Source organism: Mytilus galloprovincialis, chromosome 1 (assembly GCF_965363235.1).
Source record: "Mytilus galloprovincialis chromosome 1, xbMytGall1.hap1.1, whole genome shotgun sequence".
NCBI classification, from domain to species: domain Eukaryota; kingdom Metazoa; phylum Mollusca; class Bivalvia; order Mytilida; family Mytilidae; genus Mytilus; species Mytilus galloprovincialis.
In genome coordinates, this window is record NC_134838.1 from 128,646,040 (window position 1) to 128,773,008 (window position 126,969).

At 31.6% G+C, this 126,969-nt stretch overlaps 3 protein-coding genes across 7 annotated transcripts; 2 read left to right on the forward strand and 1 right to left on the reverse strand.

Annotated features, from left to right (window-relative positions):
- Positions 1–26,698: 26,698 nt before the first annotated feature.
- On the forward strand, positions 26,699–63,942 carry LOC143058868 (orexin receptor type 2-like). Of its 4 annotated transcripts, XM_076232348.1 has the most exons (7): positions 26,701–27,199; positions 38,168–38,540; positions 44,809–44,932; positions 58,849–58,967; positions 59,736–59,816; positions 61,734–61,761; positions 63,700–63,942. In XM_076232348.1, exons 1-7 carry the CDS (start codon positions 26,837–26,839, stop codon positions 63,782–63,784), a joined length of 1,173 nt encoding a protein of 390 aa, XP_076088463.1. In that variant the 5' UTR covers positions 26,701–26,836; the 3' UTR covers positions 63,785–63,942. The 4 variants fall into 4 exon arrangements, with proteins under 4 accessions (XP_076088473.1, XP_076088466.1, XP_076088463.1 ...); XM_076232358.1 differs by lacking the exon at positions 38,168–38,540 and having other exon boundaries at positions 26,699–27,176; XM_076232351.1 differs by lacking the exon at positions 61,734–61,761 and having other exon boundaries at positions 26,700–27,199.
- A 15,786-nt stretch (positions 63,943–79,728) lies between these two features.
- On the forward strand, positions 79,729–98,856 carry LOC143058979 (vacuolar protein sorting-associated protein 72 homolog). 2 transcript variants are annotated; one of them, XM_076232464.1, is made up of 7 exons: positions 79,729–79,881; positions 87,960–88,081; positions 93,487–93,639; positions 94,677–94,770; positions 95,279–95,473; positions 97,652–97,796; positions 98,486–98,856. In XM_076232464.1, exons 2-7 carry the CDS (start codon positions 87,971–87,973, stop codon positions 98,751–98,753), a joined length of 966 nt encoding a protein of 321 aa, XP_076088579.1. In that variant the 5' UTR covers positions 79,729–79,881; positions 87,960–87,970; the 3' UTR covers positions 98,754–98,856. The 2 variants fall into 2 exon arrangements, with proteins under 2 accessions (XP_076088579.1, XP_076088582.1); XM_076232467.1 differs by having other exon boundaries at positions 79,758–79,815.
- A 4,016-nt stretch (positions 98,857–102,872) lies between these two features.
- On the reverse strand, positions 102,873–104,588 carry LOC143059002 (interleukin 17-like protein). Its single transcript, XM_076232472.1, has 2 exons — positions 104,530–104,588; positions 102,873–104,008 (listed from the first exon to the last, which is right to left on the reverse strand). The coding sequence occupies exons 1-2, from the start codon at positions 104,530–104,532 to the stop codon at positions 103,433–103,435; spliced, it is 579 nt and encodes a 192-aa protein (XP_076088587.1). The 5' UTR covers positions 104,533–104,588; the 3' UTR covers positions 102,873–103,432.
- Positions 104,589–126,969: the final 22,381 nt, after the last annotated feature.

A 126,969-nucleotide genomic window follows, 5' to 3' on the forward strand; every position in this document is an offset into this window, starting at 1 on the left:
TGTAGTGTTTGAAGACTATAAACCCTAGTTATAACAAACAAAAATATAATTTTCATCATCCAACTTGAAAGACTGTCGTCAAGTGCTTTCAGTAAAAAAATAGCTATTCGAACACACCTACTCTGTTTTTGTGATTCATTAGAGAGGTATTTCACTTGACCAATATATTTCATCTTTTAGTGCTGTGATTTTTTTTTATGTTTAAAGTCAACCTGTAGCTTTGATATATAAATATTAGAATCTGGAGCGAGACGATGTATGAAATATTTTTACTTTGTACGATATCAAGACAAAATATTCAACTCAAACACGCCTTAACATAAAAAGGTGCACTCGGTTTTCTCTTTTCAATACAATTGTTACCCATTTTTTGGAATTTTTCTTGAGTCACATAATGGAAGGGCAGACACGAAAATTACAGAACTTATAGATTGAAATGTTTCCGTCCGTGATAATTTTTTTTTCAAATCGGAGGTTATGCATTTTCTACTTCCAACTTGAAAGATACCGATGTCGTCGACTTGATATCTATTTGTTCTGCTTAACTATGTACTAGATAAATTGAAAACTTATGCAAATGGTGTTTTTGAAATAAAACACTTCGTAATTGAGAAAAAAATTGTAATTTTGTTTGTTTCTGTTAGCTTTTAAAATGTTGGTCACTATAGTAAACATTACAGTAAACATTTATCGCCTTCTCTAACAAAGAGCTTCGATTCTTTTGTTCGATTTCAAATGTGTTTCCGACTGTATATAATTTAATTGTGGATGTAACGTGTCTTTTGATTGACTGACGTCGTTTTGTTTATCAGCCCATAGACATAATGTTATCATGTGACCGTGACGTCGTCAATGTTTATTCTTTATTTACTGCAGTTTAAAATCGATTTAAGAATTAAATTATAAGAAATGACTGTATATTTTTTCTGCCTATTCGAAATAACTTTAAAAAATGGTACACACTTTAAATAATCCGCTACGCGGGTTTTAAGTGGGCACCACATTTTTAATGTTATTTCTTCATAGACAGAAAAAATATTACAATAATTCCTTAATAAAATATAATAATCTTCTCATGGGTCGTCCGTAAAAACGGCTTACATAATCCCGCGTTTTATATATTCAATGAAACGGTTTTTGTCGCTGTTTTGGATTAGTCCTTCAAATTCAATAACCTCCATTTCATGCACATGTCAAGTGTATATTGACGAAAAGTTCCGGCTTCGCTAGTACAGGAATTACTTTCAGCATGATAGTTGTAAGGACATTTCGTGGACTTGTATTGAGTCTTTTAATACTGGTGAATGCACCTTACTGAAGTGACGACTCTAAATGATCTATTTCGGAGTACTTTCGCAACATAAATTAAAATTCATATTTTACATTAAGAGGACTGTCTTGGTGTCTCCAATTTGCCTTTTGCAAAACTTGAGTTGTACGAAGTTCATGTAATGAGATTTTTTCCCCATTTCCCCATCTTTAATATAAATCGTTAAAAGCTATAAAACGATTACCATAAATTGCATAATTTAACCTGTGTCGAATCTATAAATCTATTTTTCCGGCCGGAGTCTATAGCAACATGCATCATTTTTTTACGGCAGCCATCAACATCTTATTCCTAAATTTCACCACACGTATTGTTTTAATTATCATGAACATTTTAAAATTGAAACTTTAGCCCATGTAACGGCGGAAATTAGCATTTTCCGGATTTTTCGACGTTTTCAGACGTTTTGATAAATTGGCTACCGTTTTGTAATGTGTGTGAAAGCATTTTATTTCTTTAAGACCCAAATATGCAGTTAATAAGAAAAGAATCTTGGCATTTTGTACTCTTTGTGTATCTATAGCTTACTATGCAGCCACCGAGTCAAATGAAATTTGGCAAAATAACGGCTTTAACACCACAAAGAACCAACAAAAGTCGTTGTTTCTGTCAAGTTTCAGGAAGATCAGAGAATAAGAAATAGGACCCCTATACATAAGAGTTAAAAGAGTTTTTCATAAATGATCAAAAAATATAAAAACATAATTTAAAACGTAAATTGAATTTGTTTAAATAGTGGTTCGTGTTTGCTAACATTTTATTTTGTTTTGCGGAGGAAATTTCTAAGATTCTGTTTTAAATCCTAGGGGATGTAGGAACATTGTGCGTATATAACCAATAATTGCATGTTCGCGCAGTACACTTGCTAATGAGGTTAACCCTTTTCAAAGTGAAAAGCGACTTAATTCAAACATATATGTTGATTTCCTTTTGATGTGAGACATTTTAAGTGGATATAAAATATAATTGATCATTATCAGAATTTTGCTATTGATTTTTTAACCCTTTATGCTAACATTGCCCATGTGAAATTTTAAAATTGTTCGTATAAACATTGAACGACAAAAATATGTGACGTATCAATTTGTCTGACGTCAGATACGCGAATCAATGAATGTGTTTGTAGATAGATGTGTTTGTGTTCTGTTAAATTGCTCCTTTTAAAATTGTAACACGATGATGACTGCTGTACCCATATTTTGACTATTTTATTTATTATGTCTGTTTAGTTCACGCATCATTGTAAATATAACGGAATTTGATGAGACTATCAACAAAGTGAGAAGTTTCGGGCTATAAAACCAGGTTTAATCCACCATTTTCTACATTCAAAAGTCAGGAATTTAACAGTTCTTGTCCATTCGTTAATGGTGTGTTTTGTCATTTGATTTTGCCATGTGATTATGGACTTTCCGATCAGATTTTCCTCTGAGTTCAGTATTTTTGTAATTAAACTTTTTACTATTTAAATCGTACTACCAATCCTATAGCATGGGATATTTATGTTTCAATGATTCATTACGTCTAACTGTGGGGTTCGTGTTGCTTATTCTTTAGTTTTCTATGTTGTGTCATGTGTTCTATTGTTTGTCTGTTTGTCTTTTTTCATTTTTAGCCTGTTAGTTTGTTTTCGATTTATGAGTTTGTCCCTCTGGTATCTTTCGTCCCATTTTTATAACATGAATGGTATTATTTCCCTTTGATTTTCGAGTGAATGTAGTACTGTTATTTTTAGAGAAGTGCATTAATTTAATTATGTTTTAGTGATTGTACTTCCCAATCCCGTCGTTGCCCTATTATAATACTAGTCAAACTAGTAAACGTTATCCTTAATTTGAAAATGATTCCATAAACGTGAAACAAATAAATGTCCGCGAAGATCTACAAAAAAGAAACAATGTGCTTTATAAACACTTATATATCGTTGAAGTAAGCACGCTTAAATCATTTGTCACTGGACCTTAGCCAAAACAAATTCATTTAAGGTGGTACCCAACACTTTAACTAAAATCAATTTTCTTAAAATTTTGACAAAGTATTTACTTTGACCCTTTTACAAAAATATAAAAATTTTAAAAATTTTGAACCAACCGTTTTATCAGAAAAATTACACAGGTTATATAGCAGTTTGCCAAACACTTATTTTGATCATTGAGAAGCTTAATATTCCCTTAACAACACAACGTAATTAAAACGTTTAGCTGATTTTACAGAGTTATCTCCCTGTAGTGTTAGGTACCACCTTAATAATCGATCTTTATCCTGATATTAGTAAAGGAAAAAAACCTTCACAATAAATTAACTTAACGTTTCCTTCTACTTACAATTTTTAACGCTTCTTGAACTACACGTCTTATTTGTTTATAAAGTAGGCAACACGATATATCGAACAAGGTTTTGTCGTATTGGTTTTCAGGCAGCAGGGTATGATTCGATCAAAATTGTGTCCTATTGTTTGTTAAATTAGGCAGCATGATAAACATCGAAAACACAACAGTTATATATCGAATAAGGTTTGGCATCCATTCCCTCAAGAATGATTTGGGTAAACACTTCATTAACACATATATCGCTTTAAATCGATTTGATGAAAATCTAACGGCAACAATTCATTTACTTGTAAATTAAAATGTATCAACTAATCAAATCCTACTAAACAATCTCATGCATGCATTCATTTTCTGAAGAAAAAAGTGCCATTAACCTTTGAAATGTGCTTTTGCCTATTACTGTTGCAAGTCATATATAACCACACTTTAAGTTTTACATATTTTATCCTCTGAAAGCTATTCTTTTCGGCAATTAAAAACGTTTATTCGTAAAATTGGTGCTCTACATCTAACATACATATACGTAAGATATTAGGTTCATTCTTGTACAATAGCGGGTTACAACTGTCGTTACAGTATTTTACAATAGTTAGTTACAATTCTTGCTTCGTAAGTGTTTAATGGCTGGTTAAAATTATTTTTTGTTCAAGTTACCGAGTTATATACACGTCGACTCATTGTAATTGTTGGCCTGGGAATTTAGCATCAGGTAGATGCATACAATTTTAAAGAGTGGCGAAAAATACGAGAAGGACATTCAAACTCATAGATCGTAAGCAAACTGACAACGCCATGTTTAAAAAAGAAAAAGAATAACAGAAAAACGATATTACGCAAGACACAACATAGAAAACAAAAGACAAACCAACAAACCCACTCAAAACTAGGGGTGATCTCAGGTGCTTCGGACGGGTAAGCAGCTCCTGCTCCACATTTGGCATCCGTCGTGTTGCTTATGAGATTACAAACCCGGTGAATAGTCTTATATTTTCAAGTAAAAATGTTTGAATGAAATATTGAATCATAATAATATTATTTATATATAATTTGTAATTTCGACCTTCTAATACGGTTCTACCACACGATATTTAAAAGTAATATAAAGTTGTTTTCAAACAGATTACAAATGGAATATGACGATTTATGATTTTTTGAAACGAAAATATCTTTATTAAAATATATTATCATTGTAAACCGCACTAATTCTTCTTTTACACAATTTCTGTAGACAACTAATAAGTGTAGAGGAAAATTATAGACTATGAGGAGCCATCAAATGGTTTAAATTTTGATGAAAATGGCATGCACGTAAAGAAACAAGTTTTACAGACACTTAGATTCAGTAGTTAAAATTATTGTTTATGACCTATCTTATTGTTGAAATAACTTTTGATCATGCTGATGAGATTTACCAGAACTAATTTAAAATAAATCACGACAGTATCATAGTTTTGTGAACCAACATCGTTAGTCTTAAGAGGTGTAATTGTTCTAATGTTGACAGCCACTATTTCCCGGTGTATTAAATGTCGCTACGAATAAGATTATCATGTAAACATAGATCTGTTTGGCATGCTATCATTTAGATATAATATCATACTAAGAGATTCCCGCAAAATTGCTTTACAATTGGTCAATTGTTGAAACAAATAGTTTTTAAATTTCGCGGGCAGTATACCGACTGAGCTCCATATTTGAATAATTTAATTTTGGATGTAACGCGTCTTCTAATTGGCTGACGTTATTTTGTTATGAGCCCATAGACATAATTTAGTCATGTGACCGTGACGTCATCAACGTATTTTCATGGTTTTCTACGGTTTAAAATGGAATTTAGAATTAAATTATAAGAAATGACTGTAATATTTTTTCTGTCTATTCGAAATAACATAAAAATGTGGTGCACACTGTTAAATAACCCGCTACGCGCGTTATTCAGTGTGCATCAAATTTTTAATGTTATTTCTTCATAGACAGAAAAAATATTACAGTCATTCCTTAAATATTTTCAAAACAAATAGTGTTTTCTATGGAATAAATATCGTTTCAAAGACACATTTCGGAAGTACATAACACTATATTTATACGCCATATCACAACTATTTCCAATTTTTTTTATTGTTTTAGAGGAGTTGCGGTTAAATGAAATCATTCTTTTCCTTTTCTATTATATATATATATATATATATATATATGAATGACAAAAGCAAAATCATAAAAAATAATGAACTCCTGAAAAATTAAAAACATAAATACCTAAATCAAATGGCAAAATCAAAAGCTCACATACATCAAACAAATGGATAACAACTGTCATATTTCTGACTTGGTACAGGCATTTTTTAATGCAGACAATGGTGGATTTAACTTGGTTTTATAGCTAGCTGAAAGAATCAATGTCAGTGAGAGAGCTAATGAACACTACAGGTCAATTAAAAAAGGACGAACGAGGGTAAAACCACTAGTTTCCTTTTAAATTATTTGTTATAGAAAAATGTTAAATGGAACTAAATAAGTATCACTTCAGGTTCGGGTGAAAGTTGGTACCTGAAAACGTTTCAACCCTCTGCATTTATTTTTTCCAAAGACTTTAACCTGTATGTATGGAACGCCACAGCTGTCTTTTGTGGAACTCTGGTATTACTTTATGTTGTTTTACTATTACTTGATGATATTTTGTCTTTACTTACTATGGTTTTGGCAATACTTAATGATGTTTCGATATTACACGTTATGATTTCGTATTCACTTGATATAGTTTGTCATTGCTCAATATGGTTTTGTCATTATTCTATATGGTTTTGTCATTAATCGATGTTGTTGGGTAATTAATCGATGTGGTTGTGACATTAGTCAATATGGTTTTAACATTACTAGATGTGAATTTGACTTAACGTTATGTAGTTGTTTCATTACATGATGTGGTTTTGTTATTTCGTAATGATGATTTGCCTATTCTTTATATAGTTTTAACATTACGTAATAATGTTTCAAAATTTGACGATTTTACACTACTTGGTGTGTTTGTTTCATTATTTGATGTGGTCGTGTCATTCTTTGATGTGGTTATCCCATTACTTCATGAGGTAAAACCACGTGACCAATTAGGAAAAACTTGTTCTATTTTTAGATAGATTTCCATGTTGTATGTGCCTTGGATGATTCTGGCCATTCATCAATGAAATGGAGTTCAAATTAAAGTCCGGGTTACTGTTGAGTTAAATTTTGAGTAAGTCTTCGATTTCGACTTGAGGCCATTATTTGAAGTTCTACTTGGCATTGAGTTTCGGGTTGGACTTCTAGTTAGAGTCACATTTAAAGGTAGATTTCTAGTTACAATTTTAAATTTGAGTCACTTTTTAAAGTTGAGTTTGTGTGAGGTTTGAATTTAAGTCTCATGTAGATTAAAGGTTTCGAGTTGAATTCGAGCTATCTTACATGAGTTTGTAATTAAATTGTCTATCGCGGAAAAGGGCTTTTGCTCGGGCTTCCGAAAAGAGGGCTCTTGGGTATGCGTACAACAGATAAACAATGTAACAATATACAAAACGCAACATATAAATTGAAATGAAGTTAGATGTGGTGTAATTGCCAATGAGACAACTATCCACCAGAGTCTCTAATGCAGTGGGTATAAGAAATCATATATAGGCAGCCTTTAACACAGCGTATAGTCAGCTACTATTTCATTGATGAAAATATCTATCGTCAAATGTGAAACAGATATTTAAAACAGTTTTTTTTTCAATAAGTGCAAGGTAGATCAGAAAATTCAATTACTTAAAATAAAAGATTGATATTCGTATATGTTCAAATGATCAGTCACACTAAAAAACATCGGAGAATTCTTATTTTATAGTATTGATACTTTGTCGCTTAGTCCGAGCCCAACCCCTCCCCTCCCCATTTCCCTGTTACTTAAGTGTGAGTTGATTTAAAGTGTCTAATGTGTTAACAATAAAGTACAAGTCTTTTGACTTGTGTCCTCAATATCAAGAAAAAGCATCTACAGAAAAACATTTTTTTTATTTTGTTTTTACCGATAAATGTATCGATAAATGTACAGCCGGTCAACATTACGCTTTTGCACTGACATGAACAATATCAGGCAGGACACAGGGTTCTGCGGAATATTTTACGAATTTATTATAATACTGGTTCCATTTGAAAACTAAGAGAGAAAAAAACGGCAGACCAAGTTGTTAGGGGATGTCCCAACTATGTCCGAAATCAAGAAAGGGATAACCACATCAAAGAATGACACGACCACATCAAATAATGAAACAAACACAAAAAATTTATGATAAAAGAGATGATTTTTCATTTCCTATTGTTAATTATCCATTTTTAGATGGTGACGTTCCCTTGTCACCATCTTATGGTGTTTATATATCTCAACTTGTACGATTCGCTCGTGTATGTAACAATGTATTAGATTTTAGCGAGAGAAATTTATGTATTACTGAAAAATTATTACACCAGGGTTTTCGATATCACAAACTGGTCAAAACATTTACTAAATTTTATCACCGGTATAAGAAAATAATTCGTAAATATAACTCAACATGCAGACATCTTATACGTTCAGGTATTTCACATCCAAAATTTTATGGAAATATTCTTTATAAAGCACAAAAATGTCAGTATTCTCCTCAGAAACTAACAAAACCTTTAAATAGACTTATTAAAAGGGGATATAGTTACGATACTGTTGTCAGGTCATTAAAGATTGCATATTTTGGCTTTAACATTGATTCACTGATAGGGTCTTTGCATCGGAACTAAACACATTTATTTCTAAAAAAACAGTTGTTGGCATGACACGGGTTATGTTCTTCTCATATATTTTATGATAGTATGATACTAAACCCCTAACGGGAGGGATTGTACCTGATATTCATATGATGAAGACATAATCTTTCAATCAGTTTAATAGAGGTCTGGAGCTGGCATGTCAGTTAACTGCTAGTAGTCTGTTGTTATTTATGTATTATTGTCATTTTATTTATTTTCTTTTGTTACATCTTTTGACATCAGACTCGGACTTCTCTTGAACTGAATTTTAATGTGCGTATTGTTATTGTTTTACTTTTCTACATTGGCTAGAGGTATAGGGGGAGGGTTGAGATCTCATAAACATGTTTAACCCCGCCGCAATTTTGCGCCTGTCCCAAGTCAGGAGCCTCTGGCCTTTGTTAGTCTTGTATGATTTTAAATTTTAGTTTCTTGTGTATAATTCGGAGTTTAGTATGACGTCCATTATCACTGTACTATTATGCATATTTTAGGGGCCAGCTGAAGGACACCTACGGGTGCGGGAATTCTCGCTACATTGAAGACCCATTGGTTGCCTTCGGCTGTTGTTTGCTCTATGGTCGGGTGGTTGTCGCTTTGACATATTCACCATTTCCTTTCTCAATTTTACATCAAGTTGTGTAGAATCGTCAAATTTTGAAACATCATTACGTAATGCTAAAACCATATAAAGAATAGGCAAATCATTACGAAATAACATAACCACATCATGTAATGAAACAACTACATAACGTTAAGTCACATTCACATCAAGTAATGTTAAAACAATATTGACTAATGTCACAACCACATCGAGTAGTGACACAACCACATCGAGTAATGACAAAACCATATTGAGTAATGACAAAACCATATTGAGCAATGAAAAAACTATATCAAGTCAATATGAAATCATAACGTATAATATCAAAACATCATTAAGTTATGTCAAAACCATATTAAGTAAAGACAAAATATCATCAAGTAATAGTAAAATAACATAAAGTGATATGTTCCACATAAGACAGCTGTGGCGTTCCATATGTATAAGTCGACCTCATATCTTCACTTACAGCTATAAATTAATAATGAGAGTAGGTTGAAAACTTAACTTTACGACAAAAGAGATGATTTCAGCTTCCCAATTGTGAACTTTCCTGTTCTAAGTAGCAACAATCCAGCAACGCCTGCATACTGAGTATATATCTCCCAATTGATACGATATTTTCATGCTAGTTTCCTCTCATGATTTCATTGATAAACGAATGCTGATCACAAGGAAGCTATTAAACCAGGAGTTCCAAATGGTGAAGTTGAAATCATCCATTCATAAATTTTATGGAAACCAGCACGAGTTGGTTGACCGTTTTCAAATAAATGTTTCACAGATGATATCGAATATTTTTCCTTCTTCGTAGCTACAATTCCCTTCCCATTTCATGAATGTGACCTACCGAATTAGACTATTTACCAGGTTTGTACGAACATGAGCATCACGACGGTTGCCACGTTTGGAGAAGGATCTGAGGTCAACCCCGTTTTTTAAGGGTGTCGTGTTGCTTAGTCTTTAGTTTGATATGTTGTGTCATGTGTACTATTTTTTGTCTCTTTCTTTTTTAGCCATGACATTGTCAGTTTATTTTCGGTCTATGAGTTTGACTGTCCTTCTAGTATCTTTTGCCCCTCTTTTATAGATTGATGTTTAGTAATAGCTAAGGTTCCGTTTTGAAGGCCGAACTTTTTTACTAATGATATGAGTTGGAAGTCGCAAACTAAATATGTCATCCTTACCCAACTCTGATAATTTGTTTCTGTCTATTAATATGGTAGTATATTTGCGGTACACATATGATTTGCCACAATATAAAGTAATATTTAGTGTATCAGAGGGGCTAATATATAAGGTTCTAATTTGAAATTAAGTACATAAACAAAGATGATACATGTATCGGGTACGATATAGTTACAACATTCCTGAACAATCTTTTTAGTGAAGATGCAATATTTTCCAATGTTCTGTTGTTATTTTTTGTCTAGGATTTAATTTGAAATCAAATTGGCCATGATTACTTTCCTTTGTGTGTTAGATAATAGTTTTGTAACATCCAGTAATTTGTTACATCGAACAGAAACAATGTATACAATGGGTAAATGTTATACATCCTACTGTAGAAGGAATATTGATGAAACATTATCATCTTGTTGAATGTATCTCTAGGCTGATTAAGATAGATATGTCTGTTACTTCTTGTAGTGCACAGTGTTATACCGATAATTTAGATAATGATGAATGTATAGAAATATCAAAATAGCAACCAGCTGTAATAGTGACAAGTTATCAAGCCAAGTCCTACAATACAATTAGTTACATAGTGTGCTCGTGACCTAATACGGTATATATGGGGTCAGTAAATTACATATGCGTTGAGAGCGAAGCTCAAATCCCCATATAGAATTTACTGACCCCATATATACCGTATTACGTCACTAACACACATGTGACGAATTTATTTTACCGACTATCTTAACGTGTGAAATTTAGACTAGTGACCTATCAAAATGAGCAAGTTTTCGATACTGTTACCATTTAGAAACTTCTTAATAAAATTGAAAATGGAAATGGGGAATGTGCCAAAGAGACAACAACCCGACCATAGAGCAGACAACAGGAGAAGGTCACCAACAGGTCTTCAATGCAACGAGAAATTCTCGCACCCGCAGGCGTCCTTTAGCTGGCCTCTAAACAAATATATACTGGTTCAGTGATAATGAACACCATACTAAACTCCAAATTGTACACAAGAAACTAAAAGTTAAAATGATACAAGACTAACAAAGGCCAGAGGCTCCTGACTTGGGACAGGCGCAAAAATGCGGCGGGGTTAAACATGTTTGTGAGATCTCAACCCTCCCCCTATACCTCTAGCCAATGCAGAAAAGTAAACGCATAACAATACGCACATTAAAATTCAGTTCAAGAGAAGTCCGAGTCTGATGTTAGAAGATGTAAACCATTTATCCTACAAAAAAAATATGCCAACAAGAACAATTTGTTAGAATGTGTTTTATGAATTTATTTCCATCGCTATCATCAATTTCTTCGTCTGTGAAAACCTTTAAAATTTTTTCTCGGTACCGTTAACTCGGTACTATTAACCTTGTATGACATAAGCCCCGCCTCCCTTCTTACCTGATATGGAATATAAAGGGACGTTACACCACTACTAACCGTGTATGAAATTAGCCCCGCCTCCCTACTAACCTTATTTCAAATATACACGGTTTGCACGCGGACGATTTTAACCAATCATATTCCTAGAAATGTATAGGAGGCAAGATAAAATAATTTATTATCGTCATATCTTATGTTTTTTCCCTGATATAATAATCAATCATTTTGAACGTAGTAACATAAAAAAGGATTTAAGAATATCTGTTTGTAGTAGATATTGCTACTAAAAATTGAATTTTGGAGTTATTTTCTAAGTACATTTTCAGCTGTAGGTCATTCATGCATATAACGTTGGTGATAGGTCTAAACTTCCTCTAGTATTATTCGAAGCGTGTGTAGCATATATATTTATTGTTGTAAAAATATAGAATGTTTATAAATTTTACATGGTTTTTGTTACAGCCAATGATTTAAAACAGTTCAAATGTAAGTAATGTCACAACTAACGTCAGTTATAAACATGAAGTGGGAAGATTGCTGAAATGTGCTTGTTTGTCTTTCGAAAGCGTTTGACTATTTGTTTGCCATTTTACTGGCGTTTCGTGAAAGGAATACTTGAGTTAAATATGAATATTACTATCGATATATGTGAAAAGGTCACATGGTAGAATTAATTACACTACATATAAGAACATGTGCTGTGTGCAAAATTAGTCCTATGATTTTTGGAAATCCACAGATACTCAATTTTATTTTTACACAGAACTGATTCCTGTATCAAAGAACTTGAAGCATTTTATGATAATATTGCAATAAACAAGATGATGCCGTTACATTTAATTAGATGGCATGTATCTGACATGCTTCATCAAAAGAATCATCCTTAATAAAATGATTTAACCATATTTCAATGGTGTATCTAACAAACAAAACTCCTTCTGTTGGTTATTTATTTTAATCATTTTTATCAATTTTGTCAAAATAAAATATATGTTTTAAATATAAACATATGTTTACCATGATGAGGAACGATTCAATGCCATATAATCTAAAATATCTTATAATAATTTATTGAGGAAATCTTAACACAGTTTTGAATTTGCAGTCGAAGACGCATCCTAGCTCTATGATAACAGTTATACAAGGAATATATTGAAGGATACTTTCGAACACCAACACGCAGTACTACAGCTAATTCATAATATTTAGATATTGGTTTTTTTCTGTGAAAAAAATAAAGTTTGAAAATTAATCATATCTAAGCTTTAGTCTTGTAAAAAATGGTATGCTAAAATGGCTGTTAAGTTTAAGGAAATTAAATCGGTAGCTCTCATACTAATGAAGTTTAATTTCTATATTTGATGAAGCAATAAGTTTTAGATCACTTTTCATCAGCTTTTATTACCCTGAAATACAATTATAACAGTGATTTGCAATTCAAATTCTATTCATTGCGAAATACAATACTTAATTGGTTAAAACAAAATTTTCAGGGACAAAAAATATTGCAAGATGTCTTTACATGACTATTTGATTTCCAATAAAACTTGTCTTAGTATATTCCTCTTGACAATTGCAGACTTAATCAGTGCAGCTATGACATTTTGTCTGGAATACGATATCATATACATGTCATTGGAATTAGTGTCGATAATGTGGTTATATTTTGATTATTGAAACACGGATAAGGGAAAAAACATGTCTATGCTGCAACAAGACAATTTACGCCTAATAATAACAATACAGTGATACACAATCATTTCATAATCAATTTCCTTGTCAAACACTTCGTATACTTTATTGGTTGTCACAGTCAGACGGAAATGATAAGATAAATTTTACCAGAAACTTCAATCACTCTTTTAATATTACACATTTTAACCGTATATAGTACAGACAATATCAGACATAGGTGTGTACAAATGATGACTAAATGCTGAACTAAACCATAAGCAAGACACATTTGTTTCTCTCCTTATAACAGAATTGTTATTTAAAGAATGACTGTTTTACTTTTTCTGTCCATAACAAAATAACAAAAAAAAGCTGTGCACAATGAATAACTGGCATAGCGTGTAATCTAAATGTGCGCACCTCATTTGAAGGTCATTTTTGAACTTATAGCTCTTTAACTGTTTCGGTTTCATATATTTGTTGGCTTTAATGTGAATCAAAACAAGCGCATCGGAAGCATAAACTTTATACCGTGTATTTTTTTCATTTTTTAAAGATGTATTTTTACGTCATGAAAATGACAGGTGTTTTCCATTCGTTTAACGTGTTTGAGCTTTTGATTTTGCCATTTGATAAGGGACTTTTCGCTTTGAATTTTCCGTGGAGTTTTATCTGAATATTTTTGTTATTTGCTTTTTTGTCAGTTGATCTCACCTTTACCAATCATTATTAGAAGCCAAATTTATCAATACTTACTGACATTCTCCTCCCTCTGGAATGTACTTGGATGTGACATTTCTGACCCCTGACATCTAATTTGATATGTTAAAAGGAAATTATTCTAGGTCATGAAACATTGTGACACTCATTTATAAATACAAAAAAGGCAACACTAGCATACCGCTGATCATAAATCGATTAAGAGAAATCAAATCCGGGTCACAAACTTAAACCGAGGGACACAAAAGGTCATGTTAATTCGTGTTACTACGATTTTTTATTGAGCCTTCTAATTGATTTTTAATTTTAATAGTGTGTTTTTCTATGTTGTGATATTAAACTATTGTTAAAGAAAAATGAGCAGGTTTGGTACCATTAAAACGTTTAATCCCGCTGCTATTGTTTGCACCTGTCATAAGTCAGGAATCTGGTGTTCAGTGGTTGTCCTCTTTTTATGTGGTTCATAAGTGTTTCTCGTTTCTCGTTTTTATATAGATAAAACCGTTGGTTTTCCCATTTGCATGGTTTAATACTAGTATTTTTTTAGTTAGGTGTCAGCCAAGACTCCGTGTTGAAGCCCTTATCGTTTCTATAATAGTTTACTTTTATTAAATAATACTTGGATGGAGAGATGGCTCAATGACATTCATACCACATCTTCCTTTATCGATGAAACCGATTTGCATCTAGATTTCTAGTGTGAACAAGCTTGTAGTATAGCTCTGTAACAAAACAAACAGTCATAAAAGAACGAAAGAACATTTGTTCATATCATAACAAAAGGAGACACACCAAGCGGGCATCAGTTGTTACCATTTGATAGAGTGCATAGCATATTACAATCCATGTCAAAACTAATAAATTACCGTAGCATAGAATGCAGTAGGAGGCATTCAAAACATGTGGACACCCATTCACAGTACGAGCGATTAGTCGGTTCTATATAAAACACAAAACAATATACAAAAAATAAATGACAGGACTTTTGGTCCTGATTATCTTGTTTATGATAGTTCGCGCGATTCCTTGACCTAGGAAGCACCGAAACCAACACCATTGGTAAATCCGAATACAGTGGTTTAACCTGAAAATTTTGCAGCCTTTGAGTCCTTATTAGACCGGTAAAATACTGTCATCATTCTTATATGGCAGATAGAGAATGCTAGAACTGCCTTGGTTGTATCGAAATCTTCAATAGAATCATAAAATTAAGAATGGAAATCGGGAATGTGCCAAAGAGACAACAACCCGACCATAGATCAGACAACAGCAGACGGTCACCAACAGGTTTTCAATGCAATGAGAAATTCCTGCACCCGGATGCGTCTTTCAGCTGGCCCCTAAACAAATATATACTAGTTCAGTGATAATGAACACCATGCTAAACTAAATTGTACACAAGAAACTAAAAGTTGAAATAATACAAGACTAACAAAGGCCAGAGGCTCCTGACTTTGGACAGGCGCAAAAATGCAGCGGGGTTAAACATGTTTGAATACTAAAATTTATGATAAAAGAGATGATTTTTCATTTCCTATCGTTAATTATCCATTTTTAGATGTTGACGTTCCCTTGTCACCGTCTTACGGTGTTTATATATCTCAACTTGTACGATTCGCTCGTGTATGTAACAATGTTTTAGATTTTAACGAGAGAAATTTATGTATTACTGAAAAATTATTACACCAGGGTTTTCGATATCACAAAGTAGTTAAAACATTTACTAAATTTTATCATCGGTATAAGGACATCATTCGTAAATATAGCTCAACATGCAGACTTCTTATACGTTCAGGTATTTCACATTCAATTTTTTATGGAAATATTATTTATCAAGCACAAAGGTGTCAGTATTCACCTCAAAAACTAACAAAACCTTTGAATAGACTTATTAAGAAGGGATATAGTTACGATACTGTTGTCAGGTCATTAAAGATTGCATATTTTGGCGTTAACATTTATTCACTTATAGGGTCTTTGCATCGGAACTAAACACATTTATTCAAACCAGTTGTTGGCATGACACGGGTTATGTTCTTCTCATATATGTTATGATGGTATGATACTAAACCCCTAACGGGAAGGATTGTGCCTGATGTTCATATGATGAAATCATAATCTTCCAATCAGTTTAATTGAAATCTTGAGCTGGCATGTCAGTTAACTGCTAGTAGTCTGTTGTTATTTATGTATTATTGTCATTTTGTTTATTTTCTTTGGTTACATCTTCTGACATCAGACTCGGACTTCTCTTGGACTGAATTTTAATGTGCGTATTGTTATGCGTTTACTTTTCTACATTGGCTTGAGGTATAGGGGGAGGGTTGAGATCTCACAAACATGTTTAACCCCGCCGCATTTTTGCGCCTGTCCCAAGTCAGGAGCCTCTGGCCTTTGTTAGTCTTGTATTATTTTAATTTTAATTGTCTACAATTTGGAAATTAGTATGGCGTTCATTATCACTGAACTAGTATATATTTGTTTAGGGGCCAGCTGAAGGACGCCTCTGGGTGCTGGAATTTCTCGCTACATTGGAGACCTGTTGGTGACCTTCTGCTGTTGTTTTTTTCAATGGTCGGGTTGTTGTCTCTTTGGCACATTCCCCATTTCCATTCTCAATTTTATTGAGATCTCAACCCTCCCCTATACCTCTAGTCAATACAGAAAAGTAAACGCATAACAATACGCATATTAAAATTCAGTTCAAAATAAGTCCGAATCTGATGTCAGAAGATGTAACCAAAATAAATAAACAAAATTACAACATTACATAAATAACATCAGACTATTAGCAGTTAACTGACATGCCAGCTCCATCCTTCAATTTAACTGATTTAAAAATTATGTCTTCATCATATGAATATCAAGCACAATCCTCCCCGTTAGGGGTTTAGTATCATACAATCATAATATATATGAGAAGAACATAACTCGTGCCATGGAAACAACTGTTTTTTAGATAAATGTGTTTAGCTCCGATGCAAACACCCTATAAGTGAATCAATATTAACGCCAAAATATGCAATCTCTAATGACCTGACAACAGTATCGTACCTATATCCCTTCAGCATTAATCGGCCAAAGATCATCAAGTAGACTGTTCAATGTTTAGATATATTCTGACAAAAATACAGTTATCATGATCCATAGAAGAGGGACGGAAGATACCAGAGGGATAGTCAAACTGATAGATTTAAAATAAACTGACAACGCCATGGCTTAAAATAAAAAGACAAACAGACAACTAATAGTACAGAAGACACAGCTCTTGCTTGTCCATAGCGAGACCTTTCTTTTTATCTCTAATACAGACTATCAGGATCGACGTTTGATACTTACAATTCCAATGAGTTAATTATCTACAAAGAACATGTTTTCCATATTAATCAGCTTTTCCAAAATTATTAAAAGCCGTAATACAGAATAGACGACCTATCTAAACAGCGACTCCACAAAATAATCCAAACAGCGTTGAAAACGTACAATGTATAATAACAACAGTTCTGTAAATGTCCTTTATGTCAGCTTTACCATTCACCACCTACGACGAAGTAACCATATCAAACATCTTAACTCAACATAACAAAATTGTTAACTTTCCACGGCAAAACAAGATGATATAATGAAATTGCTGCTGACATACTGAAAAAACCAAATGTGCAGAAAAATGCTTATATCTTCTTAGCGAAACACCTGTTTCTTATAACAAAGATTAATTAATTAATCGAGGAAAGTGTTGATAGTTCAGTTGATGAACTTGTATTTTCCAAAACGACACACGCAACTTAAAAAAAGTTGATATTCCTTCAACAAGTTTCAATGAAACACTTTGTGCAACTAAACAGGGCATTTTAATTGTGAATATGCGATACAATGCATGAATATATTCAAGTTTATACATAAAAAGAGGACATTATATATTTGTGATGCACAATTTTGTAGTTTTATGTTTTACGGCTATCAAGGCTTTTAAACTACTTGTGAGAGTACCTGATAAGATATATCCTAAGAAAACGTGTTGTTTACAAACAAATCATATAATTTTGTGTTTTGTTTAGTTTGTCCGTGTTTGGTGTTCATATTAAATAAATGACATGTTTAATTGATATTGAAAATGCGGTAAGTATATTATATTATTCTAATTAAGGTAATTCAATAGTATAGTAGAAACTGCCTTTCATTCTAGTATCAATCGCCAAATATGATCTGTAATTCCAGAATCAATCCCCAATCGTCGTGTGGTTGAAATGTATTAAAAATTATTAAATATGATATTTCCTATAAATCCCCATAGAATTTCAAGATTTACGTATGTTGTATTTGGTAAAATATTGTGTTTTCAACTCTACAGGGAGAAAAAACATTGCATAAGAAAAATAAAAGATAGCATGATCAAAAAGAACAAAAAACTGATAATCAAGAAAAGCAACATACAGGAAACAAACGACAAACCAAAACAGACATCACTAAAACCTGGGGATAACTCTGGACCGGATTGTTGTTCATCTTGTTATGCATAAAAGTCGAAAATCAGATGAAAGGAAAAAAGAAGGAAATTGGACAAGGACAATTGGAACACATCCAATGTCATTAGTGGTCATCTGAAACAAATATTCTGTTAGTGGTCATCTGTATCAAATATTCTATCAGTGGTCATCTGTATCAAGTATTCTCAACAACAGTCAATCGAATTATGAAGGCCCCGGTTTATGAACTTTTTTATATTTCTTTGAGCAGTAATTCCAATAAGGAATATCCAAAAAGGAAGCACCAACCCTGGTACAAAAAATAAAAGGATATAGATTAAAGACTGAACAGTACATGAGGACATTTCCTTCTAAAACCAAGATTGACAATAGATGATCCCAAGAAATAACATATCCTATCTATATTAATAATCGAGAACAATAGGACGGGAGAGGTCCAGATATTGTCCTTACCAAGAACTAGTTAAACATAATACAATTGTTTATGTACTCTTATTGACAAAAAACGTGGATAACAACACTAAATGTATGATGAATCCGTCCCATTATGAGTCTAATTTTGCGTGAAAATGAATGAGAGGTATTTTCATATACATTGTAGTTTGGTTCTCAAACAGGCGGTCATTCATCAATCTAATATCACATAATTATGATAATTGTTGTGTCATATACTATGTAATATTTACGTCATATTCATTGCCTTCTTTACCAAAACATAGCAATTACGTATTCCAGTGTATTGGAATGGTGAAAGTTGTTTATTAAATTAAAGGAAGAGAAAGGTTGTAAAGCAATTCCAGAAAGTCAACCATAACCTTGAGCAAAATGCCGCCAAAAAAATGAACATAGGTAAATAATTTTGTTGTAAGGTATACAGTGTGAATGGAGAACGGAAATGTTTTTTAACAAATTAAATAGATTTGTTGTTCATAGTTAAAGAAGAGAAGTGAAAATTTATAGTCTTTTCAAACATTTATCAAAGCTAGAATATATTACAAATAAAGAAACGAGATATAATCCTAAATAAGTAAAAATTAGATAACAAAAAGGTCACTACAAAGTGTATCAACAGGTAAAATTAACAGGAAAGTACCAGTCGTAATTACTTGCAGTTACTAAAAGCTAGTTAAATGCCAAAATGATTAATAATAAAAAAGCATGTATCAGAGACTAAAATCCACTTAACACGTCCCAGGGATTTAGTATTTTAACGTCATGAACAGTAAAGGAGACATGACTTGTGCAATGCCAAAAGTAAAAGTATCGACAGGCAGTAGGATTAGTAATGTGTATTTATATATCCCGTTTGAAAGGAATACACATTAAGTTATGTTTTGATTTGGTGATGATAAAATCCATATTTATGCCAATGCTTATATTCAAAGATCTAAATTCGACATTGATAATTTTGCTTAGAGGTTCGAGGAGTTTACACGGAGTGATTTCCTCGCGTTTAGTGCAATATTAACACATCTGCTTGTTTTATTTGCAAATGATAAACTGCGCACATGATATTGTTTGAATGGAATATACTTACAAAAGATGTCGATGTAGTGACCACCCACGTACAATACGCACAAGTTTTATGTTTATACTTATATAAGAATTATGTAAGAAATTACACTATAGAAGTTCGGCAGCGTGTTTGTCTAATGAATAATTTCTTAAAGAGATTTCTATATATATACTTCACAAAAAGGCATGTTGAAAGACAATAACAACAGAACCAAGGAGTAAACAAAGACTCACAAAACCAAAACACATTTACATCAACAGTTAAAAATAATAAATAAGAAACAACACGAACTCCAATAAAAACCGGGAGTGAAATCAGGTGTTCCGGAAGGGTAAGCATTTCCTGCACCGTATACGGCACCCGTTGTGTTATTTCTTTGTTCAGTTCGGTAATGATGGAAGGTTATTATGAAATTGTATTATGAAATCAACGACTTTCAAAGGAACTCATTGTGGGTTTTCTATAAAACATAAAAGTTAATGAAATGAAAGCACTGTCTGTGTTTATTTGACATATGTTTTCCCCTCGAAATAAACAAAGGATATGAATAAAACATGATAGATATTAAATTCAGTTATTGTAACAGGTCATGTCAAAACCAGTGTTTGAAGTGGAGTCAGGCGGACTTTTGAATTCATTACTAAGATGAATGATCTAAAACCATATAATATTAAATATTAAATGAACAAATTATTGACACTGATGATGCTCCGGCTGGCATTTACCAGTTATGATGAGGGTTATAGATTTAGCAAATCTATATTGTATGATTCATATACTATGATATTGATAATAAACTATTAATATAACAGTTTAAATATGAAAAAAACCACATAACTCATTTACTGTCTTATATATTAATGCTATAATGTATCTTGCTTGGTTTGAATTTAGTAAGCTCGCATTTAAATATCAATTTGTAGTGTTCTTTTGTATAACTGAAGTTTTTTCCAACCTAAGTACTGAAATGGGGATATGAACTATAAGTAGTAGTTCTGTTTTAATGAAACGCCTGGGCTGTAAAATTGAAGTGCTAGTCTTAAGCATACCAACAAAAAGAGCTGACATTAGAGATTTACGATTTGAGTACATATTTGATTAGTTCCAGTTACTTAGTAATGGCTTCATCCGTATTCAGTACCACGACTCCAATTAATCTTCACTTTATTCTCTCAATAAAACAGTTGTAATTAGAGTTATGAAACTATAAAATATAAACATTATCTTCAAGTAATCAATAATCTTCCAGAGAAGTAAATTATCATTGGCTGTTATCTTAAAGGCTTTTCTTGTTCTTAACAATACAATATCTTCTTTTTTTAATTGAAAAAATAAATAATGTCGCAATATTTTCTTTTAAATACAGAAAAAAATACCCTTAGAAGGAAGCAGACATAATCTACAGCAGAAGTTTCTACTGAGCAACTATATATGATTTTATAACTAAATCATTTAAAATAACAAAGTCCTCAGAGAGAGAAAAAAATAGACGAGATATTTTGGCCGACGGCAGGTAAATATTTTTGTTTTATAACAGATCCGTCTTCACCGTGTATTCTACGTTGAACGTATTTGTAATCAATCATTTGTTTTTATAGAATTCTTTTGAGAGAAAAGCTCGTAAGTTTTGTTTTGCAAAATTAAAAGCGAAATATATAACTCTTATATACGATTAGAATGAAAGGTTACGAAGGACACGATCTTTGAAAATGCAGTGATTTTTTTTCTTTTTATTGATGGGATTCATTTGGGTAAAAAAAAAACAAAAAAAAACAATCATACCCATTTAGATTGGAATATCTTTGTTATAACAATGGTATTCAGACAGTGTCAAAAACTACATGGCATAAATAACTAAATAAATGGAAACACAAAACAAACACTAGACATTTCAAAGTAAATATCATGGAATAATATGAGACTGTTATATAAGTGATAAGTTTAGCTCGCTATAAAACCAGGATTAATCCTTCATTTTCTACCAAATGTATGTACCACGTCGGGTATTATGTAGTTGTTTATCCATTTGTTTGGTGTGTTTAAGATTCCTATTTTACTTCTCAATAAGGGACGTTTCCTTTTGCAATTTCCCTGGAGTATAGTATTTCTGGTTTTTTTTTTTTAGGTAACAGACAAACGGACACAAACTATATAAAATATCGTTTATAGATATATAGTCGCTGTCACGTAAAATTGGCACCATGTTTTTTGTCAAAAAAAAAATAAATATCAGCCGCGTTTACTCAAGATGATGTTTTTCATATAGCGGAAGTAAAATCCTGTCCAAATATCCACTACTGTCCTACCTTTTATTGTGTTTGCACTGTATAATCCTAATCTTTACATTTTTCAATGTTCAACCTATTGTTGCACCATTATATATTGAATTGTAATTTTACCATACAATACTTCCTTTGTGTGAATATGCCATTCTGTATACCTGTGTTTATACATGTTGTGCTAGACTATTTGCTACACTAAAGATGATTCATTATATATCATATTTCGCTTCGAAATTGCCACCCCGTGTCAAACATAGCCGACACCCCGCATGTGGCGTTCTACACGGTGTATGTATGTCTTTTTCTTTTTAAGCCATGGCGTAGTCAGTTTATTGTCGATCTATGAGTTTGAATGTTCCCCTGGTGTCTTTTTCTTCTCTTATTTAGATCATGTATAGCAATATGGTTCTTAGGCACTTTTATATATAAAGGCAACAGTAGTATACCGCTGTTCAAAACTCATAAATCCATGGACAAAAAACAAAATCGGGGTAACAAACCAAAACCGAGGGAAACGCATTAATATAAGAGGAGAACAACGACATAACACTAAAATGTAACACACATAGACAAAATCCCACGAGAATAACAAATATAACATATATATATAACATCAAAACCAAATACATGAATTTGGGTAGACAAGTACCGTGACACGTCTTATCGCAATGTGAATTTACACTCAAAAATATGAGAAAACAAACGACACAACGTTATAATGTAATACACACAGAAACGAACTATAATATAACAATAACAAATATACCATAATTTTAAACGTTTTGAGCGTTTCTAAAATTTTCTGGTGGTCTGAATGTGAATCTGTTCTCAGAATCTGAATAAGAGAATTTATAGATGATTTATGACAGTTTCTAAATCTGAGCATTTATTTCAAATGTAGGTTTACATAGTATCATAATATGAAAAAAAAATCATTACGATATTGTCCTCCGTTACTTATTACCAAATTGTAAGTACACGTACGTAGCGGACTATTATCGAGTAATAACTTAAATAATATTCATTCAATGACACTTATTAAAGTGTATGTCTTAATGGTACCAACTGAAAACATCCCCAGTTTTTTGTTCAGGTTCGTGTTGTTCCTGTACCCCTATGTGTAACGTTTTGTTCACGCATCATTGTCAATATAATGGAATTTGATGCGACTGTCGACAAGTGAGAAGTTTAGCGTTATAAATTCAGGTTCATTACACCATTTTCTATATATTTGAGAATGTATTTACCAAGTCAGGAATATGACAGTTGTTTTTTCATTTGATTTTGCCATTTGATTAGCGACTTTTCGTTTTGAATTTTCCTCGGAGCTCAGTAGTTTTAGTATTTTACTTTTTAAAATACACATAATATGGTTTTAGAGAGGGTAAGTGCTGTTTGTGAACTCTGGTATATGCATGAGTTGATATGGCTTTTCTCGACTATTTTTCCCGATTCTATATGAGAGGGGTAATATACGAGAGTTGGATCAGTTTGGTAATATCTTTTAGTATACTGTATGTGTTAAAGGATAAAAGTAATACTTTGTTTTGTCTATGAAGAAACAACATAAAAATGAGGTGCACACTGCACACATATTAAAAGTGTACACTACATAGTTAAGGTTATTTTTAATAGACATACAACATAAAGTTGTTGTCGTTTGTTGATGTGTTACATATTTGTTTGTTTGTTCTTTTTTTTTGTACATACACAATGTAAATAAGGCCGTTTGATTTTTCTTTTGCATTGTTTTACATTTGTTGTTTCGAAACCTTTTATAGGTGACTATGTGGTATCAGCTTTTGTCTTTGTTGAAGGATGTACAGTGACCTATACTTGTGAAATTCTTTTGTGTCATTTGGTCTCTTGTGGAGAGTTGTCTCATTGGCAATCATACCGCATCTTCTTTCATTATTTTTAATAGTAAACAGGTTTCTTTACAATATGTTTAGCTCTAAATCGTCATGTGTTTATAAACGATGTGAATGAATATAACAGTTAGAACCCGCGATATACCACTTTCAAACAGCTTATTTCTATTTCTTGATTTGCACATGTTACCGTGTTAAAGGAGATCATTACAATGCTATTTTATATTAACAAGCAGATAATAACACTGGGATCAGCACAAGTAAAAGGATTTGAAGATTTTTAAAAAGATTTTTTTTTATAATGTTTAAAATATATATTTAGCAAGTATTATCAGTACTTTAATTAAGAAAACAAAGATTGATCAGATGTAGAAGATGATAATTACCTACTTAAAACAGTAGTGCTGTAGGAAGCGCACATAATTGCTTCCTTGCTTTAGATGGCTTCTAATTCATTTTGAAATGATGATGTAACTATTTGGATCCTCTCCCAGTATTTTTTTAAAGGAAGCTACAACATTAGTTACTAGGTTTGGCACTTCAGTTCCGTAAATCAATCTGGTGGTTTCATTTTATTTCATTTGAATAAATCGTGTAAGTACATCCAAGACGGGTACTTCATATTTCGACACTCTAAATCATGTAATAACAAACGAAACTATCATATACAGATACAAATGGTTAAAAAAAAATGGCCAATATGAAACAAGGAATTTGAAACAAGTAAAATAAAACAGGACTCCTCAACTCTGGCGTTTCCTTTTATGATTTGGTTTATGCATGTATATGGTTGGTGCTTACAAGGAAGCTAAATCAAGGGTTACTAGTGGTAAATTTGAAGTCAACTCTTCGAATATCGTTAACCATGGATCACACTTTCACAATTGTTATATCCGGCCTTGACAAGACCATTCCGTAAATTTGTCAAAAGTCTGATCATGATTCTGTAAATCGTGGCTAAAAAATTCAAACTTTAACTTAAATTTTAAAAACACAAATTTTTAATCGGAACAAAAATAAGATATTGGTCAGGAAGTGTCATAATTCAGCCGTTTTGAGTCGAATTAGCTCCGATTTTGCCCTTTCGCAATCAGAGTGTACTCCGATTTCTATCTTTTACATTGTTAAAACGACTGGATCTGTCCCGACAGAGAGTGACCAGACAGTAATTCCACGAAGACGGAAGATATCTGATAGGAGCCTTTCGCCATATTCAGGAACTGTCAGAACGCAAAATTATCACTGTCTTTTGTACCGCAAATGGCTTTGTCTGGACTATATCGTATTCTGTTTAGTAATTGGCGGGACTCTGACGTAGCTTCCATTGCATAATTTAGGAAGAAAAACAGAACTGTTTCATCAGTGTTTCTGCAAAGATGGTTCGCATTTGGCAATTGGTGGATTGTTTGTATAACAGCAGCAGTTCCGACTCAGGTATTAAATGTCTATTAACAGCGGTACTGACTCAGGGATAATTATCTACTAACAGCGGTACTGACTCGGATTAATTATCTACTAGCAGTGGTACTGACTCGAGGGTAATTATCTACAAGCAGTGGTACTGACTCAGGGATAATTATCTACAAGCAGTGGTACTGACTCAGGGATAATTATCTACAAGCAGTGGTACTAACTCTGGGATAATTATCTACTAGTAGCGGTACTGACTCGGGGATAATTATCTACAACCAGCGGTACTGACTCAGGGATAATTATCTACAAGCAGTGCTACTGACTCAGGGATAATTATCTACAAGCAGTGGTACTGACTCAGGGATAATTATCTACAAGCAGTGGTACTGGCTCAGGGATAATTATCTTATAACAGTGGTACTGACTCGGGGATACTTATCTACTAGCAGCGGTACTGAATTAGGAGAAAAATATTTTTGTCTGCACTGTCTATGTCAGGTATTTGATGAGGTTTAATTGAGAGACAATTTTTAACTATTTTAATTAGTGCAATATTATATTTTTATTTTATTAAGTTGTAAAAGCTTTAAATACAATTCGATATTAAGATGCCGTTGAGCAAATGCGAATTACATACATTCAATAAAAAAAATCATACGCAAATAATACGCATTACTTGGTCTTTAATGTAATTGAACATTGACATATGCAATTAAAGAAATTTAAAAGCAACATGCACAAAAGAAAAACAATTTTATAATATGTTTAAGATATTATTTTTTGTAACATTAATCTCATTATGTAATGATGGGCTCGTTTGATTTCAAATTTGAAACTACATGTTATCTTATTGGGTTAGTATTCATGCTTTTATAGCAATTAAACGGTTTTGTGTTTCTAAAGTAATTTATTTTACAGAGTATTAATTGAGCATATTTCATATCTAATGTCAGAGGCATCCTCGATTTACATAATCTCGACTCCTTGTAGTAATAAGTCAATATGCGTGACAGTTTGAATACTTCTTTAAGTGAAGTATCAATTATCGTAGGGAAGATACTCGGCTATATAATTTCTGTAATTTTCAAAAACATGCTATTTACTCAGTTGATGAACATGCATTTTTTTTATAATTATTCGAAACAGATGTTATTTGTTAATTAAGTTCCTGTGAAATATGTTTGGTATGACGATTAGTGTGTGGGTATTTAAAGAAGGGAGTTAATCAATACGTAACATCATTCAGAATGAACGACACGAATGATACCACGGATTGTCATCACTTTGATCTTCTATGTTTGGACAGACATAATAAAACGGACCAGGCATACACAATTCTTATGAAATATATTTTTCCGAATTTTTATGAATGGATTTATATTGCCTTATTTAGTATTGTTTTTATATTTGGTTTAATTGGTAACATTTTAGTATTTTACGCTGTATGGAGTAATGTTTATCTACGGAATACGACAAACTTTTTCTTGGTTAATTTGTCCATAGCCGATTTCTTGGTTCTACTTGTATGCTTGCCACCAACCGTTATACATGACATTGCCCAGACATGGTTCCTTGGAGATACAATGTGTAAGATCATTACATATTTACAGGTAAGACTTATAATCTCTCTCTCTCTCTCTCTCTCTCTCTCTCTCTCTCTCTCTCTCTCTCTCTCTCTTAACAGGTAAGTAGTTGTTGTGTTAAAACAAGTAATCTCTTTCTGTGAAAGAAAAAAAGGGACATAGCATTGGGGAAACACCTTTAACTGAATAAATATTACTTTTCTACTACCGTTTTAATTTAAAAATCTCTACTTTTCGTTCTTAACGTATGGATTTAATTCTACAGGTTTTTTTTACAACAGATGTCAACACAAAAGAGTTAATAAATTTCTTTTCACAACCTGTCTTTATTACGGTCTATACAATTGTATATATTTCTTTAGTAATGGACTGTATTTTTACAACAATGATAACTTGTACAAATTTTATTATAGGAATAGAAACGATCGTTAGGAGGAGCAAACGTTTGCATATTATAAAAATCCTTATATAGGGTATAAAGAAATATACTTAGTCTAGTGTTAGGTTCACAAAACACATTTAATCCCAATTGAGTCTTTTCTTACATATGACCCATGTAATTCCTTTTACCTTGCTGATTTTTTATGCCCATGAATTTTGCTGAATAAGTTCGACAGTGATTCGTATATTTTGAAAAGTTTAAATTGGTTCAACTGTTTACAAACATATTTAATCACGCCGAATGGGTTCAACAGTCACACAATTCTTTTATGATACTAAATGTTGTAAGAATACAATTAGAATGTTTTCGTTTTGCTTAAATATGCAGAGGGAAAAGTTATATCGGTTCTACTGTTACACATACATTTTGGAAAGCTGAATTGGTTTGACTGTAATATGTATATTTTTGGGAATCTGAATTGGTTTGACTGTAATATGTATGTTTTTGGAAATCTGAATTAGTTCTACTGTTACAGGTATATTAGGAAACGCATGAAAAGTTTACAACTCTTCAAACGTGATTTTTTTTTACCACGTGTATATAATACGCATTTTGGCACATTTTTAATTAGAAATTTAAAGACTTGTTAAGTACTGTCACGTTTTCTTTCAAGGGTTCCACGTTAATGGTTGTCATATTAAATAAACAATCATTGGTTGCTGGCACGATGTTAGAAATAGTTTGTTATCAGTGAAGCCGGTTTCTCCAGTGCATTAGAAAACGGGTTGAATTCAGAGATTTGGAATTGAAACAAATTCTATAAAAATTTACAAAGAAACTCATCATAGATACCAGGACTAAATTTAGTATATACGCCAGACGTGCGTTTCGTCTACAATAGACTCATCAGTGACGCTCGAATCGAAAAAGTTAAAAAGGCCAAATAAAGTAAAAAGGTAAAGAGCATTGGGAACCAAAATTCCTAAAAGTTTTGCCAAATACAGCTAAGGTGATCTTTGCCTGAGGTAGAAAAGCCTTAATATTTCAAAAAATTCAAAATTTGTAAACAGTAAATTTATAAATATAACCATATCAATGACAATTCATGTCAGCACAAAAAGTGCTGACTGCTGGGCTTGTGATACCCTCAGGGAAATAAATCTCCACCAGTAGTGGCATCGACCCAGTGGTTGTAAATAAACTACACTCTCTTACTTCCGGGTCACCTTCCCTTTATATATTGGTAGTGTATATAAAAGTGGACATCTTCCATTCTCAATTTTATCTTATAATATTGCAAATAAGACCTCTTTATGGCAAAGATATGATAAATGACAAGTCACTATATGGGTACAGGTTACATAACTTAACATACTTTTAAATGTATTCACTGCCGACTTTATCTATTCTTTTAAGTTATATATGTATCATTTTCCCATGACGCAACAAAAAAGAAAAAAAAAAACTTCCTTGAAATAGATATGTTTCACAATGAAATAAGATTTGTTCATTTGACCTTACCCTATTTGATTTTCTAGTTGTAACAATACTATGAGTATCCATTTACTGAAAGAGAAGTATGTGCATATTCACTGACATGCTTATAATTCATAACAGTAGACAATTTTTCTTCGACACATTTTTAAAGAAACGGAAGTTTTTTTCAGAAAGCTTTTGGACCAATTCGGTTTTATTTTTCAAAAACGAATATCCTGTGTACCAATGTATGCTATATTTTTATTCTATAACATATTTAGTGAATAAACACACTTACTAACAAACATGTAATAAGATATTTATATGAAATGTTTCATTAATGCATGATTTTCTACCACAAATTTTTAAATTCTTATCAGGAAGAAATTGATCTTGCATGATTTTATATTTTCCTTTGATTTTTTTTTAATACCAACATTTGAGTTTAATTACAAATTTCAACATTCAAACACTTACACAGAATGAAAAGGTTGTGTTTTTTATGTGAAGCCAATTAATTGTCGCATCAAATGAATGACTGTATGTGTTATGTGAAGCCAATTAATTGTCGCATTGAATGAATTACTGTGTTAGTTATGTGAAGCCAATTGATAATCGCATCGAATGAATGACTGAATTTGTTAGGTGACGCCATAAATCGTCAAATAAACGATAATATAGATTTGGATATCATATAATAATCACATTTGATTATGTTTGAATGCTTTTAAGTTTCTAAATCAAGTGCAACTGTTTTACTGTCATGTTTTATTTAAAATCAATGTAATGACCAGTCATGATGGCCATATATTTTTTCTCAGGCGAAAACAATGACCATTTCTATAAAGTTGAGTGGTCACACATTCAATTGGTAATCAAAGTATTATACGTTTATTTCACGTGTATTTCTCTCTATTTGTTTTATTTAGTTTATGTCCTATACTTTTAAAGTGCAGGTTAGCTTGGTAACAGCGTTCAGTAGAATACTTTTATAGATATCTAGTGGTTTTTCTGAAGTACGTCTATCTTTGAATTCAGACAGAAGTTGATTAAACTTGTGATTTGATGTCTTCGAAGCCATTGGAAATTTGAAAAGTCTTAATTGCAAAGTTTTGCTATTAGTTTTCAAGATTCTTGTCAAAAGAATGTTTGATAAAAGTCCAGTTCACATTGCCTTCAGCTTAAAATGATGAAAACTTTGAATTATCTTCATTAAGAAGTAAGACTTCCAAGTCATGTAGAGATAACCAAATCAATTCAACAATTAAGGTATTACTACATTAAATGTCATTTGAAATATTGATTCCGATGGGAGTTAGAACGCATCTGACTCTAACCACAATGATAATTATTTAACAACATTTTCTTGTTACTTGCACTGCTTGTTAATGTCAGCTATGGTTGTCTGTCTCAGCATGATAAACGTTTTGATAACATTATATCCTTGAAAACTATAAATACTTAAAAAGTAAAATCACAAAAAAACTGAAATCCGAGGAAAATTCTAAACGGAAAGTCCCTAATCAAATGGGCAACAACTGTCATGACTTGGTACAGGCATTTTCAAATGTAGAAATATCTTGTTTCTATTTAGAGATTCGTGTCTCCTTCTCTTCGGCCTCTATAAAGCAAGTTTAATTATAGCTTATTACGGAACTGAAAGTAGAGAAGATGCTGTCGGAATTCCAACATCATTTTTTTTCTGTTTGATAACCTTCATGGATTTGCTGGAAAAGTAATGTCTATAATGCCCTCTGATTACTTTCAAAAGTTACAAGCGAGAGGTTTAGCTAACTTTAGAACCATGTTTAATCCACCACTTTTTCGGTCGCATATTAATATTGCTGCTTGGTTCAGTTTGAAGTTTGAATCTGAACCACGGAACTTTTTTTAAGGTTCAGTTACGCGTCAGGCTTATATACAAAATTTAGTCCTGGTATCTTTGATGAGTTTATTTACGACAATAAAAGAATTAGAAAATGACTTGAAAGCCACTACCATTTATATGTACATGTTTTATTGCAATAGGGGGTGTAACCAAGCTTGAGTCATAACTAGACCCTAAACATGCTTACATATAAATATGTAATATAGAAACGGCATCAACAAGTACATATATTGTAAAACTGTACTTCAAGGAATAAATGAACTTTTTTTAAACGTAATAATAAAGTTTTAAAATTGTTAGCTTAAAATTGAGAATGGAAATGGGGAATGTGCCAAAGAGACAACAACCCGACCATAGAAAAAAACAACAGCAGAAGGTCACCAACAGGTTCCTTGTCATATACTGGATTTGTTCGAAATTTGAAGTTTTTTAAAATTGTTTTCATCAAGTTTAAATAAATTTTCCTTCAGATTCAAAGACAACATTGAGAGTATTTTGTTCTGAGATTGTAAGGTCGATACGAGGAAGATATCTGCTTTAACTCAAGGTCGATACGAGGAAGATATCTGCTTTAACTCAAGTGTTAATCAATCAGCTAATGCCGAATACAGCTTTAATACAATAACATGTTGACAAATCCTTAGTGTTGATTGTTGTATACCTCTACTTATACTAGGAAACAATTAACTAGAAAATACTCTCATGTTCATTACACGCCACTCAAAGTACATTCCTATCATTGGTATTTCAAGTTAAAAGTCAACAACTATATCCTTTCATTTGGTCTAACAAAGTTCAATAGTGAAAGAAAAGAAATAGACGAAGCCTGAGAAAAATAATGATGCATTGGCAATAACTGTTCAATTTGTCCGCCATATTTGATACCAGACATACGGTCTAATTGATTTAAGTGTGCTCGTTTTTTCACAAGTACCTTAAATTATCTCATTATTTAATACAGCATCATATACTACGAAAATAAAACCAGCAGATCATACGAACATTATCAAAGATAAATAAAATATGAAAAAGAGACATAAAATTTCTTGATATCTTGTTGTTTTTCAATAACTTGTAATCCGAAGAAACACGTATACCAGACAATATTAGCTACGTCTTATCAATATTTCATTATCGTAATGTTAAAAGGCAGAAACTATCCTGTTTATGTCTTTGGATCTTATTTTTTACGATATCATAACTGTGCATAGGTACTTTTAGGTTGTAAAAAAATGATGCAGTATTTCTAACAAGATTATACTTACTTAACCATAGCTCTAAACAGTCGTTTTTAAAGAAGTAGTTAGATGATAAGTAATAATTTAAAACAATTTTGTTCCTTAAACTAATGTTATATTATATCTTGCGAACACTCGTAACAATTATTATTAGGAAAGTTCTGAAACTACACATACTTAGTAGATTGTTAGTTGTTAGAACTACTTTTAGTATGATGCAACAAAACAATGTCAGTTCATGGTATACTTCATATAGTTCGAGGCTGAAATGTTTTTATTAGTTATAATGTTTTATATGATTAACTCGGTCCAATAAAATTAACGGTACCAATTTTCTTGCACCAGATGCGCATGTCGACAATACATGTCTCTTCAGTGATGCTCGTGGCCAAAATATTTGAAATCCAAAGCTTATATAAAAGATGAAGAGCTATAATCCAAAAGGTCCAAAAAGTATATCCAAATCCGTGAAAGGAATCAGAGCTTTGCATGCGGGAGATACACTCCTTAATTTATAATAATTTCGACCCAGTGGTAGTAATAAAATACAGGTACCAATTTTCTTGCACCAGATGTGCATTTCGACAATACATGTCTCTTCAGTGATGCTCGTGGCCAAAATATTTAAAATCCAAAGCTTATATAAAAGATGAAGAGCTATAATCCAAAAGGTTCAAAAAGTATAGCCAAATCCGTGAAAGAAAGAGCTTTGTATGAGGGAGATACATTCCTTAATTTATAATAATTTATATCATTTTGTAACAGCAAATTTTATTAACACATATAATACGTATGTTCATGCAATTTAGGGTCGAATTAAAATATATTTCAATTCTTTCAGATTTTCGTAGAAGTATTTACAATATATGCATAACAGATAGCTATATAGTATAAAAGGATATTTCCGATATTCTAAGTTTAATAAATCAATAAACAGTAAAAATTTCCATTTTGTATTATAGTAATAAAAGAGAACAATTACCCCATAAAGATATTTAAATTTTCATTTTGTAAAAGCTATCGTGTCCTATTTTGTCATTAATCTTCCTCTTTTGTCACATAAGTCATCATTATTCGTATTACAGCGAATTCTTGGAAAATGTGTTAACTTTTCACAATCATTGATGCATTAAAAAAACCATGATCAGTGACCTACAATTGTACAATTTTTATTTTATAGTTGGAAATAGTAATATATAGAGTTATATTTTGGTAATGTATCAAAACGTTTCTGTTATATTTGGTTTACACCCAATATGTACCATAAGAGTGTATATAATACATATCCATACATCATTTTTTCTCCATTTATACAAAATGGCAAAATGTACGCATAAAAACATTGAAAAAATGGTGAAAACGTAAACAGTTCGTACTGTGGTCACCAGTACACCCAATTGGGAGTATCTTTTAAAAGCTTTCAAAAAATTACAAGTTCGAGAAATGAAAATAAAACAGAGCAGTTAACCCTATACCCCCCCCCCCAAAAAAAAAAATAATAAACGAAACACATAATTGCATGGAACTATTTTGATTAAAAAATCCACTATTGAATTGACAACGCCATGGCTTAAAAAGAAATAGACAGACAAATATTTTCTATGTCAGGCGACCATTTTTCATTTTCTATTTCTTTCATTTCTGAGATGTTTTCCCCTTTTTTGCTTACTTATAATTTCTACTATAATTATTTCTTAATTTGCAGTTGATGCAGTTAGAATAACGATGTTCTTAAATATATTTTGTTGATAATTTCTTTTGATTTCCTCATTTACTTTAACAACATTCAGCTGCAGAATTATCAAAGAAAATCTTTTGATATCAACAATGTTTACAGTCTGCCAATTCTGTTTGTACTACGTTTACGACCTGCACATACAGAATAGTTTGCTTTTAATTGATTGGCGGTCGTGTATCGTGTTATTATAAACATCTAGGAAGAGCTCCTCCTGAATTGTTTTGCAATTTAAAATTCAAAACTGTGATTTTGAATATAGTTCAGTATTTTACCAAATACAGCATCAAAAGAACGAACAGTAAACACACGCCCCTTTTACTCCATCATACAGCGTGTATATTGCCCAACTTGCTTTCAATGCCCGTGTGTGTAGTAATGTCATAATTTGATAAAATCTTCATAGATACAAAGATTTGATTGTACATTTGGTTGTACCTGTAGCAAACTTTATTTCATATACACTGTACTAAATTTTACCGTAAACATGTACTAAAAGCCCAGATATCACTTTGAGATCTTTGTAAATTCATCGAACCTTCAAATAAAATTATAAGTAAAGGTTATCTTACCAATGTTGTAATTAGATGGTTGAATGTAGTTACGTTTCGAACAACGGTATAATACTGTTGCCTTTATTTACATTGGCATAAATATCGATTTTGTCCTCAGGAAATTTAAACATTGTATTCTTTTCAAGCGGGATGGATATACACATCCACGTTCATTTTGTTTTCTATAAAGAAGTTAACTCCTGACTATCCTACTGCCTGTCGAGACATTTATTTTTGGAATTTGTACAACTCGTTTCTCTTTGACCGTCCATGACGTTAAAATATCTAATTTCTTTTTTCACGTTTTTTATATATATAATCCCGTTGGTTTCTCCGTTTCATTGATTTAGTAATTTTGGGGGCCTTTTATAACTTGCTGTTCGGTTTGAGCCAAAGCTACGTATTGAAGACCGTACATAGACCTATAATGGATTACTTTATAAATTGTGACTTTGTTTGAGAGTTGTCTCATTGGCATTCATACCACATCTTCTTATATCTACCCTCTACACTTCCATTAGGTAAAAAGCAGTTACTTTACTATTTCTTCTCATGCATTTTTTACACGATACATAAACACATCATAGTAACACGCATGTACTAACCTTACAGCGTGAAATACTAACATTTGCCTAACAGTGTGAGATACGCACACTGTCCTATTGGGTAATGTTCATATAATTGTAGGGATTTGAATTTATTTATGACTTGGCTTCTTTTTTATATAGTCTTCTCTTAATGAATATGTTGAATAATGACACCAATAGCAATGGTTTTATTCAAATGAATTAAATAAAGCATGTGTATAATACAACTATAGTTAACAAATTTGCATATCAAAAGTTAAACTGATGCAGACTGCTAGTTTATGTCCTTAAATTGGAGATTTAGTTTCAGTCAAATTGAACGATTGTGGTTTAATCCTCGACATAATCATTAACCCTTCACGAAGAATGATATCTAATGCGTTATCTGACCAGCTCTACTACATTGGTCCATTTGTAAACTAAACTGTATCGATATCCATCAGATTGAAAGCAATAAAAGTAGAAACTTTTTGTAATTACACCACATAATAGATGTTATCCTATAAACTTTCATTCTTCTATGCAGTGGATGGTGATAAGTTGTCAGTTTCAATGTCAATAAAATCAAAAGAATTTTTATAACTGACAAGCTTCTGCTTAACACGTTATTTATTTTCTTGATCAATTCAAGAAGTCGGTTATTTTGTTTCCGCACTTTACTTAAGACAGTTTTATTTCAGAGATTTGGTTCGGAAGTCCTTGTAGTAACTTATCACATTTGAATAATCACTATGATTATGTTTAAATAGTTTGTCAATTCAGGTACGATTCATTCAACTATCCGAATGTATAATGTTATTCGTACCAGATTTGTTAAATATACGCTTGGTATTTTTTGATAAGATCATCTGACCATATTTATTTCTAAATAAAAGAAAACAAAACCATTCATAAAATTACTGACAGTCTGAATATATCCTTCACCCATTTTCAAAAGAATTGTAGTTTAGGAGTTGGTTGACCGTTATGGAATAACCGTTTCACAAATGATATCGGATATGTTCCTTACGTCGTAACTACAATCCCCTTCCCTTTCATAAATGTGACCTACCGCATTAGACTACTTACCGGATTTGTTATCTCATAAGCAACACGACGGGTGCCACATGTGGAGCAGTATCTGCTTACCCTGCCGGAGCACCTCCGATCATCTCTAGTTTTTGGTGGGGTTCGTGTTTTTATTCTTTTGTTTTCTATGTTGTGTCATATGTACTATTGTTTGTCTGTTTGTCCTTTTCATTTTTAGCCATGGCATTGTGAGTTTATTTTGATATGAGTTTGACTGTCCCTCTGGTATCTTTCGTCCTTCTTTTACATTAATTAACACAGAAATGTTAGCATAAATCAGAAAGATTTTTAACTGAGGATTTGCCAGTTAAACTATAAAAAATGGCATGATTTAATGAGTTACGTTTCTTCTATACAGTTTAATTGAAGTCTGGAGCTGGCATGTCAGTTAATTGCTAGTAGTCTGTTGTTATTTATGTGTTATTGTCATTTTGTTTATTTTCTTTGGTTACATCTTCTGACATCAGACTCGGACTTCTCTTGGACTGAATTTTAATGTGCGTATTGTTATACGTTTACTTTTCTACATTGGCTAGAGGTATAGGGGGAGGGTTGAGATCTCACAAACATGTTTAACCCCGCCGCATTTTTGCGCCTGTCCCAAGTCAGGAGCCTCTGGCCTTTGTTAGTCTTGTATTATTTTAATTTTAGTTTCTTGTGTACAATTTGGAAATTAGTATGGCGTTCATTATCACTGAACTAGTATATATTTGTTTAGGGGCCAGCTGAAGGACGCCTCCGGGTGCGGGAATTTCTCGCTACATTGAAGACCTGTTGGTGACCTTCTGCTGTTGTTTTTGTTTTTTTTTTGTTTTTTTTGTTTTTTTTTCTATGGTCAGGTTGTTGTCTCTTTGGCACATTCCCCATTTCCATTCTCAATTTTAGATACTTTTGCATAGATACAAATCAAGTACTGGAAATACAAGTTACTTAATATTACAATAATTTCAAAGTCAAGAAATAGTACTTAATATTAAAAGTAAAGTTCCAGTACTACAGATTTTAAGTACATAAATAGTACCTATGCAAAAGTAGCTGTGTATACAGTCAATAGTTATGTGGTCACAATTTCGATGACAGTTATAACAAACCAATTCAGATTTCTGGTCTAAATTGATTATAAAAAATAACTGAGGGAAATGAACCAACGCCTGGTTGATTGTGTTTTAACGCTAAAACGTCTCCAGTAGGGTTATGAGGAATTCTATAATTCGCAAGTGTTATGATCAGTATCACGAACCGACCTCGAGAGAGAAATATTTAAGAGGTCTTAGATGTTTTAAAGACTCCAGAATACTCATTTGATCTATAAATTTACCGGTTGTGGATTAACATTTATTTTACTGAGTCTAGATTTGCAACATCGGGGATGTTTGCAACCAAGAGACACATAATAAAAATAACTTTAATATGTGTTATTTTCATGTAAAATAAATACATTAGTTCTCTAAATCTATCACCTGTCACTAACGTGATCTCAGATAAAATAAGAACCATTATAGCATCTAAAATTAGAGTCCTAATGCCACCATCTTTCTTGTACATATTAGTTGATTGCATTGAAACACGATCTAAGTTATTTTTAAAAGCCAACATTGCTGATATCTTTGTTTTATTATTAAATAATATTCTATGGATTTTATAAATCATTTTGTGATTTTAATTACCGAAGCCTTAAACTAATGATTGATGACAGATTTAATTTTTGTTCAGATTTTGTTGTTTTAGATTTCTTTTTTTTTTAAACATTACAAAACTTTCATCTATCCTTTTGAAGTTATATTCTTTTGAATGAGGATATTTAGTCTGCTTCATTCAGGAATAGTTTACCTTAGCTGTATTTGGACATTTTTGTGGTAAGGATGTATAACTACCCTGTCACGTTCACTCTGTGTATTTTTTTAAATGTATTTCTGGGGTTTTTTATTTGATGAATCAAACCCTTTTCTTCTGATTTTGTACTTTATAATTTTCTCTTGTACTCGATTTAATACACGTATATATCTAATTGCAGGATAAAGAATACTGCAAATATGTATTAATACCTTCTTAACCGTTATTTTTCAGTGTGTCAGTGTGCTAGTATCTGTGGTGACTTTGACTGCTATATCAATTGAACGATACTTAGCTATCTGCCGACCATTGTCATTCCGAGGCTCCAGGTTCCGAACAGCTCTTGCTGTGCTGATAATATGGATACTTTCTCTAGTATCTTCGTGTCCATATCTGGTGTTTATGACATCAATTCATGATGATTTAGTTCCTTCATCAATTGTATTACTAACAAGTTGTGTATCGTCCGATTTCTACCAAGAATACATATTCCAGATATTTTTGATGGTAATATTTTTCCTGATTCCATTCCTTATAATGACATATACATACATTCGGATCGCTTTGTGTTTATGGAGAAGCAGTACATCTGGCTCCGTTGTTTTAGGTAAGTGTGAATACAGAGAAACAAATTTATAAAAAATAACAGAATGTGAAAATTAGACAAGTTAATAATCGAAGCGAGTGAGTATAGCTATACATAAGACACAACACGTCAAACTGTACGACAAAGATGACATTGGTTAAACGTTGTCAAACTGTACGACAAAGATGACATTGGTTAAACGTTGTCAAAATGTACGACAAAGATGACATTGGTTAAACGTTTTTAAACTGTACGACAAAGATGACATTAGTTAAACGTTGTCAAATTGTACGACAAAGATGACATTGGTTAAACGTTGTCAAACTGTACGACAAAGATGACATTGGTTAAACGTTGTCAAAACAGAAAACAACCTCATAACAAGTTTCTTCAGCCGTGTTTGGCACAACGTTTTGGAATTTTTGGTCCGAAATGCGCTTTCTAGCTATTTTTATCTGAGCGTCACTGATGAGTCTAATGTAGACGAATTGACTCATCATAGATAACGTGATTAAAATTTGGTATTTGCGGAACGCGCGTCTGGCGTATCAAATTATTAGCCTGGTAACTTCTAACAAAAGCTGTGTCAAAACGAGTTAATTTATATATGATAGTTACATCAGGTGTTTTGGAATCTAACCATACGCTCATACTTCATTGACTTTACAAAAATGCTTGTTTAACTGGAATGGAAGCATATCCTGTACTTCATGGATTATATTATCTGCAGAAAATGAATTTGAATTTTAGGACATTTTTATCTAAACATACCTGTACTAAGTCAGGAATATGACAGTTGTTTTCTATTTGTGTGATTTGTTACAGTTTATGATTGGAACGTTTTGGAATTTCCTTTTAGTTTGTTGTTTTGTTACTCTACTTTTTACCTCTTCATTAGTACAAAAAAGAAGTTATATTCGGTTATCTGAAAGTGTTATCTTTCTACCCTAATGTTTGCGATTTACGTTTTAAAAGATTAAAAAGGAATAGTAAAACTATGTATCGTTTTTATGTTCCAAATGCGTCATAAATAAAGACACGTAATGAGGTAGTCACATTCTAGCTAGCTGATTGCAAAGTTATCTATTTACATAATTTGACATTAGACTTTGTAACAAATTTTCTGATAAACTCTTAAGGCATTCATTTTATCGAAGAGGGTAGATTCCTTATTGCTGGGATTATATATTGTATATGTCTTTGCCATCAAAATAAAAGCAATTATAACAGTATCGGTGAATTGTTAGAATCATTTGTCAGTACACCACCCTCAAATTGGCTTCTAAAGCGGAATCAATTTCGATGCAAGAGAAATGGTAGTAGTTATAGGTGATAAACGAGAAAAGGGCAGGATTTTACCTATTGCAATAAATGTATGATCATTAACAAGCTATTGATAAACCAGTTCGACTGCCTAGACCACTGGACCAACGCGACCCGATTTTTTATTGGATTAATTTCCTTTAAAATTTTGCTAGAATCCTGGTGTTTTTCATTTTAGGAAATCAGGAATATCTTTGTAAAGTATTAAGTCTGGAGAACTTAAATGTACGATGTAACGAGAAGTCAGACTTAGATTGTATGTAACAGGTTTAAGAAATCGTACTTCTTAAAACTATGGTCAGGTTGTTGTATCTTTGACACATTCCCCATTTCCATTCTCAATTTTATATGTAGTACTATTATGATATATGGTGGAATATTCATTCTCAGACCATTCCTAGAATCAAAGTTAATGTTTGAACAATGTTTTGATTATGTTGTCAAGAATCGTATTTAACGTTTCCTATCTTAAGTAGGAGAAAAGTGTTTTAACAGTACTCTACAATATTATTTTTATTATCAATTCCACGGAGGCATCCATTCTGTTTTATTTATTGACAAATATGAACTAGCTACAGATAGATATTTCCGCAACGACAAAAATATTCCATAGAATTTAATAGCTATCAAGAGAAATCTTTCAATTATAAATTTGATACCATAAAGAATAAAAATATCAAATGATAGAAGTTTTTTTCAATTTTAGAAGTTTAAAGTCAATTAACTTTAAAGATTCGATGTTGATATTTCCAATCAGATTTGAAAATTCTCCAACAGATGGAGACTGATTGTTTGTATAATTCCCTTTTGTGATAAAGTGAAATATAAGTTGTAATTATAATAGAATAAGATTAGAATTCATATATTGCTTTACTTTTAAATCTCAAACAGATTGCTAAATACAGCGTTTCAAATGATAATTGCCGTGTGTAAACTCCCCCCTAAATCAACCAGTATACAAAAATGAACATGGATATAGGCAAAATATTTATTGTATATAATGTTGGATAATGTCTTAAAAATTATTAAGTCACATAGGGTTTAAAACATAAATGTGAAATACAAATACATTTATTTGCACAATATTATTCTAGATCATGAATATGTGTGCAGCGCTTCATAAACTTTTGTACATGTAATGTGGCTTATTTGTGTGATTTGGTTAGCATTAGCAACCGGTCTCTTTTTTGTATGTGCACGCGAGTATTTTTATGCCATAGACCAAAATTCTTTGTATTAAAAGCAACAAGTGCCTGCCTTTTGGTCGGGTTGTTGTCTCTTATACACATTCTCCCTTTCATTTCTCAATTTTATTTTCCTTCTTAACTTAAATACACTTTCATTTATGTTCAATCATATACTACGTAGAATAAGTTTTTCTCTGGACATTACGTTTTTAAAACAGGTAGTGGATACTGAAATAGAAGGAGATCTTAGTATAAAATAAAGGAAACAGTAGTACGCCACTGTTTGAAAGTCATAAATCAATTTGAGAGAAAAAATTCCGGGTTAAAAACTAAAACTGAGTTATACACATCCATCAACAAACAACAAAACAACAAAACAACAAAACATTGAAGTGGAACGAAAAACAAATGACAATACAACATACATAGAACGCACTATGAGATAAAAAATAACCATATTCCTGACTTGGTATAAGATATCTTAAGAAACAATTATCGGTTTTATGGCTTCCCAAACCATGCGCTTTATGGCAGTGTTTAATATACCGCTAAAATACAGTATTACATGACGGGAATACAGTATACATAAATACAAGAACGCTCAGGACAGAAAAATACATTAATAAATAGTACATTTCAACATCACAGATATTAATCACAGAATAACAACGAGCACTAAAATTAAGTTAGGATGGTTCACAAATATAACATAATAGAATTAAGAACTGTGTGTCTGTCATATGAATGTAACAACACCACAAAAAGTGACGTCACAGGTAGATTTCTAAAACTGTAATTATGTTATTTTCAAGCTTTGTTTGTTGTCATGTTAAAGGTTTAGAAATAAGTTAAATTCACCTGTAAACGAAATATTGTTTGTGGATCGAATCAATCAATGAAACTATTACTTTCGTTTCACTTTCAATGTTGACGTTCGTTTCTTTTTAATGGCTGAACACGCCGAATACATGTGTAACACATCTCTAACTAATGTGATAGATTGAAGGGTGCATGTATACTGATTCTATGAGTTAGAACTAAACTGGCTGCTGAAAGCGAATCAATATTTCACTATTTGACTTTTACTAATGATTGTACAAACAAATATATATTGCCCCTGTAAGGACATACGATATAGTTACAGGGGAGGTAATGACGTTGCTAACGTAAATTGTTATTTTCGCGACGTCAAACGGTGACTTATCGGGAAAAGATGCAGTTTTTTACTGATTTTACTTGAAAACGGGTTCATGGACCCCTCTTTTTTAAAATGACATTTGGTTTGATTATTTAAGAAGATTATGTGAACCAATTTTTATGAAAACGTAAATAGTGCATTTTTTTTTTTTAATCAAACTTTGATTAATATTCAGCAAATAATGACTATTTTTCCTACATTCATGAACATTTATTATATTTGAGTTATTTATAAAAATAAAATGTACAAATTTATGCAATATGTATTTAACATAAATTACAAATAATTTAACAAAAAACAGATCGTGTTTATCTTTTAAAACAAAAAAAATCTGTATTTCTGTCGAAAAGAAAAACACGTCCACAAATCCGTATTTTGAAGAAATATCTGAAATTTGAACCTGAATTTACTAAAAAAAAAAAAAGGTAACACATGAAGGTATATTATTTATTACATACTTGATTTAATCAGGTAAAAAAAAGCCGTCATGCAAATTGTCATCAAAATTTAAATACGGGATCAAAACTGTATCGTATGCCCTTAAAGCAAACTTTAGAACCAAACTGATTGAATATTACCCACACACTTATCCAAACTAGCCTTTAAAGACAATCTCAAATACCTTCAAAATTTATAAATAGTCCATTGAACTATATGTTACACATCTTGGTCGATCAAAAGCTAATCTTGATAATCTACGTTTCTTTGTGTTATATATAGTATACTCTGTGCTCTCTTCACTCTGAGTAACATGAAGACGATTTTGATTCCCTAAAAAAGATAACGTTGATCGAGAAAGTTAAGTAGAAATGTGAAGCTTTATATGAGAACAAAGGAAATGGAATATATTGGAAACCAGCATGTTCAAGATTAACTTCCACTTTTCCTGATTTGTGAACGTTATTCGCCCCTCTAAACTCTTTCTGTTTAAATATCATACGGACTATGTAAATTTGTAGCATATCATTATGGCAGTATAAATGAATTTCCATTGAATTTAGATCTTGGTTCGAAAAAAGAAAAATAAAAAAAAATACCGAACTCTGTGGAAAAAAAACAAACTAAAAGTAGCGTATCAAACGGCAAAATCTAAACTCAAACAAATCTATGATGAGTTTAGTTATACACATCAAATCAATTGATAACAGCTGTCATATTCCTGACTTGGAACAGTCATTGTTTTATGTAGAAAATTTAGAACTCATGTCTATTCATAATTTGTTAGTCCTCCAGAAACTCTTTGAAAGTGTCTACATCGTTAAATAAATATTACAACTGTTTTAGTGTTGATCGTTTTACCCACGGGATACTATGTTTTAATCTCGATCGTTGAACGGGCAGTAGATAGTATTTTTTCTTATTGTGTCCCGATTGCTTGATATCCTCTAGATTCTAATTTTTATTCATCTATCGTTTACTGTCTTCTTGATACAGTGTAACCTGCCTAAAATGACACCTCAGCACTCCAGCATTCTGCTTTAACCGACACATTTTCATGGTCCTAATATAGGCCTATCCTTGCAGAAACACCTGAGTATACTATTCTATTTGTCTCGATTGTTTAATTTCTTACAGAAACTATTGTTATGTGTCACAATTGTTACATTTCTCTGTATTCTAATGTTTGATTGGATTGATCGTTTAATGCCCTATAGTTACTTCGTTTATTTTGTCTTGTTCTTGAAATGTAATTTTTCTTGTTCTTGAAATGTTATTTATTTTTTCACTATCTTTTTTCTTCTTCGAACTAGTTGTTATGGTCTTTTAGAGTCCTCTTGTTGACATTACTTTGTATTTCCCTATTATGTAGAGGGTTCTTTATTCCTATCTCTGTCGGTCTTTTTAAGTCCTCTGGTTACTTTTGCCTTATATTTCTCCTTTATATTAAGGGTTCATCATATTATCAGTTATAAAACATAGTTAATTTTGATCGTGGCGGTTTAGCGATAGACATATTATATAGACAATCGTTTTCGTTTTTTGTGTTTTATTCTAAAGCTGTCTTTAGTGCAGTATACAATATATCTGGCTTTATTTGTCTTGTTCTTGATTTGAATGCTAACACGCATGTGTACCTCATCCCATTGTAAGATTAGTCAAGTAATAAAAGACAACCGCTAAAGCTTAGATAGGATAAATTACGAAACAATAATTGTAGTATTGCTTCTGAGACTTTTACATACAAAAAACTAATTTTCTACTCTCTTAAACAACATCAAACATCTACAATCAAACGCCAACTTCCAGCTGTAAACAAGTACTGCCTAGTCATGTGAGAGAATCCAACGAAGTAGACTTGGTGTCTAATCAAACACCAATTATTAGTGCCAAATTCTCAACGGACAAACATAAACTGATAGCGAAAGCCACCAGCGAGATCCCTCAATATGAACATGTTTGTTACATGATGCACAGTTATAAAGGCAATTCATCAAAGAACATGAAATCCTCCTTACATATGATGTTCCGTTTGGAGAAAATAATGACAGATTACTCTTTATCTAACTATATACATCATAAATAAATTATAATGTGTTTGTAAGTAGTTACATAATTTCAATGTAAGTTATTGTCATTTCAGATAGTAGATCGGAAGCAGCAACGATACAATCCAGAGCGAGGCGACGAACTGCCCGGATGTTGATAGTTGTAGTTATTGTGTTTTTTATTTGCTACATTCCGGTTTATTTGAGTAATATATTCAGGTAAGGCTATTAGTAAAGAAGGGTCATGAAGAGTCAACATTGGCCTTTAAAAAATAATATAAAAAATATAAAAACAAAAGATATATATACATGACTTCATTCATTCGGGATGGATGTGTAAGTACGTAGCCACGTTCAATTATTTTACCTCATTAGATCAAACTTATTTTTCTAATCATTACTAGACTGCTGTTCGTTTGGGAGGCTTAAATATGTAGTTTCTGTTGCAATTGCCCTACTGTTGTCAAATTTGAAATATTATACAAACTTGGATCGGTTAGGACATTTTTTATTTTTTGGTTTGAGGACTGCCCTCAATGCAGTTATAACATCTAAACTGTCACAACCTTTGGAAATTTAGAGTTGTGCCAGTTCACATCGAAAATAACTATTTTCATTTGGTATATCTTTGTAATCTTTGCGCCGTGTTTGGAAATTTTAAAAGTGTATCAGCGTCTGTGGTGTTCGCTTAAATTGTATAAATTTCAAGATTTAGAAAAAGTTTCTCAGTTTGAATATTTTGACATGATTCATTTGACATCGTGCTATTATTGAAGAAGGATATCTGTTATCCGAAATATCTAATATTTGTTCATTTTATAGTTATTTAATGGTGATGTACCCTTTTTGACTTGTTATATATTATATTTTGTAGTGTACAGAATCATATTACATGATCCATCGCCCTGTAAGATTGATCGTTGACTATTTATTCAGTCATTTTATTTATATATATCATATGTTAAGTACAAAATACAGCAATTTTGTATATCTAATAAAGGTTTTTTTTTCAGTCTACCCTGTATCGCATACCCCGTATCGCATGGCTAAACTCGTATCGCATACCCCGTATCGCATAGCAATCCCGTATCGCATACCTGGCATGACGTCACAATTCGAATATATATATATGAGAAAACATTATAACCCTAGCTTGGTACATTCCGCACATTTCGATTGGCTAATAGCACGTTGTTAAAAGAAACGTAGCCCTGGGTATGGTTAATCCATTTACCCAGACGTTGTTACCCTTTACCGCACAATTTTCAATACTTTGCCATTTCGCAAAGCTGTCTTATAGTTTTTATCATTATATCAGCAATTTGATTAGGAAAATACATAGCCAAACAATAATTATGTAAATATACCAATAACTATGTCATATCAACAATTTGTTGGTATGTAGGTGGATTTTCGATGTTTTTTCCTTTTTTTCGTGTTCAAATGAACATTGTCTACTTCAAAAAAAAATCGTCGAATTGAAAATTGAAAGCGTAACCGTAGAAAAGTCGCCATATCAAAAAATTAATCGTTAAACCACTAGATTAAGAGAATGAAAAAAAATTGTAATGAGGGTTGTGTTTTAAATATTAAAGACCTTTATCTCATCAGTTTGCCTGAGTTTTGGACCTAACTTGAAATGGTATTGCTCGTGCACTAGCTTTAATAAATATGGAAGAAAAAACTAAAACCATGATCTGACTTTATTTGAAGTAGAGTTATAAATAAGTTATTAAAAATGCTTATATATTTTGCGCATGGATTTTTCGGAATTTCCGTTAGAAATGAATTGATTTTGCAATCAATTACTGCCTTATCATAATCAAAATCTAACAGACGCTAAGGTCTTCCGTTTTTAAATCATTCGTTAAAATATTGCTTTGTTACTGACATGATTTACAACATATTTTTCTTAAATTCTTCGCTGTCAAGATTTTAAACTGAAAGTATCAGTAATCATCTCACACTTCTGAATCTCTCTCTTGTTATTTTGTTAAAATAAAACCAATAACATCCACACAAAAAGAAGCGTTGTATTTTGTAATATTGAAAATTGTCAAAAATACTGAACTCCAAGAAAATTTCTCAACGGAAAGTCTCTAATCAAATGGCAAAATCAAAAACTCAAACACATCAAACGAACGTATAACAACTGTCATATTTATGTCTTGCTACAGACATTTTGTTATGTAGAAAATGATGGTGGATTAAGCCTGGTTTTATAGCTAGCTTAACCTCTCACTTGTATGTAATTTATTACATAAATCGAAAAAGTTTAGTTTAAACATATCAATTTATAGTGGATAGGGAAACAAGTTATGGCAACTTATATTAATCCTTTTCCACTTTGCAGGTGCAAGTGCTGCTTTGTAGCGGCATTAGCCTGGTCCTTTTCGAAATCTACAAGGGTGGATTTTACTTGCAAGAGATATGCCTATTTCTTCACACGGTTCAGCTATGTATTGTCCCTTTCCGACGGACTATCATCGTTTCCTCAAGACCGGAAAAGTAATACTCATGTTAAAAGCAACAGCAGAAAAACAACTTATATGTGCTTTTTCGAAACAAAATACAAAAAAAAACTGTTAAGAATTTTTATATTGAATAAAAGTATTTAACGAGATTTTGGAACATAAATATTTAATACATTCATGCATTATGGCTTTATTATCAATACTTAAGTCTTTTGTTCCTCACTGATATGATCACTACTGATTTTTGTTTAATTCGTGGTTCTGTGATTATATACAAACAACTCAAATTCTACTAAAAAAATGTTAGGGTAATAATATAAACATGCATATAGTAATGTGTTATTTATTTTGTCTTTTGTGTTGTCCAACAATTTTGATAGCTTCAATGGGGTATTTGTATATTGTTATTTTACAAATTGGTTTGAAGTAGTCTTGAAGGAAATTTTTCCACAGTCAATCCATCAATTATGACATCATGTGCGTGTTGAAAACAGTTCTGCTTGTTATAAACTGTTGACAAAGCCATCATTATCATTATAGTCAGATAGCAAATAGAAATGAGAGCTCATTCAAGTTCTCTTTGATGAATTATCAAAATAATAGATACAGTAAATATACGTTATTGATCACGAGAAAAGAAGTCGTCGACACATAGTACTTAGTACTTTGTTTTAACATTTGTCGACAAACACATAGAAATTTGTTTTTACTAACGTTAACATATATATGATAAAATTTCGTGTAAAATAAAAAGGTTTCTTTCAATATAACAGCTATAAGCAATGGATTGATTTGCCACAGTGGCAAACTGTTTATTCTGGATTTGTTGTCTCTTAATCAATTGATGACTATTAAACAGCGGTACACAACTGATTTCTTTATTCAATGTATGATCATGACGAGAACAAGTTAACAACAAATACAGTATACAGGGGTTGCACTAGGTAGTTGACCAAACTGATAGGTGAGAAACTTGGACTGCCACTGGGCCATGAAGATATATCTACAGACCCTTCACAAAGTTGCAAGGATTCGTAACGTACATAGAGTATCGTATATAATGCTGTTTTCATTCTGACAGAAAAAAAGGCGGCGAATCTATACATTCCTAGCAACACAGTAGACGCACTACTTTTACAAGTATTTAAATGCCGGTCGCAAAGAAAATCAATGGATGACCGTGTGTGTATACCGCCGTCAATCATAAATTAAAAAAGTTAAAGCAAGAACATGAACCTTTATAACATGTATTTAACTGTCTTTGATATTAAGGGAAAACTTATAAAGCAGAGCTAACAAGCGCAAACACGCAATATTCGACGAAAACGAAATTATTCTAGTTTAAATACCTCCCGTTAAGCTTTATAGTCTCGATCCATTCAAATATGTCCACTCTAATTCAGAACAAACGTTATTATAAATGGGAACTATTAAGATGACGAATATGTAATTCTAATGCGTTTTTTAATTACAAATGTATGAATTAATCTGGACTAATGATTTTATATGTGTAATAATAAGATAACATTTTTTCTCTATCAAAGTTATTATATTTTTAATTAGGCATCTTTACAGAAAACAATAATAAGATATAGATTAACTTTGGTGTAATTGACAATTATATTAAGGCTAATTTTAAACCATTTTTTCTTAAGGAGTTTGTTTGTTATATTTATATAAATTAAAGCAACATAAAGTTATAGTGGTTATATAACATTGATAATCTCGCATGAAAAACAAACTTCAAAGAAACAGAAGAATAAATTGATAAATTTATAACGAAAAACACAAAGAATTTCATGTACTAAGTATTACAGCTTTTAGCCGTCGTTTTTGTTCTATAGAGCATGATTATATGTATTGTAGTCATTTATTTTATTTCTCGTATGCTTACAATTTAATTATATCTACAATTTGGTCAAGGTACAAATTGATAAAGTTTATGAATAAAACGATTTGATAATTTAGTAAATGAGTTATGACGCAACATATGGTAGGTAGTAAGATAAGATTGATCGTCTCACATACAATCACAATTTCTAAAAACTAAATATATACATATTCACTGATAACACATATGTTATGCATTACATTAGCCCATAAATAACAGGAGAAAATGGTTAATTGAATAACCAGCTTAGAAATGCTCAGAAATCAATGCTGAAGGATTATTTAACTTATTTTGACTAAAGAGAACAAAGACACCGTCATTTTGGTACAAACGTAAATGAGATAAAACCCAATACCTAAAATTACATGTAACAGAAAATCTTTCTCGTTAACAGAGTTTTTTTTTGTGGATAAATTTTACACAAAAAAGACAATTTGGACAATTTATTAAGATGCTATAGAAATTTTCCAATTAAATAATTGCATGACATAATAGCTATTTTTCTAAGGTAACCGTTCATTATAATTCATAAACATTGACATATTGTTCCTCTTTCTCTGTATGGATGTCAACCAAATACCAAATATTTTAGAATGATTGCACAGATTTACAAAAATCTAATTCCTTTAGTAGATTAATGTTTATTTTAGAACAATTTCTTAATCATTGTTATTTAGTTATTACTGTGATTGAAGTGTTGAATGTTTCTGATGTCGACTTAACTGTAATCCTACCTACCACGTGAAAAAAGCAGGTTTTTGTTTTTATTTTATATATTTCTTTTTGCTGTCAGGTTTATTTGTTAAACTTTGTTTTGTTTGCATATTTTACTTACAGTTCTGATAGGTCGTGCTAACACAAATATTTTAATAAAACGATCTTAGGTTTCAACATTCATTTGATTTTTTGAAACCCAAATATAATTTTGTATACCGATTTAAGGTTTCTACAGGTGTGAACACAAAAAATAAGACCAGGAACATTAAAAGTATGATTAGAATAATTTGCATAACCTATAATCTAAACATTAGAAAATATTGAGATGAAAGAAATAACAAAACATCTGAACTCTAAGGTTCAAAGTTCTTCGTTGTTTAATGTTCAGGATTTCAAAGCTTGACCTCAGGCATCACTGCAGAGACATAATGTGTCGAAATTCGATTTTGATATAGAATATCAGTACCGTTAATGTTAAGGGCATATCGAACAGTTTATTTTTTACGGTGAGAATTTTTTCCCTTGAAGATATTTCATTCTTCAATTGACAGAGAATGAAATTTTGCCAAAAAAAATATTAGTCGTCGATTTCGTTTTTTCAAAAAATACTGCTGAAAATTGAACATTTTTGCAATTTTGGAGTAAAAAACGTTTTTTATTTAAAAAAATTAAATATGATTTTTTAATCAACATATACTTATATAATGAGGCTCAAATTGAAGCAGAACAATTCAATATGGTAAGAAAAATCTAACTTTACCATTTAAAGCATTAATTCTTACTCAAATGAAGCAAACAACGTTATGATGGACTCAAACAACGGCAAGAAATGAACATTTGAAATGCACATTTTTAATTTATTAAAATATTTCTGATGGTGTCGATTTGGCCAAAGTAAGATATGTTATTCTTTGAAAAAAATGGAACGTCATAACGTTTTGAAAAATATTTGTCAACGTACTCGTTTTTGAGAAAAATCGAGAAATATGATATTGTTTACTAAATCCCTTCCGTAAGCCTCACAAATTGCGCCAAAAATTAATACGTTTCGGGAAATAACGTTATATTTCCCCGCTAATTTTTCAATGGCAGTGCGACGGCAGACAAATGTATTTATACACTGTGACTTTGTTGGATAGTTGTCTTGATAGCACTCATATCTCATATCGCATCTTCTTATTTATAATGAACTAGTATATGGACGAGATGACAATTCAATTAGTTTTACAATGAAGTGTTTTTCTTACACTGATTTATATTACACCGTCTATAATTTCACATATCGAAATTAATAAAGAGCTAGTGAAATTTTGCAACCAAACACTTGTCTAAAAACTCACTGACTCTGTATTATTTATTCATGTTGCAGTTTTGGGCTTTTTATTCTTTATAGGCTTCTAGCTTTAACAAAAAAAATGTATGTTGACTCTTAGTGTTTTGAATTATATGTGTCGTTCGGTTGCTGTCGTACTAATGTATACATTTAAAACTTTTTCAAAACAAAAGGATTGATTGGACAGGATATAGAAATATTCACATCTCTGGACTTCTCACGTCCGACAGTATATCTTTGCTATAATTGGGTGCGGCCGTTTAGCTGCTAAATTTACAGCCTCGTTTAGTCGAAAAAAAATGTCGTATATCCTATGCATAGTGTAGTGAGAGTTTCGCGCATCTATACGTTTAAAAACCATCTAAATAAATGGTTCAAGGTATATCCGAACCTTGAATAAGATCTCTTAAAAACAACAAATGTCACATGAATCTTCAAATAAGTCACATGGCTGATTTTAACACATCTGTTGCGCCTTTTGCAGTTGTAGATGTCATGAAAAAAACCTTTAATTTACAAAACAGATCAGAAAGACAATAACTTGAAAATAAACTCCACCTAGTTTGGCTGCATACAATGTAACCATAACTATATTATTATTGATTATTCAAACAAATAAATTCAAAGAGAAAGATGCGGAAAGAAATTCTAAAATGTTCGTTCAAAAATAAAATATAGATATTTTTTTTTTACCAAAACTGGAAAACTGTTTAAGACAAAGTTGAGAACTAATGATTATGCATCACTATATGCAACTAATAAATTGATTGCTCCCGTGCTCCAGTGGCAAATATATCACGCATATTTACGACGAGGCGAAAGTGGATCTGAATAAGTGATTGATACATTATTAAGATAAAGGGTTTGCTAGCGGTAAAACGTATGCCGTTCTAGAATAAAGTTGAATAATGATCAAAATCTTGAGATAAGCTATTAGCCCCCCCCCCCCCCCCCCAAATTTTGGATTATGATATTTCGATGGCTGTTTTTTTCCTATCCTATTATGGAACCGCTGGTTTTAAGAGGGGGTTGGTAATAAGTCAAGACTTACACCGGTTTTTTTTGTTTGTTAAATTATATTTATTTCGTCATACATAAGTAAACACTAAAATCGTCAGATATTTTTTACTTGTATGTCAGTGTATATATTACAATGTTTTCCTATTTCATTTTTTTTTTTTATTACAGTTGTCGTTTTTCATTTAAAGAGCTTCTGTATATTAGCACTTCAACGCAAAGCTAGATGCTAGATGCTAGATGCAATGATACATGTTAGTTTATGTCGTATTTTATTTTTCTCAAGAGACCAATTTTTTTAATCTTTCTCAAGTCAAATCAAATTTTGAGTTTTCTATCCTGAATGACAAAATCTCGGATAAGTTTGATAAAGAATTAATTACAATTTGTGTTGCATTCTAATGAAAAAATAAATTATTACGCATTTGTTCTCGTTGTTCTGTACTGTACTGTATATTGAAGATAATGTTAATAAAACGGAAACTTAAGTGAGTATGGTCTATAATTATAAAGATAATTGCAGTTCTTTTATAATGGACCAAGAGGACAACATCTTTTGAGATTTGACTTCTATTTCTGTTAATATTCTGTATGAGTTTTCTGCCGATTCCCGCCGTGCCCTTTCCTTAGAGGAAAGAAACCGACCTTGCCAGACGGCCATAGCCAATGGTGATTCCGTTATGACGTCGTTGAAACAACGTTAAATTACGGGAAACAATAGAAGACGGTTACGTTTGTTATTACCTCCCCTGAAACTGTTGGATATGCCCTTAAATTAAAAAAAAAGTGAGGTCCAGAAAGCCTATAGAAAGGAAACGTAAGAAGAATGAAAAATGACTGTCAATTCCTAACTTGGCTTTTGTATTTGCTTTGATTTCATGTATACTTGAACAAGATTAATAGACCATTAGTATATACAGTAGCTGACTATTGGTTTTACTTCGTTAGCTGACTATTGCTATGATTAGATTTTTATTAATTTAAATAACGATGAAAATTTTGCATGTCAGTTCTTTTATTTAATTAACTGTTAATGCACTACAAAATGGTTTTCTTTTAATCTTACATCGTTAGAAAACTCTGCAAATGACTTCAGGATTGTTGCAACCTTTCATTTATAGACTATAGGAAATAAACAGATATGAAAGTAAACAACGAAAAAAGAAACTATTATGCATTTCTAATGAAAATAAATCCATAAAAACGTTTCGAACGTATGCAATTATTAAAGTTTTATCTTATTATTTTACAGAACTAGATTGATATCATGGCTAGTTTATTCAATCTTGATTATTTCCAGACAATACGTTTTTTTCCAGCAGGTACACATTACCGTAAACTTGAGTACATCTGTTCGAATCTCTACTTTTAAATGCACCTCAGTTCCATTTTTGATTTGGCTTAACAAATGTTTCGATTCGAGTTCCATTGATGAGTCGTATGTACGTTTGGTGTATCAGCATATAATTTTACCTTTCATGAGATTTAACTAAACAACATATTAAGTGTAAAGGTAACGTTCGGACTGCAAGAGCTTGTAGCTGCTACTCAGACTTTGTAATGTCAACATTGTCTGAGAAGAAAGTTGATGAATCAGACAAATGTCAAAGATCGTCCCGTCTTTTTTTTAAGTTCATCGAGAGATACTAAGACTTTGTTGATTCTGTATCGTCGCAAAAATATTATACGATCATGGGATATAGATTCTTAGTACTGACGTTGTTGATCATCTTTATAACGTGTTATTAGTGTTCTTTAATCTGTCTTTGTTAATACTATCTTTAATTTTAGTTTTTTTCCTATGGTTAATCTTTGTATTCTTGTCTTCATTGTTGATAATTTTCTTTGTCTTTATGCATTTTTGTTTTTCTTTGTTGACATATTTGTTTGGTATTCTTTTGATTAAGAATATAACATAATATTGGTTGCTGTACCCCTATTTTGTGACAATTTAACCTGTTTAATTTGTTCACAAGTGGTTGTCAATATTATGAAATTGTATGTGACTGTCATACTATAGGAGGTTAAGCTAGCTATAAAAAATCAATCTATCATTTTCTACAAATGAAAATGCGACAGGAATTTGACAGGTGCTATATATTCATTTATTGTGTTTTAGCTTTTGGTGGTGTTGGTATGTTAAACTTTTTAACTTCCAGTGTCAAGTTTTCCGTTCATATATTAAAAACATTTTCGAAAAGCTAAGGTTTCAACCCCCTTACAAAAAGTTGGCTATCAAAGGATGCTTGAGTTTTCAAGGTTAAGGTAAATCAGGAAAAGTACATCAGTTGCACATAATTGGTAATGTGTTTATATAAACATGAAACTAACTTTGAAATTCACTGACACGCTGAGCAGAATAATTTTATATGATAAACTTATTTGCTCTTTTTAAAAATTACTTTTGATATAAAAATAAGTAGATAAGACTTAAAGCAAATGCGTATTAGATGTTTGTGTGTAATGAAAGATCTTTTTTATGTTTGATAATGTTATTGAAGCTTGGTATTTGTACTTTTTAAATATTTTTGTCTACCGAAAAAGTTATCTTTTAAGCCTTGATGTCGTTATATACTTAACACATATTATTTCTGCCAAAGGGTTACGTTTGATTGGTAAATGTTACCTGACTCTGGATAAAGGGCGTTCTATGTTGAAATGAAATGTATGAAATCAGACGTTCTGTTTTTATCAATTTCCAAAAGTTAAACAGAAACGTAAATTGCTATTGATCACTTAAACTGCTTTTACTAAATAACATTCAGCTTATTGAAACATACATAAAGCTTAAATAAATATTAGACAATTTAAGAATAAACACATTTTACAGATGAAAATAAAAACAATTATCATTTTATTTGTAAAGAAATGATCAAAATAGTTATGATACGATAATAGATCTCTTAATGAAATGACTACATAAATGTGACGGTAAACTATAAAAGATATAAGACTGTTCTAAAATTAAGAAAATAAAACAGCACAGTAAATGTTTAAGATACATTACAAATTGTAATTCAGTAGTATTAAATTCCTCCTTGTAAAAACAAGAATTGCAATAGATTTCGACATTGATATATCCAGATGTGTATTAGGAAGGATTTTTGACCTAATGAATTTATACCAGGATTTATAAACATGAATTTAGAAGGCGGTACAAATAATATGCATCTTTCTTTATTTATCTCCATCAAATTCTCTCAAAGTAAACATTAAGTAATAACTACTTATGCATATGAACATGCGTATGAGTAGAAGGAACATAAAACCCATCTACATCACTTTTCAAAGCAGTTTGAACTCCTTTTTCTAAATTTATCAACCGGCAATTTATAAAACAAATGTGTGTAATGAATCATGTCAGAATTCAAAACACTGACAACTGAGGTGATACCATCGAGGACTTCAAATTCACAAACAGAGGTATCCAATCAATTATATAGAAAAAATGAATTAACATTTAATAGAATGTATGATCTTTCTTTTCTGGATCTACCTTTATTAGAAACGCTCAAAACCAAACAAAAAAAAAGGCAAACATTTATAATCACAGTAACACGTGAAGAGCTGTTTGACCAAAAGGGACATACAATAATAGACACATATATCTAAGATGCGCGTGCTACGAACCCCACTATATATTTTTACACCTAGAATTATGAAACTAAAAGTTGGTATATGTGCACTGTTGTAATATCTAAAATTAAAAGGTATTGTACAAATAAAAGTAAAATCAGAAAAATACTGAACTCCAAGGAAAATTCAAAAAGGAAAGTCATCAATCAAATGGCAAAATCAAAAGTTTAATCACATCAAACAAATGGATAACAATAGTACACATTTATTGGGATTATAATTGCTGTATTTTTAGAATGTTGATGCAAATGCATGTGCGTATAATAGGGTCTCGCTTAGTTAACGTGACGTTTGTTACTAATCACGCAAATTCTGAAAAGAACTGTAATTATTCTGTCGTTGCAGACATTACCAACATAGATTTATTGTTTCTAACTTTTGCATATGAGTACATCGCACGAAGTTCTAGCCTAATTCAATTTTTGGTCTTAATTGAATTGTACTTTTCATATACAATATTACTAAAAAGTGTTAATACTGTTATTTTCTTTATATCCAGCTTAACATGGCAATATAAGCACAGACTGTCTTTACTTCCCTATTTAAAATATCACACACTTGGTCTCGACATTATTAACATTTTAGGAAAAGGCCGAGAATGACTATGCAACAGGTTGATAATTCACATATTTTTTGATTTATTTTGATAGAAAAAAATATGTCCTTATTTTTTTAAACAACAACCGTCATCTGAATTTACCATTTGAAAATTAAAGACACCCTTATGTTAGATAAAAAAGTATTTAAAACCATCTTTATGACTTAAAATATATATACTTTTGATATCATCATATTTCCTTCAAAACATCAAACGATTGATGAATAGAAAAATAAAAGAACTATAGTGTATAAGGATAAAATTGCACGTGCGTGCTTTAATCATCCGGCTATATTGTCTTAAAAAGAAAGACGATACGAATGCAACATGAATAATTTCCTTTGATCGTGGATTGGCATGCATTAGATATATATATATACAAACGAGTCTAAATTGAAAACTACGTTCAAACCTATGATTGCGTTGGATAAAAACCGCAATTTTTATACGTGTGCATGCAAAACAAATTTCGTTGTAGAAGGGTCTAAATAAAGCACAAACACTATTTTCCAAAAGACCAAAAAAGTGAAAAAGTATATGTAAACAAAACGCATTTGACTAACAGGTCGAACAACTGATGTTCTTTAACCCTGCTGACTGCCATTGGCGATTGCCAAATAAAATTGATCACAAGATGTAACAAAATGGATCTTAATATAAATTTAATACTAAACAGACAACAATTAACTTGTGGCCACGATGTTATGCCACAAACATAAGGTGTCAATATATATTTTTTTGTACACCAGATCCGGATTTCGACAATAAATGTCTCTTCAGTGATGTTAGGGATCGAAACGGTATTTGGAAGGCCATATAAAATTTACCCTCATTTTTAGATAGACTCTTGAATTTTAAGAGTCAATATAGGATTAATGGATCATATAAACCGGAGGAAAAATATGATAATATATATAGATATATATGCTTTTAATTAAGTATGATATGTACCCCTATTTTGACACTATGTCTGTTTGTTTTGTTAAAACATCGTTGTCAATATAATTTAATTTTATGCGACTGTCATAAGGTTAAGCTAGCTATACCGCCAGGTTCAATCCATCATTGTCAAAATAAGAAAATGTCTTACCAAGTCAATAATTTGACGGTTGTTATCCATTCGTTTGATGAGTTTGAGCTTTTTATTTTGCCCTTTGATTTTTATTTCCATTATTGAAATTTCTTCGCAGTTCGGTATTTTTGTTATATGACTTTTTAAAGAATGACTCGTTCATACTATTTTGTGAAGTTTTCATAATTTCTTTATTTGATCAAACAACAGATAGGTTTGTTATTCTCTTGTCTCTCTGTAACGTTTATGGCATACACTTAAAATATAAATCTATGTTTAAGATTCGGGTGAAAAGGGTGCGATATAATCAGTGTTAAGCAATACTTAAGGAACAACACAGACATTGGAAAATAAGATATCAAACTGTTCCTCGACATATGTTCGCGTTGTTTATTCCTCAGTGTTCTATGTTGTTTCGTGTGTGCTGTTGTTTGTTTGTCTTTTTCATTTTTAGCCATGGCGTTGTCAGTTTGTTTTAGATTTATGAGTTTGACTGTCCCTTTGGTATCTTTCGTCCCTCTTTTGGTGACAAGTACAAATAACTTGGTATCCGATGATAGTCATACATTTAATAAATTGTAGCTTTGATGGAGAGTTGTATCATTGGCACTCTTATTACATCTTTCTTTATCTATATTATTATAAATATTGAAACGATAATACATATATATAAATCTTCATTGTGAACAACAAAAAATGTCTTTCCTTTAAAATTTACAGCGTCTCGTCTTTATAACTGATTTTTAATGATATAACAAACGCTACTGTAACATTTAAAATTGTATTTGTCCTTACACCTAACCCCGTTGTAACTTCTTCTGCTCTTATGAAGAACAGAAAATGTAGATCACCTTCTTTTTCAAATTTATTATTTTGGTTTGTATTAAAGATATGCAATAACATATTTAAATATACTCGTTGGATTATATTATTTCCTACTGTAAATTTGCTGGTTTAACCAATACACGTAATCAAGATGTCATTGCAGTAACTACAACGTACAATTGTATGTTTTATGGTAGATATGCGGGTAGGACAAATACAACCGATCAGGATTTTCTTGTAGTAACTACAATGTACAATGTTATTTTTTATTGTAGAAATGCAGGTATGCTTGAGTTGACATTGTAGTAGCTATGATGTACCATCTTATGTTTTATTACAAATATTCGGGTATAACTTATAAACCCAATCGAGATGTCCGTGTAGCAACGACAATGTACCTTATTATTTTTATTGTAGATATTCAGGTTTGAAAAATACAACCAATCAATATATCATTGTAGTAACTATAATTACAAATTAATGTTTTATTGTAAATATGTGGGTTTGACAAATACAACCCAATAGAGATGTCTTTGATGTAACTATTATTACAATCTAATGTTTTATTGTAGATATGCAGGTTTGACAAATACAACCAATCAAGATGTGCTTGCTTTAACAACTTTAACTTCTCATCTCCTTTGCTATTTCAATAGTGCCATCAATCCTGTTATTTATAACTTTATGAGTGGTAAGTTCTTATGTAATATTAGAAGTTACTGTATATAAACTGGTTATAAAGATGTACTTTTGCATAATGTTATACTGATTTATAAAAAGTAAGGCAGCTTTGTTAGTGAATGTCGGAATGTATAAATAGAGATTTGCTTGTTTGATATCTTATCCTGTAGAGTAATATTCTTCGTGTTAGTGGTTATAGTCGCATCAATATCTATTATTTTCGTATTTAGTTCCAAATGACATAACGATTTTTTTTGTTATATTGATATATAGTTCAACTGATAAATATCTACACCACCAATAACAACTGATAAATATCTACACCACCAATAACAACTGATAAATATCCACACCACCAATAACAAAAACAACTGATAAATATCTACACCACCAATAACAAACACAAATACAAATGCATATTGAAATAATAAAGTTCGATTCTTTGATGTTAAAACCCGTACAAACTTGAAAACACTCTTAGTACACACACAACCCTTGATCATAGAAATGGTCTGCTACTGCGTCGATTGTGATACGATACTACTTCACTTCTGACAACTTAATTTTCAAATTCACAAGGCCTGTCACGCATTTTACTATTTGACTGAAGTTTTAAATGTAGACATATGAAGAGCTAGGGTCAAATATACCACATGATGATGCTAAACAAATAATCAACAGGTCTACTCAGTCTAATAATTTGAGATAAAATACAGACGATTTGAAATTAGAACTTTATTACATACTAGTATTATGACATTCGAATTTTGTTTTTCAGAAAAGTTCAAGAAAGAATTTCGTGTGGCTTGTAAACTTTGTGGCTTAGCACCAACACATGGAAGACACGGAACATTAACAGGTAGATTTTAGTGTTAAATCGATGCCACATATTGAAGATATTGTTTGACATCGTTTTCATTCGTTTGTTCTAAATATTGTTACCGTTATGACCAATACATCTAGACAATGACAAGAATATATAATGAACGGTCGAACGATAATGCAGGTTTTGTCCCTCTTCATTATTGTTTTCTTCTCAAACTCTCCAATACTCAAAAATTCAATAAATCATCATTTGTTCATGTTCGGCATTGTATAGATAACTATACGTTATGTGTTTTACTTATTCTTGAACACTATATAATTGTATACAAACTTGACCTTCGTCCTTTAGTGGCAGTAATCACATTCGAAATCATGTTTTTAATATAACATGCGTGAAAATTTGTACAAAACAGCAAAATCATTTTTCTATCGTAAATACAGCAAAACAAAAAAGAACTGCATTCTAGGTTAATGTTTTAAGGTAATGATTGATTTATCGAATAGATTTAAACAACACACTATAATAGAAAACGACGAAAATAAAACCAAATGTTCAAAATAACAGCAGATACTGAACAAAGTCATCGTTTGAATTTGTGGTATAATATTTTGGAATAGAAAATGTTATAATCATTTTGCACAAAATATTCCAAATATCAAAGTTCGTCTTAGTAACAAATAGTCATCAGATATAAACAGCGTTTGTGTCTGTCTTGAATTCAATCAAAGACTTTAAAATGTAGCGCTATGTTAGGTAATCCTTTGTATTTCATGCCATTTTACTACAGGAAATTGTTATATCATTGATGATTGATGATTGATCAATTCATTTATTTAATGAAATTCCAGAAAACCTTAGTTGGCTAATAGTACCATTCAATCTTTAGCTGACACTTATAATGGAAGAAGTCGAGTCTTGTTCCAATTAGGTGCTGTAATGATAGTTGATATAAATAACGGGAATACTGAAAGATTCCTTTCGTTTCATTAAATAAGTTGTGTCAGCTCAACATGTGTTTCCTTGTTTGTTCCAAACAGTCATCCAGTTAATAAAAATATGTTCTCTCTTGTAAACAATAATTGTTCGACACGTGATTGATATCTTTATTGTTTTCTTCCGTACAACCAGAATTACAAATAACCTTATAGTGTCCAGTCATTTACAAATGTCCCTTTTCAATAATCTAAAACAACAAGTCAGTCTTTTTTCAATAATTACATGTTGATGAGGTTCAATTGACATCACAGATTACTTTTCTGTTTTTAATGAAATACACGGCATAAATTATTTAATCTATTTAAGAATAGTTTAACATATTTGAATATAAAGGGTTGAATTATTTTAATCTTCATGCAACTTTAGGTGTCTAATCATCGGCCTTTCAATGCATTTTAAAAGTGTTATCTGAGGGACGCGGGAGTTTACTCGACTGATATAAAGTAACATTTTCGAGAGACTACTTACCGGAGGAGTTAAGTTGATTAACATTTGCCACATGTGAAAGTTTTCAATTAGTATTGCCAATGTTTTTTTCAACTGATCAGGTGGAGCTTACGTTTTGATTTGCATAAAGACAGTTTTTTAAGATGTTTTTGAATAAGATTATTCCCGTTATAATTATTATTACAGTTTTCTAATCACCAACCAGTGTCATCATACGGATGTACAACAGATCTAGAACGTGTATGATATGGGACAAATATGTTTTTGGTAATTTCAATAAAACAAATTTAAGGAAATCAATAATAGTTAATTTTCGATGGTAATTTTCAGTTGTTCTTCTAAGATATTAGACATTTTCCTTTTAATTTTTATTGGTGGTTTTAATTTTTTTCTCTCCAGTTTGATCATTTTGGTGCCTTACTGATCGTTTTCATATATGTGGAATTAAATTTCCTTTGCATTTCGATTAGTCTATACATAATGTAATCTGGTTTATCTTCTATGCAGCTAATGTCAAAATGGACACTGTAACAGAGTAAGTATCAAATAACAAGGTTTGCTACGGATATGGTCATAGTTATAAATTGACTGTTAAGAATGTTTGCTGCTCAATTTCAAAATAAATAACTTTCCATAAAACTAGAACTATATTTATATGAGATTAATTGAGGAATCAAAAAAGCCCAAAAAAAATATAGAGGACAGTGTGCTTGTTTTCGAGATATTAGCCATTGAAATTTTGGCGGGAAAATGTTCTCTCTTGATTGTTCATAGCCTTATCATTGACCAGTTAAAGTTCGCAAAAACTATTAAAAAATAAATAAAATTTTATAAGACTTTTACAAATAGCTCATAATTATACATGTAAAAGATTTATAAAAAGAAAAATGGGAGTCCATGGGCAAAATTTTTTAAGGCATTCAAATGGAAAACCACAGGATTTCGAAAATCTGACAAAACTTCCAAAACATGACCGGCAAACATCCTTAACAAAACTTTGATTTTTTTCATATATACTAAGGCTTTCCTACCTAAGGAATACATTACCTCAGTTATATTTAGCAAATATTTTAGGAATGTTTGGTCCTCAAAGCTCTTCAACTTAGTATTTTTTTAATTTTTTTTTTTTTGGTCTTTTCATCTTTTTTTTATTATTCGAGCGTCACTGATGAATCTTGTGTAGACGAAACAAGAGTCTGGTGCAAATACAAAATACAAATCCTAGTATCTATGATGAGTTTAGTTAACAGCTGTTTTCAATAAACTTTCATCTGAAACTAGTTTATGGATCACAAAAGGTTAATGTCGAGAGGAAAGTAAAAACAAAACATAAAATATATTCTGTAATTCAAATCTTGAAACTGATTGACTGCTCATTATTTAGAGATAATTGGCAACAGGTAAATATCAAATTATAAGTTACGATCAAGAAACAAAACATTTAAGCTTGCAAGAGCCAACGGCACATGTTTTGATAGAGAAAAACAATAATGTATTTCGATGCACGATTTTGCTTTAAAAAAAACTGTAAATCGTTTAAACAGTTAGAAATAATTGTTATAATTACAAAAGAGAAGTCTCTGAAGAGTTTTTTTAGATGGAATGCTAATTTTGCTATTTGAATGTGTTTATTTTGGTTGAGAATGGACTTTTTGTAATTATCTGGCATAAATCATGTATAAATGCATAAAACGGTAAATAGAAATTTCCAAAAGTTTAGACCGTTCAACAGACGACACAAACCATCAACACTGACTACTCAGTAATTAGTACAAACAAAGATTCACAACAATGAACACGGGGTCCATTTAGCCTTATTTTGGTTTAAACACAAACTACTGTGTGATTCAATCAGTTTAAATGTGCTAATAAGCCTCTCTTTTTAATTACGTATATAAACCAAATAAACTCATCAGATAACAAGACTAAATTTAGTATATACGCCAGACGCGCGTTTCGTCTACAAAGGACTCATCAGTGACGCTCAAATCCAAAAAAGTTAAAAAGGCCAAATAAAGTACGAAGTTGAAGAGCATTGAGGACCAAAATTCCTAAAATGTCGTTAAACTTTGGTTTATATACAAGGGGAAATATTTCAAAGATTTATGTACATTTATATCTAATATAAAGAACATGCATTGAAGATAGTAACGGTTAACATATTAACATATATAGCATAACACAAACGTGTAAGGGCTTTAACTACATAACAATAGCACGGGTATGGAAGGATGGGTTTACCCTTTTTGGGTAATTAATTTCATTCCGTTTTTGATTAGATGAAAGTCAATCAGTAGTTTCTGTTGTTTTGATGTTCTTGTGTCTGTGTTTATATTATCTGTATGTCCTTTCTATCCCATACCGTCATAACTTTTAGCGTTTTGAATGACTTTTATGAAAAAGGTCGTTCAATTGTTTCCAGTATCTGCATGTATTCTTGCAATTCACTGATTATTTTGTTGTTACATTTCAGGAAACTGTGCACTGATCGTTCTATAAAGAGATGTCCTTATCAGAATTCAAATGAAGCATCAGAAGACTCACGGTTTCTCCGTTAAATGAAAGGATCAATTGAAATACCTTGTCATCTATCATGGGTTCTCAAACATGTAACTTTATAACAGATATGCTTTCTAAAAATATCACATTTAATTTAACTATTTATGTTTGTGATGTTTAATGTCATTATGACTGTTAAATAAATTGTGTAACTTCAGATCTTTTTTTTTTCCAAATTTACGACAAACCCAATTTGAAAATTTTGATTCATACATACTTTAAACAACGCTAACACAGAGGAAACCACCATGCAAACAACCTGAAACTGGTATTTTTCGTTTCTTTTTGGTGAGTCAACTGCTAATATCAATCATATAAACAATTTTAAACATAAGATAAAGTGTTGTTGCTCACAAGCAAGCTATTCAATCAAGAATCCCAAATGGTAAAGTTGAAATCATCTCTTCGTAAATTTTACGGACGCCATCACGAGTTGGTTGACCATTATGGAATAACCGTTTCACAAATTATATCGGATATGTTCCTTACGTCGTAATTACAGTCCCCTTCTCTTTCATAAATGTGACCTACCGAATTAGACTATTTACCGGATTTAATATCTCATAGGCAACACGACGGGTGCCGCATGAGGAGCAGGATCTGCTTACCCTTCCGGAGCACCTGAGATCATCCCTAGTTTTTGGTTGGGTTCGTGTTGTTTATTCTTTAGTTTTATATGTTGTGTCATGTGTACTATTGTTTGTCTGTTTCATTTTTAGCCATGGCGTTGTCAGTTTATTTTCGATTTATGAGTTTGACTGTCCCTCTAGTATCTTTCGTCCCTCTTTTTAGGAAAATATACAGTCCCAGTAGAACAGAATCATCAATTTAATTTTCATTTTGACTTATTGGTTTGACTACAGATACACTTCAAAATTAATTTCTTCCAAGTATGATAGAGGACGATAACGTAATAAAAAAAAAAAGATATGATTCCCCAGATTTTTTTTATAAATTATATACAATTCCATTTCTTTTCATTTAAAATCATATTGCAAAAGTGTCTGTACAATTATTAATAATACCTTTAGTTTCAATAAACAATTGCTATAAACTTTTCTATCTTAATAAATTTTGCCCTATAGTACATACTTGTTCTTAAAGCATTATTGTTCTGATTTGTACAAACTCGAATACAGTATGTTGACAGTTTGGAGAACGGACATTTTCAAAATAAACAAAACAACTAACTATTACATGTAATTCCGGATGTCATGGAGAAACAATAAAACAAGCTATGACGTGTAATTACGGAAATGTCAATGCTAATCAACTATGTTATTTCTTTTCCAGTGATTGGAAATATATAGAAGTACGTAGGTTTCTCAGTGTAACGAATACGAATAGGAATATTTAATTCTCTAAGAAATCACCATTAACTCAAATCAACTCATTTTAATTCTGTCAGACTTCACCATTAATTCAAATCAATTCATTTTAATTCTCTCAGACTTCACCATTCATTCAAATCAACTCATTTTAATTCTCTCAGACTTCTACGTTTATTTTTCTACATTGGCTAGAAGTACAGGGGGAGGGTTGAGATTTCATAAACATGTTTAACCCCGCCGCATTTTTGCGCCTGTCCCACGTCAGGATCCTTTGGCCTTTGTTAGTCTTATATTATTTTTAATTTTAGTTTCTTGTGTACAATTTGGAGTTTAGTATGGCGTTCATTATTACTGAACTAGTATAGATATTTGTTTAGGAACCAGCTGAAGGACGCCTCCGGGAGCGGGAATTTCTCGCTGCATTGAAGACCTGTTGGTGGCCTTCTGCTGTTGTCTGTTCTATTGTCGGGTTGTTGTCTCTTTGACACATTCCCCATTTCCATTCTTAATTTTATTCACCATTAACTCAAATAAACTGATTTTAACTCTCTCAGACTTCACCATAAACTGATTTTAATTCTCTCAGACTTCATCATTAACTCAAATCAACTTTTTTAAATGAATAAAATACATCTGATATTTGCACGTTAATGAACCAGCAACTCTAAAACAAACAACATAAAACAAGTAAATAAAGAAGGCAAGAACAACATTTATACTATCCCTTATTGTGGTATACAAAACTAAAAATAATATATAGAAGGCAAACACACGCATATACAAATACTATCCCTACGTGTATACTACAAAACCCCTTAATTGTGTTTGGAAGGCAACAACAAAAAAATACATATACTATCCTTGTATGTGCTTTACAAAAAAATGTAAATAACAAAAAAAGATACCGAACTTCGTCAAAATTGAAGATCCCTTATCAGTGGTAGAATCAAAGCTTAAACACATCAAACGAATGGATAACAAAATGAATATTCTTCACTTGGTATAGCCGGGCATTTATAATGTAACCTGTTGTCTACAGACCCATAAAAGATATATAGAGAGCAACAACCATAACTAAACCATACCATGCATAATAAACAAATACTGTCCTAACCAATAATCCACAAAACCTACAAATGATATGGGACAAAAACAATCATAAGAAGCCAGAGATTTCGTTACCACAAATTACTTGAATCCTTCACTAAATTCTTCCATAGATATAAAAATTTGGTGTTGAAATTTGGTTATTTTGGTTATTTCAAACGGTATAGCACATCTTAATTACGGAAAAGTTGTTTACCGTGCCCGGAAATTTAGAAACGATCTGGTGAACTTATCGATCCTTTTAATAAACTTATTCTGAAAGGTTACCAATTCAACACTTTAATTAGATCATTGAATATTGTTTTTGGTATTAATATTGATTTTGTTATCAGTAAATTAAAACCAAACTGAATATTATTGGTATATACAAATACACATTCATGGATCTACCTGTATCTTGGCATTGCGTAAGGTCATGTTTTCTCTGACTGTTTATGACGTCTTTACACTAAACCCATTGGATTTTGGATGTGTACGGATTGATAATTTAGTCTTAGATGCATGATTTTTTTATTAGTTGTTAGTGGCTGTGAACTAGCTATCAGTAAGTGCGACTGCTCTCAGATCTGTACTTATTGTCCTTTTGTTGTTGGCATGTACAAGTACCCCGCTACGCCCACTTGTATTTGTGATGTTGTTGGGTTTTTTTATCCATCTGATGAGTTTAGCCTTTTTCAACTGATTTTTAAAGTTCGTTCTTATATTGTACTGTTACACCACTGTCTCAGGTTAGGAGAGGGTTGGGATCCCGCTAACATGTTTAACCACGCCACATTCTGTATATATATATATGTGCCTGTCCCAAGTCAGGAGCCTGTAATTCAGTGGTTTTCGTTTGTTTATGTGTTACATATTTGTTTTTCGTTCATTTTTGTACATAAATAAGGGTACCAAATAAATTCATCATAGTACAAGAATTAAATTTTGTATTTACGCCAGACGCGCAGTTCGTCTACAAAAGACTCATTAGTGACGCTCGAATCCAAAACAGTCAAAAAGGCCAAATAAAGTAAAAAGTTGAAGAGCATTGAGGACCACAATTCGCAAAGTATTTTCCAAATACAGCTCAAGTAATCTATTTCTGAGGTAGAACAGACTTAGTATTCCAAAACTTCAAAAGTCTTGTAAACAGTTAATTTATAATTATGACCATATCAATGATAATTCATGTCAGTACACACATATACACATATTCCTACCCATGGTTTGCAAATATAGAAAATATATACAGAGGAGAACAACACATGTATACAATTACTATCTCTTCATGTGGTATACAACCTTAAACGATCAAAAGAAAAACAATACTCACATACATATCATTACATATCGTGTATCAACCCAGAAAAGATATAAAGATAGCCACAACAACGATCTTCAAACACTATTCCTACCTAAGGTGAGCCTGGTACCTTTGATTACTATTTACAAACGTAGAGAAGTATATTTAAAACAGCAACAATAATATACAAACATTATCGTTTCATGAGGTCTATGAATTTAGAAAAGAAATAAAGAGGGCAACAACAATTATATACCATTACTGTTCCTTACTAATATATTGAAGGCACAAAAAACCTATTGTGATACTATCGCTATCTGTGGTTTGAAAGTCCTGAAATGATCTAAATAGGGAAATAACAACAAAGATATACAAAAACAAACTCTTTTTGAGAGCTACAAACCTAGAAACGATTATGAAGACAGCAACAAACGTCTATAAATCAGATCCGTTCTTCACGTCAACCAACCTAGAAAAGATATATTGAGTGCAACAACAAGAGTATATAAATACTTAAAAAGTTTCCCTTCCTGGGATCAACAAACTAACAAAAGATGTATAGAGGGCAACATCAATAATATACAGATAATATCCCTAACTAGTGGTTACAACAGATGGGCGAAAGATAACAGAGGGACAACCAAACTCATAGATCGAAAATAAACTGACAACTCAATTACTATAAATATATAGATAAAAAAAACACAGATAGTAACAGTACACGAGACACAACATAGAAAATTAAAGACTAAGCAACAATAATTAAAAGATTGACACAAGTATTCTTTATAATGAAATCTGTTTCATATAAAAAAAAATTAAAAAAAAACAATTATTGAGCTAGTCAGATTGTGCCCTCTTCTGTTGAATTTGTATATACAAATTAGATTGAGTCATCCCATAACCAATTTGTATATCATTATAAGTCAGACTAAAAATAATAAAAACGATGGTCTATCATACAAACTTTAATGCATTGAGGATGTCTTCTCCATAAAACAAACATCCAGAATTGTCAAATATTTATATAGCCTACAGTGTTAGAAATAGTAAGGATTAATTCGTCTCCATGTTAGATACATCATCAGTGATCACCTTCGGACAAGTAGATATGACAAACAACAGAATTTTAAATTTGACATCTGACATTTGCTGTGTTTCTCAAAACATACAATATGTCATAGAGCTTATAAATTATAATTGGGTTGTCCTCAATGTCTGGAGAGACAATCATGTTTGGAAATGGCATCGTACTATGTTTTCTTCGAAATACAATTTGAAAGATGCAAATTCGGTTCTCTTTGATTATCATACAAATTCATGGTAATATACCAATTCATTGGTATTGGATCGTTCGGGACGTATTATAGTATACTATTTTATACGTCTGTTCGTCAACATCTTTTCAGAGTAGCAGAACTCTAACTGTTACAGTTAAAGCATTTTTTAACTATCGTTTACTAACTCAGAAATGTCTGTATTAATTTCCCTAAGATTTAACACTTTTGTTCGGACTAATGAAAAAGGGCTCCCTTTTCGATTTTTATAATTTATTTTAATTTTTCTAGTTCGTTGTTCTATTGTTGAGTGACTTCAATCGATTGATAAAAGTCACTTCACATATTGTACATTTAATCAAGTATGCCTAGATTGATTTCACGTAATGCCATTACTTGGAATGATAAAGGAAAGCTTCTTTGCGATTTTTATTCTTCATTTTCTCCTTTGTCCCAGAGATATGAAACTTTAATTGTCGAATCAAGATATGTGTACATGTTCCATATATTGAGTTTACTTGAATTGCTTAATTGGAAAACTTACATAAATGTTTGAATTGACGAACATAACAATACCTTTGATTTAAATTTAAATTTGTGTTTTCGATATTTCATTACAGAGTTATGGGACTTAGACCCTCATAATAAATTCAAGGCATTGTACCAATGTTATCTACTTGCTCTACTAAGAATATTCAAAAGACTGGCATGAATTGATATCATAAAAATAACGGGATTTAAACAGCAAAAACAAGTAAAAGGTCCGTGCCCTTATTTCAGAGATATAAGCCATTTAAAATTTTGCGTATAATGGTTTTCTCTAGATTTCTCATATATTTTACATCTGCATTGTTTTTCTTACTAAAAGTATGAAAACTAACTAACAGTTTGTAAGATTTTCAAAAATGGCTTTTCAAACTATATGTGCTTTAATTATTAAAAAAAAAGCAGCGGTAAGCAAACAAACAATTTAATGGCAGTAAAGGGATACAACCAGTGGATTCCAAATACTTGTCAACAAGTAAAAAAAGACCAGCAAACATGTGTTTTTGGAATCTTAGAAAATACATAAATTTAACATATCAACTATCTATTGTCAATATACCTTATTCTTTTAGATAAAAAAAATTTATGCAAATTGTTAATATTATATAATAATTTTATTGTACAATTTCCATAGGTCACGATAAAACGGTTCTACCAGCTGCTTTAAATACTTAAATGTATCGCCATGTGGAAAATGATTTAACCAATGGAAAATAAAAGAAAAGAAATTGACAGTAAGCGATTAATCGGTAGATTTCCTGTAACTCGTTTCACTGATGAGTCTTTTGTAGACGAAACACACATCTGGCGTATATACTAAATTTAGTCCAGGTATCTATGATGAGTTTATTCTCATTTGATCCCACAGATTCAATAAGAGCAAAGCGGCGTTTAAATAGGGGCGAAAGATACCAGATGAACAGTCATAATCATAAATCGAAAATAAACTGACAACGCAATGGTTAAAAATGAAAGAAAAAAAACGACAAATAATAGTACTCAAAAAACAACATAGAAAACTATAGATTGAGCAAAAACGAACCCCACCAAAAGTGTAGTGTAGTTACGACGTAAGAAACACATACGATATCATCTGTGAAACGGTTGTTCCATAACGGTCAACCAACTCGTAATGGCGAAAAAAAATTGACGAAGGGGTGATTTCAACTTCACCATTTGGAACTCTTGGTTTAATAGCTTCCTTGTGAGCAGTAACCTTCAATCACGGAAATCATGATAGGAAATACAAGCGAGGGAATATCATACAAATTGGGAGATATACACTCCGTATGAAGGCACTGCTGGAATTTTGCTACATAGAAATGGACAGTTTAAAATTGGGAAGCTGAAATCATCTCGTTGGTCTTAAAATTTTGTTTTCAATCGACCCTCATTGTCAATTTCTAGATGTAAACTGGTAATTTCCTTTTTGTTTCATCTTCATTTGTGGTTTCTTTACTTTTATGTTTTAATGTAAGAATAATTAGCATATTTGGTATAGTGTTATAAGTTAGGTGGTTTGATTAGAATTAATAGTTAAAAAATAAAAAGTAAAATCTCAAAAAAACTCCGAGGAAAATTCAAGACGGAAAGTCTTTAATCAAATTATAAAACACAGCAAACGAATGGACAACAACTGTGATAATTCTGACTTCGTACAGGCATTCTTAAATGTAGAAAAGGTTGGATTGAACCTGGTTTTATAGCGCTAAACATCTTACTAGTATGCATCAAATTTCATTATAGTTACAACTATAAACAAACCGATTAATATTAATTTTAAGAAAATGACATATCTCATCAAAACCTTAATCAATTATTCATTCATTTCTACGAACGTAATGATTTCGGAAAGTATGTTTCACGTATATATTCTGTAACATGAATTATATTTAAAATCTTTTAAATGGCTTAATATATCAAGTTTATGATTATATCATCATTTCTGATTCAACAAATTTGCATAAAAATATAATTGAATTTAGTGATAAATTAGAGAGCACTTAACCCCTTCTATTGCAGACATTCATTTCATTTTTTGTGAAATAAGTAATAGTATTTAACCTTGGGAAGTTCGAATTTTTTTCAAGACAGGCTTTTAAAGTACGCTAGTTGAATTGATGCATTTGATTTTCTTTCTCAGAACATATTAACACAATTATGTTCGCATGTACACATAGTTCAACATGTCTGATTCAATTTAATAAATATTTGAGTACAGTCAGCTTACTGGCTGGTAAAATATTCGGGCAACATGGTCGACCAATATGTTTTATCATTTCTAAGAATGAAAAGTATAATCCTATGTTGTACAGGAGTCATCATATTCTTTGTGATGACCACGAACAATGCCAACCATTATGTCCCCAATCAAACATCAGGATAGAATTTGTTAGAAGCAATAAACATATTATCTGAAGCACAGTGACCACTTATAGCCAAACTAAATCAAATAAATGGTGTTTTTTATCCGTCTGAACGTTGTTAACTATTCTCATCACGACTAAATCTTTTCTTTAAGTACAATAGTCGGTGGTTAACCCAAATGTTGTTTCTGTCAAGTGTTGAAGAACAGTGCAGTGCTAGTCAATAATTGATCCCTGTTTTAAAGGTAATTCTGATTAAGGAGGAAACTATACAAACAAACACCTTCATTATCATGATGAATCGATTAGTATCCAAGACAATGTAGATATCTTCTGACAATGTAGCTATCTTCTGACAATGTAGATATCTTTTGACTATGTAGATATCTTCTGACAATGTAGATATCTTCTGAGATTGTTGATATCTTCTGACAATGTAGATATCCTCTGAGATTGTAGATATCTTCTGACAATGTAGATATCTTCTGACAATGTAGATATCCAAGACAATGTAGATACCTTCTGCTTCATTTGTCTCTTGGTTCTGTATCCAAGACAATGTAGATCTTCTGCTTCATTTGTCTCTTGGTTCTGTATCCAAGACAATGTAGATATCTTCTGATTCATTTGTCTCTTGGTTCTGTATCCAAGACAATGTAGATATCTTCTGCTTCATTTGTCTCTTGGTTCTGTATCCAAGACAATGTAGATATCTTCTGATTCATTTGTCTCTTGGTTCTGTATCCAAGACGATGTAGATATCTTCTGATTCATTTGTCTCTTGGTTCTGTATCCAAGACAATGTAGATATCTTCTGCTTCATTTGTCTCTTGGTTCTGTATCCAAGTCAATGTAGATATCTTCTGCTTCATTTGTCTCTTGGTTCTGTATCCAAGACAATGTAGATATCTTCTGCTTCATTTGTCTCTTGGTTCTGTATCCAAGACAATGTAGATCTTCTGCTTCATTTGTCTCTTGGTTCTGTATCCAAGACAATGTAGATATCTTCTGATTCATTTGTCTCTTGGTTCTGTATCCAAGACAATGTAGATATCTTCTGCTTCATTTGTCTCTTGGTTCTGTATCCAAGACAATGTAGAGATCTTCTGCTTCATTTGTCTCTTGGTTCTTTACTTTCTTTGATAAATGACTTTTTCTTCATAACAATATAGAAAGCTTCCTTATATTTGCCATCGCAAAACTTGTATGATGAAATACCGAACCAACCCATGCGTTATTAGTTACACGGTGTGCTAGTAACCTACAATGATATACAATGTCTATTGGTAACAGTTTTGTCTATCTTTTGTTTAGATTCGTAATTATCATGTTCCAATTCGCATGTATAAAGATTATGTATTTCGTTGATCGATTTCAACAGGAGAAACATGACAAGAGTCCCTATTGGACCAGGAAATCCTCAACCTATTGGGTCGATGCCAGTGCTGCATGGTGGACGTTTCTACCCAGAGGGTATCACCAGCCCAGTAGTATAACACTTCGGTGTTGACGTTAAGATCAATAAAATAGTCATTTTTATAAATTTCCTGTATACAAAACTTAGATTTTTTCGAACAACTAAGGATTTTCTTATCCCAGGCAAAGATCACCTTAGCCGTATTTGGCACAACTTTTTGGAATTTTGGATCCTCAATGCTCTTCAACTTTGTGCTTGTTTGGTTTTATAAATATTTTGATATGAGCGTCCCTGATGAGTCTTATGTAGAGAAACGCGCGTCTGGCGTACTAAATTATAATCCTGGTACCTTTGATAACTATCTAATACGAAAAAGGAAGATCGGCATTAAATCTAAAAGTTTAGACTTATTTAGTATTAAGAATTATGGGTTAAAAATGGTGTTACCAGGATAATTACAGCTTTCGAACTCTGAAACTATTTAAATGTGTTCGTTATGGTTTCAAATGAAAAGCAACTTGTATTTATCAGCTTTAACAACAACATTTTCAGCATGCAGAGATTTCAGATCATTCAAAACTACATAGGTCACTACATACATAGGGTACTCATCAAACTTTGAATTTATGGGTGTGTTTTTATGATTGAACATGATGAACTATCAAACTGTTTGGACAAAGATTCCCGTTTTCTCAAACTCTCGTTTCGTCTATTCTGTCATAATTATCAACACCGTACATCAACAGCCTAAAGTATGTCTCCAGTGAACGGGTTTATGATCTTCAATCTTATACATACATTATGGATTTAAGTACAGTGTAAGAAAGATGATTCATTCTTATTCTGATATTCGTTCCTGTTATTTCTTAAGGGATTTTCCTTGTTACAGCAGCTAGCCATCTATTATTTCCTCTCCATCCTTTACAACTTTCATTATTCAAATATTGGTAAAGGAAACAAAATAAGTTATTAACTGTATTTTTGATTCATTGTTTTAGACAATACATAAACATGATATTGAAAGATAGCTGGCGACGTACTAAACAATAGCGATGACAAACAGACAAAACCTAGTCTTTATCTTTATATCATTTACACAAATGTTTACAATAAATATAATTTCATCGCATGTCTTGATACAAGGATTGGTAATAAATTACAATTATCATCACGTACACAAAGTCCAAGAAAAACATCAATTCTCAGAAATCGCTAATGCAATGCTTCGGACTTTGACTGAATAAATACCATATTTTGTAAACAGTATGTTGTTGTGACATTCTGGTCACAATCTGACTTCAATAGTGGTAATTTGTAGTGTTTTATCAGGGTAGTAACCTAAAATCCTTGGATGTAACGATCAAATGATCAAATTACGATGTGTTTTTCGTCTTTTAGACTTATATCTCGAACTTGACAAAAGCAGTCATCTCAGTACCAGAATCTATGACAAACGAGACAATTTTAGATTATAAATTATCAATTTCTCCCACTTTAGTAGCACTTTACCAACTTCGCTTTCATACGTGATATACATTTCCCAACTTTTTCAGTATTCAAGAGCATGCAGCTGCTCAGACTTTGTAAACGACACCAGTGTCTGAGCAGAAAGTTGATGAACCAGGGGTATGTCAAAGAACGACTTTTTTTCTAAAACAAAGTTTCGGAAGATGATAAGCCCTTGTTGATAAATATTCCCTATCAACTTCGCAAATAATACACGATGGTCTTGAAGAGAAGATCATAGGTATTGACGTTGCTTTTTATCTTAAGGATGTACTTAGATGTAATTAAAAAAATCAAGAATTTAGAATTGATACTATAAGTTAAAAGAGCATAAGTATCAAAATAAGCCAAAACATAACAAAATGTTGACTGTTGTATCCTTATTTTTGACATTTGTATCTGTTGTGTGTGCTTTTTGTATTCACACATCGTTGTCGATATAATGGAATTTGATGCGACTGACATACATTCATACAAGTGAGAGGTTTAGCTAGCTATAAAAATAAAATCTCAAAACTACTGAACTCCATGGAAAATTCAAAACGGATAGTCCCGAAACAATGGAAAATCAAAAGCTCAAACACATCAAACGATTGGATAATAACAGTCATATTACCAACTTGGTACGGGCAGCATTTTTCTCATGTAGCAAATGGTGGATTGGACATGGTTTTAAAGCTAGCTAAATCTCTCACTTGTATGACAGTCGCATCAAATTGCATTCAATTGACAACGATGCGTGAACAAAACAAACAGATATAATAGGTAAAAATGTCAATAATATGGATACAGCAGTTAACAGTCTGTTATAATCTTAATCACTAAAAACAAACAAACATGTAACAAGGAAGCATAAAAATGCATATATCAAATTTAAAACCTCATTCATTGCTTTTTTATTATACGATTTGTTTATGTTAAATCCACTCATAAGGGATTTAAAGATTTTCAGTACTAGGACCGATTCTTATCCTGACAGGCTATACTATGACAGTTGTTATCCATTCGTTTGTTTTGTTTGAACTTTTGATTTTACCATTTGATTAGGGACTTTCCGTTGTGGATTTCATCGGAGTTCGATATTTTTGTTATTTTACTTTTTGCTTACTTTATAAAATTATTATCGTTATTTACTCGTCTGCTGTTAAACCATTTGGGGTTTACTGACATCAAAGGTACGCTGTGTCATTGCCATAGCTCATCATAAGACACCATGGTTTCAGCTAGTGAAAGATTTAGCTAGCTGTAAAACAAGATTTAATTCATCATTTTACATAAGAAAATGGCGGTACCAATAACATTAACAGTACCAATTTTCCTGCACCAAATGCGAATTTCGACAATACATGTCTCTTCAGTGATGCTCGTGGCCAAAATATTTGAAATCCAAAGCTTATATAAAAGATGAAGAGCTATAATCCAAAAGGTCCAAAAAGCATAGCCAAATCCGTGAAAGGAATCAGAGCTTTGCATGAGGGAGATACATTCCTTTATTTATAATAATTTCTAACATTTTGTAACAGTAAATTTTGATAACACAAAAAAATCCGTATTTTCATGCCAGTACCGAAGTACTGGCTACTGGGCTGGTGATACCCTCGGGGACTAACATATGACAGTTGTTTTCAATTCGTTTGATGTGTTTGAACTTTTGAAGGTATTTTTGCTATTTAACAATTTTTAACGTTACCTCACATCAAGAATGTTTCCATCAATCATATTGAACTTCCACTTTGTTCCCCACTTTTGGACTAAGTGCTCTACCACTATAAAGGCACTTAAATTAAAATGTTACAATCAATGATGCTATACACCTTATCGCTAATCCAGGCTGACCCGGCCGCTTGGTTTTTTGACGCATACAACAATCACGTTGCCATTGTGGCGTCAGATATTTTGTTTTATGACGTCAAAATTTTACGGGAAGCTGTGTGATTTTCGGTAATGGCGGACAAATAACGATAAGGTGCACTAGTTATACAAGAGGATTCTGACTGAAAAAAAAATTAGACTCTAAAGACTTGGTAGAAGCACTCGCCTATTGAGAATATTCAAGCAATGCCTGTATATGGAGTTTCTATTCCTCGAATGATACTCTAAATTCTTATTTAATATAAAAATGCACATGTTAGATGAATGTTTGTGACAGGAACGCTGTTGGCATAGAGGGAATGCACCGTCGTAAAAGGTTGTTGACGCTTCGAACACAAGATAACTTTATCAGTTCCTTTTAAACATTGTGTCGTGTACTAAGTATATCAAATAGAATAACAAACATGCCGGTGGTTGGTGTTTATTTTTATAAATTTGAGATCAAGAATGTGTCAAAGAGACAACAACCCAATCAAAGAACGGAAAACAGTCAAAGGCCACCAATGGGTCTTCAATTTATGTATACATAGATTATAGTTTATTCTTTATATACTCATTCAACACTGTCCTAGGTAAGGAGAGGGTTGGTTGCTCACAAACATGTTTACCCCCGCCAAAATATTAATGTGTCTGTCAGGAGCAAATAGTTCAACGGTTGTCGTTGGTTCATGTCTTCTATATTTGTTTTTCTTTATTTTTTGTTAAAATTTATGCCGTTAGTTTTCTAGTTTGAATTGTTTCTCATTTTTCATGTCGGGGTCAGTTATAGTCCACCATATGGTATGGGTTTTTCTCATTGTTGAAGGTCGTACCGTTGCACAAAATTGCTTACATCCACTTCATCTAAATTCATGTTTCAATGACAATCATACCACGTGTATCTCCTAATTTTTACATTGTTATCTAGAGCATTATGACAAGATGGATGTAATAATGTCATAACCCTACTTTGATGCGGACTTCGTTGCAGAACTTGTCGATTTCCCCCTATTTTCATTTAGGTAAAGATTAAATTGCCGACATGAGTGAGTTAATCATTAAAAACTAGATCATTAATATATAATATTTGTCGCAGCGGAATCCCACCCTTCTATCTTAGAATAGAATAGCATAGCTGATTTAGTTTTTGAATACATACATCATTTATTTTCACATTTCATTTATTTTCACAATATCTAAAATTCCCGAAATAACAGTTTACCGTTTAGTTTTAGTCAACTCAAGACTCCTGAAATCTTAGAGTTTAACACAGACCTCTAGATTCTATATCTGCACACTATACTGTGATCTGCAAATAAAAGTCTGGGTTAACAGGGGGTCAAGTACAAAGTATGTTATGTCATTTTGTTTTACATTGTTATAAATTGTTGAGTCAAATCGGTGAACCTGAATTTGACAGCTAGTGTCCCTTTATTGTAACATGGATATTAAATAATATGTTTTTGTGAGGTGGTTTTTTTTTTTTTCGTATACTGTTTTTGTTGTTGTTGTTTTGTTTTGTTTTGTTTGTTTTGTTTGTTTGTTTTTTTTTTTTTGTTTTTTTTTGCTTTTCTTCTTATTTCGTAATTCCTTCCTGTTTAGGAGCACTCGGGTGAGAACGATAAATGTTAACAGTATCTGTATATTAAAAGAATGTAGGGGAAAAAGTCACAATATATATTTTGTATGAAATCTCATATGATCTGCACACATATATAGGTGAAAAAATGGCAAGATACATTTTGTATATAGCTGTGTTTTTACAAATATCATGAGAATCCTTCAATTTCATGTTAAACAAACAAAGCATCCCCATTAACAATAATTATGTAATTACAACATTTGTTGACAGTGACTGTTGAGATTAATTAGTGGCTTCTTGTGGCACCTTTCCCTTTTTTGTAGACCTTTCACTTCCTCTATTGGTAGGAAGCCCTACCCATGAAAAACAACTTTACTAGGCCTTATCATGAAAGAAAAAGAAAACAAATGGCTTATCCTGTTTTTTTAAGAGTTTGTTTTAAAAAAGAGAACATAAATTATTACTCTTTTACTAATATCATTTTTTTTAATTTATTTATTTGAAAAAAAATTATGAAAAGAATATTTTTTTTCTTTACTCATAAATCAAATGAAATCTATTAATATCATTGTGCGCTTTTCCTATATAAATTTTAACAGCTTTTACTTAAAATAATTGATCTGATACACTTTTACAAGTAGTAGTATTTTTATTTAACAAAACTGCAATTTTTTAAATATTTATTCATGTGCATTCCAACATACTTCTTATAAAACATTTTATATATTATGATTTTTTAATTTTCTTATTTCATACATGTACAAAATGACGTTTGTTATGTGCATTCCAACATACTTCTTATAAATATTTTTATTTATTGTGACTTTTTTCTTGTGAAAAGTAAAATCACAAAAATACTGAACTCAGAGGAAAATCAATTCGGAAAGTCCATAATCACATGGCAAAATCAAATAACAAAACGCAACAAAAACGAATGGACAAGAACTGTCATATTCCTGACTTGGTACAGGCATTTTCAAATGTAGAAAATGGTGGATTGAACCTGGCTTTTTTTCCTGTGACTTTTTTTCATAGAGGTTTTGTGACTTTTTTTCCTGTGACTTTTTTTCCGTTGTCCACATTAAAACACACAATATTAAAATCTTCTGTAAAATATGAATGAACAGTATCCTCCACCATAAAAACAAGTGTATGTACAACAAGTCGTGAATTTATATATAAGCATTATTATAGGGACTTTTAAAGTAATGTAATGTTAAAATGGTAAGAGACATAAATAAAATTACATGTTCGTAAGGCTTGGGAATCATAATTTTCAGTAGGTGCTTTTTAATGCAATATTAAATCATAAGCATGATTAATTTGGATGTTGAGTAATATTATTTAATTAGGCTTAACGTTAATTTTAAACTGACAAGATATAATATATTTTTTGTTTGTTTATTGTTTGCTCAGAGACATATAATACTATAATGTATTATATGTCTCTGGTTTGCTTAAGCTTATATTGCCACCGTCAAACATTTTAAATGTTTAATGACAATTAAAAGAATTAAAATTGACTACTCACTTGTCTCAAATGCGCAATAATTCATTACATATTTTTATTTTAAATAAGAAATATTAGGGCATATACATTTTTAAAAGGTGGGATGAGTCTCAGAGAATTTTTTTTTGTAAATGTGAAAATCTACGTAATTTCGGGTTTGTGCCGTGATTGGCTTTAATATTTCAGCGAAAGCCTCGTTTCCTGTTGAAAAAGAATTCGATAAACAAAAAAGAACTGATTCTCACATTACATTCGGTGAATATTTATTCAAATCCTATCAGAGTGGGCAAACATATTTTGTAACAGACCTCTTCAAAACATGTAAGTTCTGTGCAGGGTTCTTCAATAGCCTGCACAATCTACACACAAATTCGCGTTTTGAAAATACAGCAAATTTTTCAGATTTTTACACCAGTACACAGGCACTTGTTTCTGTCAATCTGAGGTTTATTAATCACACCCATACGAACGATTTTTCGTAAACAGGCAAATTCGTTTGCAATGAGGAAAAAATATTAGAATATGCGAAAAAATACACTGGCTATTAACCAATCAAAATTTAGCATTCTTATATAAGGTGTAATTATATATGTACCTGTAAGATACTTGTAAGATCGTTTGTGGAGCTCATATGTAAGGATCCTATTCTTTTTTAGCATATGTACAGATGTATATGCATGGCAAAATTGTGCCGCTCTTTAGGTGTGCTATTTTTATTGTTTAATGGAGATAAAAAAATGACTTTATACTCTTTGACTTATTTCGGTTCTTTATATTTAGTTAATGTTGTAATGTTACAAATGTACAACTTGTTATGATTTTATATCTATAAACATATTTACACTTTTGGTATTCAGCTGTATTTTGCTTCCCAATGACCTTAGATCTACTCGGAATCACCTTTTGACCTCAAGCAACAATCATCTTTATTGTGGCGTAAAATGTTTTGAATTTAAATGTCAAAGTTTAGCAGAACCTGTGTGATTTTACGTAATGGCAGACAAATTGCATACGTCAAGTGTCAATACATCTATTGTTACAATGCATTTTGATTGGTTCTTTTATAGGAAGCTAAGGGTTGTAATGCAATACAATGTAGTGGTACCTTCATGAGGAATAATGGTAAAAATTCTTGCCAAATGACATTAACAGTAATTTTTGGTTCATGACGATAAAATGTACATTTTCCTGTAGACAATGAAAATAAGTCAACTGAAAATGAGGAAGCATTGTTAAATTTTTTTCAAAAAATATAACAGTAAAGACAATGAAAGATAATCACGATAATCATGTGAGATCTCTGACGAATAATGAGAAGTATATATGTTTTGATGAATCACAGTAGGATTTCAACTACATGTAATTTGATGCAATCTGAAGCTGAGAATGACTGTTTGACACCTGACTGTAAAGGGCATTCATACCCTCTAGTATCTGTGGCCTAGTGGTCTACATGTAAGTTATCAAACTACTGGATCAGTAGTCTGTTAACACAATGATGTGAGTTCAAATCCTGCACGTGGCAGATGCATTTGACTTCAACCTTAGTTGACTAGGATTGTCAGTTTTCCTTCCAAAAATTTATATAAAAAAGAAGATGTGGTGTGATTGCCAATAAGACAACTATCCACAAAAGACCAAAATGACACAGACATTAACAACTATAGGTCACCGTACGGCCTTCAACAATGAGCAAAGCCCATACCACATAGTCAGCTATAAAAGGCCCTGATAAGACAATGTAAAACAATTCAAACGAGAAAACTAATGGCCTTATTTATGTAAAAAAAAAATGAACGAAAAAACAAATATGTAAAACATAAACAAACGACAACCACTGAATTACAGGCTCCTGACTTGGGACAGGCACAAACATAAATAATGTGGCGGGGTTAAACATGTAAGCGGGATTCCAACCCTCCCCCTAACCTGGGATAGTGGTATAACAGTACAACATAAGAACGAACTATAAAAATCAGTTGAAAAAGGCTTAACTCATCAGATGGACAAAAATACAAGTGGACGTGGCCCGGTACTTATACATCCTGACACAAAAAGACACAATGAACATATCTGAGAGTACTCACAGTTATCTGACAGCTAGTTCAAAACCACTAACAACTAATAAAAAAATCATGCAACTAAGACTAAACTATCAATCCGTACACATCCAACATCCAATGGATTTAGTGTAAAGACGTCATAAACAGCCAGAGAAAAACATGACCTTGTGCAATGCCAAGTTACAGGTATCGACAGATTGTAGATCCATGAATATGTATATGCATATAACATACATTGTACTAGTAATATTTAGTTAGCTTTTAATTTACTGATAACAAAATCAATATTTATACCAATAAAAACAATATTCAATGATCTAATTACAGTGTTGAATAGGTAACCTTTTAGAATAAGTTTATTTAAAGGAGTGACAAGTTTACATGGATCATTTCTAAATTTCCGGGCACGGTTAACAACATTTCCGTAAAAATGAGGATGTGCTATCCCGTTTGAAATAAGTTTTCTACAGGTACAACCAAACTTCAAAACCAAATCTTTATATCTATGGAAAAATTTAGTAAAGGTTTTAAGTAACTTATGGTAACGATATCCCTGGTTTAATAATTATTAAAATATCTAAATCCAGAAAAGGACAGTTATTACCGAATAAATTTGATTTATTTAAAGTAAGTTCCTTGGGGTAAATTTCCGCAGTATATCATTGTATATTGAGAAAATTCTTGATTATTTAACGAAAAAATATCATCAAGATAACGGTAAGTGTTATTGAATTTATCAATTAAATGCAATTTCGACGGGTCTTTACTGAGTTTAGTCAACTGTGATTCGTAACAGTACAAAAACAAGTATGCTATTAAAGGGGCACAATTAGTGCCCATGGGGATACCTACAACCTGTTGATAAACTTTGTTGCCAAAACGTACATAAATATTATCAAGGAGAAAATTAACAGCTTCAATCATCTCATCCCTCATTAGACAAGAAGGCTTTAAATGAGTTGCAGCAAATATATCTACATTCAGCTTTACCAATACAAACGACCATTTAATTAAATAGGAAGGAAAACTTTTGTTTAATAAGATAGTGTGGAAGTGCAGTGTAAAGAGTAGAAAAATCAAAACTATTAACAGAATCAAAAGGACCATCAAAAGCACGTACATTTTTGTAATTTATCTAAAAACATTCAAAGAATTTTTTACACTCCAAAAATGGTTTATACCACTATGTTCATATATTTTATTACAATAGTTTATGATAAGCTCTTTAATAGCAGTTAATGAACTAGTTAAGAGCACTGAAAGATTAGTTGTAGAACACTAACTAGAGGCCGAGATGAAACGATATTTAAATAGTTTTTTGTGTAGTTTAGGTAGCCAATACATAGTAGGGACCTTCAAATGTTCAGAAGAAGCCTTAAGCTTTGATGTGGTTGTGATATGCTTGTTAACTATATGACTCTCTGTGGTTCTCTCCATGCAAACTGGCTTCCTCTACCATGTCTACCAAAAAAAAAGATGGTCATGATATAGCAAAATACTGAATAGTACTGAAAGTGGTGTTAAACACCAATCAATCATTTGAAGGCATCAACTATACTAACTACATTAATATATTTAATGTACTATTTGGCTTCCTCTACCAATAAAAACTGCCGGCCAGGAAATAGCACATTAGTGTTGAAAGTGGCATTAAACACCAATTGATTAAGTCATGTAAGTGGAATATTTTCAACTAGTATTAACTTCTACTGTGAACCAAATGTATAATTCTTCTTAGAAGGAATAAGAATTCAAATACAATGTAAGAATAGTTTTTATTGCTAATCACAGCACCCAAAGCTGAACTGAATAATTACATTAAATTAATAGTGATTATTTAAAACAATTGAAAATATATATTTTTTGATATAAAAAAAAGGCTTAAGTAAAGCATTACAAATAAACCAAATAAAATAAGACCAGCAATTAAATTCAGCCAGAACTGTTCAACATTTGATAATATTTAAGGTACAGTCACCATGTAATAAAGGCAAGAACTGTTGAACATTTAATAATACATGTATATACATTTTGTAAGGTACAGTCACCCAGTAATAAAGGCAAGAACTGTTGAACATTTGATAATAATAAGGTACAGTCACCCAGTAATAAAGAAGGATGACTTTAGTATTGCCCTCTCAAGATATGTCTGCATACTTCTGCAAAATTTATATATTTGAGTTGTTGTTAATATCAAAGTTAAGAGGGTCTTGGTAGCATGATGGGTAGGGTGCTTTGGTCATGATTTTCTGTATTCTCTATTATTTAATACAATTTTTCATTATTCAGTAAATCTAAACACCCATGCCATATTCTCTTTTTTTCATCAAATAAAGATATATAAACCCTAGTATGCAATAAACATGATAAATACCTTTGTTTAACAGGATAAATGATATACAGTGCATACAGAGTGCATATGAAATTTAAATTGAACTTATTTTCAATTTTGTAGAAGAAATCAAGACTGTAGCTTGGTCTAGAGTTGTCTCCAAGTTTTCAAAACTGGCAACAAAGTATAGCAGCTAATATTATTTTGGCTCCAAATAGTTGGAGCCAGTGCAGCCCCTGATACTGACTACATCAATATTAAAACATTTATTTATAATCTACATTTATAATGAAGTCAATGATATATTAACTTATACATATATATTTATATATAAATGTGTGTAAGTTATATATATATTTACTTGATAACGAAAAACAACCTCAAATTACCTATTTTCTTGAACAAATGATAATTTTCTTCTCTCAGTATTATGAAACATTAAAAATCTCTTTAATCATGTTAATACACATATATACAATGTAACAAAATCACAATAACATATATTCAATGCATGATTAATATTAATTTGATATTAATAACATGATTAATAGTTTAATATCAAGTCTTGATGCTAAAAATAAAAAAATAGAAATCACCCAAAATCTCTTTTAAATAGTATATGGTGTAATTCAGCTAAAGCTATTATTGATAATTAAAGATTGTAATGTTGAGATAGATTTATCTAACAAAATTAAAGTACAATTTTTGCTTCTGGACATGGCCAGCAAGAAGTAACCAAAATGGTGGAGACAGATCTTGAGAAGGTCTTGCAACACAGGGAAAAAATTATAATTGAGTTGTCTTTCTTGGAACAATATTCTTGTATTTGAACAGGTCGGGACCATTACCTTATATGGAAATGCATAAATTATCATACTTATGTTCTCGCACATGTAATTGTTTATTTGCATGTGATGTAATTTATTTTTACCTAGGTTTTTGACCAATCCACTAAATGAGTAACAATGCATGATGGACTACTACGTGTTTACAATCAATAGAGAACACATATTATTTACTAAGATACAACACATTTTTTTGTGCAATGCGGGATTTTACTTATTTTTTTATTTTGAGTATCCTCATTTATAGTTCGTGTACAAAGTACTCCTTCCATGCTCATATTAACGAAGAGTTGTTTCTATGCGAAGAAAAAAGGGTTTGAATTACACGATATATAGCCATTAATATGCTTGATGATGGCACAGAGATTTCATGTATTCGTCAACCAGACAGCAACAAAACAACAGCGAAAAACACAATTACCCATGAGACAAACTTGCTAGTGTAAAGTAAGCCGTCAATAACAGCCTGTGCTAATATTCAGGAGTACAGAAATTCCCGTATATTATTAAAGGCAAATGTGTGATCCTTGAATTTTGTGTTCGTAAAAAAGGTGAAGAAATATTTACATACATGGCAGTGTTAACAAAATCTATAAGTATTTATTTTTGTCACATTTCAGTATATGAGCCTTCCAAGCTGTTCCCTTTGTTTTTGAAGGTAGTGAAGTCAGCAACTATAGTTTCATTTTATTTTTTGTTTTTTAACGGGCTCGGACATTTGCCAAACTGAATACAATCATTACAGCTGATTTCCTAATGCTTGCAAAGTAAAACTTTGGTTGGCTTGCTTGCTTTGTGTGCATAGCTGTTTATACAAGCTTTGAAAATAAGATTGACATCCTTAAACAATATATATTGGCATAGTTTAACTTGTATATTTTATATTTGAATTTAATTGGTTGTTATCCTAATCATTCTAATAAGAATGTACAATATACAAACAACTCGAGCAAGCTAACCAAAGTTTTCCTCTACATGCATTAAGAAATAAACTGTAATGATGTTATCCATATGTATGTGCGAAGAGGTGGAAAATTTGATATGTTTTGTAAAAATTTCAGTGTTGGATCTAATATAAAAAAGAAGATGTGGTATGATTGCCAATGGGACAACTGTCCACAAGAGACCAAAATGAAATAAACATTCATAGGTCACCGTATGGCCTTCAGCATTGAGCAAAGCCCATACCGCATAGTCAGCTATAAAAGGTCCCGAAATGACAATGTTTAACAATTCAAAAGAGAGAACTAACGGCCTTAATTATATAAAAAAATGAACTAAAAACAAATATATTACACATAAACAAACGACAAACATTGAAATACAGGCTCCTATATACACAAACCTATATAAGTTTTTATTTATTAGATAGATTTCTTTTCCTTTTATATATTATATTAGGCCGTTTTTTGTTGTTGTTTATTGTTGTTTTTTTTGTCTGGATTGTTTTACACAAGTAATTTTTGGGTCATTTTTAGCATACATATTGGCATTGAACCTATGACTGCCTACTTTACTAGATTATGTCTTTTTATGCCCCACCTACGATAGTAGAGGGGCACTATGTTTTCTGGTCTGTGCCTCCGTTCGTCCGTTCGTCCATCCGTCTGTGCCTCCGTTCATCCGTCCGCTTCAGGTTAAAGTTTTTGGTCAAGGTAGTTTTTGAAGAAGTTGAAGTCCAATCAACTTGAAACTTAGTACACTTGTTCCCCATGATATGATCTTTCTAATTTTAATGCCAAATTATAGTTTTGACCCCAATTTCATGGTCCACTGAACATAGAAAATGATAGGGCAAAGTTCAGGTTAAAGTTTTTGGTCAAGGTAGTTTTTGATGAAGTTAAAGTTACATCAACTTGAAACTTAGTACATATGTTCCCTATGATATGATTTTTCTAATTTTAATTCCAAATTAAAGTTTTGACCCCAATTTCACGGTCCACTGAACATAGAAAATGATAGTGCGAGTGGGGCATTCGTGTACTATGGACACATTCTTGTTTTGAAAGATATCTCATTTGGCACTAATATGCTAATACCTCATCTTCTTATTTCTATATAAAAAATACGTTTTAGAATAAGAATAATAGGTAATATGGCACCCACTGTGATACAGAGGCTTTAAATATTGGAGATATTTCACATACGTCAACATGACAGCAGCCGAACGATAAAAAAACCTCTGAGGTATATTTTGTGATAAAATTAGCAATAAATGGACTTTATCGATGGATGAAGCTGTACAAAATGTATTAAGCTATACAAAATGTATTAAGCTATATACCGTACCCGCTCAGTGGCGGATCCAGGGGGGATTTTGCACATCCAGTACAGAAAGAAGTGTTTCAATGAAAGGTTTTGTGTTTTTCTAGGCAGAAATGATTTTGGAATGACATTATACATGTTTAAAAGAGCTCAAAAAATTTCATAGTGGACAGTGGTCATTTCATCTGAAATTTCACTGTTTCAGGTTGTAAATTTATTGCACAGGTACAGTGCATAACAATGGCAAAAATGTATTCAACAACTTTAACCAGGCGAAAAAGAAAGTTGAATCGTGAAGCCCGTAAACAATACATTTTTAATCTGAGCATGCAAATTGAAGATTATGTTATATATTTTACAATAATCACATTGCAGAACAAAAACATATATTTTGAGAATCCCAGACACCAGTGGCGGATCCGGGGGGGGTTCCGGGGGTGCGCATATGTTTTGCACCCCCCCTTTGCCCTGGGTGCCCTGGGTTAGCACCCCCCTTTCGAAAATTCCTGCATCTGCCCCTGGACACTATATTAGTTGACAGTTCTTCCACTAATTCCATGTGTTTTCCGGTTGTAGTAAACCTTAGTAGTATTCCACAATGTATTGTAGCTCATTGAGTCGATTGGTCAGTTTTTCAAGGCAGTATTGGGCTTGTGTTTTGGAAATTACTATGCAAATGTATTCCAAAGTAAAGAAATCTAGAGTTCTCAACCTGTTGAAGGTGCTCCTACACAACAGCCCGTGTGGATTTTGCTTTTTCCACCTGCCCACCCGTGCCCACTCTAGCTATAATCTCTTTTGTGGTGTGGGTTTTGCTCAATGTTGGATTAAACCTGGTTTTATAGCTGATTAGACCTCCCACTTGTATGACAATTGTTTATTATTCTTTTTAAGATTTGAGAAGCATGGCTGCTACAAGAGAAAAGAGAAGCAATGCCGGGAACAAGATGTCCAGATTGTTAGAGGCAGAAGACGAGGATGATTTCTATAAAACTACATATGGAGGTTTTAATGAGGTGACTCTTTAAAATATATTTATTGCATTTAACTTATATCTGAGCCCATATTAAATGACATATATGCATGTACAATGTATCTGATCTAAAAATTACAAATTTTCTTTTTTTTTTTTTCAACTTCAGAGATTTTATTTCACTGATAGTTGTTAAGAAAGCCCTTTAATATTACAATAATGGCACTAAGGTTCTTCCCTTTATTGTTAATTACCTATAAAAGCAGGGGATTTCATTGTCTTATAAATCTATATATTATAACGCGTTAATTCCAATTAACAGAGTAATTCTACAGTTTTCTAATAAGTTTGTCCTGCATTCAAGTGAATTGTTCGTATTCTTTATTGATCATGTATTGAAATAAACTCATCATAGATACCAGGATTAGATTTTGTATTTACGTCACACCGCATTTCATATACAAAAGACTCATCATTAATACTCGAATCCAAAAAAGTTGCCAAATAAAGTAGGAAGTTGCAGAGCATTGAGGACCTAAATTCCTAAAAGTTTTGCCAAATACCGCTAAGGTAATCCATTCCTGAGGTAGAATATATTGATTTGATTTATTGATTCTGAATTAATTCTTTTCAATGAAACTTGGCTCAAGATTCTGGAAAGAAACATTTTCATTTTGAAAGACTCAAATTTGATTAAAATTTAGATGTGGTAGGATTACCAATAAGACAAAAATCCACCATTGGCCAATGACATAGAAGTTAGCAACTATTAGTGAATTAATAAAATGATCAATAAAAAATCCAATGTCCTTCCTTACTAGTTGTAAGATGATAACTAATAAATGTCTGAACAGTTGTTCTTTTCAATCTGTGTGTACTGTATATGCCATTATAGGTAACAAGTTACTACAGAATGTCTGAACAGTTGTTCTTTTCAATCTGTTTGTACTGTATATGCCATTATAGGTAACAAGTTACAACAGAATGTCTGAACAGTTGTTCTTTTCAATCTGTTTGTACTGTATATGCCAATATAGGTAACAAGTTACTACAGAATGTCTGAACAGTTGTTCTTTTCAATCTGTGTGTACTGTATATGCCATTATAGGTAACAAGTTACTACAGAATGTCTGAACAGTTGTTCTTTTCAATTTGTTTGTACTGTATATGCCAATATAGGTAACAAGTTACTACAGAATGTCTGAACAGTTGTTCTTTTCAATCTGTGTGTACTGTATATGCCATTATAGGTAACAAGTTACTACAGAATGTCTGAACAGTTGTTCTTTTCAATCTGTTTGTACTGTATATGCCAATATAGGTAACAAGTTACTACAGAATGTCTGAACAGTTGTTCTTTTCAATCTGAACAGTTGTTCTTTTCAATCTGTTTGTACTGTATATGCCAATATAGGTAACAAGTTACTACAGAATGTCTGAACAGTTGTTCTTTTCAATCTGTTTGTACTGTAAAGGCCATTATAGGTAACAAGTTACTACAGAATGTCTGAACAGTTGTTCTTTTCTATCTGTTTGTACTGTATATGCCAATATAGGTAACAAGTTACTACAGAATGTCTGAACAGTTGTTCTTTTCAATCTGTTTGTACTGTATATGCCAATATAGGTAACAAGTTACTACAGAATGTCTGAACAGTTGTTCTTTTCAATCTGTTTGTACTGTATATGCCATTATAGGTAACAAGTTACTACAGAATGTCTGAACAGTTGTTCTTTTCAATCTGTTTGTACTGTATATGCCATTATAGGTAACAAGTTACTACATGTACATAAAATTGAGAATGGAAATGGGGAATGTGTCAAAGAGACAACAACCCGACCAACTAAAAAACAACAGCAGAGGGTCACCAACAGGTCTTCAATGTAGCGCGAAATACCCGCACCCGGAGGCGTCCTTCGGCTGGCCCCTAAACAAATATATACTAGTCCAGTGATAATGAACGCCATACTAATTTCCAAATTGTACACAAGAAACTAAAAGAATGTCTGAACAGTTGTTTTTTTTAATCTGTTTGTACTGTATATGCCAATATAGGTAACAAGTTACTACAGAATGTCTGAACAGTTGTTCTTTTCAATCTGTTTGTACTGTATATGCCAATATAGGTAACAAGTTACTACAGAATGTCTGAACAGTTGTTCTTTTCAATCTGTTTGTACTGTATATGCCAATATAGGTAACAAGTTACTACAGAATGTCTGAACAGTTGTTCTTTTCAATCTGTTTGTACTGTATATGCCATTATAGGTAACAAGTTACTACAGAATGTCTGAAAAGTTGTTCTTTTCAATCTGTTTGTACTGTATATGCCAATATAGGTAACAAGTTACTACAGAATGTCTGAACAGTTGTTCTTTTCAATCTATTTGTACTGTATATGCCAATATAGGTAACAAGTTACTACAGAATGTCTGAACAGTTGTTCTTTTCATTCTGTGTGTACTGTATATGCCATTATAGGTAACAAGTTACTACAGAATGTCTGAACAGTTGTTCTTTTCAATCTGTTTGTACTGTATATGCCAATATAGGTAACAAGTTACTACAGAATGTCTGAACAGTTGTTCTTTTCAATCTGTTTGTACTGTATATGCCAGTATAGGTAACAAGTTACTACAGAATGTCTGAACAGTTGTTCTTTTCAATCTGTTTGTACTGTATATGCCATTATAGGTAACAAGTTACTACAGAATGTCTGAACAGTTGTTCTTTTCAATCTGTTTGTACTGTATATGCCATTATAGGTAACAAGTTACTACAGAATGTCTGAACAGTTGTTCTTTTCAATCTGTTTGTACTGTATATGCCAATATAGGTAACAAGTTACTACAGAATGTCTGAACAGTTGTTCTTTTCAATCTGTTTGTACTGTATATGCCATTATAGGTAACAAGTTACTACAGAATGTCTGAACAGTTGTTCTTTTCAATCTGTTTGTACTGTATATGCCATTATAGGTAACAAGTTACTACAGAATGTCTGAACAGTTGTTCTTTTCTATCTGTTTGTACTGTATATGCCATTATAGGTAACAAGTTACTACAGAATGTCTGAACAGTTGTTCTTTTCAATCTGTTTGTACTGTATATGCCATTATAGGTAACAAGTTACTACAGAATGTCTGAACAGTTGTTCTTTTCAATCTGTTTGTACTGTATATGCCAATATAGGTAACAAGTTACTACAGAATGTCTGAACAGTTGTTCTTTTCAATCTGTTTGTACTGTATATGCCATTATAGGTAACAAGTTACTACAGAATGTCTGAACAGTTGTTCTTTTCAATCTGTTTGTACTGTATATGCCATTATAGGTAACAAGTTACTACAGAATGTCTGAACAGTTGTTCTTTTCAATCTGTTTGTACTGTATATGCCATTATAGGTAACAAGTTACTACAGAATGTCTGAACAGTAACTGTTGTTCTTTTCTATCTGTTTGTACTGTATATGCCATTATAGGTAACAAGTTACTACAGAATGTCTGAACAGTTGTTCTTTTCTATCTGTTTGTACTGTATATGCCATTATAGGTAACAAGTTACTACAGAATGTCTGAACAGTTGTTCTTTTCAATCTGTTTGTACTGTATATGCCAATATAGGTACCAAGTTACTACATAATGTCTGAACAGTTGTTCTTTTCTATCTGTTTGTACTGTATATGCCATTATAGGTAACAAGTTACTACAGAATGTCTGAACAGTTGTTCTTTTCAATCTGTTTGTACTGTATATGCCATTATAGGTAACAAGTTACTACAGAATGTCTGAACAGTTGTTCTTTTCAATCTGTTTGTACTGTATATGCCATTATAGGTAACAAGTTACTACAGAATGTCTGAACAGTTGTTCTTTTCTATCTGTTTGTACTGTATATGCCATTATAGGTAACAAGTTACTACAGAATGTCTGAACAGTTGTTCTTTTCTATCTGTTTGTACTGTATATGCCAATATAGGTAACAAGTTACTACAGAATGTCTGAACAGTTGTTCTTTTCAATCTGTTTGTACTGTATATGCCATTATAGGTAACAAGTTACTACAGAATGTCTGAACAGTTGTTCTTTTCTATCTGTTTGTACTGTATATCCCATTATAGGTAACAAGTTACTACAGAATGTCTGAACAGTTGTTATTTTCTATCTGTTTGTACTGTATATGCCATTATAGGTAACAAGTTACTACAGAATGTCTGAACAGTTGTTCTTTTCTATCTGTTTGTACTGTATATGCCATTATAGGTAACAAGTTACTACAGAATGTCTGAACAGTTGTTCTTTTCAATCTGTTTGTACTGTATAGCCAATATAGGTACCAAGTTACTACATAATGTCTGAACAGTTGTTCTTTTCTATCTGTTTGTACTGTATATGCCATTATAGGTAACAAGTTACTACAGAATGTCTGAACAGTTGTTCTTTTCAATCTGTTTGTACTGTATATGCCATTATAGGTAACAAGTTACTACAGAATGTCTGAACAGTTGTTCTTTTCAATCTGTTTGTACTGTATATGCCATTATAGGTAACAAGTTACTACAGAATGTCTGAACAGTTGTTCTTTTCTATCTGTTTGTACTGTATATGCCAATATAGGTAACAAGTTACTACAGAATGTCTGAACAGTTGTTCTTTTCAATCTGTTTGTACTGTATATGCCATTATAGGTAACAAGTTACTACAGAATGTCTGAACAGTTGTTCTTTTCAATCTGTTTGTACTGTATATGCCATTATAGGTAACAAGTTACTACAGAATGTCTGAACAGTTGTTCTTTTCTATCTGTTTGTACTGTATATGCCAATATAGGTAACAAGTTACTACAGAATGTCTGAACAGTTGTTCTTTTCAATCTGTTTGTACTGTATATGCCATTATAGGTAACAAGTTACTACAGAATGTCTGAACAGTTGTTCTTTTCTATCTGTTTGTACTGTATATCCCATTATAGGTAACAAGTTACTACAGAATGTCTGAACAGTTGTTATTTTCTATCTGTTTGTACTGTATATGCCATTATAGGTAACAAGTTACTACAGAATGTCTGAACAGTTGTTCTTTTCTATCTGTTTGTACTGTATATGCCATTATAGGTAACAAGTTACTACAGAATGTCTGAACAGTTGTTCTTTTCAATCTGTTTGTACTGTATATGCCATTATAGGTAACAAGTTACTACAGAATGTCTGAACAGTTGTTCTTTTCTATCTGTTTGTACTGTATATGCCATTATAGGTAACAAGTTACTACAGAATGTCTGAACAGTTGTTCTTTTCAATCTGTTTGTACTGTATATGCCATTATAGGTAACAAGTTACTACAGAATGTCTGAACAGTTGTTCTTTTCAATCTGTTTGTACTGTATATGCCATTATAGGTAACAAGTTACTACAGAATGACAAAATTTATTTTTTTATTTGACTTCAGGAAGAAGGAGATAATGAATATGAATCTGAGAATTCTGACTCTGAAGATACTGACTCTGATATCAGCATTGATGAAAATGATGAAGTTAAAAGTGATGTGGAGGATGAAGATGGGAAGAGGAAGAAGAAAGGAGTCAACACTAAGGCCTACAAGGTGGTGTATCAATAGCTTAATTATATGATAAACACCAAGGCCTACAAGGTGGTGTATCAATAGCTTAATTGTATGATAAACACCAAGGCCTACAAGGTGGTGTATCAATAGCTTAATTATATGATAAACACCAAGGCCTACAAGGTGGTGTATCAATAGCTTAATTATATGATAAACACCAAGGCCTACAAGGTGGTGTATCAATAGCTTAATTATATAATATAACACCAAGGCCTACAAGGTGGTGTATCAATAGCTTAATTATATAATATGAATAATGTGGTATGTTTTCTAAGTAAGGTAGCTGCATCAATTTTATACAGTTAATTTGGTTATGAGTGTATTTTATACTTTACTTTTTAATTGTATCACCAGGACTCAGGGAGACTAGGGGGATTAAGTGGCAATGTTGTCTGTCACTCCCTTTTCTTGACCCCCAAAAGTGATTTCTAGTATGTTCACAACAGTTGTTTTCGATTTTGGCAAAATAAATGGGTTACCTTACAGTACTATAACAGGATTAAAATTCCCTTTAGATAATGTTTGATCCTTTATCCTATTGCATTTTGTGTAATTTTTTCTATATTCCCCACGAATTAGAGGCAGACCAACTATGACCAATATCTGTATTATTACGATATGTCTGTCTACAGACACATCTATGGCTCAGCTGACACGAGAATATTTAGCGCAAAAGTGAAAAATAGGCATTCAACACTCATTTATTTTGGGTGTAAATTTGAATGCATATGCATTTGTTTGCAGTTAATTGATTTGAGCTACTAAAATTTGTGAAAATTACACTTTAATACTGCGGGGATGCATACCATCCCCTCTATCTGGTAAATGACATCATAAAGGCACGTAATTTCCAGTAAAGAAAATAACTTGAAAGTGGTCTATTGAAATACACTGTTATTTAAAGCACTTTAAAAAAAATATTAAGATAACAGTCTGACATTCATTACATGAACAATCTGTAAAGCAACAAATTATACATAATAGAATAAAATTTGTTGTCATCTTATTAATTCCAGGAACCAGTGAAAAAGGTTGTAAAGACAGAAAAACCAAAAGAAAAGAAACCTCCTAAGTCTAAAGTATCAGCAGTACAAATTTATCATACTCCAGGTTTGAATAAATCTAAAGTAATTGCATCTGTTAAGTAAAAATATACCTTATTTTCAGCATCCGATATATAATGATAACAAACATTTTCTCACAAACAAAACTTTCTCAGAGAAAGTGATGACTTTGCCCATAATTTGATATTTCATTCTCAATAATTTTTTCTTTGATTTTACATTCCTTATAAAGTTGGACATAGGTTGCCATAGATATCTATAATTGCAAAGTTGGACATTTATATGCAAAATTTAAAGTTTCAGCTCAATAGTTGTAGCTCGCTGTAACAGATGATGAGGAATTTAAAAAACAAAATTATAGGCAATTGAACTGAGTTTGACTTTTCCTTTTAAGATTTCAGCTCTGAAGCCATTTATTCATTGCCCTGCTACAACCATTGTACGCTAATGCTGTATAAGGACACTATAAAACAATTAACTCCTATATATTCATAATTCCTTTTATTAAACATCCATTCCTATGATTTATGTGGTATACCAATTACTCTTTTCAGTAAAGAAAACATTAAGAAAATCAACAGCAGATAAAACAAAAGAGAGACAAGATAGAGAGAAGACAAAAGAAGCCAGAGAAAAAATGTTAAAAGAAATGGCAGCACAGAAGAATGTAGCTGAAGTAAGAAGATTGACCCAGGAGGAACTTTTAGAGGAAGCCAAAATTACAGAGGAAGAAAATCTACAGTCTTTAGGTCAGATTACAAACATATAACATGTATAATAGAAACATAATTAGTCATATACTGCCTACCATCAGATGGTCAAATGAACAAATGTCATATCAAATGGTCTTTGATTATAAATTAAACACAAATTCAGGAGTTATCGTCCTTCATTGCACAAATTTGTAACCATTAATTTAAAAAAAACCAATAGTAAATTTATTCCAAATGAGTTAGGTACTGTTGAATTGGAGATATAACTTTACACACTTTTGGCTGCAGATGTGACATTATGGAGATTTAACTTTCATTTCATTTTGACTTACACACTTTTGGCTGCACATGTGACATTATGGAGATATAACTTTCATTTCATTTTGACTTACACACTTTTGGCTGCAGATGTGACATTATGGAGATATAACTTTCATTTCATTTTGACCTACACACTGTTGGCTGCAGATGTGACATCATGGTTGTTTAAACATAATTGTTAGGTATATTTCAAGGAGGCTGCAACCCAACAAAATTAATAAACAAAAAGACATCTATAGGGCATCATACAGTCCTATATACTGTGGATTCCTTTAGATTCCTAGCTATCAAATTTTGTGGATATTTGATTTCCTGTCCCTTAAAACCTATGCATTAGGCCAGAATTTTTTAATTTGTTGGTTTACAGATCCGCCGACCCGATTTTGCCGATTCCTAGAATAAAAATAAAATTGACTTTTCATGCTTTTTTATTCCCGCCGACCCAAACAAATACATTATCCCTGAAAAATAATTAAATTCTTCTTTTTTTTATTAAATGCAATGCATGAATCACTAACAAAATTGATAACACTCTCTGTTGTGAAAAAATAAAACTTCCAGTTTACGTTTCTAAAAATAGACAAATCAATTATAACTGACCTTGAAATGTCGTTTACGCAAATAATTTTGCAGAACGAAATCTGCGTTTAAAACCAATTACACAATAAGTTCGTTTCCCTTATTTGTCATCAGTCTGTAAGATGCATAATCTCATAGAAATAGACTTGTCCAAATGTGGACAGGTGGAAAGCACCTTGGAAGTAAAAGTTCTGAATATCAACAAGTCATTTAGAATTTTCTAGGTTCATGGATAATAAAAAAAAAATATTGTCCATTTTGATAAAAAAACGGGAATGCATGACACCAGATTAACCCGATATTCTCGTTTTTTCCGTGGACGAGTCTATTACGTTTTTGACATGTGTGTTGAAACTTATTTTCGTACGACGTTTTTTACATGTTTTTCTTTATCAGTTTTCGTTTTTGAAGATCATTACTCGCCAAATTTTCTGGAATTGATTAAGAGCTACGCGAATTTGTTTTTCTTGTTTGTGAAATGATGATTTAATTTCGTCTTTGTCTGTGAACACCCCCTTTTTTACGGCAAATCATTATATTTAGACAATGTCATGCGATATTTATGACAGCTGAGCAAGAATATTCATCGAACTAAAATTTGAAATGATGACAAAATAGCATACAAACATTTTGTTAGAAAGGTGAAATGAATATTTATTTTGCATTTTTTTTTCTGTCTTGAAAGATTTTTTTTTCTTTTTTTCCCCGACCGACCGACCCGACTTTTTCATGGGGAAAATCCGTAAACCAACAAATTAAAAAACCGTGGCCTTAAAAATATGAAGAAATTCATACTTTATTAGACACTTATAATCATGGTTTATCTTAGTTACAAATCTTGGAAGATTGTACCCAATACATAGTGATGACTTCTGTTAATTCATAAATTTCTGCCATGTTTTACTGTTGCAAAAATTGCAGTTAAATGGGCTTCACAAAAGAAGACACTCACATTTTAAATTTTTGAGCATTAATTATATTCAGCAAATTCACAAATCACAATAATTAGTTTGACATTTATTATCATTGTAAAACAAACAAATTGTCTCACTGGAACTCAGCCTACATCTTATACAATAATACAATAATATATGTAAAACAAACAAATTGTCTCACTGGAACTCAGCCTACATCTTATACAATAATACAATAACATATGCCCAGAAAAGTACTGTATCTGAACAAAATATTTGTTTTAATGACGTTCAAAATATTTTGAAACACATGAAAATTTTACAGTTATTTAAAACCAAATTAACTTTCTTTGGAATTTTCAATAATTAAATTAGATGAACTTTTAATTTATGATTTCAGAGGATTACAAAAGGCTAGAAATGGAGAAAAAGAAAAACAGAATCCAGAAACAGATAAACAAAGGACCAATGATTAAATATCAGTCATTTACTATGCCACTGATAGAAGAGTTACCGATGGAAACAGAAATAAATGTAGATGATATGTAAGTCAATATAATGTTATAATGACATGTTATCATCACTGTATTCTTCTTTATTCAATACAACAGAAGATTGTAAAAGAATAACAGGTTGATTCATTTAAACATATTGTACCCAGTGAAGGTGCTTTCAAAATGGGGTAACTACCTATAGAGAAAAAAATACATTGTACTAGACATCAACATGAAGTGGAGATTTCAAAGTGTCTTCTCTGGGTCACATGTAATTTTTATGAAATAGCTCTGAATATAATGTAAAGAGTTTGATACACAATTTCTTTACCGACTGAAACGGCAGAAGTTATTCATGATTCAAATATTTCTGGGGTAATATATATGTCCTACAACAATCACTCTATGCCACACCATATAGTAACCTATTGAAAGCCTAGGGATGACAAAACCTGAAACTGTTTAATAGAGAAAACCAATGGTATGTTTTTTTTATTTCAGCAATAATAAAAAAAACACTTATGAAAGACATAAACCAACATGTACAACAACCATTGAATAACATTATCCTTGCCTCAGACCAGATAAAATCCTGCATCTATATCAGCACCACACATTGGGTGCTAATAATAAAATGATATACATGTACTGTTATACATACAAATCGGTTATTATGTAAAATATTTTACTGGTTTTCTGATATACGAGTGTTTTGATTGATTTCAAATTGTTTCTTTCAGAATGGAACCCCAGAAGAAATCTGAAGACATATGTGAGATATCAGAGAAGTGTTCACGGACATTTATAACATTCACAGATGATAGAACATTTAAAGAATACTTTCCTCAGAAAAAACCTAAACTTTCACAAAAACAGTATTGTCCTGTTACTAAACTACCAGCCAAATATTTTGACCCTATAACACAGACTCCATATGCTACAGCCGAGGCATTCAGATTGATACGAGAGGCATACGCTCAACAACAGGCTGAAAGGAAGCGTAAATGATTACATTCCAAATACAGGGAACTGCAGTGATTTGTTACCAATATGTGTTCAAGAAGATTCAAGACTATTATAGACCTGATAAATAAAAGAAATTTATTTTGTACATTTTATTCCATGTTTCTCAAGACCACAATACACATAGATCGAGTTCAAGCTGTACACTTTGGTTTATAACTTTGGCTATAACTTTGTATGTACCATTCTATAAGAAGTTAAATTCTCTTGAGTTTATAAAATGAGTTATGAATTGAAGCAATTAGATCTTGTTTGTGTATTTCCTCTATGCTTAGATGGTGTTTGTAATGTATGGTAACAGCACTGTAGTGACTGCAAAGTACATGGTGTAATTCATTTCAGAATTGATTGCTTTTTTTTTTGTTAACTTATTTGGGTGTAAAAGTGTTGACAGAAGTACATTTTGTATAAAAGACTATAAATTACTGAAAGAAACATTCAATACTTAGAATATATATTTTTCTAGGATCATGAAAACATGATTTGTTTCAAGTTTATAGCAGAGTTCTACTGACCTTGTTCTCACTTTCCTGGTTTGGTTATTCAGCCTTAGGTTTTCATGGTTTATAAGATGATGTATGAATTTTTACTCCACCAGATCTGTCAGCTATATTTGGTGTATAGAATGATTGTAAGGTGTACATGTCTGTCCAACGGTTTATTTGACATACCTGTAGACCTAATATACATGGTTCATTCGAGTTAACATTAATCCCCATTTCAAAGCTCAGGTGCATTGCAAAATTATGTAAAAATTTAACTTTATTCTGCTGCACATGCTTTAAGATAAAACAAACCACAAGCAGTGCCTAATGACAATCTTTAAACAAGTGGTTTCCGAATTGTTTGCTCCATTATAGTTACGTATTTATGTACTGAGACACAGACAATGATTTGCACTAGTATCAATTGGGGTATACACACTCCAAAGAGCTTCAAGTTTATAACAAATCAGAATAAAATATTGAGGAGACAACAATCTTAATAAATGTATGAGAGTAGCCCTTTATTTATAAGATTTTAAAATTTATAGCAGTGAAATAGAGAAAATGTTTACAAGTCATGAATATATTCAACACAACAGAAAAATAAATGTATGGGGGAGGGTCGGAAGGCAATTTTTATTTGACCCCATCATTGATAAAATTTTATTTAGATATTTCCTTAAAATGTTCAAACCTACCAAACAATCAAATTTTAATAAAAGTGCCTTTCCCCCCTCCCCATTCAATTAATTCTGGAAAAGCCCTTATACTATTTTTTAAATTCATGGACATTTTCCACTCGTATCACTTTTTTTTGAAATAATTCAACACAACAACAAAAAGAAGAAGAATACATCCTAAGTAGCACAATGAAAAAAGTTACATAAAACCATTTGGAGTTTTTCATATTGTCTTTAGTAATTCAGAGAGAGAAACCTAACAACAAAATAATCTAAATGTCAATAATTGGTTTCAACAAAAAGCAAGTGGCTTTACCATGTCCAGCTATAATTAAGCCTAACATGACGGTACCCAAATTGCACCTATTTTGACAGTTTTTTCAACTGAGTTTTTTTATGATCAAGACAAAAATTTCCATTTTGTGTGTATTTTGTAGCCGTATCCTTCTTTATTATAAAGGTACACCAATTTGATTTTCAATCCATAAGGAATCATAGAAAAATTGGTCTGAACTTACCTCCAAACCATCCCAGATTCTGTAATGAGGAGTACCCAAATTGCATCCATGCTTAAATTCGCATCGTCAAAAGTCGAATAACAAAGCTTTTGTTTATTTTTTTCAAATATTTTGAACAATTGGATATTTTTCCATGCTTACTCTTCATTTTTTAAGAAATGGATACTTGAATCGTATTGTATTTGTTAATTTTAAAAAGATGATGTTTTGATGACGTCGCATTGGCGACGTTTCAGTACATTTTGCTTTTTCAGTAAACACTTCATCTGTTGATAAATATGGTGAACGTTTTGTGTATATATCTAAATATTTTTACCTATGTTGAAAGATGTGCATAGTATCAAATCATAAAAATACCATTTTTTTTGTCTCTAGGAAATCTTGTTAGATTTTCGCTGCTATTTTTGATAAATAGGTGCAATTTGGGTACCGTTACGTTGGACATATTTTGTGTAAACAATACCACAGATCTACCAACAACATCACATTATAAGATTAAACTGACCACTGATGGCCCTATTTGTAATTATAGAAATCATAAAAACTAAAAAGTTGCCTGTGTTCAATTGACATTCTCATTGTACTGAGATGTCATAAGTACAACACACTATAGCTGCGTACACAATTTCAAATGATAAACTAGGTTTGAGGGCTAAATAAATTATATTTGATAAATACTGGCTAGTTGAATTATGTTTTATTCTGTCCATGACATCATTGGCGTTGCTCAGTTACCACAAAGCACAGGGTATATAGGAATAAGGTTCAAGACTGGCCAGGGTTATTAATTATATAGACTAATCCAACAATAAAAGAAATCAACAAGAAAGAGGTTAAATTACATGTTTTAACTATAAATATGTCGAATTTGAAATTGCCTAAAATTTGTGAAGATGTTCTTCGAGCAGAAACACTGTTTAGGGTTAAAACTGAAATCCCCTAATCATCTTGAATTATAAAAGAGATAAATAAGAGCATACCAGAAAAAGATTATAATGTCAGTAATCATGGCAACAACCAACAATTCTCCAAAATACTGAAAGTAAGCTCAAAGTCCAAAATGCTGATAAATAAATTATGCTTTCTAAATCTCTAATATCAGCTGCTGCACTCAACAGGAGATACAGGAATAGTACGAAGAGTGCAGGACGATTTCAGTTATGTTGGGGGTTTGATTTACGTATTTATTTACAATGTAAGCAATTTCCAAATATGAAAAAAAATGCCAAGAATTGTCATATAGAAAAGATGATGATTGATTTCAAAAGATATCTTTTTAGGGTTATGCGATAAATGATTTTCCTAAAAAAGAATTAAAAAATGAGAAGGTAATTTTTGTTGCTTCCAGATGAAATAAAAACAGTTTCAAATTTAATGAATAAGGACAACCCATTTATTGTAAATATGTGCTATAGACTTTCTATATATTAAAAATATCAACAGTTGAGCTAGTATTAGTGGAAATCGCAAATGTTCACAATTACCAGCTCAAATGGCAGTGCTTCGGTAGCAACATGGTTTGAAAACAACTATTCTTAAATGATTTTTTGATCAAGATTAAGATTTTTTTTTAACAAACTAAGATTCCAACTCCCTCAGTCAAAGACGAATTTGTGAAATTTAGGTCCCCTTTGGTCGCATAGCTTTTTGTTTGTCTTTGTTTGGGGTTCTTCATTTCTTTATTTTTATTTTTTGGCCATCATTCGCTGTTTTTTTTTTTTTTTTGTTGCTTATGTTCCTCCCTTTTCTTTACTTTTTTATCCGTTTATTCTGCTCAAGGTAATTTAAAAAAGGGGGAAATTCACAGAAACAGACTTAATCAAACGTTAGACTTTACAAATAAAGGCAACAGTAGTATACCGCTGTTCGAAAGTCACAAATCGATTGACAGAAAACAAATCCGGGTTACAAACTTAAACTGAGGAAAACACATCAAAGATAAGAGGAAAACAACGAAACAACAGAAACACTAAGACTAATAATCACAAAAAAAAAACAAACACAAAAACATTTCGAGCACTCATTTTTACAATTTACCCATCTCCAGAAAATTAAATATATAAAGCCCATTGCGGCTTTTCTATATATAAATGAATTACTATTTTGTATTTGTGTGTGTCTTTTTAGTATTTGTATTGCAAAAGATAACGGTACTTTTTTATAAGGATCATTCCATAGTATAACGCTACGTACAAGTGAGAGGTTAAGCGATATAAAACTAGGTTCAATCCACCATTTTCTACATTTGAAAATGCCTGTACCAAGTCAGGAAATGACAGTTTTTGGCCATTCGTTTTTGATGTGTTTTGTCATTTTATTTTGCCATGTGATTATGGACTTTCTAATTTGATGTTCCTCTGAGTTCAGTATTTTTGTGATTTTACTTTTTGTACCTTTATAAAAGAGTCTTAAACAATGCTATCTTAAGTTATTAACAAATTTTATTAAATGCACATGTATAAATAAATTATTAAAAATATGTAAAAAAGATAACATAATGTACTTTTCTGTCACAGCATTTGCTTTGAATGTGGCACAAATTTGGTGAGTATTGTTTATACGAAATGAGACATATGTTTTAACAGATCCGTTCATAGCATACACATATTTACCAATGTTAATTACACAGCATCATATACAACATTTTAGTAATTTTAGTCAACAGATTCACTTCAATCTTCACATACACTTCACGTTTTCATTAATGTTTATTACATTTACATCATATTCTTAGAATATAGTGTCGGCAGTGAACACGGGACACATACTGGAATAACGGCAAGATTGATTGAAAGACAATGGTAACCAATATTATATATAACATTGAGTTGGATTTGTTCTTTATCCATGCTTTACCCTGACTCAGTTGTAAGTTGGTTAACGTTTACATGAATTCAGATCGAATCTGACATTGATCTGGATTTGTTCTACATCCATGATTTACCCTGATCCGGTTCCATTGATAGTAAGTTTGTTAACGTTTACATGGATTCAGGCCCATCAGCACCGACTGGAGGACTTGTCATCAGAATAGAATTTTCTTTTTCACGACCAACTGCGCATGTACAAGTAACGGGTAGATGGTGCGTGTATGGCTCGTACTTCCACACACCATTTTCGCAAACTCCCGTGTTTTTAAGCATTTTCATAGGTAAGGTTACAGGTTCGCATACATTGAAATCGCTTTGTCCTGATTTCTCTAGACAACCTTGACAACGACAGCGTACTTCTGTTATCATTTTAGGATAGCGTTTAGTATCCTCTTCCATAACGTAATAGTACGGACATGTGGATCTGTGATATAGAGAGGCACCTATTGTTTTCAGTAACTCTAACGAATTACTTGGGCAAGATGTTTCACCAAATGTTAACTTCCCATTGACTAATTCTTGTTTGAGATTGGAAACCTCATAAGGTATACGTTCCAATACGTTATTTCCGTTTTCAGCTTGCAATTTTTTCCACATCCCGTCGAGGTTGGCTGGGTCTTGACAGGGCAGTGGTGTTGAAACTACTAGAGCAGTATAACACAATACAGCGACAGAGACATACACAAGCTGTAAATAAAAAAACAAAGTCAAATATTTATTGGTCCAAATAGATATAAGAAGATATGATATTAGTGGCAATAAGACAACTCTCAATCCAAGTCACAATTTGTAAAAGAAAAAACATTATAGCTACACGTCTATATGTTCTAGATTTTTATAATAGGCATGTTTGTACTGAAATGATGATTATTTCACAGTAACTACAAGCCAAGTTGGTCTTAACAGTACTTCTAATTTTAATAATGAATATTCTTTATAAAATAAAGGTCATATCGCACTTTCCAAATTAGCCCTAAAGGTCGGTTTGAAAATTTCAAATAGTAGAAAGATTCGAGAAAAATTATTTAAGGAAAACCAACCTTAAAATAAGGATAATTTTATTTAATTGTATGTCTTATGTGTTTTTTTCAAGATGTTAAACATGAACTCTCTGAAGTTCTAATACATATGATCAATATTCAAGAGAATCCATAGTAATGGACTTCAGATAATATATGTTAAGTTCGTATAGTCATAATTAAACTTACCATAATGCTAGCAGTTATTGGGAGTTAATGTTGAATTGGTGTGGTTACTTGCTGAGAGATGATGATTTTAGTTCAAATTTCTAAATTCTTGACTTTTTATAGAGAAGTTTAGGACTTTTTGGTTTGAATTTGGAGCGGATATAATAATTGGTCCACGTCATATCGGGGTAAAATGATCTTCCGTTAACATGTATTGATTGTCACCTAATTCGTGTATTTAATTCAAATATTTATGAATTCGTTTATCCGAGCATTTAAAAGTATACTAGGAAGTCTAGCGCTAGTGGACCGTCCGTAACTACCGCATCAAAATTAAATACTTGTAGGTGGTTTCCTATAGGTAAAAATGATTATGTAAATGTTTAATGGACATACATCATATAAACAAACAATTGTCATTATTATATCTTGAAGCAGCTAATTGTGAATATAAATCTTTAAATAGTACACTTGGAATGAGAAGTAATTAATTATAGTGTGTACCAGGAAATAACGTGTTATAATACAGGTATACATATACCTGCAAGCTTGCTCTCTTACGCTATAGTATAGAAGTGCATACATTACCTTTTGTTGTTTGGATTTCTCAATGAATTTATTTATGTTTGTCTTACTTCCTTAAGCGTAAAGAAAGATAAATATATATGAGTTATTTGTCCACTTTAGATAGTTGCAGTAACTGTTTTTTGCTCGTAATTGATTTAAAACATGACCACACATTAACTAAAATCATTTTGTGTTTTTTTTTTCACCATTTTTTTAATTTATTTATTTCCTCATTGTTTGTTGTTTGTAATTTTTTTCTTCATTTGTGCATATGCAACTTAATTATATGTAATGTATGCATGCTCTTATTCATTGAATTTTTGGATATGTTAAATGGAGAAGACGTCATAGTCTGTTTAATTTGTGATTTATCAAAATTGTGTTTATGCAAATACATTACATGTAAAAAAAAATATTTTTACCTAAATTAGTATTCTATGGGACGTTTCACTGCGCATGATTTCTGAAATTGAAAAAAAAAGTAATGATACATTAATATTCCAAAGAGCCTGTGATATACTTTAAGATCTTGGTTGCTTACATTGTTGTATATTTTTGTCATTTTATGATTTCGAAAATTTCATTTTGGCACAGTGTATTAAATTCTTTTCATACTCCATGTATATCCTTTGATGTTAAATATTTAGTTATTTATTGGTGTTAACGTTTATTCAATATGAACGTATTCCTAATATTAGAACGACTTGAAGATAGAATTTGAGGTCCGAATATTTTATTGTGTTACAACTATAATAAATAGTATTTGCACTATAGTTGATATCTTTATTTCAAACAAATAGTGACAAAAACTATATGAGGAAGACAAATCTTATGTAATCACTTATGTATATTTATAACTAGTTTTTACCTTAGTAATCAATTCATGGGAATTGGGAAGTTGTAAAACAAAAATGATAATAAGAAGAATGGTGTCTGATAAGTAAAAAATGAAAAGAATCTCATACGCTACATATGCATTTCTCTCTCTCTCTCTCTCTCTCTCTCTCTCTCTCTCTCTCTCTCTCTCTCTCTCTCTTCACCACCATTCGTGGTATACATTTCCCAATTCATTAGGTATTATGAATTATGAATCACAATATATTGAACTCCAAGAAAAGTTGAGATAAGAAAGCCCATAATCAAATGGCAAAATCAAACGCTCAAACACATCAAACGAATGGACAACATCTGTGTCATTTTGGTCTCTTGTGGACATTTGTCTCATTGGCAATCATATCACATCTTCTGTTTTATACTATGTCAAATAACATCTCATCCTTTTTATGAAAAAAAAAATATCATCGGATGATACCAAGACCTTGTCGACTTCACAAATAATACGTGATGGGTTTGAAGTATATTTTCTAGGTACTGACGTTATTCATGAGCTTAATAACATGTTATTGTGGTCTTTTTTATTTGTCTTTTATAGTTTTTACCTTAACTGCTTAGTCTATTTTTGGTAATATTCTTTTGACGGGGTTCGGTGTTGATAAATCCCACTCTTCTTTTATTGTGACCTGGTCAGTTTCTGCATTCCTGTATTTCATTTCTGCTCATGTGCTTTACATATAGAGTGTCTATATGCCATTTCGTTTTTCTTAGCTGACATAGTTGTTTGTTTTTATACAGTGTTATACGATTATACAATTATAACACAATCTACCTCAATTTGTAACATTTGTGCCTAATATGTCCGTTTGGTTTGTTCACCATTGTTGTCAATATTATTGAATTCTTCGCAGCTGGCATACAAGTAAGAGGTTTAGCTATACAATCGTGATAGATAGCAAATAAATAGTTGGATATCAAAATGTATTCAGCCAAGCAAAGTGTGCACTTACTTGTGCTTATTTCTACCAGGTAAACGTTTAAAAATAAATTTGAAATAGTGTGCATTATAATTTTAAACTTTCGATTTAGGAGGAATTGTGGACTGCCAAATAATTTTCACTTATACCAGAAAATAATAAATTCAGGCAATATCAGTTTACAAAGCTCTGATTCCTTTCACGGATTTGGCTATACTTTTTTAACCTTTTGGATTATAGCTTTTCATCTTTTATATAAGCTTTGGATTTCAAATATTTTGGCCACGAGCATCACTGAAGAGACATGTATTGTCGAAATGCGCATCTGGTGCAAGAAAATTGGTACCGTTAATTTTATTACTACCACTGGGTCCATGCCTCTGCTGGTGGACTATTAGTCCCCGAGGGTATCACCAGCCCAGTAGCCAGTACTTCGGTACTGGCATGAAAATACGTATTTCTTGTGTAATTGAAATTTGCTGTTACAAAAGGATAGAAATTATTATAAATTAAGGAATGTATCTCCCTCATGCAAAACTCTGATTCCTTTCACGGATTTGGCTATACTTTTTGGACCTTTTGGATTATAGCTTTTCATCTTTTATATAAGCTTTGGATTTCAAATATTTTGGCCACGAGGATCACTGAAGAGACATGTATTGTCGAAATGCACATCTGGTGCAAGAGAATTGGTACCGTTAATTTTATTACCAATGAATTTTCAAATCTCATAAATCGAATAGGAAAAGACAAATCAAGGTACCAAACCAAAAACACTGTGGGAATCACAGAAACTGGAAATAGAGCGAGAACGCGTGTGTTCTCAGTGTAAATAAAGGCAACAGTAGTATATCGCTGTTCAAAAAAAAGTAAAATCACAAAAATACTGAACTTAGAGGAAGATCAATTGGGAAAGTCCATAATCACATGGCAAAATCAAATAACAAAACGCATCAAAAACGAATGGACAAGCACTGTCATATTCCTGACTTGGTACAGGCATTTTCAAATGTAGAAAATGGTGGATTAAACCTGGTTCTATAGCGCTAACCCTCTCACTTTTGTAATGACAGTCTCATCAAAAGCCTTTACTACTGTGCATTCATTACCCCCTTGCAAATCCACCCTCAGCCAAATTGTCATAATTGGGAATAGAACCAAATCAATACGATAACCTTATAGACGACTGTAACTGAAGATCTACAAGAACACAGCTAGTAAGACACATATCGTAACAGTCAGCTACTTTTTTTTATGTTAACCGTAATTTTATGGAACATTTTTTGTGTGAAGAGCATACACTATATTCCTGTTAATTAAGTGTTTATATTGTAAACATGCACGTGTGTCATGTTTTAATTGTGATATGTATCATAACAACATACAATTGACAGATCCTAGAAACGAACCGTTGATTATACTTATTGATAAATTGAATATCCCCTTAAAATTACCCTTTAATTTCTCGATATATAAAAACAACAAACAGTTTTACAATTTTTCTATCCGTACATACATAAGAAGGAAATGATGTAATTATGACCCCCACAGATATGAAGGAAACCTGAACAATACCTCACAAAAATTTGCTCAATAGTTATTAAAACGGGTACATTATCATGCTAATGTTGAAACATGAGAATGAAATTGTGAATATGGGTGTCCGATTTTATCATGATTATCCGCACAAACTTATGATGGATAAAACGAACACAATCTTCGTATACCCCCTACTGTGGATTGTTCCGACGGGGAGTTTTATAATCAATGATTTACCATTCATGATTCGATAAAAGAAATTACATATTGTGTTCCTTTAAATCGAATATTGATCGTACTATCAAATCAAAATATAACACCTGGGATTTAAAGGTACTTCCTACTTATAATACTTAAAGGCATATATAGTATATCTACTTTGTAGAAATTAAATTACACAGACCAATAGTTTAGTATTTGAAGCGGTGAAATGTAAATAGAATGTGGCAAACGTAAAAGACAACAATCCAATTGACTTATTTCTTGATAATGATAACATTAGACTTTAAGTTTATGCTTTATTTTCTTTTTCACAATTAATTGGACCACAGCAAACTGCATTTTAATATGATGTCCAGATAAGATATGACCGTAATATAGAATGTCTTTGAGTATTCGAAGCATTGAATCAAAGGAGATGCAAATGGATGAGGCATTGCAAAAAATCCAACTTTAACTGTCGGACGCATGCTATTGATTAAAGGGGGACGAAAGATACCAGAGGGACAGTCAAACTCATAAATAGAAAATAAACTGACAACGCAATAGCTAAAAATGAAAAAGACAAACAGACAAACAATAGTACACATGACACAACAAAGAAAACTAAAGAATAAGCAACACAAACCCCACCAAAAACTAGGGGTGGTCTCAGGTGCTCCGGAAGGGTAAGAAGATCCTGCTCCACATGTGGCACCCGTCGTGTTGCTCATGTTGTAACAAATCCGGTTAATAGTCTAATTCGGTAGATTAAGTGTTTTTCTCATTTTTAAATGATTGTATTTGTTTGTTTGTATTGTTAGTTGGTTTGAAATGCCATACTTCAAACATTGCATGGATATATATAGGATTGATTACTTTTTACGAAATGATTAAGATTTAAAACAGGGAAGTTAATACAGTATATCTGTGTAGGTCACCTCGTAGGCATTAAAAGCCGTTGTGATGTTGATAATGATAAAAAATGGAATTTATAATCTATATGAAATAAGTTATGCAATGCTACGATGGGAATTTCTGCATATGATGAAGGAACAAAATTTGTCACCAATGTGGACACAATTAAAATATAAGGAATAAAGGGGAAAAGTTAATAGTTCACACCTGGAAAATACAGAATGAGATAAAATATTTCTTTTATTCTACCCATATACATTTAAAAAGAAGTAGAGCAAATTAGCGTACTTATTTTTGTTTAAGAATAAACAATAATCAGGGAAGTTAAATTCTTTACCTTTGGGTCAGATTGAGAAATTAATAGCCCTAACTATTTATTGCTGAATAATGGAAATGTATACCTATTGATTTAAAATATTTGACAAACTATTTGATATAATAGCTAAGTTGTTCTCGACCAATGATATACTACAGTTTTCGCACTATTAAATACTGAATAAAGACAAAACATTCTCTTATCGAATAATTATCTTATTACTCGAAATAACATAGATAGAATATGTTACAGTTTATTATTTTATTGAGCAATTTGGAATATAGTATGTGCAAGGAAGTTTTAAAATGACTCGAAGCTTTTTAATAAAATTGAGAATGGCTTTTTTCAGTTTACTTAAACAGAAATTTAATACCGAACAATAACTTATATTTACTTAATTAAGATGAAAAGCGAGCTATAATTAAGTTGCATTTGTTTGATGTGTTTGAGGTTCGGAGTTTGCCGTTTGATTAGAAACTTTCCGTTTTGAATTTTCCTCGGAGTTTGGAATTTTTATGATTTTAATTTTTACCAATAAGAATAAGTCGAAAATGAAATGACAACAACATGGCAAAATGACGAAGAACGACACAAAGATAATAACGTCTAGAACACGCTACACAATAAACCCAGAGATCTGAACCAGTTTTATTAAGTCTGATCGTGTTGCTTGGTCATTTATATGCCATGACAGAGTTAGAAGTTAACTAATAGTGCATTTCTTTCTAACACAAACGATGCAAACGGCAAAGAGCGCACATGGTTTGGTCATTTTTTTCTAAAATACGTTTGCAAAGTTTACATAAAGTTTGACAAACTATTCTCTCGCTTAAGCTGCGTCTACAGTTTGTCGTTCATCGTTTGTTAGTACAAACACTACATTTGTTTGTAACTTCAACCTGATTAAACGATGTATTTTTTTTTCTACGTTTGTAAAAAGTCTGTTTACCAACAACATGTGAATGCATTATTGAAAGTTCAAACATGGTCAGTAAAGACTTATTAGAGATGTATTTGTTTCTACTTTTTTAACGTTTAGAAAACAACGACGAACGCCACATAACCTTTACAAAATCTTGGTTAGAAAGAAATGCACCCTAAGTTACTACCGTCAACTAGTGATACTGACGTAAGGACCGTCTACAAGGTGAAATTTAATCTGTTATACAGGCATCAACTGCATTGGTCAAAAATAATATTAACATTTAACTACTATTATGGGACAGAATTGACGTAATTCAACTGACACAACCGTGTATGAATGTGTGTAAGCGTTCACAAAAAGACCTTTTTTTAAATGCAAACCATTATGGTTGGTTGACCACAGAGAAAACAAATATATGTCTGAACCCTGTAATTGTCATACTTACAATCCTATCATTCTTTCCTTGTCTATGACATCACAATCGATTTCGACTTATAAGCGGTGTGTAATATCTATGAGAACTCGACTGGTGTTATAAGGATGAACAGCTTACATGACCGGACTACATATGTTACCATAATTTTTAGAAGGGTTATGTAGAGTCATCTGAACTTTGTTCACGATGTATTTTGTGAAATTTAGTTTTTTTGTTAGTCAATTTTTTTTCGTAATGATGCTGTTTGACTTCAGTCTTTCTTTTTTGGCGACTTTTATTTTTGTCTTGGTATTCCCTTTTTAATCAAACGTTTATACACACCGTAAAGTATGGATTTATATAAACCTTTTTCAAACAAAACATGTCTTTTTGCAAACTACATTTAGCCTTTTCATCACTAGAACATGTCTGGAAAATCGTGTATAAATGTTTTACAACATTGGCAATCTTGGAACCGATCATCCTGGTTATCATCCCACATCTCCTAACTACTTTGTTATCGCAAAAAGAAGGTGTTAACCACCCTCACTCGTTCTTTCAATATCGTCTGACAAGACACATATCTTCAAATCTAAAATTAAAAAGCAGTAGGTGCTTCCATATATATTAAACTTCACTTCATTATTTTGTATCATCTTTTAAAAATTCAATTTACCAACTGGTATACACGTCTTAGATATCTATAAATCTCCTCATATAAAATAAGAAAAAAAAAATTAAATAATCGTGGACTAGTATTGGTTTTTTTTTAACAGGTAAGAAGAAGTATATCAGAATTAGAAGATAATTAGAATCAAATCAATACATATTCATACCCTAAGTTCACGGGGATTTTTGTAGAAATTAAGAGATTCTGGTAATTAACACGGATGCAATAACTTTATTAGTGATTGAAATGTTTTGTTGAAAAATGTTGGGAATTTTCGCTTAACATCATCAAGACTGAATAATTCTATTAATATGAACAACTTGACGTCACCCGGAATTATAATGGATATAAGAAAAGTTCAGTAAACATAGAAGTCTATTAATTATTTCATTGTAATACCACTACTTGTATTCAACGCTGGTGTTGCTCAACAAACTTAAGATATATAACCTTGGTTATCAATAAATACTGAACTAGATAGGATCAGTGGTTTAGGCCACATTATTCTTAGAACTTGTGTGACTTAATAGTCATTATCTAATAGTCTATAAACCTACAACAGCCATTTATTCATTAAATATGATGCTTTGCATATTCCTAAAGTAAAAAATATATGCATGTACCAGTATTACAGCATAGCTGTTTCAAGACGAAGTTGGCTGCTGGTTATATATCTTTGTAAATACACCCATTTTTGTTGTATTAGATTTCCAAACCTACATATACCATGAATCTGATTCAAAGAATTGCAGAAAACATGACATATGGATTTAAAATATGTATAATAGTTATCTCGTTCATTCTTTGAGTTTTTGCAATTTTTTTTAAATTAATTTAATATTTCACAATGCCATGCAATAAACACTGGGGAAAAAGCGAAATTCATATGCAAAACCTATCCTGATGTCATAATATAATCAACGTTGTTACAACGTCATATATACGAAGTTGCATTAAGTCATGGTGGTAAATAGTGATAATTTTTTTATCTATTTATCATATACACCCATTTTGTATGTGTTGTAACCTACAACGCAGTGGATGAAATAATGTATAACATAAACTCGTGACATCGAGATTTAAAATCTGTATTTGCGTTTTCATTTGGTAGACACTTTGTTTTACTTCGTCATGAATTTGTCATTCAATTCCCTCTTATGATTTTACCTAATGTATATTTTTGATTGGATTTACGATATTTGAAGAACGTTGTAACACACAGTTTATACTTTGTTTGTGGTGTACTGTAGTAAGTGTATGGGACGTGTCCGTTTTGTTTTTTGTGGTAAAAATGTTGAAATGTATTATTTTATAATTTATGCTGTATTTCTCTAATCTTTGTTCTATTTTCACATATCCTGACCGGTGTGAGAAAAATATTTCTCCTCACTAGTGAAAAATCTATTCTCGGCAAATGATTGGTTAAAATTTAATCGTGACGTTAATTTTTCTTGCTTTCTTCTGAATTTTCTTATTGTGACATCATAAAAAAAGGCGACCGTGCCTGATGACGTCACATCAAAAGTACACAACTTTCATCAAATCTTTGAAAAGGAAGGATAAAAATCATTAGAGAAACAGATTCCACCACTGTAACTCGTGTATTACGATATTTCTTTACTCCCCCCAGTTAAATTTTAATTATTTAAAAAGCTCGACAAGCCTCGCGCTTTAAATACTCTTAATACTATTGTTGCAGTTGTGGAATCTATATTTCTCTGTGCTGGTTGTTCTTGTTTTAACTTGTTTTGTTTTATTGTCACGTAATGTTGTCATCTTAGCGGTGTTTTATAAAATTGCCACAGAAGCGGGATGTTTGGCTAACCATAAACCCGGTTCAATCATCCACTTTTTTCTTAGAATATCATGTACCAAGGCAAAAATATGGCAGTTGTTATCAAATAGTTCGTTTGAATGTATGTTGTCAGTTGCACTGCAGTTCAGTTTTTCTGTTATTCCGTTGTTTTTTTCTTATATAGGATGTGTTTTCGGTTTTGTTTTGTAACTTGGATTTGTTTTCTCTAAACCGATTTATGACTGTTGAACGGCAGTATACTATTGTCGCCTTTGTTTAAGCTGGTTTTATTTTTTACTTAACTGCATTAATTGTGACTTTTTAAAATTGTATCTTCACGATTTAACATGGCAGGTATCTCGATTTATAATATTGGTTAAAATTATGATGATTTATTACAATATAAATTTATAAAAATAATAAACAAAAACAAAAATGAATAAATTTAGTCCCAAATTTAAATTAAGCATTCTTAAAACTCTCCAAGACGCTATGCTTAATAATTATGGTATGCAAGATGCGCAATATGTCTACAAAAGACTCTATAATAATAAATCAATGTTTTTTATTATTATATTTTTCATGATGAAACATGAGAAATTACATACTACAGTATTAGGTACACATTCTAACACATTAAGCAATACTTAAAAGATCAATTAACTCATAAAGATATAGAAGATATAAATATAAATATAACAATTGAATTTGTTAATTAATTAAATAAAAGCTGTTTCTAACAAATACCATTTCTGATCCATTTTAATTTTTTGTACAGGGGTTAAGAAACATACAGAGCATTTTTTTCTATATTAATCCAATATTTTAAATATTCTATCCCACCATATGTTGTGGGGGATATGTGCTTACATCTACATGTGTATGTTTAATAGTTGAATAACAACAACATATTATTAACTGTTTTACTGTGGACCAAATTCTCAGACACACCTAAAATGACTACCTTTGCACTGAAAGGCAGCCAGTGTCATCATTTTTAATCAATTCTATAACAGAATTTCTGGTTATAATGAAGGGCATGGAATAAAGAGCATTCCAATCTTCAATTTACATATTTTAATCTATTTTCAAATTATTACGTGAAGATAAAAAATGCCACTTTATTATCCTCCAAAAATAATTGATCAAAACTTTTACAAGATTTTGGTTCCCTTTTAACTCTACACAATTAGTATTGATATCTTACTTTTTCTTACATTCTTCATATACGATTAATGTATTATTATCTGGTATCAGATCATTAATAAAGACTATACAATTTTCAATATAATTTAACCTCAAAATCATCTTGCCATCCATTTTTATGTTTGGGTTCAGCCATATGGACTAAGCCAGAATTTCAATATTGTTTTCAGCTTTTTGCTTATTTTCTAACTTTGGAAAAATTACAAGGACATAATATATATTGAAAAAAGTCAAAATCTGATCGTTTATTTCAACAACAATTTTCATCTAATGTGAATGTGACATTGTATTGCATAAGAGACGTTCACCGGATTTACAAAATAACAATGATTAAATGTTAATTATATTAATAATACAGTAGAATATTTCATCATTTTTTTGCGTAATGTTTTAACATTTGTATGGAAATTCCAGACAGAAAAAAGAAAATAAGTTCCATTACAAGCATCCTGTACGTTACCAAAAGAATGTATAACCAAATGTAATATTATAATTTGTAATAGCAATAGCGTACACAAGAAGACTGTACAAGGATCTGTGTAACTGTTTAAATCCGGATATAACGTATAGTATTATAACTATCGTATTAAATTACCAAACATTAAATGTCTATACCTGATTTTAAAGCAGAACAAATCCAATTCATTAACCTTGTATTGATATTTAGAACAGTTTCATATCATGCTAAACTATGAACAACAGCTCAGGTCAAACTATCTTTTCTTCTATTCCCAATATTATTTACGATGCACTCTAACTGACCAAAGGTTTATAATTTTTATGCTACTTATCACCGAATTCACTTTGCAATGGGTGACATGCTCTCCGTTCAGAAACACATGGAGTTGCCCAATGGTTTTATAGTTTTCTTGCTCAATCATTAGTTTTATGTTTAGTGAATGGTTAATTCTTTTGTCATATCGTCGTTTTTTCTTTCTTTTAAGTAATTGTGTTTTCTGTCTTTCCCGCTATCCTTCTGTTTCATAAATAATAGAATCAGAAAATACGTGTACTTTTCAAAAAGAGGAGCGACTGGTGCTAATATATTGACCTTTCTCACGGTTTTCATGTTCGGCATTTCAACGTTTCGTTATAATGTCAGTTTTTAGTTTTCTTTCGCAATTTAAAAGCCATGAATCCTTCATGGGTACCAAAGTTAGAATCTCTATTTGTATGAATTATAACTAGTATTTATTTTTTTGTATGATATAAATATAAACGGTATACACGGCAGTCTGATAATAAAGTCATTAGAGAAACCAGTCCTAAAATTGAGTACTTCTTACGTTCGTTGTTTTTTTTTTTTTTTTATTAAAGAATCATGAGATATGCTCGAATAAAACCAGATACGAAGTTGAAAGCATTTTGAACTCGAAATTTTGAAATGGTTTTCCCATATAAACGGGAGTATGGCTAGCAATAAAACCAAGTTGAGCCAACCATTGTTTTATAAAAATGTCATATACCAAGTCAGGAATATGGCAGATATTTCTATGTATGTTTGCATTTATATTTTTGTTGTTCCGTTGTTTTCCTCTTATGGTTGATGTGTTTTCCTTGAATTTGATTTGTGACCCGGATTAGTGGTCGCTTTATCGAATTATGACTATTATAGCCTGTATTTGTTAAACACAACTAATTACTGGGCTATAACATTCTTAGTATTCCGAGAAGTTTTTTTATGAAAAGACAGAGGCTTCTCTATTGACATAAAAGTTAACTTTAACGGCTAAATATCAATGTTTGCCCAGTTAACCGATTCAGTCGAGTTTGTAAATTGAGGGTTTCCAGTGCCCGAGTGATTTAACTAGTCGAACTACTGTATTACGTGGCCTGTCATCACAGATATTGTAAGTTTGAAATCAGCACATGGCAGGTATACTCTAAATTGACTTTGTAGGTCAGTTTTGATACCGAAGATCGATGATTCCTTCATGGCACTGACCGCCTCGAAGTAGCAAAGCAACAGTTGCATTAATCACCAATCAATAAATTAATCAATATTTGTAAAAGGTTTTGTGTTTATTGATCGTGTAGCTATGATATTGTATAAATATATGTGTGTGTTTGTTTTCGTAGGTGAGGTTTTGTCTTTTCCTTGAACTATCATTCAATCGTATGGCGGGCGCCCTGAAAGAGAATGCATTTACAGCTCTACATTTTTCACCGTTCATTTTTTTTTTCTCTCACAACAGTTAAACATTGAGGGATAGTTATGCCAGTACGGACAGTATTGCGGTTGTGATAAGCTCATTTAAATTTACTCATTAGTCCCAGGCTTCTAACTTGATACGCGTATCTCAAGAGGCGGTCAAATTAAAAACAAATTTGAAGAGCCTTAATTATCAAAAAAATCGGAGGAATTGTGACAAATTATAAGACAATGTTTTAATTCCAAAAAAAAAAAATAGATTGCAAATGATCGTTGAGACTAAATGTGGAAATGTGTCTTTTTCAAAATCAAGAGTACATGTAACTTCATTTCAAAAATTTAATCCATTCTTTCGTTCTTTTCGTAAATGACATGCACTTAAATGTCATGAACAATTATTGCTTTCTGCCTTTATTTATCGTTTTTTTTCCCCCACTTTTCAAGGCTCCTAAATACTCTGACAGTATAAGACCGATTTGAATTTGACTCCATATCCTGTAAAAGAATGGCTTTTTATGTAGTTATTTATTTTACCTCAAGGATGTCTTTATCTGGGTAATTCATGGTCAATATATTTAAACGACTTATAAAGCCATTAGTCAGACCACGTTCTGACATAAAATATCATTGAAACGGTGATTTTTCCAGAAATGTTCCCCTCATAAACTGTTAAATTTGCCCTAACAGGGTAACACCATTCGTAAATAATCTTAGCAAGATGACTTTTTTAGATACGTTTGCATTGGTTATCAATGCTCTAATAACGCTTTATTAATGTTGTTCGCCAGAAGATTTTTTTTATATATGCTCTAATTTGGCTTAAGGTAGATAGGGTGTCTTCCTCCATCTTGGATTTGGAAATACAAGAAAACAAGGTCTACATCTTTAATTAAATGTGCAAATTTTTAGAGTAGTAGATAATTCAGGTGTAAGAACTTTCATTTCAATATAGAAAATGACATGTTTTATCATATTTATGGTTGTATTTTACAAAAAAACAGAAAACTTATGTTTGATTAAATTTTTTTCAACTTTGCCACTTAAAGGGAGGCAACTCAATGCAAGGGCAGATAATTCAGATTAAGGTAATTTTACAATAGAATGTGTTAGAAGTTTTACTATTTTATAATGTAGCAAGAAAACAGGTCTGGTGACCCCATTTTTTCTTTTTCTTTTTCTTAACTGAAAGCATACTATTAAGGCTATCTTCTCATATGTTATCTCAAAATTCTAGTAAAATTGAGAATGGAAATGGGAAATGTCTTAAAGAGACAACAACCCGACCAAGGAGTAGACAACAGCAGAAGGCCACTGATGTATCGAGAAACTCCCGCACCCGGAGGCGTGTTTCAGCTAGCCCCAAACAAATTTACTAATTCAGTGACATTTAACGTCATACTAATCTCCGAAATATAAACAGGAAACTAAAATTAAACAGACATACTATATAAAAATGTAAAAAAATGGGATAAAGCCGTCATAATTCTGATATAAACTTAATCACAATAGAAACAAACAAATATGTCAAATGAGAAAACGAAATGTCATACAGACAGAGCACATAAACAAAAAAGAAAGACAAGAATGTTTTACTTTGCTTAAAGTGGTAGTTTGAAATCTTTAATGTGTTATATATAAATGCATGATTTTTACCCATTGCAGCTGATGTGTCTTTACCAGTAAACTATGTGAAACGTATACATATGTTCTTTCAAGATGTGCAAAGTATAATGAAATTATTATAGAGGTTCAATAGATATTATATAGTTTGTATCACTTTATAAATAGAACGTTCAGGTTAAAGAGGAAGTCTACATTATAAAATATGTATTGAACATGTCGATCGGTGAATATTAAATATATTAAACTTTCAAAGGGAAATTTGCTGTTAAGCATTTTGTAATGTATGTCAAGGTCAAAACTATGAAAATATACCCGGAATGTTTACATCTCAATAAAATGTATAATCTATTTAGTTAAAGGTCTGAACGGAGGGTCTGTATAATATTTGTTGTTAATTGTGTGTATAATCTATGTAGTTAAAGGTCTCAGTAAGGAGACTGTATATAAATCTATTTAAATAAATAAAGAATAAACACGATTTCCGATTGGATCTCAATATAACGATTAAGAAGATTTCTACTGTAGCAACTCGTGTTACTTAACGAATGTATCTATTTTTGCAACGAATGATCAATCTCTAACAGATGACTTTTTTTTCATATATTTTAAATTCCAAGCGCACTCGCAGTGTTGGTCACTATGTTATTTGAATCATCTAAATGTCAGCTTTTGGAATTCACCATAGAATACAACCAATGTTGAACAGCTATGAACTCAAAATACCAGTCTTAAAAATAATGCAAAGCATCATACTAAAAAAAGTTCTTATTGTTTAAATAATATTGATAAAAATAAGAAGTAAGTATGACATATATATATATCCCCGTTTAGATTATATATCACGGTGGGTATGGTTGTCCTGCGAGAGAACGTACTGTGCTGGTGATTTGGTCCTGACGGGTGCTGGTGGGTCCTGATTCTGTGCTGGTGGGTTTGTTTACATTGTATCAGAACGGCAATAAAACGACTGTTTTGTTGCTTAATTTTTCTCTGATGTGTCATAAGTACCATGCAAAGTATATTACAACAATATTATATTGCAAAAGTCGTGCAAGTTCGTTAAACGGAATTGTCCTGACGCTGTGCTGGTGATAAGAAAAACGGTCCTGGTTCTGTGCTCCTATGTCCTGGTTCTGTGCTTTTATATTTTAGTTAAAAGTGGCATATATTCAAGAGCATTGATGCTGTACTGTTGTTGACTAATTAGCTGTTGTCTGCTTTCTTGAAATTGACATTGTTGTGAATCTGTTTACTGTTATTATGAGAGAAAAAATACCCCTATTTAAAAAAAAAATGAAATTAACTGTAATCTTATTTATTGGCCTGTTAATGGAACCCTTCTTGCCCCCTTTTAAGATAAGAAAATATGTTTACGATTTTCGGGATTACGATCATTTTGCAAGATCACCAAAATACGTTGTAATTTATACAATACTTAATATAATGTAGATGATGTGGTATGTTTGTTGTCAATGGACTTTCCATAAGAAACCAAAGGAAGTATGTGTTAACAACCATACGTCATCGTACGACCTTCAACAATAACCCATAAAATAAAAATGTGAAAGGTTTTGCATAAATATAGAACAAAGGACTTTCTGAGCGTTTGAATCATGTCTTTAGCAGCTTAAAACACATTTGTTTGTGAACAATTGAGTGTTGACTATAAGAATAACAATAGTATTGCGGGTTTGTTTGTTTGTTTTTTTTTGGGGGGGGGGAGGGAGGGGGATAAATTAGAGCGAGGTTACAGTGAAAGCTTGGAATAGTTTCCCGTAAAATTTTAAAGGTGGATTGTAAAAGAAAAATGTATCTTATATTAGCCTTGGTCACACCTTACCGGATAGCTCGAACGGACGCCTAACGGATAATTTTTTCTCAATCCGTTCATGTCCGTTGGACGTCCGTTCTTATCCGTTAGGCGTCCGTCCATATCCGTTGCATGTCCGTTAAGCGTCCGTTTTATCCGTTGACGTCCGTTCTGTCCAGTGGAAAATTTTGAGCATGTTCAAACTTTGAACGGACGTCCAACGGATAAAATGTCCGTTGAACGTCCGTTAGGCATCCGTTTTGTACGGTACTCGTCCGTTTTGTATCCGTTACGTATCCGTTATGCATCCGTTGGAGATCCGGTAGACCAATTCACCAACGGATGTCTACCGGACGCCTAACGGATAAAACGGATGTAAAACGGATATTAACGGAAGGATAACGGATAAAACGGATGACTACCGGATGTAAAATGGACAAATGCCAATTGAAATTTCTCATGGTTTATTGCCTTTCATTTTTATATGGTTTATTGCCTTTAATTTTCAGATTATTTTGTTCATCCGTTTTATCCGTTACGCTTTTATAGCGGTGTCTGTTTTATCCGGTACTCGTCCGTTGGATGTACGTTCGACGTCCATTCTGTCCGGTACGTATCCGTTACACGTACGTTCAGTGTCCGTTGTGTGTCCGTTTGGCATTCGTTACATGTTCGTTAGTACACCAACGGACTCCCAACAGATACAAATTTTGTCAACGGATAATTTTTTTTTTATCCGTTAGGCGTCCGTTCGAGCTATCCGGTAAGGTGTGACCGAGGCTATAGCTATTAAGAATCACTTGCTGTAAGATTTTTCCAACATATTTTTTTTTTGTCTAAGCGGTTATCAGGTATTTGTTTTTCGAAAATTCGATAAAACACTAAAAAAATAACTATTTTATGAAAGGGCAAGCTAGAATATGTCAGAGAATGAAGACGAGATAACCTAGAAAACACTAAAAAAAACCTAAGATTTCTTAGCTTTTTCATTTCAAAATAAATATTTTTGATAAAGAATTACGGGGGAGGAAGTGAACAATGTGTCCTACTTTTCTATATTTAAATATTTTTCATGAATAAAAATCAAATGTGCCTTGATTATAATTGAAAATGAGTAAATGGAAAAAATACCCAACTAAAATACACTTTTATTTTAATATTGGTAATATCACTAAGCTTTTAAGTTTTGTGTGTCAAACACACCATCTCTGTAGTTATGACTCCTTACTAAGATATTTCACTTCATTCATTTTTTTTCTGCATTTTTTTATATTGTGAATTCATAGAATTATTATATTAAAATGTAGCCTTAATTTATATTTAAAAAACATAAACACGCCTGGAAAGTAAAATGCGTACTCGGCTGTCTGTAATCGACCATTTTTAGACACCCCTGGCTCCTAAAAAAACAAGCCGGGGTGGGGGTTCAAAGATGCAAATTAAGTACTTATATCAATATTTTATCTTTTCGTGTACGGTTTATGACAATGTCAATTACGAAATGTGCATATATCAAGGGGAAACTTCTTGCAAAGCATTATTATTTATTATAGTTCATTATTGTATTTAGTAGAAAAAAGAGAATTTAGTGAAAATAAAATCACTATTTTTGTAGAAAATTCACAGACCTCTGTAAAGAGATTTTTGTTATGTTTACCATGGGATCAACACAAGGGTTCATTACCGAGTAAACAAATCAAAATGTCTATCTACCTTGCACATTTCAGAAAATTCGGATCAGATAACGAAACTAGGTCCAGCAACATTTATAAGCAATTTAAGATTTTGACCCTCACAGTTTGCATTCACCACAAATATTCTCGTTACAACGAATCATTTTAAATACAAAAATACCAGTTGCAGCCTTTCGTTTATCTATTAATATATGTATACGGATGAAGTTATGAAAGGCAGCAGGGTCATCAGGGTGAGGAGTCCATGTCATCTGAAATAAATGCTAAGCATAGATCTAGAAAGCGACAGATAATCATGACATTAACTTAAACACTCTTCTTTTCGACTTTTTTCGAACAAATTGACACATAAAATGAATTATATAGTATTGTGGAATTTTTAACTTATTTTAGATACTATATATTGTTATCTTATATTGGACGAAAGATGTTGCCCTTTTATGTTATTATGTAATACAAGTTAAGATCATTTGAAAACACATATTAAACAGCCAAATGGATGCACAAGAGCTAAAATAGGAGTCATAGATCCTGTTGGCAACAATTATCTGCCCAATTTTATTGATTTTGTAACATTTGTTTCAAATATGACCAACTTCTTATCCAAAATCACCAGCACCGTATCAGGACCCACCAGCACAATGACAGGACCCACCAGCACAGTATCAGGACATGCATAAATTGAGAAAATGCTAAATTTTAAGAAATTGCAATGTTTTTTTCACAAAATTGTTTTGTCGTGTGGATTGCGGTATAGAAAGCGGACTCTATGAGCATTTTTGTTTTATTTTTTCAGTTCGAGATTTTCTGAAAATGAGCATTTTTGTGTTACGCTTACTGAAACAGTTTAGAGGGTCAATTTTTTAATGGTTTATATATGAACCCATAAGAAACGAAATTGAAAAATCTCAACTGTTTTCTTCCATTTTTTATGAGTGAAAACGTCAAAAATCATCATTTTCGTCTTTGTTTACATTTTTTCATTGATCACCAGCACCCGTCAGGACCGAATCACCAGCACAGTACGTTCTCTCGCAGGACAACCATACCCACCGTGATATATGCATTTAAAATTATAACATTAAAAACTTTAAAAGGAAAAAATTTGCTGTTAAACATTCGGTGTTATAGTGTTCAATGTTACAAATGTCAATTTTTATTAACTATTTAATTTATGATCTTTCCTTTTTATATTGGGGGTCTCACAAGTCACTGGCCTTTTATCTGCTTAGGGATTTCTCATTGAAAAAGGGAGGGATCAATAGTTTGATTCTTAATCTTTTGAAAATAATTCGATCAGGAGGCACGTGACAGTCCCGACTGTATCATTAGCTCTGTTGTCTGTTTTTGGTATTGACATGTTTTATAACAATTTCTGTAAAATTGTCCCTTGTTCATTTAGTAATCATAAAAGACTAGGGTACCAACTTCTTCAGGCAAAATTGACTTACATTTCGCTATTTTCTAAGTCCATTTTGGTCAAATAGCTCCTCAACTCTTTATGTTCGTATACATCCTTTGTTTGTCACTATTCGATGTTGAGTGTTCCTGGAAAAGGTAAGTCCATGACGTATGATATTTATAAATCATTGTTTTTATTTTTAAAATTGGTAAAAAAAGGAAAATCATTTAACAGAGAAAATAAATCTTGTAAAAGAATGCTTATTACATCATGATTGTCGATTTTATAACCTTGTCAAATCATTTACTAAATTTTACTATCAGTACAAGTACATCAGAAGGGATATAGTAATTTTTAAAAGTATTGTTAAAATTCATTAGAAATAGAATATTTTGGTATTCCTATGATCAACTCGTAGAATCTTGCATCGGATCAAAAACATTCATTCTTAAACAAATAGTTGGCATGATACGGGTTATTTTCGTCTCAAGTTTTGGATGATGGAATGATACTAAAGCCCTAACGGGAGAGTTTGTACTTGATTTTCATATGATGAAAGCATATTCCTTCAATCAGTTTAATTTAGCTCTGGGGCTGGCATGTCAATAAATTTGAGTAGCCCTTTGTTAATTTATTTTATTTTCTGCATTTTGCTTAGTTTTCTTTGACTCACACTTCATTTAAACTGCGTTTTACTATATGTATTGCTATGGTTTTTTTGTATTGGCTAGAGGTATAAGGGGATGGTTTAGATCTCACAAAACATATTAAACCCCACCAAATGTTTGTGCTTGTCCTAAGACAAGGGCCTCTGTCCTATATTAGTCTTGTCTTGTTTTTTCTTTAATTTAAGTTCATTGATACGTTTTGGAGTTTAGTATGACGTTGATTCTCACTGATTTTGTACACATTTTTATTTAGGGCCCAGCTGAGGTTGCAGACGATATTTTTCGTTTCATTTCATTTGAAATGTAGAACCAATAATTCATTCTTTTCAAACCAATTTCACACTGGCTGAAGTACTGTTGTTATCTGAGATGGTGTCACAAGCAAATCTAACAGAAATCAGTTCATATATTTTAAATAATGTCTAGATCAAAAGTTAACGTAGTTTCTAATAAGATAGGAAAAAGAAACACAGGGAGAAATATAAAAAAATAACAAAAATCAAAAAACAGATAACACCATAACAATAACAGGTCTATATGTACATTTGCATGCTATATTTCGATAGGGCATTTTATTCAATGAAATATGTCTTTAAAAAGGGCGGACACTGCAATTAGTCTATTCAATGTCTTGTTCCGTATATTAAATATACATTAAATGTAAGTAAATACTTTACAAATTATGTTTTTTGTTTAAACCAAAGAAATCCGGAAGTATTCTACAGAATATAGAAAATAATAACAATAAAAGTTTTTTGGGAAATAGTTGTGTAAATAAATAGTAGGAAATTCTGTGTGTGACAAAAGGCTAAAAATAATATGAAAGATTTGTTCAACTAATTGGGAATAAAAAGTAATAAACAAAATATATTCAATGCAATTCAGTAATTCAACACTTATTTGTACAACATCCTGTCGATTTAGATGATTTTTTAGAAAGATCATTCATTTCTCGGACTGCATAATTAGGTGCCTTTGCATTACATCTGTTAGAGTTATACTGATTGATACTGTAGTCTTGGGAACATGACTGGTTGGTTTGATGTGTATTTAGAAATACTCGTAGTCATATAGTTTATAGTTTGATCTTTCGTTATGTTATTTTATCACCGTCCTAGGTTATGGGAAGGTTGAGCGATAAAACAAAAATGCCTTCCCCGCCATATAAAATGCACATTGTGTGTATATATATAAAAGTATATTTGATGTGGTTGCAAATGAGACAACTATACCCACAGAGTCCACATGAAGCGAACCAATAAAACTATAATTTACTGTAGAACCTTCACTAATGAGCAAAAGATATGCGGTATAATGAGCTATAAATGGACTCACATAACTAAATGAAAAACAATTTAAACGAGAAAAAAAAATCAAAGGTGATTTGGTTGACAGCAAACAACGACAACCACTGAATAACAGGTTTCTTACTTAGGATAGTCACATGCATAATGTAGCTTTCTTAGAATGTGTACGAATAACCCTCCCGTCACCTTATACAGCGATGTAACAGTTCAAAATAAGACAAATCTATAAACATCAGATCCGTCTGTTTCAAGGCAGGAATCAACAAATAAGAATAGAAATGAAAAGTTGTTATCCTATTTTTACATTACGAAAGGAGAAGGTTTGTATGATTGTCAATGGAAAATCAATTCAAAATAAATCAAAAGATGTGTAGATTTCAAACAATATAGAATGTTTATGGTGTATAAGAAGTTTTAGTTCAGTTGGCAAAATATACAAGATCTTCCTTTAACAACCATTTCTATTTTCTATTTACAATATCCATAGAAAAGTGTAGAACAACAAAGTATATTTATTTGATTTTTATTTCATTGTTGTATCCTATCTCAGGTCGTTGGTTTTATCGTTTAATTATTTGAAATGTCGAAGCTTTTTATTTCCTAACTTAACGGTATTGGTTTAACATATGGTCATTTCATATCTGGTAGATAGATGTATGTATAAAAAGTAAGATCACAAAAATACTGAACTTAGAGGAAAAATCAATTCGGAGAGTCCATAATCACATGGCAAAATCAAATAACAAAACGCATCAAAAAGGAATGGACAAGAACTGTCATATCCCTGACTTGGTACAGACATTTTCAAATGTAGAAAATGGTGGTCATTTCATATCTGGTAGATAGACGTATGTATAAAAAGTAAGATCACAAAAATACTGAACTTAGAGGAAAAATCAATTCGGAAAGTCCATAATCACATGGCAAAATCAAATAACAAAACGCATCAAAAACGAATGGACTAGAACTGTCATATTCCTGACTTGGTACAGGCATTTTCAAATGTAGAAAGTTGTGGTCATTTCATATCTGGTTGATAGATGTATGTATAAAAAGTAAGATCACAAAAATACTGAACTTAGAGGAAAAATCAATTCGGAAAGTCCATAATCACATGGCAAAATCAAATAACAAAACGCATCAAAAACGAATGGACAAGAACTGTCATATCCCTGACTTGGTATAGGCATTTTCAAATGTAGAAAATGGTGGATTTAATTGGTACTTATACCACAGATTTTTATATCCTATCAGTAAATAAAACATAACATGCTAAGGATGCTAATAGATACTATAGTTTTAAAATGTTTTTCTCAGACACGTCTTCAAACGACTCATCAAGTTTGATCGAAACAAAACATTTTAAAAAGGCAGACAAAAGTACGAAGTTGAGTTGAAGGAAGGATTAAATTAGTTTTCTTTCTTGTGTAACTTCATTACTTTTA

Coding starts and splice junctions, on each gene's coding strand:
- LOC143058979 (XM_076232464.1), top strand. CDS start 87,971: ATGGCTGCTACAAGAGAAAAGAGAAGCAATGCCGGGAACAAGATGTCC. Junction 93,640..94,676: donor TCAACACTAAGGCCTACAAG/GTGGTGTATCAA, acceptor TATTAATTCCAG/GAACCAGTGAAAAAGGTTGT. Junction 97,797..98,485: donor GAAATAAATGTAGATGATAT/GTAAGTCAATAT, acceptor TGTTTCTTTCAG/AATGGAACCCCAGAAGAAAT.
- LOC143058868 (XM_076232348.1), top strand. CDS start 26,837: ATGAACGACACGAATGATACCACGGATTGTCATCACTTTGATCTTCTA. Junction 44,933..58,848: donor TATTTGAGTAATATATTCAG/GTAAGGCTATTA, acceptor GTTTTATTGTAG/ATATGCAGGTTTGACAAATA. Junction 58,968..59,735: donor TATTTATAACTTTATGAGTG/GTAAGTTCTTAT, acceptor TTTGTTTTTCAG/AAAAGTTCAAGAAAGAATTT.